Source organism: Pristiophorus japonicus, chromosome 18 (assembly GCF_044704955.1).
Source record: "Pristiophorus japonicus isolate sPriJap1 chromosome 18, sPriJap1.hap1, whole genome shotgun sequence".
Classification (NCBI taxonomy): domain Eukaryota; kingdom Metazoa; phylum Chordata; class Chondrichthyes; family Pristiophoridae; genus Pristiophorus; species Pristiophorus japonicus.
In genome coordinates this window covers 92,366,645-92,510,823 of record NC_091994.1, presented here as the reverse complement: position 1 = coordinate 92,510,823, position 144,179 = coordinate 92,366,645, and the positions used below count along the sequence as shown (strand labels likewise).

Genomic DNA, 144,179 nt, shown 5'->3' with positions numbered 1-144,179 from the left:
CATTGTCTGAGGAATTGCGCATGGAGCTGAAAACTCTGCAATCATTAGCGAACATCCCCACTTCTCATTTTACGATGGAGGGAAGGTAAATTATGAAGCAGCTGAAGATGGTTAGGCCTAGGATACTACCCTGAGGAACTCCTACAGCAATCTCCTGGGGCTGATGTGATTGGCCTCCAATGACCACAACCATCTTTCTTTGTGCCAGGTATGACTTCAGCCATTGGAGAGATTGCCCCTGATCCCCACTGACTTCAATTTTACTAGGGCTCCTTCGTGCCACACTTGGTCAAATGCTGCCTTGCCATCTAGGGTAGTCACTCAACTCTAGCTCTTTTGTCCATGTTTGGACCAAGGCTGTAATGAGATCCGGAGCCAACTGGTCCTGGCAGAACCCAAACTAAGCATCAGTGAGCAGATTATTGGTCAGTGTTGCTTGATAATATTGTCGATGACACCTTCCATCACTGTGCTGATGAGTGAGAGTAGGCAGATAAGGTGGTAATTGGCCACATTGGATTTGTCCTGCTTTTGGTGGAAAGGACCATACCTAGGCAATTTTCCATGTTGTTGGTTAGATGCCGGTGTTATAATTGCACTGGAATAGCTTGGCTAGTTCTGGATTAGATTTCAGCGTGTAACTCCTGGCTATCTGTCATTCTATATTCTCTCTCTCTCTCACACTGATTCTCCTCGAGTCATTCTCCAGGTCCTGACATTACTGCAAGTGAAAGGATACATTGCCCAATAATTTGGTACTTGAGGTCGGAGAAGAGATGAACAAAGTAATCGATAAAGAGCCCAACCTGAAACAAAGCAGAGCGAAACAGTCATTTAAAAACAGTTAATGAAATCTAATCACCACAAACGGTGGCTGACAGTTTATTATTTGTCTCCGAACGCCCCTCAGTGCATCTCCCTTTAACAGAAAAGCTGTGTCAGCTTGGCTGTTTGTAGCACTCCTGCCCGAGTCATTAGATCATGGGTTCAAGCCCTACTACAGTACTTGATCACATAACCTAGGCTGACACTCCACTGCAGTACAGAGGGAATGCTGCACGGTTGGAGGTGCCGTCTTTCAGATGAGACATCAAGCACTTCAAGTAAATATTGAAGATCCCAGGCAGTCCCTCTTGATGTTCCGGCCAACATTCCTCCCATTACCAACACCACCGAGAGCAAATTAATTAGTCATTTCAAAGTAATTCACTGTACGTGAAGCACTGAGAAGTATCCCAACATTTGAAAAGCAGGATACGGTGCTATATAAATGCACGTTCTTTGTCAGGATCATGTGACCCACCCTCCCAAGCCAGCAACATTATCGCGAGGTTCTCTTGGAGGAGAAGGCAGCAAGTGCAGAACGTGGAGTGGGGAGGCGGGGGGGTCACACCATCTCATAGCTGGAGAGGGACCTCAGTGCGGTCAATACAAAGCCACCCTCATGCATGGAGAGATTCCCTTTAAATCTAAACATAAACACACGACTTTTCAGTGGGAACACGTTTAAATAGCGGGACTCGGTATGTGTAGATCTGTATCGTAGTCATTCAGGGAACAGCAACACAAGTCCAATATCTTACACATAACACATATTAACAGCTAGTTGAGGGATGGGTGGGCGGGGGAGGAGAGCAGGATGGTGAGATGCTGTTCAGGACAAATGCTCCTCGCTGGACACTGTGCAAATGAGAATATTAGCACCTGAGTTAACAGCATATACTTACGTGCATATTTCATTTATTGTAACACAAAACAACTTGCATTTATATAACGCTTTTAACTTAGTAAAACGTCCCAATGAACTTCATAGAATTTTACACCAAGCCACATTAGGAGATATTAAGACAGTTGACCAAAAGCTTGATCAAAGAGGTAGGTTTTAAGGAGTGTCTTCAGGAGGAGAGAAATATAGAGAGGTGGAGGGGTTTAGGGAGGAAATTCCAGAGCTTGGGGCCTAGGCAACAGAAGGCATGGCCACCAATGGTTGAGTGATTAAAAGAGAGGGTGCGCAAGAGGCAAGAGTTACAGGAGCACAGAGATCACAGAGGGTTGTCGGGCTGGAGGAGGTTACTGGGATAGGATGGGGCAATGCCATGGAGGGATTTGAAAAAAGGATGCGAATTTTAAATTCAAAACAAACGTATAAACCAACGAACATAATAACCAACAATCTGCAGAATCATGAAGTGACAAATAATGATGTGAAATATACAGGAATTCTGCACTCCCAGAGGAATAATGATAGTACCATTCCCCCAGACTGGGAGGAAAATCACCCCAGGCCAACATGTCTGTCCAGAAAGTTCATAGTTGTGAAATACAAAGGGTGGAAGGATGAGGCTAATGACGGTGATCATTACCCAGGGTTAGCAACCCAGTGCCCACTCACGGTCTGCCCCATGCCACAACAATGCCATTCTCGCTTTGATACCAGGAGAGTGAAAGTCCGTTGTCCAACACTGGGAAGGTGAGGCACTCCATTCAACAGAATGACTGACCGCCAAGGAGCAGCTACTCAAATTGCCAGTCATTGTCTTGCTCTCATTTTATAATACACACATGTTTTCGCAGTGTGACCAAGAACCCACTCACCAAACCAGTGCAGACACCGATACAAAATACGAGGATCCATTTCACCAGCTCGTATCTCCTGACTCTCTGTTTAAATGAAACAAAAGTTAACGACAGCAGCTGCACACAGTGATCAAAGCAAACTGAAAGCAGACTGAACAGCAGTGGGGTAGGGTTGCATTGTGACAAAAGGGAAGTATTTTTGTCTAGTTTTAGTTTGGCAGTAAAAACAGAAAACACTCAGCTGGTTAGTTAGCATCTGTGGAGGGAGAAGCAGTTCATGCTTCAGGTGTGTATCAAGGGGTCTGTACCTGGAATGTTAACCGATCTGTTCTCTCCACAGATGCTGACTGACCTGCTGAGTGTTTCCAATATTTTCTTTTTATGTTTTGGTTTATTTAGTTTAGTAATATTTAATTCAATCACAATACGAAAGGGGTGATGTCAGCAAGCATTTCTTCGCACAAAGGACAGTGGAAATCTGGAATCCACTTCCCCAAATTTGAAAATTTCAAAACGGAGATTAATAGATTTTTGTTCGGCAGAGCTATTAAGGGTTAAGGAACCAAAGTGGGTAAATGGAGTTCAGGTACAGATCAGCCAAGATCTAATTGAATGGCGGAAAAGGTTTGAGGGGCTAATTGGCCTCCTCCTGTTCCTAGTTTATAAATATTCCTTTAGCACAGGTAACTAGATGCACCAGGGAAATTAGGCAGCTGCCCGCACGCTCAGGCTGTGTGCTCCAAATGCAACTCACAGATTTGGGCAAAAATATCAAGTCTAAGTTCAAGCTTTTGAGAGAGAATGAAGCCTCCAAATCGAAAACATTAATGAAGGCATTAAAAGGTACAAAGACTATTCCATAGATAAAGTTAATCATGTTATAGTGAAATATGTCACTTTTGATTTTTTTTAAAGATTCCTTTAAACACTTATTTTGAATTGTAGAAATTTCAGTTACTGAGAAAAAAAAATGCAAATCAACTTTTCAGAGCGATTTGTGGAGAAAAAGAATACAGCATCATCGGCGTCCAGGGTGCAAAAATAAACATCCATTTATATAGCTTCTTTCATGGCCTCAGGATATCACAAAGTGCTTCAATGCCAATGAAGAATTTTTCAAGTTTAGTCACTATTGTAAAGTAGGGTAAAAAAAATGCAGCCAATTTTCACACAGCAACATCACACAAACAGCAATGGGACAAGTGACCAAATAATCTCTTTCAGTGCTGTTGGTTGAGGGGTAAACTTTGGCTGGGACACCAAGAGAATGCCCCTGTTCTTATTTGAACAGTGAGCTGGGATCAGCTGTCCACCTCAGCGGGCAAAGGGGTCTTGGTTTAACCCCTCATCCAAATATCGCCACTCCAACACTCCCACACTCCCTTGGTACTGGAGTGTCAGCCTAGATTCTGTGTTCAAGTCTCTGTAGTGGGGCTGTAACCCATGACTTTCTGAATCAGATGCAAGAGTGCTCCCACTGAGTCAAGACTGACAATGTTTATAGAGGTGGTTTCGATTCTAATTGGGGTCATAGGGATTTATAATGGGAAAACGATGACACAGAATAGCAGAAAGTAAGGCTTTGTTGACAGAAAATGCAAAAGATATTGAGACATAATAGATATGGCCATTGTTCAATAAATTTGCTGGAGAGTCATTGCCTGAGACGAGGTTTGATGTTAGGCTCTGCTACTTTCTGAAGATAACACCTTGAAGGGGCACAGAACAGATCCAGTAGCCAAGGAAAATTTTGAAGAAAGACTTTCTGTTCATTATCCTGGGCTAAATATATTAACTAAATATACACAGATATCTGAACCAGTGAAAGTGCTGTCAAGGCAGTGAGGTTGCATTAATCTAAGTTCAGGATAAGAAAGGCACAAAAAGTGTTTCTCGGTGTACCTTGTTATTCAGCGTTTCCAGCACCTCCAGGTATGGCTCATTGATGCACTTATCATAATCCAAACTCTGCCAAGAAACGAGAAACCATCAGCACACCAAAAAGAATACTTAGAAAGTTTCCAACAGGTGCGGAACAAACCGGGAATCCACTGCGACTGCACTGTCATTTCACTACAATCACGAAACTTGCAGTGAGGATTCCATCCAAAGTACAGTTAACGAGCAGACATTGAGCCACTGCCAGCACCAGGACTGACCAAAATCAGAATCAAAATATCTGCAGACAACGTAATCATTAATAATACTATACATAATATAAAAAGCAGCAACTCACTTAAAAGTCATGATTTAATCTTGGGGGTTCAAGTCATTTTTAAATTGCTTGATAGCCTGAACCAAGAAAATGACGACTGTGCTCATTCCTGGCTATCTGTTATTCTATATACAAACCACCCGAACGCCTTGATTAGATTCCAGCCTGTAACTGACTCCCGGACATGTGTTATTCTATATATAAACCACCCGAACCCCTCGATGATATTCCAGCGTGTAACTCACTCCCGGGTATCTGTTATTCTATATATAAACCACCCGAACCCCTCGATGATATTCCAGCCTGTAACTCACTCCCAGGTATCTGTTATTCTATATATAAATCACCCAAAGCCCTCAATTAGATCCCAGCCTGTAACTCACTCCTGGGTATTCTATCTGTGAACTATCAGAATACTCTGTTTCCAGGTTATGTTGTTGCACAGTATAAATGTACCAATTTATTGTGGCTCCCTATTGCTGCTCTTCTGAAATCATTGCCGTAATGTGGTGCTTGTGAGACACCTAAAGCCTGTCTTCCAGATCTGCGGCAATATCAGTCACACAGAGCACTTGTCAATGTAAAGATTAGAATTGTAAATGCAAATGCACATTCATGTTTAAAGAGGAGTTTGTCCATATTCAGATTGCAATACTGTGCATCAGAAAACTTAACGGTAACTAATCTATTCAAGACAGCATGTGCCAGAACTCCTTCCCCATGGGTATAAGATGAGGCCAGCTTAGAGTTTGAAAGAACATCTGTTGAGCAAAGAGAGAGCTTCTATCTGATTTGGGGTTTATTAAAACATTAAATCATTTGGTCTTCGAACAGACACTTGTGTGGCCGAATGGTACATCAAAAATCTCTCTTGAATGGAGTCTTGTGGCACAACAGAAGTGTGGGAGCAGATAAATCTGTCTGAGCTCCCAGCTGGTGAGTGTGTGTGGCTGGGGAAACTCAAAAATGAAAGAAGGAAGAAAATGAGTGACAAAAAACAGGGCGTCTTGCCGTGGTTGGTTCCCTTTCTCAGATTATATGTAGCAGATGTGCAACAGACAGGAACAAATGATGGTTGGATACACACTTCCCCGGCACCAGTTCACTTATATACCTCATAATCTTTCCGTGGCAGAATTTCATCCTCTTCCTCCTGTGTCTCTCCCAGAATAGTCTGTCACCAAAAAAAAAGTTTTGCATTAATTCCAGTCCAGTTAAATACCAGTCAATCAAGAGCTGAATAACTGGAAGTATCAGCTTTGCTATCTCTGCTCAAAGGGCCTGACATAAATTGATGAATTCCGTTGTAGAGAAAGATTTTTTTTTAAAAACAGAAACTAAACAGCTGGCTCACAACAGGCCACACTTCCCCGCCCCACCACTGCATTATCCTCATATAAACCACCACTCATATAATGCCGGGGGTCAGCTGAAATTTTTGAGTCTGAGATCGATAGATATTTGCTGGGTGTAAGGTATAAATTGTAAGAGTTGCAAATAAGTGGTCAGAATTATGCTGAAGGTAGTGAACTTATCAGTATTAGGAGGGTCTGTATAATTGCCTATGTATGTAACACTTGCTTATGTAGGTATAGCACAAATGTACAACGCATTAAACTGAATCCGTAATCTCTAATACTTAAACAGCAAAATCAGCAGCTGTTGATCAGAAGTCTCCGAGGAAGAGATAAGGAAGGCAGTTTAGGCATCTATAATACTGTATCAAAGTGCAAGTTATGGAACAACACCATAAAAGATGGACAATTGCATATACCACTCAGACAGTTTGATAAGAGTCGACAAATCAATGTAACTTCGCTGATAGAATTAGATCTATCGAGGATTTTGTAGGAGGGTGCTCCTCTCCAAAACCTGTATAAATTGTACTTGAAACCTCTTGTATTTCGGAGATTTTAGGCTGAACTTTCCTGTGCATTACTCGTAATAAAACCGGTAAACCTGAAGTTTTGTTTGTTTACTTCCGTGGTCGTTATACTGGGCGAGGTGTCGATTATCTATTATCTATATCAGTTAATCCACCCCGGGGAAGAGAAGCCTTCCTTTTAACCCCAACAGAAGGGCGAGGTATCGATTAACTATATGTTAGTCCAGCTTAAAAGGAGCGAAGCCTCCTTTGTACCTCTACATTTGGCGTAATCGGCAGGATATAGACACTCCGACCTGGATGATGTGACAGTGAGTATGATTTTGGCAGTGAATATGATTTTGTACCACCTGCAGCTGTAGCATTGATGGGGAAGGAGGTAAGCTGTATAAAAAATTAGAAGGGGTAATCTGTAGAACAAGTTATAGCAAACCACGGAAGGACGAAAACCAAGGTTGGGAATAGGTGTATTGCCTGAAAAAGGAATATAACCTAAGGGGGAGAGGACCCCAGTGATTGTTAGATGAAAAATAAGATGTATGTCCCGAAGCGTGACACGGTAATAACACGGAGAAGCCGGTATTGATCGTGCACAGCGCAAACCAGAAGGAATACAACCTAAAAAGGGGGGAGCGGCCCCAGGATGTTTAGGAAAACTGGCCAGTGGGATAAAATGAAGACCAAGGGAGGTCTCTGGAATATGGACCAAAAGGGTCCTGGGTATATATGCTAGCTGAGAAAAATTGAACGTCTAATTCAGAAAAAAAAGTGTTTACGATAAAAGAAAAGGAGATTTAAATTGAATTTACAAAGGACAGTGTGTTTTTAAATCAAAAGATAAAAATGTGACCTTGAAAGCTGCAGCTACTAGAAAGAGAAACAAAGATTTTTAGGAAAATGGACTGGAGGAAGATCATTAAAATACAAAACCTAATTTGAAAAAAGGAGATTTAAATTGGTTGTGAAAAAAATATTGGTTTAAATATAAAATCTTATGAGTTAAACTCGACACAGAAGTTTTGTGCCGAGAAAGAGAAACAAAGATGTTTAACTATGGACTAGAGGAAGGTCATCAAAAAATTAAGTTCGGATTCAAAAGGGGGAAAAAAATCTAAGATATGTGAACTCAGCAAAGAAAGAAAAAAAACTGGGAATTAGAGAATTCTTAAAAAAGATGGAACCGGCACGGAAGTTTAGGTTTTATGCTGAGAGAAATAAAACACAAGATTTGCTCAGTGAAGAGGACTGTAAAAACGAAATGCTGGAATGTATACAGCTTGTGTGAAAATTGGATTTCAGTAAACAAAATAACTATTAAAAATGTGTGGTCTCGTTTTAAATCAATGAAAAAATATTTGGCAAGTATTTGAATTGGAAGTTGAGAGAAATTGGAGTTTAATCTAAAATGCTGTCTTTCCCAATGAGAAGGTTTTATTATGACAACTTTACTAATGATTTCTGCTGTTTTAACGGATTCCTAATTTCTAAGCAAGTTTTGAAAGCACAAAGACTTGGAGAAAAATTTTCGGATGATTACGCGAAGTCACGTAATGACGTCAGGCCTTCTTACAAACTTGTAAAGGAGTTAACCCTTTCTATTGACAGCTGTTTTATACTGGACATTATTCATTTGGATTTCTTAATAAAAGAAAGAAGACTCACCAGACAAGACAGAGGAAATGGTAGGATAGTCAGAATAAAAATAAAATGAAGAAAGCCTATGTAATAATACTCGCCTACTACAGAGGACAGATAGATACTCAGAAAATAAATTCAAGAGTTAGAAGCTAAGATAAATAAGCTGGAAGAGATAAAGACAGGACCAGACGGATAGTGCAGTGCACAGCCATAGCACCATCACCTACAGTAATAGAGCCAATGTACCCCACGGTGGGTAAATGTAGTCCACAAACCAACCTAACAGTAAACCAGACTGGGATAGCGGGTGCGGAGTAGAGTGGCCCCGGCACATGATAATGGCTATCTATCAGTGGCACCGATACGCACTATCACCATTCCCACCAACGGACGTAGAGCAGCCCACATTACCATACAGGAGGTACCCCTCAGCCCATAGGAGAGACAAATTCTATTGAATAAGTTACCAACCCCTAAAGCAAAATAGTAGAAATACAGAATTTTGATAAAAGATTGGAGTAGAATACTGTGACTCAAAATGCAGGCAAAAGGATGGAGGAGTACAGGGAACGAAAGTGGATTGAATACAAATACCACTCTGGGGCTGATGGCCACGACAAAAATGATGCAGCATTCTTGAAAATGTTTAAAGACAGACTAGGAGAGACACATCAAAAGATAATTAAGTTAGGATTTAAGATAGGAGATGATTACGATGAAACTTTGGAATGGGCAGAACATGTCGAAGGTAAGGGAAGAGGCACAGGAAGCCAAGGTCCGCAACAGGCAAAGAAGGGAACACCCTTTTGCAGTATGTGGATTATATCCTTATTGCCTCCAGCACAGAACAACAACACGTACTAGCTTCAACTACAGTGCTAGGAGTTATACAGAGTGCAGGATTAAAAATAAATCCTAGGAAGGTGCAGGTGGGAAGGAGCGAAGTAACATCTAGGATATATGATAGATGCCCAAGGACAGAAAGGAAGCAATTCAATCAATGCCCAGGCCAGGAACCATTAAAAGGGTCAGGCAGGTACGAGGGTTATTCAACTACTGCAGAAATGCCAAGATCAGGAAATTGTGGTTATAAGGTTAAAACAAGCTCTCACAAGTGCTCCAGAGCCCTGGGATTACCCGACCAGAATAGGCCCTTCCACATCTATACCCACCACAGTAAAGATCATTACATGGGGACAGGCATAGGCTAGTGGCATAGTAATGTTGGGACACATAGTCAGCATACCCTAGTAGAATTGCTTAACACAGGAAGACTAAAAATGGTATCTGACATGCGAAGGGCAAGGTGGGAAGCATGCTCTTAACCCACCCCCCACCCCCCCCCCCCACGCTCCCCAAAAAGGACGGTAACAATAAAAGACAACTGTAACAACCCTGCAGGATGGATCATTACGCAGGGAAAGGAGCATCAGTGTAGCCCAATAGGAGCAAGGGAGCAAGCTATCTTAGATCTGGTCCTGTGTAATGAGACAGGAAAAATAAACGATCTCCTAGTAAAAGATCCTCTCGGAATGAGTGATCACAGTATGGTTGAATTTGTAATACAGATAGAGGATGAGGAAGTAGTGTCTCAAACAAGCGTACTATGCTTAAACAAAGGGGACTACAGTGGGATGAGGGCAGAGTTGGCTAAAGTAGACTGGAAACACAGACTAAACGGTGGCACAATTGAGGAACAGTGGAGGACTTTTAAGGAGCTCTTTCATAGTGCTCAACAAAAATATATTCCAGTGAAAAAGAAGGGTGGTAAGAGAAGGGATAACCAGCCGTGGATAACCAAGGAAATAAAGGAGTATCAAATTAAAGACCAATGTGTATAAGGTGGCCAAGATTAGTGGGAAACTAGAAGATTGGGAACATTTTAAACAACAGCAAAGAATGACTAAGAAAGCAATAAAGAAAGGAAAGATAGATTACGAAGATAAACTTGTGCAAAACATAAAAACAGATAGTAAAAGCTTTTACAGATATATAAAATGGAAAAGAGTGACTAAAGTAAATGTTGGTCCCTTAGAAGATGAAAAGGGGGATTTAATAATGGGAAATGTGGAAATGGCTGAGACCTTAAACAATTATTTTGCTTCGGTCTTCAGTGGAAGACACAAAAACCATGCCAAAAATTGCTGGTCACAGGAATGTGGGAAGGGAGGACCTGGAGACAATCACTATCACTAGGGGGGTAGTGCTGGATAGGCTAATGGGACTCAAGGTAGGCAAGTCCCCTGGTCCTGATGAAATGCATCCCAGGGTATTAAAAGAGATGGCGGAAGTTACAGCAGATGCATTCGTTATAATCTACCAAAATTGTCTGGACTCTGGGGAGGTACCAGCGGATTGGAAAGCAGCTAATGTAACGCCTCTGTTTAAAAAGGGGGCAGACAAAAGGCAGGTAACTATAGGCCGGTTAGTTTAACATCTGTAGTGGGAAAATGCTTGAAACTATCATTAAGGAAGAAGTAGCAGGACATCTAGATAGGAATAGTGCAATCAAACAGACGCAACATGGATTCATGAAGGGGAAATCATGTTTAACTAATTTACTGGAATTCTTTGAGGATATAACGAGCATGGTGGATAGAGGTGTACCGATGGATGAGGTGTATTTAGATTTCCAAAAGGCATTCGATAAGGTGCCACACAAAAGGTTGCTGCAGAAGATAAAGGTACGCGGAGTCAGAGGAAATGTATTAGCATGGATAGAGAATTGGTTGGCTAACAGAAAGCAAAGAGTCGGGATAAATGGGTCCTTTTCAGGTTGGAAATCGGTGGTTAGTGGTGTGCCACAGGGATCGATGCTGGGACCACAACTGTTTACAATATATATAGATGACCTGGAAGAGGGGACAGAGTGTAGTGTAACAAAATTTACAGATGACACAAAGATTAGTAGGAAAGCGGGTTGTGTAGAGGACACAGAGAGGCTGCAAAGAAATTTAGATAGGTTAAGCGAATGGGCTAAGGTTTGGCAGATGGAATACAATGTCGGAAAGTGTGAGGTCATCCACCTTGGGGGGAAAAAAACAGTAAAAGGGAATATTATTTGAATGGGGAGAAATTACAACATGCTGAGGTGCAGAGGGACCTGGGGGCCCTTGTGCATGAATCCCAAAAAGTTAGTTTGCAGGTACAACAGGTAATCAGGAAGGCGAATGGAATGTTGGCCTGCATTGCGAGAGGGATGGAGTACAAAAGCAGGGACGTCCTGCTGCAACTGTATAGGGTATTGGTGAGGCCGCACCTGGAGTACTGCGTGCAGTTTTGGTCACCTTACTTCAGGAAGGATATACTCGCTTTGGAGGGGGTACAGAGACGATTCACTAGGCTGATTCCGGAGATGAAGGGGTTACCTTATGATGATAGATTGAGTAGACTGGGTCTTTACTTGTTGGAGTTCAGAAGGATGAGGGGTGATCTTATAGAAACATTTAAAATAATGAAAGGGATAGACAAGATAGAGGCAGAGAGGTTGTTTCCACTGGTCGGGGAGACTAGAACTAGGGGCACAGCCTCAAAATACGGGGGAGCCAATTTAAAACCGAGTTGAGAAGGAATTTGTTCTCCCAGAGGGTTGTGAATCTGTGGAATTCTCTGCCCAAGGAAGCAGTTGAGGCTAGCTCATTGAATGTATTCAAGTCACAGATAGATAGATTATTGACCAATAAGGGAATTAAGGGTTATGGGGAGCGGGCGGGTAAGTGGAGCTGAGTCCACGGCCAGATCAGCCATGATCTTATCTTGTTGAATGGCGGAGCAGGCTCGAGGGGCTAGGTGGCCTACTCCTGTTCCTAATTCTTATGTGCAGACGAGGGAAGTAGTCAGGCTTGAGGAGGCAGACATGGATCTATATGTAGATGGGTCTCGGCGCTATATGGGACACCATGGACGGGCCATGGTAGATAGCAGCGGACAGGTCAAAAAGGAAGGAAGGTTTGAAGAGGGTCAAAATCAGCTCAAGTGGCTGAATTAGTGGCTCTCTCAAGCTCTGAGGCTGGCTAGGGGAAACGGAGTAAACATCTATATAGACAGTCGATATGCTTTTGCATGATAATATGATAGCCTGGAGCAGACGGGGATACATGACCTCAGGAGGAGGGCCGATTAAACATGAGGAGATCATTAAAAGATTAGTGGAAGCCTCCCTCCTACCCCAAGAGTGTGCCATCAACATCAACAGGAGAATACATGGGCAGATGAAGCAGCCAAGCGAGTGGCAGAGACAGGTACACTGGCCGGGGAAGCCCAAGTCAGATTATCGGGCCTGAGGAAGTAAACATGCTTAAGGTACAGAGAGAAGCCACTCCACAGGAAAAGGAGGGGTGGAAGCAAAGAGGGGCCCAACAAGGGACCGACGGGATAGGGAAGAAATAATGGGGATGTGGTGGCCCCGGAATGCATCCGGGGTGCCGATTAAATTTATACCACGCATATGTCCATATATAGGTAGAACCAACATGATGAGGTGGATGTTCAGATGCTGGTAGTGGAAGGAAATGGGTAGAGATATAGAGGACCACTGTAGATGGTGCATGATATGTGCAAAATGCAACCCAGGGGGGGAAAGTAAAGGTCAGAATGGGACATCAGCCCCAACTGAAAAGACCCTGGGAAAACTTGCAGATAGATTTTACTGACCGTTACCCAGCAACAAAAGGAAGACATACTGCCGAGAAGTAACTGACCAGTTTACGAAGTGGGTAGAGGCTTTCACCACTAGAAATTGTTCAGCAGAAACCGTGACCAGGATCCTAACAGAAGAAATAATGCCACTACAGTAGTCTTAAATCAAGGTACACACTTCACAGGGAACAGGGCTGCGCTTTACTAGGGATCAGGCAAAAATATTCCATATCACAGAGACTGGAAAGGGATGGGTAGGCAGAATACCCCGAGTACTAATGAAGCTCAAGGCAACCCCTCGTCGGACGACAGGACTGACACCCTTTGAACTAAAAAAAAGACAGGATACTGAAATTTGTAATGGAACTCTGTAAGCAGTTACATGATTTAAAGACACAGGCTAAAGATTAGCAAATCAAGGACTTGGAGAACGACACTAAGGAACAGAAGGTCCAAACACCCCAAATAGGCAGTCAGGTGATTACCCCAGAGAGGTCCAGGCTGGCACCCAAATAGACCGGACCCTATCAGGTAATAATGGTAAGTTATGGTAGTTATAAGGGGTATCGGCAAGTGGAAACACTGGACCCAGTTTAAAAAAAAACATGGCCACTAACTAACTGGTGACAACCAGGAAATATTGTTTTTTGCAGGACTCTAGTGCTCGTGGAAACAACGTGGGTAACGCAGCCTCATATCAAGGACAACATGCTGAAGGACGGCAAGGCCTGTATTACAGGGACTCGGGCGACATTAGTTTAAAAATAATCAAAAACACTGATGGTGACGCACGGAGCAACAGTAGACTTAAATAACGGGCATAAAACGTAATGAGGAAACGAAAGAACATTGGGGATGGGCCAGTAATATGGGACCAATAATTAGTGGGAATAAGACCACGGGTGTTTTATAATCAGGAAGGACAAACATACTGCACCGGGGGAAGGAGGTGCAGATTTTGCTCAACATCTATGAATGGTGGTGGAGGGATATCTCCCAAGATAGACCCACCACCACGGCCCCACCCACTATTTTAGCAACAGTGAGCACTACCAGAGCCCCGACCATCACACCCCCAGAGCCACAAACGTGTCCAACTATGAACACTGGGCCAAAAGGGGGATTGATAAGGCAGACCAAGGATAAGAAGTTGCATGTTCAGCCATGAACCCATTGAATGGCGATGCAGGCTCGAAGGGCCGAATGGCCTACTCCCGCACCTATTTTCTATGTTTCTATTTAAGATACACATCGGGGTACGTCAGCGAATAATTAATGTATTCCTAAATTTAAACACTATATCCACCCCCAACTTCTGCGGGTTAAACACTATAAACCTGTATAGAAACCGGACCCTGCGAGCACTTAAAGGCGCTGAATCAAAAACCATGAAGTTTAATGTGGAAAAAGGGTCAGGTAAAAAACGGGACTGGGGAAAAAAAAAGAGGAATACTAGAAATGGTACGCGGCGGTAAACACTATAGACCTACACACGATAGATAATCGAGTTAACGCTCTAACACGAATCTTTCAAGGATTGCTGGAAAGGGATGAGGATAATGAAAAAATACAGGCACAACTGGGTGATGGCGCAGAAAGGGAATTATTACAAGTGGCCCACACATTGCAAGACCACGCCAGAACTATAAATTCGATGAATAGAGCAGAACGGAACTTAAGTAAAACCATACAGACAGAACTAGTATGTACAGGATATGGAGCATGGTTGCTCAATGGAATACAACATAACCTAGAGCAGCTTCAGAATGGAAAGGTGCCAGATTGGATAACACTTGATGTATTTACCAACTGGACCTTGAACAAAAACATGACTCATGCCTGAGAGGTGCGGAGAAACGATCATGCTTGGATCCCAAAGGCCAGATGTGCAACCGGACATTTAAATACAATAGGTTTTGTATTATCTATAACACAGTATGATGTGACAAAGGGAGATCCTCTATACCAAACAATTTAGGAGAAATAAGAAATCAAACTCACGTGCGGTACCATGACAAACCAGAAATGTAACTGAAGAGAACAGTACTAAGAGTCTCAGCATAGATGATTGCTATAAAAATAACCAAGTTGCTTTATGTCGAGATCCACTATGAATGATCAAAGATGACTGTGGATTTAACCAATTGGACGTGTGCACCTTGAGTATCACCCCTCCTAACACAGGACAACAAAATTATCGCTGTCCCACGAGGAAATGGAGATGGATATTGACTTCTGCTTTACTCCGCTTGACGAGACAGATATAAACAGGTTTATTATAACCTCGAGCTAGAAGAGGAAAGATCGACGGGACAATGTACATTACCTGAGGAGGTTATGCGAAGGCCATCGAGCCACAAGGAAAACCGACACTCGAACTGAAAGAGGAACAAACTTGACTGAATTGGACACCATTCGACAACATAGAAGATACCCCAGGTGGGGCAGAATACAGAAGACCTCAAGTGGCAGAAAGATAGAAGAAACAGAGGATACCCCAAGCGGGGCATAATTCAAACACCCAGAAAAAGGACTTATACACGAACTATGCTGGACTAAAGGTACTGGTTGTAGTGCAAGGGAACTCACCTTGCTAGTATTATCTATAAAAAGGTGTAACCGACGCAAGAGGCAGGCCCAACCCGTACTATAGTTAAAACATTGAATAAAGGGAAATCGGACAGTTCGGCAGAAAGGATTTATTTAGTATAACCTTGATGGGAAAGCCAACAGGTAGATGCTGCAGCTCGGGAAGTAGCGCTACCTAAGCGAAAGGACAACCCTGGAAGCTCACCCATGAGGAATTAATTGGGAAATGGCCTATCTTGGGCATCTCGCTAAGGGCCATTAGGGGGGGAATTTGTAAGGGATAAATTGTAAGAGTTGCAAATAGGTGGTCAGAATTATGCTGAAGGTAGTGAACTTATCAGTATTAGGAGGGTCTGTATAATTGCCTATGTATGTAACACTTGCTTATGTAGGTATAGCACAAATGTATAACGCATTAAACTGAATCCGTAACCTCTGATACTTAAACAGCAAAATCAGCAGTTGTTGATCAGAAGTCTCTGAGGAAGAGATATGGAAGGCAGTTTAGGCATCTATTATACTGTGGCAAAGTGCAAGTCATGGAACACCATAGAAGATGGGCAATTGCATATACCACTCAGACAGTTTGATAAGAGTCGACAAATCAATGTAACTTCGCTGATAGAATTAGACCTATCGAGGATTTTGTAAGAGAGTGCTCCTCTCCAAAACCTGTATAAATTGTACTTGAAACCGCTTGTATTTCGTAGGTTTTAGATTGAACCTTCCCATGCATTGCTCATAATTAAACCGGTAAACCTGCGGTTCCGTTTGTTTACTTCCGTGGTCGTTATACAGTGGGAGCTGGGCGAGGTGTCGATTATCTGTATCAGTTAATCCACCCCGGGGAAGAGAAGCCTTCCTTTTAACCCCAACAGAAGGGCGAGGTATTGATTAACTATATCAGTTAGTCCAGCTTAGGAGAGAAGCCTCCTTTGTACCCCTACACTGGGTAAGGGTATCAAGAGATCTGGAGAAAAGGCAGGTAAATGGAGCGGAGGTACAGCCATGATCTAACTGAACAGGCTCAAGGGGATGAATGGCTCACTCCTCCCATGTACCCTCAACATGACACCCTGTACTACTAACTGTCCTTGTTCTTTCTTCCTTCCTTATTTCCATTCAGAATCATCAATCCAACCCTCCGATACCATTCCCCCCTCCCACCCCACTGATCGGGGGCTGTAAACCTCCAATCTCCCACCCACCTCCACCAACCGGGGCTGTAACCCTCCGATATCGACTCCCCCCCCACCCCCCACTCCCCACTCCCCCATCCACACACCCCGCTGATTGTAACCCTCCAATATTCCACCGACCCCAAGTTTAGAAATATTACTTCACTAATCCGCTATCATCCTGCAATAAACCCATTCCATCTCCGAGCAAAGGGAACGTTGTCCATTACTCTCCTCACTCAAGTCCCCGAGGAATTACCACAGTTGACGCTAAACATCGCATTAGATGCAGTCTCACTCAGAGTTTCATTAATGGTTCAGGATAAAACATTGGAAGGAACAGAGAGTGGCAAGAACATAATCAATAGGAGCAGGAGTAGGCCATACGGCCCCTCGAGCCTGCTCCGTCATTCAATAAGATTATAGTTGAACTTTGACCTCAACTCCACATTCCCAGCACTATCCCCATATCCCTTGATTCCATTAATATCCAAAAATCTATCAATCTTTGGCTTGAATATACTCAACGACTGAGCATCTACAGCTCTCTGGGGTAGAGAATTCCAAAGATGCACAACTCTGAAGAAATGTCTCATCGGTCACATCACTTAACCAGTCCATAGCACTTTGCAGCCTCTTTGCGCCCTCCTCACAGCTTACTTTCCCACGTAAATCTCTATCCTCAGCAAAATTGGATATATTGCATTCCGTCCCCTCATCCAAGTCATTGATATAGATTGTAAATAGCTAAGGTTCAAGCGCTGATCCTTGCAGTTCTCCACTAGTTACAACCTGCCATCCAGGAAATGACCCGTTTATTGCTACTTCTGATTTCTATCTATTAACCAATTCTCAATCCATGCTAATATATTACCCACAATCCCATGAGCCCTAATCTTGTGCAACAACCTCTTGTGTGGCACCTTATTGAATGCCTTCTGAAAAGATAACACTGACACCCCACTACCTGCACCGGGGGCTCAGTGGGTAAATGCACAGCCTCGGGTGTCACGAAGCCATACCGAGCAGGACAGGCCCAAGTCTCCGCTAAATTAGCTAAGCTTATCTGGCACAGAGTTTTTTTTTCGGTGGGGGGAGGGGAAAGAGGAGTAGGAGGAGGAAGAGGAAGAGGAAGAATAGGAAGAGGAAGGAGGAGAGGAATACAATTGTTCACAGCGCCCCTGAACAAGGGAGGTGAAGAAATCAGCCTCCGTTCAATATCCAGTTAACCGTGTTAGAAAACACATGTGTGGGCATGAGGTTTAGGACAATGTCAGGCTTCGCAGTGATGTGCCCCACAGTTGAACAGACAGAATCAGACACTGGTGGGTGAGAGGGGAACAGGGCAAGACAGATAGCAAGAAAATGGATACAATGGATAAACAGGGGGCAGGTGAGGAGAACGAACAGGTAAGAGAACTGGGCTGGAGAGGAGGGGAGGCGGCAATGGTGACAGACCTGAAGGGAGTCCGGGGGGGGCGCGGCTGCGAGGCGCTGACACAGCCGGGAGATGAGAGCTTCCCGCCAGGACCGGCTCGCTGAGTGAGGGAGAGGGGCGGAACCAACCCCGGAGCTGGTGGTAGACCCAGGAAAGCTAGCAGTGAGACAGCCCGGCCCGAATAACTGGAAGTATCCGCTTTGCTTCCTTCTCAAAGGGCCTGACATAAATTGAGGAATTGCAATGGCAGATGTAGAAGTAGATTTTTTTTACAGAAACTGGATAACTGACTCACAACTTCCCCTTCCCACCATTGCATTATCTCCATATAAACCACCACCTATATAATGCTGGGGGTCAGCTGAAATTTGAGAGTCTGAGATCGATGGATATTTGCTGGGTAAGGGTATCAAGAGATCTGGAGAAAAGGCAGGTAAATGGAGTGGAGGTACAGATCAGCCATGATCTAATTGAATATGCTCAAGGGGATGAATGGCTCACTCCTCCCATGTACCCTCGACATGACACTCAGTACTACTAACTGCCCTTGTTCTTTCTTCCTTATTTCCATTCAGAACCATCACAGCATCACGGTCAGTGGGTAAAGACTAAACACAGGAAATGTTCACAATATCTACCATCAGTCAGGATACTGACTGGAGCATGTGATCTCACGATCAGTCAACTGCAACCCTTCAACCCCCTCTAACTGGGGCTGCAACCCTCCGATACCCCCTCCCCCACCCTGCTGACCAGGGGCTGTAACCCTGATACCCACCCCCCGACCACACTGACCAGGGACTGTAACCCTCCGATAACACTCTCTTCCCCACCCTCCCCCCGCTGACTGTAACCTTCCAATGCCCTTCCTCCCGCACCGCCGCCACCCCCCCCCGCCCACCTGACTGTAACCTTCAAATACACCCCCCTCACCCCACTGACTGTAACCTTCCAATGCCCTTTCTTTCACCACCACCCCCCCACTCTCACACCCCGCTGACCGGGGGACTGTAACCCTCCAATATCCGACCGCCCAAAGTTTAGAAATATTACAGCACTAATCCACTATCCTCCTGCAATAAACCCATTCCATCTCCGAGCCCAGGAACGTTGGGAACGTTCCCCATTACTCTCCTCGCTCAAGTCCCTGAAGCGTTACCACAGTTGACTCTAAACATCGCATTAGGTGCAGTCTCACTCGGAGTTTTATTCATGGCTCAGGATAAAACATTGGAAGAAAGAGAGAGACAAGATCATCATAAATAGGAGTAGGCCATATGGCCCCTCGAGCCTGCTTTGCCATTCAATAAGATCATGGCTGAACTTTGACCTCAACTCCACATTCCCGCACTATCCCCATATCCCTCGATTCCATTAATAGCCAAAAATCTATCAATCTCTATCTTGAATATACTCAACGACTAAGCATCTACAGCCCTCTGGCATTGAGAATTCCAGAGTTGTGAACCTTTGAAGCAATATCATCACTTAAACGGTCTACAACACTCTGCAGCCTCTTTGTGCCTTCCTCACAGCTTACTTTCCCATGTAGAGTTGTATCCTAAGCAAACTTGGATACATTGCATTCCGTCCCCTCATCCAAGTCATTGATATAGATTGTAAATAGCTAAGGCTCAAGCGCTGATCCTTGCAGTGCTCCGCTAGTTACAACCTGCCATCCAGAAAATGACCGTTTATTGCTGCTTCTGATTTCTGTCCATTAACCAATTCTCAATCCATGCTAATATATTACCCACAATCCCATGAGCCCTAATCTTGTGCAACAATCTCTTGTGTGGCACCTTATTGAATGCCTTCTGAAAATATGACAGTGACATCCCACTGCCTGCACCGGGGGGGGGGGCGCTCAGTGGGTAAATGCACAGCCTCGGGTGTCAAGAAGCCATTCCGAGCAGGACAGGCCCAGGTCTCCGCTAAATTAGCTAAACTTATCTGGCACAGAAATTTTTTTTTTTGGGGGGGGGGGGGGGGGTTGGGTGGGAAGAAGAGAGGAATACAATTGTTCACATCGCTCCTGAACAAGGGAGGGGAAGAAATCAGACTCCGTTCAATATCCAGTTACCCCTGTTGGAAAATGCATGTGTGGGCATGAGGGTTAGGACAATGTCAGGCTTCGCAGTGATGCGCCCCACAGTCGAACAACAGAATCAGACACTGGTGGGTGAGAGGGGAACAGGGCAAGAATGGTGGGTGAGAGGGGAACAGGGCAAGACAGATAGCAAGAAAATGGATAAATAGGGGCCGGGCGAAGGGAACGAACAGGTAAGAGAACTGGGGTGGAGAGGAGAGGAGGCGACAATGGTGACAGACATGAAAGGGCTGCGGGGGGCGCGGGCTGTGAGGCGCTGACACGGCCAGGAGATGAGAGCTTCTCCCCGGGACCGGCTCGCTGAGTGAGGGGGAGAGGGGCGGAACCGAGCCCGCAGCCGCTGGTAGACCCAGGAAAGCTAGCAGTGAGACAGCCCGGCCCGAGGCCCAGTCCCTGGTCCCCCGCTCACCAGCTCCTCCGGGCTGCGGCCCTCTATCTCCCCGCAGCAGCAGCACCGCGACCCTCGCCTGTTCGCCATCGCCGCCGCACGTGACCCCGCCCTCCCCCACGTGATTGCGTCAGCCACCCAAACACGCGTCACGTGCTTGGCACCTGCCAATCACCCAAGGGGCGGGACCCAGCGCTGCGAGCGCGTGCCCGTCATACGTCACCCGCGCCCTTCTGGATGAATGGATGGTGGAGGGCGCGGGAGCGCATTGGAAGTCCGGGTTAGGTCGCGCAGCTCCGCTTCTGTTGCCTCTGATCTAAAGTGTCGGTGTATTGGGGACCTGGGACCCGGGACCCGGGAAGCTGTCTGCTGGGGACCCGGGGAGCTGTCTGCTGAGGGCCCGGGACTCGGGGAGCTGACTGCTGGTGTTCGCTGGTTACGTGCTGCGGAGCAGGGGGCTGGTTGTCTGCTGGTGGCCGCCGCTGGCCGAGCCCATTCATTCAGCCCTGGGTGAGTCTGTCTCCTTTAATGAGACTGCGCAATTGACTCTGTGCCGGGAAAAGCGATGCGCCGGGAGAGTTTGTAAATTACTCGGAGGAACGGTGGAGTTGGGGATAAATGTGTCGACTCTCTGATATCACTGTTCTGATCCCGTTTTAAAGGAGGCGGTGATTTCATTCCAGCCAGCGGTGGTAGTGGCGGGAGACATTCGCGGATATCGGAATTAGGACAGTGTCGGCGTCTAGCGTTTCCAAGTCAACTATTCCACAGGTAGGTTAGCGTAAAGCTCCCGCTACACTGTCCATCAAACACTCCCAGGGTAGGTGCAGCGCGGTTAGATAGAGAGTAAAGCTCCCTCTACACTGTCCCCAAAATCTCCCAATTCCAATCTCTGATTTAGTGTTTTAGTGCCAGTGTAAATATTTCGGTTTGTAACTATGAAACTTTGAAATATTGTAAACAATGAGGATAGTAAGAGTTCAGGAGGATATGGACAGAATGAGCCGACATGTAGCAGATGGAATTTAATGCAGAGAAGTTTGAAGTGATACATTTTGGTAGGAAAAATGAGGGGAGACAATATAAACAAAATTGTAACATTTTAAAGGGGGTGCAGGAACAAAGAGACCAGGGAATGTATGTATACAAATCTTTGAAGGTAGCAGAGCCAGTTGAAAAGGCTGTTAAAAAGGCACACGGGAACCTAGGCTTTATAATCGAGGAACAAACCCGGGTGCTGCAAGATTATGTGACTCATTTCAATCAATGTAACACAAACAGATGATCTGGTCATTATTACATTGCTGTTTGTGGGAGCTTGCTGTGCGCAAATTGGCTTCCGCGTTTCCCACATTACAACAGTGACCACACACCAATTGGTTGTGAAAGGCGCTATATAAATGCAAGTCTGTTTTTCTCATGATCTGTACTTGTGGGGCTGAGTGTGAGTGTGCAACGGTTGGTGCAGTCTCAAACGCCTTCATTCAGACTCTGGGATTCAGCCCTACTCTTGGCGCTCTGTCCCGACAGGTGGTCAAGTTCACTCAAATCTGTTTCTGCAGCGAAGAATAGAGGTGAGTTAATCAGTGATGGGATTGGATCCCTTAAATCGGCTTGTCGTTCATTCCGCATACAATACGAGTCTGCCGCACTCCGAGCACGGAGTGATTAATGGTGTGTTGTCATAAATAGAACTACATGGAGCCTGCTGGTATCACTGAACTTTGTGTGCAATGTGAAATGCCTCCTGTGACAGTGGGCCGTGTGGCTCAGCCTCGGATGAGGCTGGGTCCCCCACAATCTCGGGTCGGGGTCGTAAATATTATAGATAATATTGTGTGGACCTAGTCATTAACATCAGAGCATCGCAACAGATGGAAGCCGAAACCTTAAAAATATGATTCCCCGTAAACCACACCGACATTTGTTTTGAGAAGGACGGAGTTGGGTTTAAACTCAAATGAAGTGGTCCGCTAACTGAACATCCACATTATAATTGCACGGCTGGCGGGGAAATGCCAGTTTATCGGCGCTAACCCGCACCTCGAGGCTTTTCGCTTCTCCAGTAATATTTCTCAGTTACTTTCACCAGTCTGTAACTTATATTAAAGTATTCGAGGCGTCAGACTGCCGTGTGTGAATACCGTTGTGTCGCATGTACCCATAATTGAGCACATTTCAAATACCGTTTGCAATTAAGGTAGTCAGTGTAGACTCATGTTCATCCTTGGCTGCTGGCTCAGACGGTCAATGTTACGATGGGTGGTTTAAATGTTTGGCTGCATCAGACCTTTTTCAATGGGAGATCGCTGCCCGGCTGTGGGGCTTGTTACTGGGACATAAAGAATTGGGAGCAGGAGTAGTCCATTCAATAAGATAATGGCTGATTTTCTACCTCAACTCCATTTTCCTGCACTATTCTCATATCCCTTGATTCCCTTAATATTCAAAAATCTAGAGATCTATCTCTGTCTAGACTTGACTATTCCAACACACACTCTCATTCTATCCGACATAAACTAGTGATCCAAAACCTGGCTGCCCATGTCCCAACTCGCATCAAGTCCCGTTCACCCATCACCCCTGTGCTCGCTGACCTATACTGGCTTCTGGTTAAGCAACGCCTCGATTTCAAAATTCTCATCCTTGTTTTAAAATCCCTCCATGGCCTCACCCCTCCCTGGCTCTGTAATCTCCTCCAGCCCCACGACCCCTGTGAGATGTCTTCGTTCCTCTAATTCTGCCCTCTTGAGCATCCCTGATTATAATCGCTCAACAATTGGTGGCCTTGCCTTCTGTTTCCTAGGCCCCAAGCTCTGGAACTCCCTGCCTAAACCTCTCCGCCTCTCTACCTCTCTTTCCTCCTTCAACACGCTCCTTAAAACATACCTCTTTGACAAAGCTTTTGGTCACCTACTGCGTCATTTAAAAAAATCTCATAATACTCCTGTGAAGCGCCTTGTGACGTTAAAGGTGCTATATAAATACAAGTTGTTGTTGAATATACTCATTGACTGAGCATCCCCCACTCTCTGGGGTAGAGAATTCCAAAGATTCACCACCCTCTGAGTGAAGACTTTTCTCCTCATCTTCGTCCTAAATGGCTGACCCCTTATTCTGAGACTGTGACCCCTGATTCTAGGCTCTCCAGTCAGAGGAAACCTCCTCCCTACATCTACCCTGTCAAGCCCTGTAAGAATTTTGTATGTTTCAGTGAGATCACCTCTCATTCTTCTAAACTCTAGAGAATATAGGGCTAGTCTACTCAATCTCTCCTCATGGGACAATTTCCCCATCCCAGGAATCAGTCTGGTGAACCTTCATTGCACTCCCTCTATGACCAGTGTATCCTTATATAAAGGATCATGTCCTGAGTGCCTGAATCCCCCGTGGGGCAAGAGTGGAGCCGGAGGGAGAAACATAGGGCTCGTTGTTTCCAGTAACTGATCCTACATTTTGAAGGATTCTGATACAGAATCAGAGGGAGAGATTAGTGTAGATGCCTTTGACATAGAAACATAGAAAACAGGTGCTGGAGTAGGCCATTCGGCCCTTTGAGCCTGCACCACCATTCAATAAGATCATGGCTGATCATTCACCTCAGTACCCCTTTCCTGCTTTCTCTCCATACCCCTTGATCCCTTTAGCCGTAAGGGCCATTTCTAACTCCCTCTTGACTATATCCAATGAACTGGCATCAACAACTCTCTGCGGTAGGGAATTCCATAGGTTAACAATTCTGAGTGAAGATGTTTCTCCTCCTCTCAGTCCTAAATGGCCTAGCCCTTATCCTAAGACTGTGTCCCATGGTTCTGGACTTCCCCAACATCGGGAACATTCTTCCCGCATCTAACCTGTCCCGTCCCGTCAGAATCTTATACGTTTCTATGAGATCCCCTCTCATCCTTCTAAACTCCAGTGAATACAAGCCCAGTTGATCTAGTCTCTCCTCATATGTCAGTCCAACCATCCCTGGAATCAGTCTTGTGAACCTTCGCTGCACACCCTCAATAGCAAGAATGTCCTTCCTCAGATTAGGAGACCAAAACTGAACACAATATTCCAGGTGAGGCCTCACCAAGGCTCTGTACAATTGTAGTAAGACCTCCCGGCCCCTATACTCAAATACCAGAGCTATGAAGGCCAACATGCCATTTGCCGTCTTCACTGCCTGCTGTACCTGCATGCCAACATTTAATGACTGATGAACCATGACACCCAGGTCTCGTTGCACCTCCCCTTTTCCTAATCTGCCGCCATTCAGATAATCTACCTTTGTGTTTTTGCCACCAAAGTGGATAACCTCACATTTATCCAAATTATGCTGCATCTGCCATGCATTTTCCCACTCACCTAACCTGTCCAAATCACCCTTCAGCCTCTTAGCAGCCTCTTCGCATCCTCCTCACAGCTCACACCACCACACAGTTTAGTGTCATCTGCAAACTTAGAGATATTACACTCAATTCCTTCATCCAAATCATTAATATATATTGTAAAGAGCTGGGGTCCCAGCACTGAGCCCTGCGGCACTCCACTAGGCACTGTTTCCCATTCCGAAAAGGACCTGTTTATCCCGACTCTGCTTCCTGTCTGCCAACCAATTCTCTATCCACGCCAGTACATTACCCCCAATACCATGTGCTTTAATTTTGCACACCAATCTCTTATGTGGGACCTTGTCAAAGGCCTTTTTGAAAGTCCAAGTACACCACATCCATTGGTTCTCCCTTGTCCACTCTACTAGTTACATCCTCAAAAAATTCCAGAAGATTTGTCGAGCTTGATTTCCCTTTCATAAATCCATGCTGACTGGGACTGATCCTGTCACTGCTTTCCAAATGCGCTGCTATTTCATCCTTAATAATTGATTCCAACATTTTCCCCACTACTGATATCAGGCTAACTGGTCTATAATTACCCGTTTTCTCTCTCCCTCCTTTTTTAAAAAGTGGTGTTACATTAGCTACCCTCCAGTCCATAGGAACTGATCCAGAGTCGATAGACTGTTGGAAAATGATCACCAATGCATCCACTATTTCTAGGGCCACTTCCTTAAGTACTCTGGGATGCAGACAATCAGGCCCCGGGGATTTATCAGCCTTCAATCCCATCAATTTCCCCAACACAATTTCCTGCCTAATAAGGATATCCTTCAGTTCCTCCTCCTCACTAGACCCTCAGTCCCCTAGTACTTCCGGAAGGTTATTTGTGTCTTCCTTCATCAAGACAGAACCAAAGTATTTGTTCAATTGGTCTGCCATTTCTTTGTTCCCCATTATAAATTCAACTGAATCCAATTGCAAGGGACCTATGTTTGTCGTCTTATCTTTTTCTCTTCACATATCTATAGAAGCTTTTGCAGTCAGTTTTTATGTTCCCAGCAAGCTTCCTCTCGTACTCTATTTTCCCCCTCCTAATTAAACCCTTTGTCCTCCTCTGCTGAATTCTAAATTTCTCCCAGTCCTCAGGTTTGCTGCTTTTTCTGGCCAATTTATATGCCTCTTCCTTGGATCTAACACTATCCTTTATTTCCCTCGTTAGCCACGGTTGAGCCACCTTCCCTGTTTTATTTTTACTCCAGACAGGGATGTACAATTGCTAAAGTTCATCCATGTGATCTATAAATGTTTGCCATTGCCTATCCACTGTCAACCCTTTAAGTATCATTTGCCGGTCTATTCTAGCCAATTCACGCCTCATGCTGTCGAAGTTGGCGTTCCTTAAGTTCAGGACTCTAGTTTCTGAATTAACTGTGTCACTCTCCATCTTAATAAAGAATTCTACCATATTATGGTCACTCTTCCCCAAGGGGCCTCGCACAACAAGATTGATAATTAGTCCTTTCTCATTACACATCACCCAGTCTAGGATGGCCAGCTCTCTAGTTGGTTCCTTAACATATTGGTCAAGAAAACCATCCCTAATACACTCCAGGAAATCATCCTCCACCGCATTGCTACCAGTTTGGTTGGCCCAATCAATATGTAGATTAAAGTCGCCCATGATAACTGTTGTACCTTTATTGCGCACACATCCCTTATTTCTTTTTTGATGCTGTCCCCAACCTCACTACTACTGTTTGATGGTCTGTACACAACTCCCACCGGCGTTTTCTGCCCTTTGGTATTCCGTAGCTCCACCCATACCAATTCCACATCATCCAAGCCAATGTTCTTCCTTACTATTGCCTTCATTTCCTCCTTAACCAGCAAAGCCACTCCGCCTCCTTTTCTTTTCTGTCTATCCTTCCTAAATGTTGAATACCCCTGGATGTTGAGTTCCCAGCCTTGGTCACCCTGGAGCCATGTCTCTGTGATGCCAATTACATCATATCCATTAACTGCTATCTGCGCAGTTAATTCGTCCACCTTATTCCGAATACTCCTCACCAAATAAGAACATAAGAAATAGGAGCAGGAGTAGGCCATTTGGCCCTTCAAGCCTACTCCACCATTCAATAAGATCATGGCTAATCTTCTACCTCAACTCCACCTGCCTGCACTTGATCCCCTGTCCCTTGATTCCCTTCATATCCCCAAATCTATCTATCTTAGTCTTGGGGAATAAAGAAATGGCAGACCAATTGAACAAGTACTTTGGTTTGGTATTCACTAAGGAGGACACAAACAACCTTCCGAATGTAAAAGGGGTCAGAGGGTCTAGTAAGAAGGAGGAACTGAGGGAAATTGATGGGATTGAAGGCCGATAAATCCCCAGGGCCTGATGGACTGCATCCCAGAGTATTTAAGGAGGTGGCCTTGGAAATAGCGGATGCATTGACAGTCATTTTCCAACATTCCATAGACTCTGGATCAGTTCCTTGGAGTGGAGGGTAGCCAATGTAACCCCACTTTTTAAAAAAGGAGGGAGAGAAAAAACAGGGAATTATAGACCGGTCAGCCTGACATAGGTAGTGGGTAAAATGATGGAATCAATTATTAAGGATGTCATAGCAGTGCATTTGGAAAGAGGTGACATGATAGGTCCAAGTCAACATGGATTTGTGAAAGGGAAATCATGTTTGACAAATCTTCTGGAATTTTTTGAGGATATTTCCAGTAGAGTGGACAAGGGAGAACCAGTTGATGTGGTGTATTTGGGCTTTCAGAAAGCTTTCAACAAGGTCCCACACAAGAGATTAATGTGCAAAGTTAAAGCACATGGGATTGGGGGTAGTGTGCTGACGTGGATTGAGAACTGGTTGGCAAACAGGAAGCAAAGAGTAGGAGTAAATGGGTACTTTTCAGAATGGCAGGCAGTGACTAGTGAGGTACCGCAAGGTTCTGTGCTGGGGCCCCAGCTGTTTACACTGTACATTAATGATTTAGACGAGGGGATTAAATGTAGTATCTCCAAATTTGCAGATGACACTAAGTTGGGTGGCAGCGTGAGCTGCGAGGAGGATGCTATGAGGCTGCAGAGTGACTTGGATAGGTTAGGTGAGTGGGAAAATGCATGGCAGATGAAGTATAATGTGGATAAATGTGAGGTTATCCACTTTGGTGGTAAAAACAGAGAGACAGACTATTATCTGAATGGTGACAGATTAGGAAAAGGGGAGGTGCAACGAGACCTGGGTGGCATGGTACATCAGTCATTGAAGGTTGGCATGCTGGTACAGCAGGCGGTTAAGAAAGCAAATGGCATGTTGGCCTTCATTGCTAGGGGATTTGAGTACGGGGCAGGGAGGTGTTACTACAGTTGTACAGGGCCTTGGTGAGGCCACACCTGGAATATTGTGTACAGTTTTGATCTCCTAACTTGAGGAAGGACATTCTTGCTATTGAGGGAGTGCAGCGAAGGTTCACCAGACTGATTCCCGGGATGGCGGGACTGACATATCAAGAAAGACTGGATCAACTGGGCTTGTATTCACTGGAGTTCAGAAGAATGAGAGGGGATCTCGTAGAAATGTTTAAAATTCTGACGGGTTTAGACAGGTTAGATGCAGGAAGAATGTTCCCAATGTTGGGGAAGTCCAGAACCAGGGGTCACAGTCTAAGGATAAGGGGTAAGCCATTTAGGACCGAGATGAGGAGAAACTTCTTCACCCAGAGAGTGGTGAACCTGTGGAATTCTCTACCACAGAAAGTTGTTGAGGCCAATTCACTAAATAAATTCAAAAAGGAGTTAGATGTAGTCCTTAATACTAGGGGGGGGGGGGGGGCGGTCAAGGGGTATGGCGAGAAAGCAGTAATGGGGTACTGAAGTTGCATGTTCAGCCATGAACTCATTGAATGGCGGAGCAGGCTCGAAGGGCCGAATGGCCTACGCCTGCACCTATTTTCTATGTTTCTATGAATATACTCGGAGACTGAGCATCCACAACTCTGAGATAGAGAATTCCAAGGTTTCACACCCTTTGAGTGAAGACATTTCTCCTCATCTCAGTCCTAAATGGCCGACCCTTTATTCTGAGACTGTGACCCCCAAGTTCTAGACTCTTCAGTCAGAGGAAACATCCTCCCTGCATCTACCCTGTCAAGCCCTGTAAGAATTTTGTTTGTTTCAATGAGATCACCTCTTATTCTTCTAAACTCTAGAGAATATAGGCCTAGTCTACTCAATCTCTCCTCATGGGACAATCGCCCCATTCCAGGAATCAGTCTGGTAAGCCTTTGTTGCACTCCCTCTATGGCAAATATATCTTTCCTTGGGTAAGGAGACCAAAACTCTACACAATACTTCAGGTGTGGTCTCACCAGGGCCCTATATAATTGCAGTAAGTTGTCTTTACTGTTATACTCAAATCTTCTTGTAATAGCCATTTGCTTTCTTAATTGCTTGCTATACTTGCATGTTAACTTTCAGTGATTTGTGCACAAGGACAGCCAGGGCCCTCTGAACACCAACATTTCCCAATCTCTCTACATTTAAAAAAAATACTCTGCTTTTCTATTTTTCCTACCAAAGTGGATAACTTCACATTGCTTCACATTATATTCAATTTATCATGTTCTTGCCCATTAACCTAGCCTCTATATATCCCCTTGAAGCCTCTTTGCATCCTCCTCACAACTTACATTCCCACCTAGCTTTGTATCATCAGCAAACTTGGATATATTACATTTGGTCCCCTCATCTAAAACATTGACATAGATTGTGAATAGAAGTAGCAAGCCAACCAACAGCACTTTTATTTAGCACTTTTCTGGAACAGTGCTGGTACCAGAAACATTGCAAAACCAAGATTCGGATCCTCCTTAAATCAGGACTGAGCCTCTGTCATCATAGCTCAGTTTGTAACATTCCTTCCTCTTGAGTCAGCATGTTGTGGGTTTAAATCCCAGAAGTAAAGCACAAAATCTAGGCTGACACTCCAGTGCAGTACTTTGGGATGAGGCCTTAAACCAAAGCCTCCTTTAGTGGTTCAGCTGGATGTTAAAGATCTGGATGGTTTTTTTTATTGTGATATTTGATCTCTCTGGCAGATACTGCAAGGCACCATTTGTCGCCCTTAGAAAGTACAGGCTTAACAGCTGACCTTGCAGTGTGGGCCTGGAGTCATATGTAGGCTATACCAGTGATCTGGTAGGTTCTTTTCACTGAAGGGCATTACTACAATAACAACTTGCATCTATCGCTTCTCGGCCTATTGGCTAAGATCAAGTGTAGTATCTGTTCTTATCAGTTTAATATCCCCTATGGGGACATGATATTGAATTGATTTTTGGACAGGGAGCTGGATCAGGGGCATGCCCCGTCCACTCCATGCACCGACCTGGTATTGCAATATTTCCAGGAACGGTGCAACTTCCTTTTGGCCTAAGATCAAATGTATTGGCGCAAAGTGATCTTTGGCGTTAGAGTTGATCTGGAAAGAAATTGGACATTTTAAAAAAAACTTGCATTTCTGCAGCACTAATGTAAAGAAATGTCACTGAGGTGTCATTAAAAAAATAGACCCAGCATCAAATAAGGAGATATTAGGAGGGGTCACCAAAAGCCTAGTCAAAGAGGTGTTTTTTTTTCAGGAGGTCTTGAAGGAGGGGAGGGATGTTGAGGGTTTTAAGGAGGATATTGCTGAGCATAGAGCCTAGGCAGCTAAAGGCATGGCTAGTAATGGTGTGCTGATGGGACAAGGACGCACAAGAGGGCAGTTTCAGAGGAACCGAGCGTTTGGGTGGGTTGTAGGGCTGGAGGAGGTTCGAGATGGGAATAAAGAGGCCACATGAGATGACAAGGTCGATGGGTTAACTATGAATGTGGATCAGAGAATTTATATAGAGGGAGAGATTTGTGGAGGACCGTGAATTCAGTGGGGAGAAAACAAGGGGAGTTAAGATGTCGAGATCAAAATCACTAAGGATGAGCAGTCACTCCGTGCTGATGCTGAACCAGCTGTTTATGAATAATCCAGCAACTTTTCATGATTAATCTTCTGGTGTCAGCCCACAAATTAACACATTTATCGAATTCAATTTTACAACTTGCGCAGGTATCAATCCCACAACCTCTGGGTTGTGAGTTCAGGATATCTTAAATGTTCTTCCCTCAATCTATACCATCAGAAACACTCCAAGTTGTTGATTGTGGGACTTGCTACCCAACTGAGAGCCTTTCCAAATGGATTGTGAAGTACTCTGGGGCGCTTCGAGGACCCGATGAGGCCCATGTGTAAATATAAGTACTATTTAGGAGAGGGGACTGAATGGTGACCTGGATGTTGCTGGCACAGTTCAGCAGTGGTACAGCCCCAGCACTCGCCAGCAAGGAGGTCTGGCGAGGCTCCACTGGGAAGTTACCCTGGATTACAGATCTTGAAACCAGGCGATGTGTGGAAGGTCTTGTCAGCTGATCAACAATAACCAGAGTCGCTTCCGACGGAGATTGGGAGCTTCTAGCTTTTAGATTCTGTCCTGGCGAATCTTGGCTCCTGCCCAAATTGTGAGTTATGGAAGTTGGGAAAAGGGCAGGTGCAAATTCGTTACTGGCTAACAGACACATGGGTGGGGGAGAGAGCAAAGAGCTCCCGAACCTTAACCATTAGAAAATGCAGCGGCCTCGACATCATCAAATCAGTTTTGGGCCATTCCCTCATAGCGCGTGTTGGGTGGAATCTGCAGTTCCAATTCATTCAAATGTTGAACTTTTCTGCTTGCAGGTAACCAGTGATGGTAAACAAAGAGCAAAGCGGCAGCGGGCGGCCGTCCAAGTCGGACGATCGTTCCAACAATAGTTCCCACAGTTCCACTCCCGGACCCGACTCCGACCGACTCCAGGAAAAGATGCGCAGGCGTATTGAATCGGGAGACAAATGGTTCTCTTTGGAGTTTTTCCCTCCACGAACCGCGAGTGGTGCCGTTAATCTGATCTCCAGGTGAGGTTGGGAATACTGAGCAGCGATGCATGGCCGGGTGCACTGACGCCCAGCGGCAGGATGGGGTTGCTGGGCTCCATTGACTGGGTTAGTGGCACTGTTGAGGTGGAGAGGAGCTGACGAGCATTTTAAAGTGGGGGAGGGAATGAGGAGAAAGACTGTTTTATAAAGTAAATAGTCCCCCAAACTGGATTTCACAAGTTGTTCTGTCGGTGGGTGTTGGTTAGTCTCAGTAATCACAGCCTTGCTTAGAACTAAACATAACCCTTACTGCGTTATTCAGATCGGCCTGCTTTTGTTTGCTGGCAACAAGAGTGTGTGATTTAGAGGATTACATGACTTACTGGATTATTATATAGTCATATTGTTGAAAGCAGTGGGATGACTGCAGCACTTCTGAAATGATAGACTGTTGGTGTGGAATGGGTGCGGCGTGGGGCTGGGCGCAGTGTGAGTGGGCGGGCGCAGTATGCCGATGCCGGAGCGGGCGCGGTGTACTGGAAGCTGGTGCTACTCTATTGCCTCATTACTCCCCACGATGCAAATTTCCATCCACTCAGGGAAATCAGGAACAGATCTATCTGCAAGAAACTAGCTGGAGTGGAATAGCAGAAGCTCAGGGACAAGTTCTTCAGGCGGTGACAAATGCACGACCCAAAGGAAAGCTGAAAGGTGTTCGAGATGTAGAAATATAGAAAATAGTTGCAGAAATAGGCCATTCGGCCTCTCGAGCCTGCACCACCATTCAATAAGATCATGGCTGATCCTTCACCTCAGTACCCCTTTCCTGCTTTCTCTCCATACCCCTTGATCCCTTTAGCCTTAAGGGCCATATCTAACTCCCTCTTGAATATATCAAATGAACTGGCATCTTCAACTCTCTGTGTGGTAGGGAATTCCACAGGTTAACAACTCAGTGAAAAGTTTCTCCTCCTCTCAGTCCTAAATGGCTTACCTCTTATCCTTAGACTGTATCCCCTGGTTCTGGACTTCCCCAATATCAGGAACATTCTTCCCGCATCTAACCTGTCCAGTCTCGTTAGAATTTTATATGTTTCTATGAGATCCCCTCATCCTTCTAAACTCCAGTGAATACAGGCCCAGTCGATCCAGTCTCTCCTCATATCAGTCTAGCCATCCCGGGAATCAGTCTGGTGAACCTTCGCTGTACTCCCTCAATAGCAAGAACGTCCTTCCTCAGATTAGGAGACTAAAACTGAACACAATATTCCAAGTGAGGCCTCACCAAGGCCTTGTACAACTGCAGTAAGACTTCCCTGCTCCTATACTCAAATCCTCTCGCTATGAAGGCCTACATACCATTTGTCTTCTTCACCGCCTGCTGTACCTGCATGCCAACTTTCAATGACTGATGTAACATGACACCCAGGTCTCGTTGTACCTCCCCTTTTCCTAATCTGTCACCATTAGATAATATTCTGCCTTCGTGTTTTTGCCCCCGGTACAGCGGGATGTTCCGGAGAGTATGTCAATGTCCCGGAATAAATGTGGTTAGAATCAAGGAACCAGGCTGGTTTGATACTAACTGAATCCTGCGTCCTCCCATTATCATCAAAATAAATGCATCGAGCACAAGGTGGCCACGTGGTTCTCGCTGACTGCCCAACTCTCTCTGCTGTGTAGTTGTGGCTGGTTTAATACTCGCAGTCATTTTTTAAGTTCTCCTGTCAAGGTTCCCTCCTCTGAAGGTACGGACCTGGGCTGGGTCCAGTTCCAAAGATCCTGGCCTTTCCTGAAAGTGACGGTTCTCGCTGAGTTACAAATCCTTCAGTCCTTTACCAACATACAACTGCCAGCCGCATTGCTACTCCAGCCCCAGTGCAGATCAGCTAACCTGGCACAGACTAAGTGTCTTCTTGATTTGTGTGGCTCACTGGTTAAACTTGCTTAACCATTGGATTGGCCAAACTCTGGATTTGATTCGATTTGTACAATGAGAGATGTCTTGCAGGTTTCTGACCATGGCCTTTGTTTGGTTAGGTTTGACCATTTGGCTGCCGGTGGGCCGCTCTTCATTGATGTGACCTGGCATCCTGCTGGGGATCCAGGCTCCAACAAAGAGACTTCCTCCATGACCATAGCCAGCACAGCAGTAAATTACTGCGGCCTGGAGACATTGCTGCATATAACCTGCTGTAACCAGACCAAGGATCAGATCACACAGCACCTGCAGAAGGCTCGTAGTCTGGGGCTGAAAAACATACTCGCACTCCGTGGTGGTGAGATATTGATCAGTGTTCTGCTTCCAACCTCCTTTTACGTGTTTATCTCTTTTCCTGCCCTCGCCCAGTTCCTGCTTCATGCCTCTGAGTTCAGTGTGTGGATAAATCCACTCCATCCTTGATCATCCGCCTCAATTATAATATCCATAGACATAAGGAGGATGATGAGCTGAAGGAACTTAAATTCATGTTGAGAATCAAAGGACCATTGGGCAAGTCTCTCTTGTTCTATCACAGGAATGTCCACATGGCACATTCTTGGTGCCGCGAGGTACACAAAGTTTAAATCTGAAGTTGTTTTTCTATTGGGTTTCTTGGGGTTCAACATTAGTGAATCTGGCAAGCTTACACCGATTACCACTGGGCTCAAAAACTACCCATTAAAACCAACGCCCAAGAATCCAACTCAGGCCAACATGGAAACCATCCAATGATCCAATAAATCTATATACCTCAGGTTGCTGAAATTAACAGATTTAAAATATATTCACCATGAGCCAACAATACCAAGAATGACCCTTTTCAACAACTTTCAAACAGGACTATTCAACAAGTAAGAAATATAAACACAAATGTAACTGAGGTTCCTGAGCTTGGGTACTTCACACTGGCAGTCTCCTCAGCTTTCCAAGAGATTATCCTAGTACGTCTAAATAAGTATTTAAAATAACATGGTGGGAGGGAGAGGAGGGGCAAAGATGCGTGTCATCCCTATTGACCTGAAATACTGGCACCTTCCTGTACATAACATCACAGTAAAACAGATTGGTGCAGGGATGAGGGAGAATCTATAAGCCATTCTCAACCCATCAACCTCGCATTGAATAATTTGAATGTGGTACAATCTATTCTATACTTTTCCACATTATCCAGGCTGGGGACAGGGAGGCAAGACTGAAATGGTGGGAGGTGCTGTTCAGTGCTCTGATGGGATGTGTGAGCCTCTAACGGAGGCTGTTTGTTATTTTGCAGATCCCATGGGTGATGAGTGGAAGACTGAAGAAGGAGGATTCAATTATGCCAGTGATTTGGTCAAACACATTCGCTGCGAGTTTAAGAATTACTTTGACATCTGTGTCGCTGGTAAGCTCAGCTCTGCAAACCCAGTTTCTTTGCATCCTGTGCTCTATATCTTAAACCAGGCAAGGTGCTGATTTCAATCTTATTTCCTTGCAGGTTACCCAACGGGGCACCCAGAGAGCGGTAGTTACGAGGAGGATCTCAGACACCTAAAGGCAAAGGTAGATGCCGGCTCAGACTTTATCATCACCCAACTCTTCTTCAGACCTGAAACCTTTATTGCATTTTTGAAGGACTGTCGTGCAATCGGAATTACTTGTCCTATTCTTCCAGGAATCTTTCCCATTCAGGTACGTATGAACAGAGGCCTGGAGGCATCCCTGATTCCAGGCCAAGTGAGCATCCTATAGGGAAAGAATACACCTTTCTCCTTGTACTGGTGTAGTTCAGATTATTGACCTCCATCTCATTTTCCCTTATCCTGTGGCAGGGGTATCACTCATTGCGACAGCTGGTCAAACTCTCCAAGCTACAGGTACCACAGAAAATCAAAGACATCATTGACCCAATCAAGGATAATGATGCTGCTATTAGGAATTATGGTATTGACTTGGCCACTGACATGTGCAAGGTTCTGCTAGAATCGGGGCTGGTGCCAGGGCTCCACTTCTACACCCTGAACCGAGAGGTGGCAACCATGGAGATTCTGAAACGACTCGGACTATGGACCGAGGACCCAAGGTGGGTTTGAACAGATAATATAACTATGTGCACAAGTACATGATCTCTGCAATTTGCTAGACCAGGGCAAGCAGAAATCTTAATGATACTAGCTGGCCAATTAACGTCATTTTGTTTAAATTCTGGATGTATCTGCCCTTCCGTTGTTGATTAACTTGTATCACTAGATTGGTGTAGGACATGATATTACTTAATCCCAGAAAGGAGATTATTGGTTTATAGTGGTGTACTGTAACTGTAACCTATGAGTCCAGGAATTAAACATTTGAATATTTCCCAGCTTTATACCATTCTTTTAGGAAGCAGTCATGGAGTCGGATGTGTCTAACCTTTTAATAATCTTTCTCTCACCTCCTTCAGACGAGCCTTGCCGTGGACCATCAGTGCCAATCCGAAGCGAAAGATCGAGGATGTCCGACCAATATTCTGGGCTTCGAGGCAGAAGAGTTACATCTACAGAACCCAGGATTGGGATGAATTTCCCAATGGAAGATGGTACAATCTTAAATCATTACTGGTGTTTAGACCATGAACTTGTTATGTAAAGGTGCAGCATGAGAGAAGCTCATCACAGTTGTAAGTTTACAATTGCAAATGTTTGGCTTGATACTAGTGTTGCCAGTTTGGTTTCATTAGTGTGATGTGTGTGGAATTTTCGCACTGTATCCATTTCAACTATGGAAAAATACCCAGGAGCACAATTCTCAAGTCCTTCCAAACTTGGGTTGTGTGTGGAGCGAGCGTTTTGAGCTGTGTAAAGCCAGTTGAAGTGCTGGTGGTTACAGGTCTTACATCATCAATTTGAGGGGATAAATATGGATATTCCATATTTATGTGTTTAGCCAATACATTAAAATATATTGGCTAAAGTGTAGATTTATTTTCTCTCTTGTATATTGGTACCAAGTCACTAAAGAGACCCAATGGCAACACTAGAGTTTGTTTAATTTCCCGAGCCCCTAAAGCTTGCAAACAATTGTAGAGATATTTACGGATAAAATCAAGTTGAACTCTATTGGCGGCTTTGCCCTAAACTAGTCGATCAGTGTCTAGATTCCGTGTGATTTTATATGTTTTAGGGGGAACTCTTCATCTCCTGCATTTGGTGAGCTGAATGATTACTATCTCTTCTATCTGAACAATAACTGTCCCAAGGAGGAGCTGTTGAAGATGTGGGGGGAGGAGCTGGTAGATGAAGAAAGCATCTTTGAGGTCTTCACGGCGTATATCACTGGACAACCCAACAGCAATAGGAAAAAGGTAATAGAATTATGGTGACGAAGTAAAACTGTGCAAAGAAGTTGCTGTAATATTTATTGTAACTAATTCATAAGACAAGAGTCAAGTTCCCAGTCCTGTAGTAGTTTATGGAAACTTAACTTGAAATTAAGAATGTCATTTAATGTTCATTTCTGATTTGCCCAATTCAGTGTTTAGATACAGCTGCTATCAGGTGAAGTTAGAGTATGGGAGAATGAGGATTGAGGCTTGAAATCTTCAAACGGGTGTCATTGCTGATCATCAAGCTATTTCAATATTTGCGCGCTCTTGACATTTATGTCCTATAAATGTAAATATATATAGAATTGTCGAAGTCCAGAACCTTCAGTGCAAGCCTTGGGGTTTCTGTTCCACTCAGGCCTCCATTGAGTTAGTTGGTATTTCAGAAAGCTGCAATCTTCCTGTACAACACACTTTTTTCCAATTTAAGCAGCACCATATGTCAAACTGGTATTAGCAACGGTTTTTGAGATTTTCTTCTTCCCAGCAAGGGCTCAAGCAACATCCACAGCAGTGATCGTCACTCTTCAGTACTGTGATTCCTCATCCCTCTGACTTGTAACAACATGCCAGATGACCTGGTCTGACCTGATCTTCAGGTTGGGGATCTAAATCCAAAATTATTGAATTGAATTATCTTAGATATCTGGATAAATGAGAGCTTTCCCCCTGTGTGCTAAAGAATTTCAGGATAAAGGTACTTTTTTTTTCTGGCCATTATATCTGACAATTGTTCAGTAAACTTGTTTTTGAATTTGAGAATCTACAGAAGAACCAATTCGAATGAAACACACACTGGATTTTGTGACCTTATGGCAAATGTTTTCTGACTATCTTCCAAAAAGAAAGCAGTAGCGATCGCCCAACAGTGACTTGCTCATGACTCAATGTTACTCTCTAACCGCCCCCACCTAACCCCGGAAATGGAACATGCAGCTAGTGAACTGGCACAACTTGTCCAGCTGAAGTAAACCACTTTGGGCCTGGCAGCCTCTGGCTTGGAGTCCAGGGCTCAAGTGCTTCGACAATCTATATTAACAACTTGGAAGAAGGGACCGAGTGTAATCTAGCCAAGTTTGCTGACAATACAAAGATGGGAGGAAAAGCAATGTGTGAGGACACAAAAAATCTTCGTGAGTGGGCAAAAATTTGGAAAGTGTGAGGTCATGCACTTTGGCAGAAAAAAATCAAAGAGAAAGTTATTATTTAAATGGAGAAAGATTGCAAAGTGCTGCAGTATAGCGGGACCTTGGAGTACTTGTGCATGAAACCCAAAAAGATAGCATGCAGGTACAGCAAGTGATTAGGAAGGTCAATGGAATCTTGGCCTTTATTACAAAGGGGATGGGGTATAAAAACAGGGAAGTCTTGCTACCGTTATACACGGTATTGGTGAGGCCACACCTGGAATACTGTGTGCAAGTTTGCTTTCCATATTTACGAAAGGATATACTTGCTTTGGAGGCAGTTCAGAGAACGTTCACTAGGTTGATTCCGGAGAGGAGGGGGTTGACTTATGAGGAAAGCTTGAGTAGGTTGGGCCTCTAGTTATTGGAATTCAGAAGAATGAGAGGTGATCTTATCGAAACGTATAAGATTATGAGGGGGCTTGACAAGGTGAATGCAGAGAGGATGTTTCCACTGATAGAGGAGACTAGAACTAGAGGGCATAATCTTAAAATAAGGGGCCACCCATTTAAAACTGAGACCAGGATAAATTTCTTCTGAGGGTTGTGAATCTGTGGAATTCACTGCCTCAGAGAGCTGTGGAAGCTGGGACATTGAATAAATTTAAGACAGAAATAGATAGTTTCTTAAACGATAAGGGAATAAGGGGTTACAGAGAGCGGGCAGCGAAGTGCACCCGAGTCCATGATCGGATCAGCCACGATCGTATTAAATGGCGGAGCAGGCTCGAGGGTCTGTATGGCCTACTCCTGCTCCTATTTCTTATGTTCTTACATAAGAACATAAGAATTAGGAACAGGAGTAGGCCATCTAGCCCCTCGAGCCTGCTCCGCCATTCAACAAGATCATGGCTGATCTGGCCGTGGACTCAGCTCCACTTGCCCGTCCGCTCCCCATAACCCTTAATTCCCTTATTGGTTAAAAATCTATCTATCTATCTGTGACTTGAATACATTCAATGACCTAGCCTCAACTACTTCCTTGGGCAGAGAATTCCACAGATTCACAACCCTCTGGGAGAAGAAATTCCTTCTCAACTCGGTTTTAAATTGGCTCCCCCGTATTTTGAGGCTGTGCCCCCTAGTTCTAGTCTCGCCGACCAGTGGAAACAACCTCTCTGCCTCAAACTTGTCTATCCCTTTCATGATTTTAAATGTTTCGATAAGATCACCCCTCATCCTTCTGAACTCCGAGTAAAGACCCAGTCTACTCAATCTATCATCATAAGGTAACTCCCTCATCTCCAGAATCAGCCTAGTGAATCGTCTCTGTACCCCCTCCAAAGCTAGTATATCCTTCCTTAATTAAGGTGACCAAAACTGCACGCAGTACTCCAGGTGCGGCCTCACCAATACCCTATACAGTTGCAGCAGGACCTCCCTGCTTTTGTACTCCATCCCTCTCGCAATGAAGGCCAACATTCCATTCGCCTTCCTGATTACCTGCTGCACATGCAAACTAACTTTTTGGGATTCATGCACAAGGAGCCCCAAATAATATTCCCTTTTACTGTTTTTTTTTTTTCCCCCAAGGTGGATGACCTCACACTTTCCAACAATGTATTCCATCTGCCAAACCTTAGCCCATTCGCTTAACCTATCTAAATCTCTTTGCAGCCTCTCTGTGTCCTCTACACAACCCGCTTTCCCACTATTCTTTGTGTCATCTGCAAATTTTGTTACACTACACTCTGTCCCCTCTTCCAGGTTATCTATGTATACTGTAAACCGTTGTGGTCCCAGCACCGATCCCTGTGGCACACCACTAACCACCGATTTCCAACCCAAAAAGGACCCATTTATCCCGACTCTCTGCTTTCTGTGAGCCAGCCAATTCTCTATCCATGCTAATACATTTCCACTGACCCCATGTACCTTTATCTTCTGCAGTAACCTTTTGTGTGGCACCTTATCGAATGCCTTTTGAAAATCTAAATACACCACATCCATCGGTACACCTCTATCCACCATGCTCGTTATATCCTCAAAGAATTCCAGTAAATTAGTTAAACATGATTTCCCCTTCATGAATCCATGCTGCGTCTGCTTGATTGCATTATTCCTATCTAGATGTCCCGCTATTTCTTCCTTAATGATAGTTTCAAGCATTTTCCCCACTACAGATGTTAAACTAATCGGCCTATAGTTACCTGCCTTTTCTCTGCCTCCTTTTTTAAACAGAGGCGTTACATTAGCTGCTTTCCAATCTGTTGGTACCTCCCCAGAGTCCAGAGAATTTTGGTAAATTATAACCAATGCATCTGCTATAACTTCCGCCATCTTTTAATACCCTGGGATGCATTTCATCAGCACCTTGAGTCCCATTAGCCTGTCCAGCACTACCCCCCCCTAGTGATAGTGATTATCTCAAGGTCCTCCCTTCCCACATTCCTGTGACCAGCAATTTTTGGCATGGTTTTTGTGTCTTCCACTGTGAAGACCGAAGCAAAATAATTGTTTAAGGTCTCAGCCATTTCCACATTTCCCAATATTAAATCCCCCTTCTCATCTTCTAAGGGACCAACATTTACTTTAGTCACTCTTTTCCATTTGATATATCTGTAAAAGCTTTTACTATCCGTTTTTATGTTTTGTGCAAGTTTACCTTCGTAATCTATCTTTCCTTTCTTTATTGCTTTCTCAGTCATTCTTTGCTGTTGTTTAAAATTTTCCCAATCTTCTATTTTCCCACTAACCTTGGCCACCTTATATGCATTGGTTTTTAATTTGATACTCTCCTTTATTTCCTTGGTTATCCACGGCTGGTTATCCCTTCTCTTGCCGCCCTTCTTTTTCACTGGAATATATTTTTGTTGAGCACTATGAAAGAGCTCCTTAAAAGTCCTCCACTGTTCCTCAATTGTGCCACCGTTTAGTCTGTGTTTCCAGTCTACTTTAGCGAACTCTGCCCTCATCCCACTGTAGTCCCCATTGTTTAAGCATAGTACGCTCGTTTGAGACACTACTTCCTCACCCTCAATCTGTATTACAAATTCAACCATACTGTGATCACTCATTCCGAGAGGATCTTTTACTAGGAGATCGTTTATTATTCCTGTCTCATTACACAGGACCAGATCGAAGATAGCTTGCTCCCTTGTAGGTTCTATAACATACTGTTCTAAGAAACAATCCCGTATGCATTCTATGAATTCCTCCTCAAGCTACCCCGTGCGATTTGATTTGACCAATCGACATGTAGGTTAAAATCCCCCATGATTTCACATGCCTCCATTATTCCCTTGATTATTGCCCGCCCCACCGTGAAGTTATTATTTGGGGGCCTATAGACTACGCCTACCAGTGACTTTTTCCCCTTACTATCTCTAATCTCCACCCACAATGATTCAATATTTTGTTCATTAGAGCCAATATCGTCTCTCACAACTGCCCTGATATCATCCTTTATTAACAGAGCTACCCCACCTCCTTTCCCTTCTTGTCTATCTTTCCAAATCGTCAGATACCCCTGTATGTTTAATTCCCAGTCTTGGCCACCCTGCAACCACGTTTCTGTAATGGCCACGAAATCATACCCATTTGTAATGATTTGTGCCGTCAACTCATTTACTTTATTTTGAATGCTGCGTGCGTTTAGGTAGAGTGTTTTAATACTAGTTTTTAAACCATGATTTTTAGTTTTGACCCCTCCTGCAGCCCTTTTATATTCAGTGGCCCTTTTTGTTTTTTGCCTTGAGTTTCTCTGCCCTCCACTATTACTCATGTCCTTTCTGTCTTTTGCTTTTGTCTCCTTTTTGTTTCCCTCTGTCTCCCTGCATTGGTTCCCATCCCCCTGCCATATTAGTTTAACTCCTCCCCAACAGCACTAGCAAACACTCCCCCTAGGACATTGGTTCCGGTCCTGCCTAGGTGCAGACCGTCCAGTTTGTACTGGTCCCACCTCCCCCAGAACTGGTTCCAATGCCTCAGGAATTTGAATCCCTCCCTGCTGCACCACTGCTCAAGCCACGTATTCATCTGAGCTATCCTGCGATTCCTACTCTGACTAGCACGTGGCACTGGTAGCAATCCTGAGATTACTACTTTTGAGGTCCTACGTTTTAATTTGGCTCCTAGCTCCTTAAATTCATCTCGTAGGACCTCATCCCTTTTTTTTACCTATATCGTTGGTACCAATGTGCACCACGACAACTGGCTGTTCACCCTCCCTTTTCAGAATGTCCTGCACCCGCTCCGAGACATCCTTGACCCTTGCACCAGGGAGGCAACATACCATCCTGGAGTCTCGGTTGCGGCCGCAGAAACTCCTATCTATTCCCCTAACAATCAAATCCCCTATCACTATCGCTCTCCCACTCTTTTTCCTGCCCTCCTGTGCAGCAGAGCCAGCCACGGTGCCATGAACTTGGCTGCTGCTGCCCTCCCCTGATGAGTCATCCCCCTCAACAGTACTCAAAACGGTGTATCTGTTTTGCAGGGGACCCCTGCACTACCTTCCTTGCACTGCTCTTCCTGCTGGTCTTCCATTCCCTAGCTGGCTGTAGACCCTTCACCTGCGATAAGACCAACTCACTACACGTGCTACTCACGTCATTCTCAGCATCGTGCACGCTCCAGAGTGAATCCACCCTCCGCTCCAATTCCGCAACGCGGTCCGTCAGGAGCTGGAGGCGGATACACTTCCCGCACACTTAGTCGTCAGGGACACCGGAAGTGTCCGAGTTCCCACATGGTACAGGAAGAGCATATCACGTGACCGAGCTCTCCTGCCATGACTTAACCCTTAGATACACTTAAATTGGCAACAACAATGCTAAAGTTTACTCACTGATATAGAAGAGAAAAAATAAAAACTACTCACCAATCACTTACCTCCTTGGCTGTGACGTCACCTTTCTGTTTCTTTCTCCTTTTTTGCCTTCTCCCTGTAGCTGCACTGGCTGGGCCTTTATAGGCCTCTCGCCGACCCCGGAACTCATGCCTCAGTGATGCACCTCCTCATGCTGCTCCTGACTGCCGCCGCGTTGGGCCTTTATAGGCCTCTCGCCAACCCCGTAACAACCAAGCCAGCCCCATTTTTAAATGGATGTAACTTCTGGTTTGTGTATTCTCAGGTGACCTGTCTGCCCTGGAATGATGAATCTCTGGCACCAGAAACATCCCTGATGAAAGAGGAACTGGAGAAGGTGAATCGGATGGGAATTCTCACTATAAACTCCCAGCCCAACATCAACGCTAAGTCATCAACTGACCCCATTGTGGGCTGGGGGCCAGAGGGAGGCTATGTATTCCAGAAGGTGAGAGTAACGAGAACCTACTGGGGGTTTAGAACTCCCTGATTTGGAATCTAGGGCAATTGAGGATAGGCCATTAGGGAACTTATGTCTTTGCCCTGTGCCTGAATTTTGCTCTTCCTGTTCCAGGCCTACCTTGAGTTTTTTACATCCTCTGAAAATATATCTGCTCTACTCAAAGTTCTGAAGAAATACAAAACACGAGTGAACTACCAGATTGTAAATGTGAAGGTGAGGACACATCAGTCATGGGTGGGATTGCGAATCCTCCAGTAAAACAGAAAACTGAGTTTCACTTGCACTGTAACGAAAGGTGTTAGAAGTAAGGTGAAGAGTTCCTCTCTGTCTATCTCTAGTCTGTTCTTTTGTTTCTTGTTCAGTTGTAGGTTGCTAGGGATTCACTGATGCCTGTTACCTTTCATCAGGAGACTGAACATGGATTTTCTAACTCTGTAGGGGCTGGGGTCACATTAATTTTTTGGAAGAGTTGTTGGCTAGAAGCCAACATATATTCACCCCAACCTCAGACCTGCATTTAAAAGGATGCTGTCTGTGCGCTAACACTTCCTATAGTCAATGTGGCAACACCTGCAAGGTCTGCAGGCTGGAATGAAGAAGTCCGCTAGCTGCATTTCTCAGTCGTGCATAACTGCTTATCTCAACTGTACACCTCTGTGGTTTATCGCAGGATGGGATAGGCAATGGAACTCTTCGTGATGGGTATGTTGCAGGGTCTGATCAGCAGTGACCCTCTGACGGGTGTACCGCAGGGTGGGATCAGCAGTGAGACTGACTGGTGTACCGCAGGGTGGGATCAGCAGTGAGACTCTGACGGGCGTCTCACAGGGTGGGACAATCTCTCCTCAATGCTGACACTGCTACAGGTGACCATCTCCAGCTTCAACATGGCTGGGGCTCGGATGGAAAGAGCTGTTGTGAGGGGGCTTTACTGCCTTCTGAACTCCTACATAGGGGACTGGAATGGCCCCAGGGAGACCCCAGTAGTCAGGGCATGGCTGCAGGGTGATATGACCAGCCCCTCTAGTCTTCCACTCAGATGATAACTGCAAACAAGCATTTGACCCAGCAAAAGGAGGCTGACAGCTCCCTCAGTGCCAAGAGGCCCCCACTGAGACCCAGCAACAAGCCTGACTTGCATCTGCCACTGGAGGAGCAGCGAGAAGCAGCCTCCCGTTAGGTTCTGCAGCATGCAAGCTCAGCAAGGAGACTAAATGGGCAACAATCCACTTGATGGAACACAAGCAGGTTGATTTTCAGACCGAGTTACTCAAATCATGTATTGTCCTTGTATTCAACCTAATATGGGCACAAGTGAGAAATTGCAGCTGTTTTCAGCACTGATTCACAAATTAACCTTGAACCTTTTCTAACCTGTTGTAGGGTGAAAATATAAATAATGCCTTTGACCTGCAGCCGATTGCAGTTACGTGGGGAATCTTCCCTGGACGTGAGATAATTCAGCCCACAGTGGTTGATCCCATCAGCTTCATGTACTGGAAGGTAATGAGAATCAAACCTTGTGTAGAATAAAATACTATAAACTCCTGAGTGGCTTTGTAAAGAAGTGACAGTAGATAATTTTTGTAACTGTTCCATGTCCTTCCCCCGCAATGGGTCTGAACAAATCAATCTCAGTCCTCCCGCCTGTATGTGTGGCAGCTCCCAACATGTTGCTCTGGGATTCCTGTTTGCTACTTAGAGATGGTCAACTATTCAAAGGCATGTTACAGTCCCTTCCATTCAAATTAATATCCCAGTGTACAGACTGCTTTATCTGACTTGAAAGGGAGAAATACATTTGGTCTGTTGAGAGGAATAGCCTGTGTGTGTGTGTGTGTGTGTGTGTGGTGAGGGGTGGGGGGGAAGAGGGAAGAAAGAGAACAATAGTATGTGTGTGTGGGTGGGGTGGGCGGGGCAGTCTGTGAGTATGTGGGGGGAGGGGGGGTGATAGTCTGTGTGGGGAGAGTGGAAAACAATCTGTAGACTCTAATGCTGTGATTTGTTCTCAGGATGAAGCCTTTGCCCTATGGATTGAACGATGGGCGAAATTATACCCGACAGGATCGCCCTCTCGGCAGATAATTCAGGATGTTCATGACCACTATTACCTGGTCAATCTTGTGGACAATGACTTTCCATTTGAGAACTGTCTCTGGCAGGTTATTGATGACCTCTTCAAGTTAAAAGCATCTGAAAAGACTCGTGGTTCTCCAGCTTGTGACCTGCCTGTAGAACCTGGAGATCACACTGTGCAGGACAGCTAGCAATATCAACAGGGTCCTAACCTTCTACAACAGCAGCTAGACTTTGCATAGGAGGAACACCTCATCCCAGCCTCCTGTGGGCTAACCAGAATGTTTCTGATGGAGTGGAATGGATTTTTAATGTAGTGGTTGGCGCTGTGATTCTTGTGACTTTGATGCATTGTGAACTTGGTGTTTTCACAGCTCTTTGAGTGCAAGCACTGGGTTGAGAGATCATTGTTCAGGTTGAGCTAGTTAATGGGAAGATTATCCGTTTATTATTTCTGTATTCCTGTAATTTCATGGAGCTGCTTGGGATCTGGTCATGTGACAAATGGCTATTATTCATGTGGAGTCTTGGTAGGACCAGGCAGGGAAAGGGAATCACACCTCAAGCCCAATAGCCAGAGGTGTGTTGTCTAGCAGACACTGGACTAATCAGACCAGGAATGCTGTGTGCTTGTGTCTCTCTGCTCCCCTTCAGCACACATCTGGCAGTGATAGACACCAGTCTGTCTTTGTAGTAGCCAGAAATGCTGCTCTTAAGAAGTAATCTCACTCCGAGAGCAAAAGGGATAGGGAATGGACGGTTGACACAGGCAGTAAAGGCATGTTTCCTGGGGTAATGGGATGATGTGCCCTACAGTCCCTCTTTGCCATTACTGGGCCCTCTCCTTTCATTGCACCAGATGAATCTGAGCTGGTGCCTCGCTATAACTGTGTAGTGCAGAGTTCAGTGGTGAGGTTAGGAGTTGGGGCAGTAGATGAGAAGTTTAAGAGTAACAAAAACTTCTACAAAGTCCAAGTGGCAGAAACTTTTATACAGCTGGTGATTTGCAGTCTTGGGTAATTCTGATCTCCTCCGGTTTTCAAACTTGTCTCGCTTTGAAATGTGGTAGAAACTATTAAAATACTTGATGTCTTTTCCTGCAGTGACCATGTGTTGAAATTTTAGGTATCCATCTATTGATTAATGTCATGGTGAAGTATATAAGCCGAGACGTGGTAAAGATCTGTAGTTACTGAGATCTATCCAAGGGTCAGCATAAGTACAAATATAAAGTTCAGTAATGTTTCTTTTTGTAGATTTTATCCCATGGGCTGGGACAATGAGAACAATCGGAGCAGCTCCCGGGCATGTGGACAGCTCAGGCTTGGGGAATTGCAGAATCTGGTTTCCCAGAGCCCGTGCTATGGAACGTGGCTGGAGGTGAAAAAAGCTTGTTTTCTGGTTAATGTGGAGTGATTGAATATTCAGGGCACTTATAAAGTGTCAGCTTGGCTCAATAGTCACTCCCCTCCTCCGGCAAGAGCTTGCAGGTTTCCAATCTGCAGGACAAGGGGCATGCTGCTGGATGTGTTGTCTTTCTGCGGCCCTACCACCTCCCAACCTTTACAGGTGGATGTAAAAGATCCCATGCCACTATTTGAAGAATAGCAGGGGTGTTCTCCCAGGTATCCTGGCCAATATTTATCCCTCAACCAACATCGCTAAAACAGAGTACCTGGTCATTTATCTCATTGCTGTTTGTGGGACCTTACAGTGCACAAATTGGCTGCTATATTTCCCCACCTGTCCAGAGCTGCCTCATGCAGTATTTGTATTATGTTACCTATCTGCTGAAACAAGGCAGCAGCAATTTAATAAACATTCACTTCCACACTGCAACTTGATTCAGGGGTGCCTTGAAGGTATTGCTCCTGTATTTCCATTTTGCATTGGCTCACAGTAACACTCAGTTCAGTTATCCTATGGATATATGAAAAAGGGTAAGTAAAGATTAGCTGATCCATCAAGTCTACCCTGTCCTGACTGGTTCAACCTCTGCCCACCATCACTTGCCACCCCTACAATCTCCTGGGAGAGGAAATAACCTTAGGTCAATTTAGGAGAAACTCCAGGAGATCAGTAACAGTGACAAAGTCTCAGTCAACCACCTACAGTTTATATAGATATCTCGACCACTCTCCACTCATCCATCTCCCATCGGAGTGCCGCAGCAAACCTGCAGTCACTCTGAGATGGCAACTTGCTCTAGAGGTCGATTACCTCAGATCTAACCTAGTTCTATGCTTAAGTAACTTGCACTTTTGTCTCTTGGTCCTCCCCAACCTATTGAGCTCGAATAGCCTGTCTACTTGGACCTAGTATTATCCTCATTTATTTTAAAGATCTAAAATCAAATCTCCTCAAAGCTTTTATAAAATACAACAGGCCCAGCTCCTTGGTATATGTTGGTAGCGGAGGGCCTTTAAACTAGGAATCGATCTAGTGGCCTCCTCGGCTCATTTCCCAGGGCCTGTACATCACCCATCGTGTGAGAGGGCCAAAACTGGACATAGTATCCTGGACGTGCCCTGACCAAGGCCTCAGCAAAAAGAGAGTCTGTTCTTTGTTTTATATTTAATTGTCCTGACAATACATCCTGATGCCCTTACAGCACAGCTCATGGACTTTCAGTAACTCATACACAGTAACCTCCAGGTCCTTCTCCCACTCGGCAGCCTTGAGCACCCACGCTGTATGATGTACACGCGCTCGTACATGCTCAACCCACATCTGCCAAATATGAGCCTATTCCCCCCCCCACCCCACAACCTCACATCGATTTCCGTCTGCAATTTATTGTTTCATTACACCTGCATCTATTTGCGGCTCGATCCTCCGATGTCTTCATCCAGATCGTTGATAAAGATGATGATCAACGGCCCCAACAATGATCCCTGGGGGACTCCATTAGTGATTGGTCCCCATCCAGAACTACCACAAATAATAATAATCAGTTCCTTACCCAGTCCACCATCTGCTACCAATCCTACGGGACGACTCTTAGTTGGTAGCTTTTCGTGTGCCACCTGGATCTGCTCTGAGGAATCCTCCATTGGCTCTTCATCCTCAGAGGCCCTGACTTCTGACAATACCCCACTGAGCCACAATTCTCTTCTCAGGTGTCCTCTAACTGCCGATAGCAGTTTTCCTTCCCTTCAGCTGAGCTTAGTGCCAATCCACGTTGCCAAGAGTTATTTTCCTTAAACCTTCCTTAAACCTCTAAAATTATTTCTGTTTTAGTCTAACTTGTCTTCGGACACAACCTCTTGTCCATTTTTAACACTCAGGACATACAGGGCTTCCTGTTCCCAAAAAAAGCTATGAAGGTGTTCCATTTATTTTACTGTTATTATCCCTGCCTGGCAGAATTGCCCAATCAATCTTGCTCAAGTCATCTGCCATCTTTGCAAATTTAGCCCCGGGTGCAGGCTTTACATTTTCAGTAGCTATGGTTTGGCCAATGACATTGAATTTAACAATATTGTGGTCCCGGTTGCCTAGGAGATCTGATACCACAGCGGGTTCACTACTGAAACCTTTTCTTCTTAGGCAGTCCCCCAGAGTCGAGCATAACTTGCTTCCACACTAAAATGAGTTCTAAGGTGACTGATGAAACCAGTGCAGGATCTACAGTCTCTGTCACAGGTGGGGCAGACGGTGGTTGGAGGGACGGGTGAATGGGGTGCTTGATTTGTCGTACGTTTCTTCCGCTGTTTGTACTTGGTTTCCACGTGCTCCCGGCGAAGAGACTCGAAGTGTTCGCCGCCTTCTCAGATGCTGCTCCTCCAGTTTGAGCGGTCTTGGCCCAGGGATTCCCAAGAGTCGGTGGGGATGTTACATTTTTTCCAAGGAGGCTTTGAGGATGCCCTTGAAGTGTTTTCTCTGCCCTCCTGTGATGAAGCTTAGAGTAGAGTGCTTGTTTCGGGAGTCTAGTATCGGGCATGCGGACAATGTTGGCCCTTCTATCGGAGCTGACTGAGCATGGTCAATGTCTCAATGCAGGGGATGTTGGCCTGAGAGAGAACGCTGACGTTGGAGCTCCTATCCTGCCAATGAATTTGCAGGATTTTGCAGAGGCAGAAAAATCCATCCATAAAGTACTGAAACCAGGTCCTGTGTAACACACATCTAGCTCTGTGATTGTGTATAACCTACACCTAGCTTTGTCATCTAATACACACCTAGCTCTGTGATCTTGTGTCTAAAGCTCTGGTATCCTGAATGTAACAGACTCCCAGCTCTGTGATTCTGTGTGTAACACTCGCTCAGCTCTGGTGTCGAGTATGACACCACTCTGTTACTCCAAGTGTAATATACACTTAGTTCTCGATACCATGTATTTGATATCATTTTTCAAGTGACTGTGTACAGGTGGAGCATTAGGGTGTAATGGTTACCTGTGTTGTGTAATGAAGCAAGACACTATCACGAGAGTTGCCATGTGTCACTGTTCACACGTTTTGGCTATGGCCTGCGACATGCTGATGTGTGTTAGCTAGTGACTGAGGTTCCTCCCTCTGAGACACAGCCATCACCCCTGCCCTCTCCATTATCTCACTTATCTGCCCCTGTTCACCATTCTGTTTTGTCCTCAATGTCTGCTCTTTGGGACATCTTGCTGCACACAAGCTGAGCGATAGAAATGCAATTTGTTGCTGTAGAAGTTAACACATGCGCCTGATTGATAATATATATATTTATATAGGCGGTCCCTCGAACGAGGATGACTTGCTTCCACATGAGTTCACAGATGTTTCAATGAAGGACCTAATGTTCCAGTCCTGAACTTCAATTGAGGGGGTGGAAGATGCCTGTGCGTGGATTTTTTTTAACGTGTGGTGACCGTTGCACACCAACCACCACACGGGCTTGACAAAGCTCGGCCTTTATCCAGTGGCAAGGGTTATCCAGGACGACTGGAGACCTGCTCTGCTGCATGTACCTAGCGTGCACACATATCGCAGTGTGGGCAGGCCCGTGCTGCCCCTGGGCCCTCGGCTCTTCTGGGTCCCGTACCCTCATTCACCACATTTCTGCCATGATCTCTCGCTGCTCCTCCGCCACAAACATTCGCCGCCCCTCCATCATGATCCCTGACCGCTCCTCTGCCACAAAAATAGTCGCCGCACCTTCGCACCATTCGCCGAACCTCCGTCACAATCACTCGCCGAACCTCCGTCACAATCACCCACCAACTCTCAGCCACGATCCTTCATCACTCCTCCGCCCCGATCACTCATCGCAAGTCCGCCACGACCTTCCCGCTCCTCTGCTGTACCGATGCTCCTGCCCACGCTCCAAACGGTGATCTGGGTCCTGATGATGTCACCCAATTGCCCACCTCAAAGCTGTCGCATATTTGTGTCACCCGTGCTGAAGCTGCGATGGCTTGCTCCAGCTCTTTTTATAGCCCCGACCTACGGAGATGTTCTCTCGCAGGTCAGGGTGACCCACGATGTCCCAGGGCTCGGCGCTCCAGCTCTTTTTATAGCCCCGACCTGCGGAGATAAAGAGCAGTTACCACACTTTGTACCCTGTAAACCAGCGAGTGAGTTTGGCGAGTGCATTGAGTTCATTAATTGAATGGATGCCTTGCACGGCTGTAATGCCAGACTCGCCTCAGGAATGAATTCCAGCAACACCAGCTGTATCCAAATCTGTCCCTCAGCATAATCAGGTTATTCTATATACACAACAGAAAACCCTCTGGTGTCAGCACAAGATGTGTTCAGCAAAAGCTCAGTGCGATTTCACAACCGGTTAGTCAGTATCCTCAAAAAAGGGCAGGTTGATATTTCAAAACGGATTAAGTGTTTCACCAGAACATTTACCGATTTCTCTTTCAGAAGCTGACTTACAGGTTGTGTATCTGCAGCATTTCTGGATGAGACATTAAACCGAGGCTGTCTTTTTCCTTCCTCTCTGCTTCTCTTGCATTCCAGTTTTATAGGCTTTGCTGGATTTATTGAAGTTTTGTGTTCATTCCTAAAGGAGAGGATGAGCCACAGATATTTTCATTCGGTCTGACAGTTCAATCTATTGCTGGCCCACACGAGGAGGACTTTTGATACAGATCCCGGATTATTCCTCCTCCCAGACAAACCATCGCACTATACCAAACCATGGCGCTGCGCACAGCAACAAAGAACTGTCACACTCCTAATAGGAATAAGTGACACTCGTAGAGCTTGAAGCACATGCCTAAGGTTGGGAGGGTATTTAGCTCAGTTTGTAACTGTATCTGTAATGTGATCTCTGGTCTGTGCTGAGTTACCAGATCCCAAGCAGGATGACAATCGGGATCCTGAAGAAACACAAAAATCAAATCAGCCAGGATTTCTGCTTCTAATCACTATCCAATGACTCTTGCTGTCAAGTGTGTGTGTGTGTCAATGCATGCACAAGTGTGTGTGTGTGCGTGTGCGTCTCTATGCGCATGTCTATGTCTATGTGTGGTGACAGGATCAGGTTTGCCTGAGATGCCCTCTGTAGTCCAATACCCAGCACAGTTGCTCACATCCAACGAATAGCCATTTGAGTGATGCACTGCAAGGTAACTGGTGCCATTAAGAAACTGTGCCCAGCACAAGTCTGTGACATCAAGAGCAAACCAGAACATTTAAAAAATAATTAATATTTTGAAATGTGACTGATTCAATTTTATTTTAAAGAGAACAGAAGGTTTTCTTTTCCCAAAACGAACTCTCGGTGTTATTAAAGGATGGGCTTGGATGAAGAATGAATGCTTGGTTACTTTCTGCTCCTACTTTACATTATATTCCCGTTAGTGGAACATATCTTCAGTAGGTACAATGTGTTTCCTATTTAAGCAGTGAGCTTGATATAGCTTCGAGAAAATGACTTTGCATTTGTATGGAGACATTTTAAAAATCTGCCCAGGAAAGCTTTGTTCCAGAACATTCTGTGGCCACAAGAGGCAGCATTAAACAGGTGTGCCAACACCCATAACCTTCAAAAAACTCGACAGCAAATGTAAGGTGAAGAACTTGGTGGCATCGTTTGGTGAGAAGTCTCTCAGAGCTCAGGAATGGAACGGTCCTGCAGTCTTGTTGCATGTGTGAGGGGAGCTATAAACTCACCTGACTAATCCACAGCCAGCTGTGGGGCCATCCTTACACGCATTGAGACTGAACAAGCAGTCCGTCCCTGGACCTCAGGAGTGACCGTCTCTACAGATCTCAGTCTCTTGTTGAACAAGGCTCCCATCTCCTGTTCTTCCACGTGCTGTAAACTGTTTAAGGATTGTAGCGAGACCTGATTCCAGAAATTATGTGGTCTGTTCCATTCTGTCTCTTTGAAATCAGTTAAAAATTTTAAAAGTTTTACTGAAAACCAAAACTCTCAGCATCTCGTAAATGTAGTAAACCGAGTCCTTGCCTCGATAGCAAGTCATTGCTCAACATTCGGATTCACTTCAACCATCATTTAAAGACCATCATGTTACTGGGAACGGTAGCATAGTGGTTATGTTACTGGACTAGTAATTAATGATCCAGAGTTGCAAGTTCATGGCAACTGGGGAATTTAAATTCAGTTAATTAAACATATTTGGAATAAAAAGCGAGCATCAGTAATGATGACCCTGAAACTATTGGATTGTTGCAAAAACCTATCTGGTTCACTAATGTCCTTTAGCAAAGGAAATCTGCCGTCTTTACCTGGTCTGGCCTATGTGACTCCAGACCCACAGCAATGTGGTTGACTCTTAACTGTCCTTTGAAATGGCCAAGCAAGCCACTCAGTTGTAACAAACCGCTACGAGAAACAAGAACTTATATAGGGCCTTTAAATGTAGTAAAATGTAACAAGGCGCTTCACAGAATGGATATAAACAAATAAATTTGACACTGAGCCACACAAGAAATTGTGGCAGATATGACCAAAAGCTTGGTCAGAGGTAGAGGGAGGGAGTTCCAGAGCTCAGGGCCCAGGCAGCTGTAGGTACGGCCACCAATGGTTGAGCGATTATAATCAGAGATGCTCAAGAGGGCAGAATTTGAGGAGTGCAGACATCTCGGGGGCGGTGGGGGGGGGGGGGGGGGGGGGAGTTGTGAGGCTGAAGGAGATTTACAGAGACACGGAAGAATTTGTAAACAAGGATGAGAATTTTGAAATCGAAGCGTTGCTTAACTGGGAGCTAATATTGATCAGTGAGCACAGGGGTGATGGGTGAGCGGGACTTGGTGCGAGTTAGGACACGGGCAGCCAAGATTGGAGATGGGACGGTAGATTGCAAGCACAGTGGGGTCAAGTGTTGGTTTCTTGAGAGGGGTGATGACGGCAGATTTGAAGTAGAGCGGGATAGTGCCGGAGGAGAGAGAACCGTTAACAATGTCAGCTAATATGGGAGCCAGAAGAGGAAGTTGGGTGGGCAGCAGTTTAGTGGGAATGACCTCAAGCTTACGGAAGGTAGAATGTGGGAGGCCAGCTAGGAGTGCGTTGGAGTAGTCAAGTCTAGAAGTAACAAAGGCATGGATGAGGATTTCAGCAGCAGATGAGCTGAGGCAAGGGTGGAGACAATGTTATAGAGGTGGAAATAGGCGGTTTTAGTTATGCCACGGATGTGTGGCCGGAAGCTCATTTCAGGGCCAAATATGACACCCAGGTTGCGAACAGTCTGGTTCAACCTCCGACAGATGCTAGGGAGAGGGATGGAGTCGGTGGCTAGGGAACGCAGTTTATGGCAGGACCAAAGGCAATGTCTTCAGTCTCCCAATATTTAATTGGAGAACATTTCTGCTCATCCAATACTGGATGTTGGACAAACAGTCTGACAATCTAGAGACCGTGGCGGGGTCGAGAGAACTGGTGGTGAGGGAGAACTGGGTGTCGTCAGCGCACATGTGGAAACTAACACCATGTTTTCGGATGATGTCACCAAGGGGCAGCATGTAGGTAAGAAATAGGAGGGGGCCAAGGATAGATCCTTGGGGGGGGGGGGGGGACACCAGAGCTAACGATGTGGGGGTGGGAAGAGAACCATTGCAGGGTGATTTTCTGGCTACGATTAGATAGATAAGAATGGAACCAGGCGATAGCAGTCCCACCCAGCTGGACAGTGGTGGAGAGGTGTTGGATGTAGATGGAGTGGTTAACCATGTCAAAGGCTGCAGACAGGTCAAGAATGACGAGGAGGGATAGCTTACCTTTGTCAGTCCCAAAGGATGTCATTTGTGACTTTGATGAGAGCCATTTCGGTTCTGTGGCAGAGGCGGAAACCAGATTGAAAGGATTCAAACATGGGAAAATGGGCATGGATTAGCGAGGCGACAACACGTTTAAGGGTTTCAGGACTTTGGAGAGGAAAGGGAGATTGGAGATGGGACGGTAGATTGCAAGCACAGTGAGGTCAAGTGTTGGTTTCTTGAGGGGTAATGACAGCAGATTTGAAGTAGACGGGGGACAGTGCCTGAGGAAAACATTAACAATGTCAGCTAATATGGGAGCCAGAAGAGGAAGTTGAGTGGTCAGCAGTTTAGTGGGAATAGGGTCAAGGGAGCAGGAAGTGGATTTCATGGACAAGATGAACGTGGAGAGGTCAAGAGGGGAGATCAGAGAGAAACTGGAGAGAGATGAGTGTTCAGGGCTAGGGCAGAGGGGAACCTCAGAGGAAGTTTGGCCCGGTGGGCTAGGGGAAATGGCAGAAGCACCTGATCTGGTGATGAGAGCCACACCGCCACCACAACGGTCTGGGCAGGGCAAGTGAGGGAGGGTATAGCCAGGCGGGGAGGCTTTGTTTAAAGGTAAGGTGTCATCACACCTCAGCCAAGTTTCCGGCAGGGCCATGATGTCGATGCAATCATCCACGATAAGCTCATGGATGGCAAGGGCCTTGTTCGCAAATGAATGGACATTCTGGAGGGAAATGCGGAGAGGGTTTGTGATGGCTGATCCACTGCCAGCATCCACAGGGTCAGCGCTTGGAGGGATGCGTTGGACAGAGAAGAGATTGGCAAGGTGAGACCCCTGCGGACAAGCTGGGCGGCAAGGTCGGTGAGAGTAGGATGGGACAGTTGGGGTTGCTACTCATTAGGAGACAGTGATGAGTGCCACGGTGGGCCCTTCGGAGGATGCCAAGAGAGGCACAGGGGAAAGCTGTAGGCTTATCTAAGAGGGAGTTGAGCCTGGGACAGCGGCAGGAGTAGGAAGGTCGAAGAGTAATAAGAGTTGGGGTAGGGATTTGGGAGGAGAGTATCTGAGAGAAGAGAGATGAAAGGCGGCATGACAACAGGAGAGAATGGTCAGGGAGGGAGAGAAAAGAAAAAAACGGAAGAAGGAAGTGGAAATAGAAGTGAATGGCTCGGGTCCAAAGCAGCAGCCTAAATGCGCACACAAATGGATACAGAGAAAAACTCAAGTTACATAGGCCTGTTTATGTAGCAATTATAGGGATGCATATTTCCTGGTAGTAACAAGGAGTAAGTTGGTGACAATAATAAGGAGTCCGGAATTAAAGTTGGAGGTCCCATGGAGAGCAAACGGTGACATAGGTAGGATAGAATCAGTTTGGAGATTCAATGAACTGTTTAAGTTCGGAGACAGGAGTAGCAGGCGAGAAGTCCAGAAGCTATTTGTTGAGTCGAAAATTGAAGAATGGAGATTATTGCTATGGTAATGAGAGTTGACTTCAGTGCAGGAAGATGATGGCAAAGTTCCCGCGAAGTTGGAAGGTCACGGTAGATCAGAAGCAGCAGAGAAAATGTAAAACCACACAAGCCAGTAACCAATAAAGCAGAAAAAAAACAGAAGAACGAGTCACCCAACTCAGCAGAGAGACGACAGCAACAGCAGTATCCAACAGGGTTGAAAAACCAGTCGACTGAGTCACCAGCTCAGCAGAGAAACAGCCACAATGAGAAAGATAATTTTGTTTTGTTTTAACGGCAGATTTTTGACACAGCAAATGAGTTTTATGGTGTAGTCCAGTGCAAAAGTGTAGTGGTGTAGTCCAGTGTAGTCCAATGCAGAAACCAAATTTGAGAAGCAGACAGCAGGGATGGGGGGATGGGTAATGATGGTTTAAACTTGTAGTCGGGGCTAAAATTCACCAATTGATGAAGCCAGGGGAATTTGAACAGTGAAAGCGAGGAGATTTGGGAGAGAAAGGGCAAAGGATGGCTGGAGATTCCCATGGATAAAAGTGAAGAGCTCCAGAGTTCCTCATGGGACTGCCAGCCTAACGGCAGCCATTTTTAGACAAGAATAATAAAACCAGATGGACCACCTGGCATCGACCTCAGCACTGGCTATGGAAATGACAACGGCATACCCAGCCCAGTCGACTCTGCAAAGACCTCCTCACCAACATCTGGGGACTTGTGTCAAAATTGGGAGAGCTATCTGTTATATATGCAGACTATAGATATACTCAGTGTAGTCACTGTATAGTTGCATAAGATGGAGACTTGTTACCTGATGTAATATCAATAAGTTTTACACTGTGTATATACTATGCTGGCACCACTAGAGGGTGCAACTGGTGGAGACCGGGGTTTCCTGCCCCTGTGGCAGAGACTATTCACCAGAGAGCACTGCGGTGGGAGACCTGAGGGTCACCTGCATAGGTGTGCAGGGCCCAGTATAAAAGGATGCCCACCATGCTTGTGCCTCACTCTGGAGTTATAAATAAAGGGCCAAGGGCACTACAGTTTGAGTACAACACATTGCCTCGTGGAGTCATTCATAAGTGCATTACAGACATAACACTATCCCACAGCTATTTTTTGTTTCAGCTATTGTCCCAGACTCTTCCATCACCATCACCAGCAGGACAGACCCACCAGGGGTGGTGGCACAGTGGTATACAGTCAGGAGGGAGTGGACATGGGAGTCTTCAACATTGACTCGAGCCCACTAAGTCTCCTGGCTTCAGGCCTTGCATGGGCAAGGAATCCTCCTGCTGATTACCACCTATCTTCAGCTGATGAATCAGTATTCCTGCTTGTTGAACATCACTTGGAAGAAGCACTGAGGGTAGCAAGGGCACAGATGTACTCTGGGTTCGGAATTTCAATGTCCACCACCAAGAGTGGCTCGGTAGCATCACTGTTGACCGAACTGGCCGAGTTCTGAAGGACATAGCTGCCAGACTGGGCCTGCGGCAGGTGGTGAGAGAACCAACATGAGGGAAAAATCTACTTAACTCGTCTTCACCGATCTACCTGTCGCAGATGCATCTGTACATGACAGCATTGGTAACAGTGACCACTGCATAGTCATTGTGGAGACGAAGTCCTGTCTTCACACTGAAGACATCGTGTTGTGTGGCACTACCACCGTGCTAAATGGGATAGATTCACAACAAATCTAGCAGCTCAAAACTGGGTATCCATGAGGCGCTGAATTGTATTCCACCACAATACGTAACCTCATTGCCTGGTATATCCCTCACTCTAGCAATACCATCAAGCCAGGGGACCAACCTTGGTTCAATGAGGATGACAGAAGAGCATGGCAGGAGCAGCACCAGGTGTACCTAAAAATGAGGTGCCAACCCAGGGAAGCTGCAACACAGAACTACATGCATGCTAAAAAGCGGAAGCAGCATGCCATAAATAGGGCTAAGCTATCCCACAATCAACGGATCAGATGAAAACTCTGCAGTCCTGCCACACCCAGTTGTGAATGGTGGTGGACAAATAAACAACTAACGGGAGGAGGAGGCTCCATGAATATCCCCATCCAGATGGCGGAGCCCGGCACATTGTCGAAATCTCGACCTCCGAAAAGAATGACTCCGACACTTTCAGCTCCGGCAGAAGTTTCTTTAATTTACTTGCTAGCAAGGGGCAGGTCACACTCAGTCAAGGGCTAAGTGAACACCTCCGCAATGGTAGTTTCACAAGATATTTATACAGTAAAACCCAAGTTCTGGCCTCTCCCTGTGTATTGGCTCCGTCTCGCAGTCAGTGAATACAGATAAAGAGTTAATTACTACATCCTTGTCCTGACATGGTTTCCAGATATTTCCTTTTGTCAGGGTTATTAGTTGGCCAGCCGACCATTACTCCACGAGAGTGTGGTAATGAGCTATTACCTGTCTTGCATTGTGTCAGGATTGTTCAGTTTCCTAGTCAGTTATCTGTTTGCATCAAATGGATGAGGTCTCTACAAGGAGATAATGGCTGGTGGTTTGAGTACAAAGAAAAGGGTGGGGTGACATGGAACTATTGTCGTGTAGACAATAGGAGAGCACCATGGGGGTGGGGGGTAGTTGTCTCAGCATGACTTGTCTCCTAGCTGTCTGATGGCCATCAGCCATCTCAAACCAGGTTTAGCTGTTTATGCAAGCTGACTGATTTTATGCAGAAAGTTCTGGAAGGACCAGGACTCCATTTTGATATATATATATTGCAAAGGGCACACAAATACCGTATGGTATCAGTTTAGATAAAAATATATTTCCACATTCCCCCATTTTGTCCTTCACAAGGACAACTTAATCCATTCTGATCTTGTACAGTCTCTCCATTTCCATTTCCACACAAGAGCCTTCAGCAGTTGTCGCTCTCCATAGTTCTAGCCGTGGTCTCGGTAGGTAACATAGTTTCTCCCACCCTTCACCTGGGGCTTTGTTATGGACCGTTGTCCAGCCAACGGTTGCTATCTTTCTCCCATCAGTGGGATTAGTTGTGGCTTGCCATTTAGTCATTTGGGAACACTTGCTGCGTCCCATTTCTGGTCCTTTAGTCTCATTACTCACTCGGCATATTATACCTTCAGGATTTCCTATTCTGGGAGTAATGCTTAGGAAGGGAGGCTGATGGTTATTATCATAATTGGGCTGGTACCATCCCTGGAAGGCTGTAAGTTTATACCCTGCTCCTTCGTTTCTGGCCCCTTAGTTAGGTTTGTCCTATTTTGCACTGTCAACCATTCCACCATTTCTGATTCGTTAAAGGGGACAGACCTCAGGGGAATACCCGCTTCGGAGTAGACAGGTACATGGGAACATATCCAACAACTCGACAAGTTTCTTTCTTAAGCATACTTATGACTCAGTGCCATAAATACGTTTACTTACAGTTCCCTTCGGTGGCGGGTCTGTACCCCCGGTGTAATCAATAATGCAAAGTAAAACCCTGTCAAGCCCAGCACCATACAGTTCCTTATTCAGTCTTCCTTTTTCTGTTCCTCTGGTTCCTTCTTCCCTTCCTCCTGGTCGGGTGCTCGTTTGTAATGGGATGCATGGATCCATGTTGGTCTTTCCTTTACCTTGATTGCAGTATTAGTCGCCAGCAAGACCTGGTATGGTCCTTCAAATCTTGTCTGTAGACTGCTTTTTCTTTTAAAAATCTTGATGTAAACGAATTCCCCGGGCTCCAGGTTATGACACTTCCCTTCCGCTGGCTTGACTTGAGCTTCCTTTACCTGTGAATGAAAGCTGGAAATACATTTGGTTAGTGCAATACAATAATTCAACATATTTTCCTCCATTTTGTGGATGTCCATTTGTTTTGCAGTAAATGGTGCTGTAAAAGGTAGTCGTTGGGGACGTCCCATAACTATCTCATGCGGTGACAGGCCTGTTGTTCTGTTGGTTGCAGATCGCATTACCATCAAAGGTAAGGGCAGCAGTTCTGTCCATTTCAGTCCAGTGTCATTGCATAGTTTTGCCAGCTTATTTTTAAGCATTCCATTATATCTTTCAACAAGCTGATTGTGGATGATAACTGCAATGAAAACGTTGATTAATCTGTAAAGCTTTACACATTTCTCTTATAACAGTTCCCGTGAAATGTGACCCGTTATCACTAGAAAGCTAAGCAGGGATTCCGAAGCGCGGTACGATTTCTTTTAACAAACATTTAGCAACAGTAGTGGCATCGGCCTTTTTACATGGAAAGGCTTCAATCCATCTAGAGAACACATCTACAATAATTAATACATACTTGAATCCCATACACATAGGTAATTCAATAAAATCCATTGTAAATGTACAAAAGGCCCCACTGGATTTGGGTGGGAGGCAGATTCTACTTTTTCCGTCTTACCCGGATTCATTGTCTGACAGGAAACACAATTTTCACAGATTTGTTTTGCAATTGTCGAAATACCTGGTGCATACCAAGTTGCCAAAATATAATCTGCCATCCCCCCTTTGCCTGCATGTGTGAATGTATGAACACATCGGGCAATCCATGGAAGTAAGGATTTGGGTGCCACCACGCGGCCGTCGTGGTGAACCCATATTCCTTCTGGATTTTTATAACATTGATCCTTCGTCCAGGTCACCACCTCCTCCGTACTGGCCTGTGTCTGAAAGGCCAGTACATCATTAATAGTGGGTGGCGGGTCTGAGCAATTATAAGGTTCGGATTTGATAACAGTTCAACTTCATATTTAGTGGTTCTTGCGGAGGTTAGGTGTTGGGTGGCACATTTAGTAAGTAAAATCTCGACAGAGTGTGGGATGTACAAAATGGTCTGATGATTTAGAGTTATTGTCTGAGCCTGTTGCATAGCATATAATAAGCTGCTGCCAGCGAAGGAAGACATCCTGGTAGTCCGCGTGCCACTGGGTCTAGTTGGGTACTGAAATACGCTACCGCTCGCTGCCTGTCCCCATGTAACTGAGTCAAAACAGATTGTGCAAAACCCGATTTTGTGATACACAAATAAGTTGAATAGCTTAGTGTAATCTGGTAATCCCAAGGCTGGTGCTGAAGTGAGGGACTGCTTAAGACTCTGGAAAGCATTCTTTAAGCATTGTGAGAATATAGTAGATTCATTTACAGCTCGTAGGTCATGGACAAACCTCCATTTGTGTGGGCTTCTGAACTGGAAGAATCGGTGTGTTACACGGACTTCTCATTTATGCTTATAGTGATTCACAGATCACAGAATGTAAAGTACTTGTTTTCTAATCTTATTAAAAGGCTTCCAAACCCAAGATTTTTCCAATACACCCAAAATGTTGATCAAGGAGATCACCTGAAATATCTCAAAATCCCAATTCAAATATTGTACTGCCACTCTTTATCTAAAAAAATCCTCTTACTGAGCTAGAAGCTTTTGTACCAAGATTTTACACCAAGGACAATGAGAGTGTACTCCCCCAGCCTGTACCTCGAGAGACCCACAAAGGCTTTATTTTTAAAAAAGGCATTACAACTTCCCAAGGCATTACAACTTTTAACCACCGGGACCATGTCTCAACAAACCTATCCTTTGTGCATTTCCTAGCTCCGTAACTTCTCATCCGAATAAATCCACACCTGCGCTTCTAACTTAAAATGTCTTAAACTTCCCACATACAGGACAACACTATGAAGAGTTAAAAAACTTCACTTTGTTTGAAAAGGTGGGTGGAGCTAAAACAAACAGGCAGCTCCACAACCTTTCCAAACAGGTTTCCAGATACAAGAAAAACATAGAAGCACTCTCATTCAAAGACAAGACATTCACGCACTCTCATTCAAAGACAAGACATTCACAAAAGTCTCTCTCCATTCAATAAAGCTTTTTTTTTGATTAGCTTTATTTTTTTTTTAATCCACAAGTCACTATCAGGTTCTCTTTTTTTTACATTTGATTTACTTCCTCTGTTAATTTTACATGGGCTTGAAGAATCGGAACCCAGGCCTTTTCTATTACTTTCCTTTTTTTTCCCCCTCTTCTACCTGGATCTCTGTTTATAAGACACTCCTCTAGACACGTTGTTCTCTCTAAATTAAATGAACCATCTGGTGGAAATGGCCTGTTTTCACCCTTAGTCCATTTTACCCATTCTCTTAGGTGGTCAATTGAAGACTGACCACAATTCTGGAGCATAAAATGGGCTGGGGTCCCTTTTGGTGGTGGTTTACTTGCTCCAGCCCCCATTCTGGATGATTAAGATTTTTCACAGTTTCTGATCTCACAATCCTTTCGGCCAACCGAGTTCTCTACGCCCACTTCTCCTGGCCGTTACGTGGCCTGAAAAGGCTCTCAGTCTGGGTGTGCGAGATATGTTGGCACGAACCAACCGTAGTTGATCAGTTACTGTTTCTTTTCTTAATCAATCCTTGTGTTTTTTTTTTTCCGAATCACAATTTTCCCTAGTGACTCTTCCCGTTTCTCTAATGGCAACGTCGCACAAAGGTATTGCACACAACAGTATAACAAGGACAACGAGGACAAACAATATTCACGCGAGTACACAAATCATAACCTTACACTCTATCTAAACAAATAATCAATTCTCAGTCTGCGTTGTACGCCACTATAGACCGAGTCCTTAACTTATCCTAATAAAACTTATAAAACTGATAAAACTTATGGTTCCATACCCTAACTCTTATCACATAAGAACCTTTGATCGATTGCGCTTCTCTTTTTTTTTTCCTACTCTTATCACACAAGAACCTTTTCCTAATTAAAAACAATAAAACTCTTACCACATAAGAACCTTCGATCGATTAGCACTTTTTTTTTCTAATCTTATCACATAAGAACCTTCAGGAACCTTTTTCGATCGACTAGCGCTGTTTCTACCTTACCTACCGAAACCTTCCCCGGGCTGTTTCGAGATTTTTTTCAGAACCCGTTCTCTTCTGCTTGCGAGCTGAGAAAGAAGTGGTTATAAAAAAATAACTTTAGCTTTTAAATGTCAAGTCTTGTAGATTGCAGTAGCTCCCCTGTGGACAACAGATTACATATGCGATTCAACAGTGAAGAAACCTCTTGTGAGCAAAAGGCTCACCTTGTTTTGGCCACTGAAGCCTTTCACTGGAGAGGCACTATGCCTGTATCCGTTTTACTCACAGGACAGAGAGTATGCAACTCGGTGGAACCTCCAAGAAGTAACTGTCGAAATCTCGACCTCCGAAAAGAATGACTCCGACACTTTCAGCTCCGGCAGAAGTTTCTTTAATTTACTTGCTAGCAAGGGGCAGGTCACACTCATTCAAGGGCTAAGTGAACACCTCCGCAATGGTACAGTTTCACAAGATATTTATACAGTAAAACCCAAGTTCTGGCCTCTCCCTGTGTATTGGCTCTGTCTCGCAGTCAGTGAATACAGATAAAGAGTTAATTACTACATCCTTGTCCTGACATGGTTTCCAGATATTTCCTTTTGTCAGGGTTATTAGTTGGCCAGCCGGCCATTACTCCACGAGAGTGTGGTAATGAGCTATTACCTGTCTTACATTGTGTCAGGATTGTTCAGTTTCCTAGTCAGTTATCTGTTTGCATCAAATGGATGAGGTCTCTACAAGAGATAGTGGCTGGTGGTTAGAGTACAAAGAAAAGGGTGGGGTGACATGGAACTATTGTCGTGTAGACAATAGGAGAGCACCATGGGGGGGGGGGGGTACTTGTCTTAACATGACTTGTCTCCTAGCTGTCTGATGGCCATCAGCCATCTCAAACCAGGTTTAGCTGTTTATGCAAGCTGACTGATTTTATGCAGAAAGTTCTGGAAGGACCAGGACTCCATTTTGATATATATATATTGCAAAGGGCACACAAATACCGTATGGTATCAGCTTAGATAAAAATACATTTCCACAACATGAATGCAAAAGACAACGCTGAAGTATTTGCAACCATCTTCAGTCAGAAGTGCCAAGTGGATGATCCATATCGGTCTCCTCCTGAGGTCCTCACTATTGTAAAAGCCGGTCTTCAGCCAATTTGTTTCACTCCACATGATATCAAGAAACAGCTGAGCGCACTGGATACAGCAAAGGCCATGGGCCCCGACAACATCCCGCCTGTCGTGCTGAAGACTTTTGCTCCAGAACTAGACACGCTTCTAGCCAAGCTGTTCGAGTACAGCTACAACACTAACATCTATCAATGTGGAAAACTGCCCAGGTATGTCCTGTCCACAAAAAGCAGGACAAATCCGGCTAATTACCGCCCCATCAGTCTACTCTCAAATCATCAGCAAAGTCATGGAAGGTATCGTCGACAGTGCTATCAAGCAGCACTTACTCAGCAATGATCTGCTCACCGATGTCCAGTTTGGATTCAGCCAGGATCATTCGACTGCAGATCTCATTGCAGACCTTGGTCCAAATATGGGCAGGAGAACTTAATTCCAGAGGTGAGGTGAGAGTGACTGCCCTTGACATCAAGGCAGTATTTGACCAAGCAGGCATCAAGGAGCCCTGGTAAAACTAAAATCAACGGGAATCAGGGTAAAACTCTCCATTGGCTAGAGTCATACCGAGCACAAAGGAAGATAAGAACATAAGAAATAGGAACAGGAGTAGGTCATATGGCCCCTCAAGCCTGCTCCGCCATTCAATATCATGGCTGATCTGATCATGGACTCAGCTCCACTTTCCCGCCCGCTCCCCATAACCCCCTATCATTTAAGAAACTGTCTATTTCTGTCTTAAATTTATTCAATGTCCCAACTTCCACAGCTCTCTGAGGCAGCGAATTCCACAGATTTACAACCCTCTGAGAAAAATTCCTCCTCATCTGTTTTAAATGGACGGCCCGTTATTCTAAGAACATGCCCTCTAGTTCTAGTCTCCCCCATCAGTGAAAACATCCTCTCTACATCCACCTTGTCAAGTCCCCTCATAATCTTATACGTTTCGATAAGATCACCTCTCATTCTTCTGAATTCCAATAAGTAGAGGTCCAACCTACTCAACCTTTCCTCATAAGTCAACTCCCTCATCCCCGGAATCAACCTAGTGAACCTTCTCTGAACTGTCTCCAAAAGCAAGTATATCCTTTCGTAAATATGGAAACCAAATCTGCGCGCAGTATTCCAGGTGTGGCCTCATCAATACCTTGTATAGCTATAGCAAGACTTCCCTGCTTTTATACTGCATCCCCTTTGCAATAAAGGCCAAGATTCCATTGGCCTTCCTGATCACTTGCTGTATCTGCATACTATCCTCTGTGTTTCATGCACAAGTACCCCCAGGTCCCGCTGTACTGCGGCACTTTGCAATCTTTCTCCATTTAAATAATAACTTGCACTTTGGCAGAAAAAAATCAAAGAGCATGACCTCACACTTTCCAACATTATACTCCATCTGCCAAATTACTGCCCACTCACTTAGCCCATGTTCTTTTGCAGATTTTTTGGGTCCTCCTCACACATTGCTTTTCCTCCCATCTTTGTATCATTGGTTGGAGGTCAATCATCAGAGTCCCAGGACATTGCTACAGGAGTTCCTCAGGGCAGTGTCCTGGCTCAACCATCTTCAGCTGCTTCATCAATGACCTTCCCTCCATCATAAGGTCATAAGTGAGGTGGTTCGCTGATGACTGCACAGTGTTCAGTGCTATTCGCAACTCCTCAGATAATGAAGCAGTCCATGCCCACATGCAGCAAGACCTGGACGGCATTCAGGCTTGGGCTGATAAGTGGCAAGTAATATTCGCGCCACACAAATGCCAGACAATGACTATCTCCAAAAAACAAATGTCTAACCACCGCCCCTTGACATTCAATGCCATTACCATTGCCGAACCCCCACAATTAACATCCTGGGGATCACCATTGACCAGAAACTTAACTGGACCAGCCACATAAATACTGTGGCAACATGAGGTGGTCAGAGGCTGGGTTTTCTATGACAGGGGTCTCACCTCCTGACTCCCCAAAGCCTTTACACCATCTAAAAGGCACAAGTCAGGAGTGTGATGGAATATTCTCCACTTGCCTGGATAAGTACAGCTCCAACAACATTCAAGAAGCTCAACACCATCCAGGACATCCCATCCACCACCTTAAACATTCACTCCCTCCACCACCGACGTACCGTGGCAGCAGTGTGCATCATCTACAAGATACACTGTAGCAACTTGCCAAGGCTTCTTCGGCAGCACCTCTCAAACTCGCAACCTCTACCACCTAGAAGGACAAGGGCAGCTGGCGCATGGGAACACCTCCGCGTTCCCCTCCAATTACACACCATCCTGACATGGAACTAAAGCGCCGTTCCTTCATCTTTACTGGGTCAAAATCCCGGAACTCCCTCCCAAACAGCATTATGGGAGTACCTTTACCACACGGACTGCAGTGGTTCAACATGGTGGTTCACCACCATCTTCTCTCAAGGGCAATTAGGGATGGACAATAAATGCTGGTCTTGCCATGATGCCCACATCCATGAACGAATTTAAAAAAAAATGATAGAGTTTTGTTAGGCAAGGGCATCAAGAGACATGGTGCAAATGCGGGTAAAGGGAGTTGAGGTACAAATCGGCCATGATCAAATTGAATGGTGGAACAGGCTAGAGGGGCTCAATCACGTGTGCACACAAACACACATGTGCAAAGATTGCCCTGGACCTCAGGAGCGACTGTCTCCACAGATGGGTCCAGTAATACCAATAAAAACAGGCAACTATACAAACTCACTCCTGTGCCACATAAGATTACTGCACAAGATAAAAGTTCATGGGGTTGGGGGGGAATATATTAGCATGGATAGAGGATTGGCTAGCTAACAGAAAACAGAGAGTCAGGATAAATGGGTCATTTTCCGTTTGGCAAACAGTGACTAGTAGGGTGCCGCAGGGATCAGTGCTGGGTCCTCAACTTTTTACAATCTATATTAATAACTTGGATGAAGGGACTGAGTGTAATGTAGCCAAGATGATAAAAAGATGGGTGGGAAAGCAAACTGTGAGGAGGACACCAAAAAAATCTGCAAAGGGATATAGACAGGCTAGGTGAGTGGGCAAAAATTTGGCAGATGGAATATAATGTGGCAAAATGTGAGGTTATCCACTTTGGCAGAAAAAATAGAAAGCAAATTATAATTTAAATGGAGAAAAATTGCAAAGTGCTGCAGTACAGAAGGACCTGGGGGTCCTTGTGCATGAAACACCAAAAGTTAGTATGCAGATACAGCAAATAATCAGGAAGGCAAATGGAGTGTTGGCCTTTATTGCAAGGGGGATAGTGTATAAAAGCAGAGAAGTCCTGCTACAACTGTACACGGTGTTGATAAGGCCACGTTGAGTACTGCATGCAGTTTTGGTCTCCGTATTTAAGGAAGGATATACTTGCATTGGAGGCTGTTCAGAGAAGGTTCACTCGGTTGATTCCGGAGATGAGGGGGTTGACTTATTAAGATAGATTGAGTAGGTTGGGCCGATACGCATTGGAATTCAGAAGAATGAGAGGTGATCTTATTGAAACATATAAGATAATGAGGGGGCTCGACAAGGTGGATGCAGAGAGGATATTTCCACTTATAGGAGAAACTAAAACTAGGACACATAGTCTCAGAATAAGGGGCCGCCCATTTAAAACTGAGATGAGGAGGAATTTCTCCTCTCAGAGGTTTGTAAATCTATGGAATTCTCTGCCCCAGAGAGCTATGGAGGCTGGGTCATTGACTTTATTTAAGGCAGAGATAGACAGATTGAGCGATAAGGGAATAAAGGGTTATGGGGAGCGGGTAGGGAAGTGGAGCTGAGTCCATGATCAGATCAGCCATGATCTTATTAAATGGCGGAGCAAGCTCGAGGGGCAAAATGGCCTACTCCTGCTCCTATTTCTTATGTTCTTATGTGCTTGATCAAACGTATTGGAAATTGGGCATCGGAAAAACAAATATCAAAAGACCAAACAGTTTTGAATAATATAGTCATAGTCTAGCAGAATTAAATACAGGAATTAAAGAATGTAAATTGTTAAATATTCTAGAGTTTATAAAATTTATAAATTCATTCCGCTGCATCTTCCCCTGGATTATGTAATCCCGTCTAAAGGAATCTGGAGAGATATGAGCAGAAAACTTCAAACCCAAATAAAGCCTCGGTTTGAATTTGGTTCCAGGATTAGCATCTGGACAAATAAAAGGCAGTCAGTCCGTTTAATATATCCTTGTCCATTTAATACATGTGCACACAGACAAGCACAGATGCGTTTGAAATTTTCCTTAATGACTCTCCCTCCTCAAGAAGAGACTCCCATCAAAAAAAAGGAAATGGAGAATTCCTCCTGTCTGGGCTAGCTCCTTCCAATGAATCTCAAAGTCCACAAATCACAGATAATCCAGAAAAGAGGAACCCCTTTTCCTATAAGTAGAAACCAGCTCTAATTACCCCTCAATCCGCTGCATCTTTCCCAGGCAATATAATCACGTCTAAAGGAATCTGGAGAGACACAAGCAAAAAATGTCAAATCCAAATAAAGCCTCAGTTTGAAGCTTGTCCCAGGATTAGCACCCGGACAAACGCAAGGCAGCCAGTCCGTTTAATATATCCAACTATATTTATCCAACGTTTTACTGTAGTACACAAACACACCTGCAGAGTGAGGGACTTGGTCTCGTAATACCAATAAAAACAGGCAACTATACAAACTCACTGCTGTGCCTGATCAAACGGACTGGAAACTAGGCATTAAGAAAACAAGTATCAAAAGGCCAAATAATTCTGAATAATATATTCATTGTCCAGCAGAATTAAGTACAGGAATGAACAAAGAACACAAATTCTAAAATATTCTAAATTGCAAAATTTATAACATTTACACAGAAATTAAAGTAACTTGAAAATAATTGAATGGAAAACACACAAAGTACAATTAGTTTAAAAGTAACATTAAAGTCAAAGATTGATACTGACAGATTCGGTCCCCATATAAAGATCAGCGAGTGAGCTTGAAGAGAAAGCACAAGATTCTATGATTTCAAATTGAAAAATGGCCCAAATACAATTTGCCCCTCGTTCGATTCCCCCAGCGCCATGAACCACTCCCTGGGCAGGGCCTCGGGGTACTGGCCCCACCTCAGGCCTCTGTGATGCTGCTCATTTTTCTGATCACCAGCAGATTACAAAGCAAGACGTCAGGGCTCCCTTTACCCAGTCTGTAAGGAAATGCACAGCCACCAAACTGCCCAAATGGGATCAGAAACCAACTGAAAGAGGAGCAAGGACAGACTGACACTGGGCACACGAGGCTCTTGTCCACACCTGTAACAGTTTGCAGAGGTTTTGATAATCCTTGGATTCAGCCTTCTGTTCACCTCCACAAGCAAAGACAGTCAGAAGCCCCGGGCACAGACTGGCAGAGCTCAATATTCACTCACCGCCTTGCTGTAATCGTGGGTCGCCCTGTTTTACAGCAGTCAAGCTGCACCAGGCAGTGAAAACCTGGGGGTAAAGCAGACACATCAGGCTCATTAGTGCAGCGAGTGACGACAGTATGTGTGTGAGGATCAGCTATATAATCGTACAAACATACAACTCAATGTCTTCAGAGACCGAAGTATTCCCTTCTTAATTCACAACTAAGCCCATTTCTATTACAATATTGCTGATGTTATTTATGCTGTGTGTAAGAGAAAAATTTGGCATTAGGGGTACCAGCGGGACAAGGGTTAAAGTGCTGGTTCCTGCACCGACCCATAAGGAGGTAAAAGGCCTCTCTTTGGCCTTGTACATTCCAGTACCAAGGCTCCAGAAGTTATCAATTCAATAATATTCCGACAGGATACGATGCGAGAACCTAAACAGACATTGATAAAGACCTTGCGAAGAGGCTCGAGGCAAACTCACGGGCATCAAGGAGAATCAACAAATTCTGACCGAATGAAGTCATTCTAGTCACGGCCTAAGGTGGTCACAAGGGTCTTGGCCTGTCAATCCAAAGTAGCACTAATAAGGTAGTCCAATTAGAGAAGTAGCACTGATAAGGTAGTCCAATTAGAGATCTAGGGAGGTCTTACCAGGGAACGGAGAGGTTTTTGAAATGTATAAAAATTGTATGATTGTGCTGTTCGGAGAGCATCTCCACTCACAGGCGGCTGTGATGAGAGGTGTTCCCGGACGTTCGTAATAAAAGATCGTTATACCTTGCCATTCGTCTCTGTCTGCTAACTCCGGGGGCTGTTACGCGGGTTGGGGTGAGCGTCGACCCTCTATATCAGGGGGCCCGCTCGTGGGAGGAGAAGCCTTCCCATTTTCTCCTTACATTTGGCGCTGCGAGCAGGGTACGGACTTCCCGAACGGAACAATGACCCAGCTGTTGGGGTGAGTATGTTTCAATTTACCACCTTCAAGTTAGAGCTGTGTCATTGTAAGCCTCAAGGGAAGGACATCTGTACAAAGAACCATTTGTAGCAGGTCCAGAAGGGACGGAGACGGAGGACAGGGACGATCTAGGGGTGGAAGGAGGCCAAAAGGTGCAACCTAAAACGCGCGTGTAGAGATAGCATGGCAGTGCGAGGTTACGACGCAAGGGAAGATATAGAGGAAGGTCTATTGACCCGAAGCGGTACGAGCGCACGGTGCAGGGACGAGAGAGTGAGGACATAGAGACGACGTCCCCGCAGTGACGGGATATATTGACCCAAAGCGTGGCAGTACGAGTGTACGGTGCCAAGGGAAGACATATAGATATAAATAACGTCCTGCATACCTAACACGAATTAAAGGGAGTGCCCAAGACCCTCATAGCCCCGAAGAAGATGGGTAACACGGCTAGTAAAAAGGCGAATAAAACCAATCATTAATTGTAACTTGCGTAACTATGTAATGCCATAAAAAAGCTGATAGTGACTATCTTAAGTGACATATGGATCCAAAAAAAAAATAGAGCCAGCCAAACAATTAATAAGCTTTGTTGAATAAGAAGAGACTTTTGTGAATGTCTGTCGTTGAGCGAGAGTCCTCGTGTGATTTTTTGACTGCGGAATGAATTTTGTGTGTGTCTGAAAGCCTGTTTGGAAAAATGGGGGAGTTGTCTGTTTGTTTTAGCTCCACCCACTTTTTCAGACAGGGTGAAAGTTTTTTTAACCTTTATAGTGTTGTCCTGTATGTAGGAAGTTTTAAGTTAGAATCGCAGGTGTGGATTTATTCGGATGATAAGTTACGGAGCTAGGAAATGCACAAAGGATAGGTTTGTTGAGCAAAAGATAAAAAATACATGGTCCCGGTGTTTTTTTTTTTAAAAAGAATTTATTTGACACGCTCACTTACTTGTTGACAGAAAACACGTAATTGATTACATTGGGTTGAAAGACATAAATTTAGTCTGAGATAAAGAATGCCTTCTAAAAAAGCGTGCGAAGGTCTCTCGAGGCTGCGGGCTGGGGAAGTACGCTCCCATTTTCCTTTGTGTAAAACCTTGACGTGAAAGCTTCTAGCTCAGTAAAAAAAGTTTTAAATAAAGATTGGCATTACAAAATTTGAATTGGGATTTTGAGATATTAAGAGAAGGCACAGCAAAATACTGAAATGGATTCAAACTAAAAAAAATATTAAATTAAATAGGATCTCTTTTAAAAAAAAAAAGGAGGAATAAAACTAAAAGGTTTGGAAACAATCTAGAAATACCTTCAGGGGTCAGGTCAAACTCCTGGGCAAGTGGTGAGCTATCTGCGAAGGTGTAAAAGGACTTTTGAAAAAATGTTAAAATGGAAAGCTTTAGCAGTTTAGAAAATTGGACATTGTAATGGCCTTGAAACTGGAACATTTGAGATAACGAAAAGCAGCCCTCAAAGCCTACGTGCTAGACTCCATTCTAGTTATGAAAAAAAAAGATAAAGACGCAGCCTTGAAAGAAAACAAATTGAACGAATTTGAAAGAAAAAGGGTCTTCGATTGTCTGATGATTTTAAACTAACAAATTTACCGAGACACGAGCCTTCCATGTAAAATACAAAACCTAATTTGAAGAAAGATCTGAAAAAAAGATGTAACGTACTAAATAGGTGCTGAAAAAAAGGGGCGTTTGCGATGGAAAAAGACATAACTTACTAAATACTAGTTGATAACAGCTGTGAAAAAGATATTGGTTTAATTGAAAAAAAGAATTTGAAGAGGTAAAAGACACTCTCCATTGATAATGATTTTAAGTTACGAGAAAGTTTCACTGCAGTTTGAAAGATTTCCAAAATGGTCGTTATTTATCAAGAAAAGTCCCGAACAGTCTAAACAAGCAGGAGGGTTTTGAAAATAATGATGAGAAAATATCTAAGCTATGCGAACTCAGCACAGAAAGAAAAAAATACTGGGAATTATAAAATCTTACTGAATTTTAAAATTGGATTTCAGTAAACAAAATAGCTATTAAAAATGTGTGGTCTCGTTTTAAATCAATTAAAAAAAAAATCTTTGGCAAGTACTTGAATTAGAAGTTAAGAAAAAATTGGAGTTTAAACTAAAACGCTGTCTTTCCTGATGAGAAGGCTTTTATTATGATGGCTTTACTAATGATTTCTGCTGTTTTAATGGATTCCTAATTTTAAGCAAGTTTTGAAGGCACAAAGACTTAAAAAAAAAAATTTCGGATGATTACGCGAAGTCACGTAATGTCATCAGGCCTTCTTACAAACATGTAAAGGAGTTCACCCTTTCCATTGACAGCTGTTTTATACTGGACATTATTAATTTGGATTTCTTAATAGAATAAAAAAGACTCACCTGACAGAGGAAATGGTGGGATAGTCAGAATAAAAATAAAAATAGAACTAGTTGATGTAAAAATACTCACCTGATACAAATAAAAGAAAGATACTGAAACAAAACAAATTCAAGAGTTAAAGGCCAAGATAAATAAGCTGGAAGAGATTTTTAAAAATGGGACCAGACGGATAGTGCAGTGCGCAGCCATAGCACCATCACCTATGGCAATAAAGCCAATGTATCCCACGGTGGATAAGTGTAGTCCACAAACCCAACCTAACCCTTACCTCCGATTTCACAGAGTGACCTCGGCATGCATGGATAAAAGATGAGTAGACCAGAACCTAACACCTGGTGACGACCAGGCTATCTGTTTAAAATTTGCAGATAAAACACTCACCGAGATGGGACCGCAGCGGCTACTTCGACTCTGGAGAGTCAGGATACATAGAAACATAGAAAATAGGTGCAGGAGTAGGCCATTCGGCCCTTCGAGCCTGCACCACCATTCAATGAGTTCATGGCTGAACATGCAACTTCAGTACCCCATTCCTGCTTTCTCGCCATACCCCTTGACCGCCACCCCCCCTAGTATTAAGGACTACATCTAACTCCTTTTTGAATATATTTAGTGAATTGGCCTCAACAACTTTCTGTGGTAGAGAATTCCACAGGTTCACCATTCTCTGGGTGAAGAAGTTTCTCCTCATCTCGGTCCTAAATGGCTTACCCCTTATCCTTAGACTGTGACCCCTGGTTCTGGACTTCCCCAACATTGGGAACATTCTTCCTGCATCTAACCTGTCTAAACCCATCAGAATTTTAAACGTTTCTATGAGGTCCCCTCTCATTCTTCTGAACTCCAGTGAATACAAGCCCAGTTGATCCAGTCTTTCTTGATATGTCAGTCCCGCCATCCCGGGAATCAGTCTGGTGAACCTTCGCTGCACTCCCTCAATAGCAAGAATGTCCTTCCTCAAGTTAGGAGACCAAAACTGTACACAATACTCCAGGTGTGGCCTCACCAAGGCCCTGTACAACTGTAGCAACACCTCCCTGCCCCTGTACTCAAATCCCCTCGCTATGAAGGCCAACATGCCATTTGCTTTCTTAACCGCCTGCTGTACCTGCATGCCAACCTTCAATGACTGATGTACCATGACACCCAGGTCTCGTTGCACCTCCCCTTTTCCTAATCTGTCACCATTCAGATAATAGTCTTATAATACTGGGAACCTTAAGGCCCTCGCAAGCACTGGATAATGCAGATGGACTACGAGAGATATAGCACATGCAGGAAAGACACAACTACATGAGCTATGGGGCTTTGTTTAATTTAACTGACGAAATATGCATCCCAGCAGCCAAGGGCTGGAGCAAGGACAGAACTTATTTTAACGCATGGCTATGTATAGTGTATTAAGTAAGGTTGTAATGCAGCAGGCTGCCGATGCCATGGGCGCCAGTAGATTCCGAGAACAGGAGTAAGTTCATAGGACCAAAAGGGGAAGGGCGCAGAAATCCAACTGGATGGAATTTCAGTTCGAGAAGCTCATGCCTGGACGGACGAAGCTGCAAAACAAGCAGCTAAATCCACCCCGCAAGAAACAGAAGGGTGGGAACAGAACGGAGCAAAAAGGGGGGTGGGACTCCAGGATGTTTAGAAAAACTGGCCAGTGGGATACAATGAAGACCAAGGGAGGTATCTGCAAAATAAAAGTCCGGCTGGGACACCAAACACGCCCAAAGGAAGCCCTAGCACTGCCCCGACAACCACCCTGGGGACAACAACTCTTCCCAGCACAACCACGCAAGTCCCCCCCATAAGCCCCTCCATAAAGACTGGAGCCAAAGGGGACCTAGTAATGAAAGAATCTAAAGAAAGGATATAATTTGAGGTGCGTCAGCGACTACTCATTCTTCCTAACTTCTGTGGGAATGAAACTATAAGTCTATACAGAACCTGACAGAACGGATCCTAGAAGGCCCGGAATCCACTACCCTGAGATTTAATGTCAGAAAGGGAACAGGACAAGGTCGAACAAAAAGGGGAATACTGGAAACACGAGGCACAGGTTATGCGGCAGGGGGTTACAACGATAGACCTGTATGCAATAGACGACCGGGTTAACAACATAACGCAAATCTTGAGGGGTTTACTGGGGAGGGACATGGATAACCAAGCCCTACAAGCGCGGTTGGAAGATGGCGCGGAAGAGGAACTGTTACAGGCCCATACATTACAGAAGCATGCCAAGACAATAAATTTGATCCACGCAATGGGGAACGACATAAGTAAACGATTACAAGCTGAGATAGTTTGCTCCGGGTATGGGGCCTGGATATTAAGTGAAGTACAACATAACTTGGTGCAACTCCAGAATGGGGACATACCAGATTGGATCCCGAACAGCATACTTAACAATGAATAACACGTGCGAGGTACGAAGGAATAGTCACGCATAGGTGCCAAAATTCAGATGTATTACTGGGCGGGTGAATATGATCGGATTTGTGTTGTCCATACCACAGTATGATGTAACACAGGAAGACCTCTTATACCAGATCGATAATATCGGTGAAGTAAGAAACCAAACTCGGTTGCGTTACCATCAGCCTGCCAGACGGGTGATTAAAATTAAATTAGTACGAAAGGCATTGACATAACCGATTGATATAAAAATAATCAAGTGATTTTATGTCGAGGTATGCCACGAATGACGAATGATGATTGCAGATTCCACCAAACAAACGGATGCATGCTGAGTATCACTCCTCTCAAACACGATTCCGAAACAATCGCTGCTCCACAAGGGAATGGAGATTGGTGCGTGAGCACAGGAGCAGCCAACCCGACGATTAAGACCAGGGAAGGAGTCACCCTCTGTGTCATCACCAACCCTAACTTCTGTTTCAGGCCTTTGGGAAAAATAGACATAAATGGATACCACATACATCCCGAGACAACGGAAATTATCCACGGAACGGTCACGGATACCTTCCGAGAAGGGTACAAGGAGGCAGTATGGGAACCGCAAGAAAAACAGATACCCGAATTAAGTGAGGAATGATTGGTGCAATATCCAGCTGATGGAAGAAATAGACAAACCTACAAAGAGACACTAACGCGATGCTGGCCAACCAGCCTTGGTACTCAAAACTGTGGAACATTGGACTGGAGTTCAGAAGAATGAGAGGGGACCTCATAGAAACGTTTAAAATTCTGACGGGGTTAGACAAGTTAGATGCAGGAAGAATGTTCCCAATGTTGGGGAAGTCCAGAACCAGGGGACACAGTCTAAGGATAAGGGGTAAGCCATTTAGGACAGAGATGAGGAGGAATTTCTTCACCCAGAGAGTGGTGAACCTGTGGAATTCTCTACCACAGAAAGTTGTTGAGGCCAATTCACTAAATATATTCAAAAAGGAGTTAGATGAAGTCCTTACTACTAGGGGGATCAAGGGGTATGGTGAGAAAGCAGGAATGGGGTACTGAAGTTGCATGTTCAGCCATGAACTCATTGAATGGCGGTGCAGGCTAGAAGGGCCGAATGGCCTACTCCTGCACCTATTTTCTATGTTTCTATGTTAATATTCAGATCCACCCATGGATAAGAATTATATCACATGCACTTGTAGTAATACAAAGCCTGGTCCTGATGGTACTGGTCGGGCTAACCTGTGCACGAATTAAATAGGCCAAATGATACGTCAGAGCACACACTATGATTAAGGCCATAAGGGATGAAAATTTAAGCAGTCCTACAGGAAGGACTTACCTTATATAACTCTGCGGGAAAGGTCTCAGGAGGTCCCGAAGCTTGGGAGATGGCCACCCAGGTGAACGGACCTATCTGGAACTTGCCTTCAGGGAGATCGTTATCGGGAAATATGGCCATCTTGGCGTATAGCCAAGGGCCAAAAGGGGGGAAATGTAAGAGAAAAATTTGGCATTAGGGGTACCAGCGGGACAAGGGTTAAAGTGCTGGTTCCTACACCGATCCATAAGGAGGTAAAAGGCCTCTCTTTGGCCTTGTACATTCCAGTACCAAGGCTCCAGAAGTTATTAATTCAATATGTACCAGGACATTAGATAATATTCCGTCAGGATACGATGCGAGAACCTAAACAGACATTGATAAGACCTTGCGAAGAGGCTCGAGGCAAACTCACGGGCATCAAGGAGAATTAACAAATTCTGACCTAATGAAGTCATTCTGGTCACGGCCTAAGGTGGTCACGAGGGTCTTGGCCTGTCAATCCAAAGTAGCACTAATAAGGTAGTCCAATTAGAGAAGTAGCACTGATAAGGTAGTTCAATTAGAGATATAGGGCCCAAGTTTCCACAAGATTCGCGCCTGATTTTTTAGGAGCAACTGGTGGAGAACGGACTATTTTAGAAATCGCAATTCTCCACATTTTTTTTTCTGCAGTTCTAGTCAGGTAGAACAGTTCTAGTTTAGAACAGAATTTTTTCTTCAAAAGGGCGCGTGTCCGGCCACTGACGCCTGATTTGAAAGTTTCCACAGTGAAAATGTACTCCAAACTAAAGTAGAATGGAGCCAGTGAAGATTTTTGTAGAACTGAAAAAACCTGTTCTACACATTAAAAAATCAGACGCAGGTTACAAATTAGGCGTCCAGAACGAGGTGGGGGGGAGGGGGGGGGAAGGGAACTCATTAAATTCGACAATAAATCCTTATTTATACTTCTACAAATAAATCCAACCTGAATAAACATTTATAAGCCAAGAAAAGATTAAATAAACCATCTTCCTACCTGTGTGAAAGTGCTTCAGCCAGGGAGAATTCTGCAGCCGTTCGTGCCGCTGAGCGGGAGGGGGAGGGAGAGAGAGAGAGAGGGGGGGAGAGAGAGAGAGAGGGGGAGGGAGGGAGGGAGAGAGAGAGAGAGAGAGAGAGAGAGAGAGGGTGGGTGGGGGAGAGAGAGGGGGGGAGGGGGAGAGAGAGGGGGGGGAGGGGGAGGGAGGGGGAGAGAGAGGGGAGGGAGGGGAGGGAGGGGGGAGAGAGAGGGGAGGGAGGGGGGAGAGAGAGGGGAGGGAGGGGGGAGAGAGAGGGGAGGGAGGGGGGAGAGAGAGGGGAGGGAGGGGGGAGAGAGAGGGGAGGGAGGGGGAGAGAGAGGGGAGGGAGGGGGGAGAGAGAGGGAAGGGGGGGGTCGGGTCGGGGAACAGGAGCGCGGGTCGGGTTGGGTCGGGGGGGGCGGGTCTCAGGTCGGGGCGGGGGGGGAGCGGGTGTCGGGTCGGTCTGGTCGGCGGGGGGGGGGGGGGGGGGGGTGTCGGGTGTTGTCGGGGGCGGGGAGCAGGAGCTGGCCGTGGGAGGAGCCTTCTTCACGCAGCCCCAGTGAGGCCATTCAGCCAGGGCTAGGGGCTGCGTGCTTCGGGCCCCTCCCACACAGTTCGGCGCCTGGAGCTACTGCACTTGCGTGCCGACTGTAGCGCGCATGTGCAGAGGTCCCGGCACTGTTTTCAGCGGCGGGACCTGGCTCCGCCCCCCCCACAGCTCATGCTGGCTGCGCCGAGAGCCAGAGGACCTGTAAGTCGGTGGAGAATACCGAGGATTTTTTTAGGCGCCGTTTTAGGCGCGAAAAACGGGCGCCCAGCTCGGAGGGGCGCCCGTTTTTTTTCTTGTGGAAACTTGGGCCCCTAGGGAGGTCTTACCAGGGAACGGAGAGGTTTTTGAAATGTATAAAATTTGTATGATTGTTATGTTCGGAGAGCATCTCTACTCACAGGCGGCTGTGATGAGGTGTTCCCAGACGTTCGTAATAAAAGATCGTTATACCTTGCCATTCGTCTCTGTCTGCTAACTCCGGGGGCTGTTACGCGGGTTGGGGCGAGCGTCGACCCTCTATATCAGGGGCCCCGCTCGTGGGAGGAGAAGCCTTCCCATTTTCCCCTTACACTGTGCAACATTCAAATGAATAGCGGTCCAAAACAAAACACTAACTCTGCATTTGTCTGCTAAGGGAGTCTCGGTGTATTTTGTCTGGGACAAGGGGGCAACCAGTTATTTCAGTGCCGCCACTACTGATACAAAGTGAGTGAGTGATCCAGAAGAGGAGTACACTGCATCGCACTCCAGAACAACAGCACCAGAGTTCTTCCACCCGCATCATCTGTTTCATCAGATACGGAGACACCAACACAGTGCGATATGATCTCTGACCAAAACCATCCACGTTCCAAACTGAAGGAGCAAAAATGTAAACAAACAGCTGGTAATACTCTGGACTTAAAAGGAGGAAAAATCAAATTCTAAGAGGTCCAGCAGAAGTTGTCAGCAGTTAATAATTGTGAATGAATAGCTCAGTGAGTAAATACATCACCCATTGGTACTGAGGCAAAAAGGTCAGAGGTTCCATCCTCGGCCTGTACCTGATCTCAATCAGGGCAGCTGCTACGGGCTCCTGATTACTGCCCTGTGACCCTTGGGTCAGGGAGGGTAAAAACAGCCAGGTTTCCTGCTCCTGATCACTGCCCCATGACCCCTGGATCAAGGAGGGTAAAACCAGCCAGGGTTCCTGCTACTGATCACTGCCCCATGACCCCTGGGTCAAGGAGGGTAAAACCAGCCAGGGTTCCTGCTACAGATCACTGACCCGTGACCCCTGGGTTAGAGAAAGGGGAAATCAGCCAGAGTTTCTGTTCCTGATCACCGTCCAGTGACCCCAGCTGAAAAAAGCAGGTGTGAGTGCCAGCCCTCAATGTCTGGCTCACACATGGAGAAAGGTAACTGGGCGAGCAACTGGAGTCATTTAACGGCGAGAATCACTTGCGGAGAGCAGTAATTGATGCTGTAGTCGTGCTGTTTGTAACTCTGGTACCTACGTCCGACATCAGGATCCTGTCTTCCTGAGCCGCAAACGCTCGCGACACCTGCATCTGTACGAACCGTCTCCGCCACACCTGCCACGCCTTCCCCTCCAGCCTCTGCTGGCACTGTGTGTGGGAGAGAAGCTTCTGTTAGTGTGAGCAGCAAAGGGCACAGAACCAGCAGTGCCTGACTGGATGCCTTTAGACATGAACAGAGTATGGGTGGATTAAGGAACGATCCATATCCGCACTACTGACACACAGGGAGAGGCCCCGCTTCTCATGTTTATCTGTCAATATAAGAAGGCCAAGGATCAACTGCTGGAGGGAGCCCACCATCCTAGTCCTGCCCACAAAGATGACCGATAACTCGACAAAAAACACCAGAGGCATAAAGCAGATATGGAAGTTGCTTCTACGGGGCGGTTATTCTGGGGAGAGGCTGCCTTGCTCTCAGCAATCCTCCTTACATCAGCACATTTCTGCACAGACATTTATTATGTGGCTCGGCGATTTATTAACAAGCTGTGAGCAGGGAGTTGGGGGAGGGGGGGGAAGGCTCTGCATCCAACATGTTACCGACCATAGCAGCTGATCAGAGACAAGCAGAGACCGCACGCTTCCTGTCCCCAGAGAGGGAACGGGAGAGGGAGGTAAATGATCCTGGGCCGGCTTCTGTCCAGGTGAGTGTGCAGAGTGCAGGACAGCCCATGTGAAAGGGACAATTAGTGACCAAGGAGCTTTAGACAGAGTGCTCCCACTCAGCCAAGCTCACGCTTAAAACTCCAAATACTCTCAGATGTTATTATTCTTATTTGTCTGGATTACAACCTAGACCATGAAATCAGTTTAAGGACTGTCAAACTCAACAAGTAATTAGTAAAAATTAAATCCTAGTTAATAGCCCTGCTGAAAGCCATTGCAGACTGGAACAGGACAGCGGTACAATAAATAATTCCGTGCTGCAGCTTATTTATAATAATCCATTTTGAATACTGACATTAACTTATTTATACAAATGTAGATTAAAACATTCAGCACGTAAACTGATCAAATAAAAAATGATTTGTATCAGACGTTGTGATTCACTCACCAGTCCCCTAGTCACTAGCAAGCTTACAGTGAAGGTCTTCCACTGTTCCCAGATCTCCTGCATCTCCTCAATTCTTTTCTTCTCCAGGAAATGCTGCAGGAGAGTTTTGTTCCGCCAGATTGTCAGAAATCGTTTGCTGCGGAAAAATAAAGTGGGTTTTTGTAAACGCATCCTTAACTCATCAACCCCACACAGCCATTTGCTACAATGCATAAAAACACTCCTGTGCCACAACGCAAGACTAATCACCATAATCGATTCCTGTCGTGCTCCTCTGCCCGATAGTCCAGAACATTCCGCAGATCTGCCTGCTTCCGTGCCAACATGATGAGAATCCATTGTGACACAAATTTCTGGGACAAGTATCTGGAGCGATGTCTGACTGCTTGCATCTGTGAAAAAAGCACAAACACTGCATCATATTGAGGTGCTCCTGGGCTGCAGGAAGTGACTCGGTCAGATAAACATCGCAACAACAATTTATTTTTATATATACTATAAATAAAATTTTCTACAAGTATTTATATAGCACTTTTCAGGTAGTGAAACGACCCAAGGCGCTTCACAGGAGTATTATGAGATAAAGAATTTGACACCGAGCTTCATAAGTAAAATTTAGCACAGGTGACCAAAAGCTTGGTCAAAGAGGTAGGTTTTAAGGAGAGTCTTGAAGGAGGAAAAAGAGGGAGAGGGGCGGAGAGGTTTAGGCAGGGAGTTCCAGAGCTTGGGGCCTAGGCAATAGAAGGCACGGCCACCAATGGTTGAGCGATTATTATCAGGGATGCTCAAGAGGGCAGAATTAGAGGAGTGTAGACATCTCGGGGGGTTGTGAGGCTGAAGGAGATTACAGAGATATGGAGGGATTTGAAAATAAGGATGAAAATTTTGAAATTGAGGCATTGCTTAACCATAAGCCAAGGTTAGCGAGTACAGGGGTGATGGGTGACTAGGTAACAACCATCAGCCTCTCGTAGGCTGACAACAGCCAACAACCCAAGCAAAGTTCTGGAACATTTAATCTCTGCCAGTTTGAAGTTACCTGAAACTCTGGCACACACCTTTTCTCTACCACTCCTAAAATCATAGAATGGTTGAGCCCGTGCCGACTCTCAGCTAGTCCCACTCCCCCGCCCTTTCCCCGTAGTCCCTGCAATTTTTTTTTCTTCAGATACTTATCCAACTCCCTTGCGAAAGATAAAATTGAACCTGCCACCACCACCCTTTTCAGCAGTGCATTCGAGATCTTAACCACTCGCTGCGTAAAAAGGTTTTCTCTTACATCGCCTTTGATTCTTCTTCCTGTATTTACATAAATACCCAGCACCATCAGAAATTACTGCACGCCAATTCCGATTACATTTTAATGCTCCCTCATCTCAGCTTATTTTAGCTCTCTGAAGAAGCTGACTTGGGTTGGCCTCAGGTTCCACAGGCACTGACTGCCCTCAAGTGGCCCAGGAGCACGGAGATCAACTACCTGAACACAGACCAGGGATCCATCCTGGTCACGATGGTTCAGTACCACCCTCTGTGCTGCTGCCTTACGCACTAGCAAATGGAAGAAGCAAACTTTCTCATCTTGAATTTCAATAAATTATGAATTAACTCACAGAAGAGCAATATTTAACAGTAAGTAATAATATTCTGCGAGTCAGCACGCGACTCTCTACACCCACCTCCCTGTACCAGGATCTCAGTGCTTTCTGTAGGATTCGCTCCCTCCGTCTTTGTAACAGAAAAATCAGCTTACGATGTAGGCTCAACTGATTTCTCCACGTCACAAACATTGAGCTTAGCTGCAGCACTGAAACTTGAGCAGAAATAGTCAGCAACCATCGCTTCTGCTGATGAACAAATCCAACCCAAGAGAGAAGGGATCTAGGAATGAAGAAAGGAAACAAATTCAAATTTGGCAGCTTATCCATTGAGGAACAGAACAACAGGCAACAAATTGTATTTATATAGCATCTTTAAAGTAGTAGAACGTCTCAAGGAGCATTATACAACAAAATTTGACACGGAGTATGTAATATATGTACATAAGATCTGCCCACCAACAGGGGCCACTACCGTCGGAGGTCCTAGGGTCATAGGTACACTTGTGCTGGACCCGGTATATAACCTGAACTTCACTTTTGTATCTTCACTTCTGGAAGCCATTAAAGACTGACCAGGTTACACCTGGTCACTGGCTCACAGTAGAGTTCATTGCATCATTTCATACACTACAGAGCACTGTAATGACTCAAGAGTCTGGTTGCTGTAAACTCACTCAGGTGCAACCTGATCCATCTTTATTCCAGCCCAAGAGTGCTTGCGTGACAAAGACACCAAGCTTATATACAGGTGACCGAGCACACATGCCACATGCGCACAGCCCGATGACCTCCGACTGTGGCGCACTCTGGTGTCTGGTGACCCCCCAAGCATTAATACATAACAAGGACATAAGGAGACATTATGGCAGAGCTTGATCAAAGAGATAGGTTTTAAAGAGCATCTTAAAGGGGAAAGAGAGGTAGAGAGGCGGAGCGGTTTAGGGAGGGAACTGCAGAGCTTAGGGCCTTGGGAGTTGAAGGCCCAACCACCAACTGTTGAGGGCCTTGGCAGCTGAAGGCATGGCCACCAATGCCTGAGGGATACTCAAGAGCAAGAGGGCAGAATTAGAAAACTGCAGATATCTTGAGGGGGGGGAAATTACAGAGCTAGGGAGGGGTGAGGCCATGGAGGGATTTGACAAGGATAAGAACCGGGAGCCAATGTAGGTCAGCAAACACAGGGGTGATGGGTGAACAGGACTTGGTGCAAGTTAGGACATGGGCAAAGACCAGGAAACTCCTAACTCAATCAGAATGGCAGGCAGTGACTAGTGGGGTACCGCAAGGTTCTGTGCTGGGGCCCCAGCTGTTTACATTGTACATTAATGATTTAGATGAGGGGATTAAATGTAGTATCTCCAAATTTGCGGATGACACTAAGTTGGGTGGCAGTGTGAGCTGCGAGGAGGATGCTGTGAGGCTGCAGAGCGACTTGGATAGGTTAGGTGAGTGGGCAAATGCGTGGCAGATGAAGTATATTGTGGATAAATGTGAGGTTATCCACTTTGGTGGTAAAAACAGAGAGACAGACTATTATCTGAATGGTGACAGATTAGGAAAAGGGGAGGTGCAAAGAGACCTGGGTGTCATGGTACATCAGTCATTGAAGGTTGGCATGCAGGTGCAGCAGGCGGTTAAGAAAGCAAATGGCATGTTGGCCTTCATAGCAAGGGGATTTGAGTACAGGGGCAGGGAGGTGTTGCTACAGTTGTACAGGGCATTGGTGAGGCCACACCTGGAGTATTGTGCACAGTTTTGGTCTCCTAACTTGAGGAAGGACATTCTTGCTATTGAGGGAGTGCAGCGAAGGTTCACCAGACTGATTCCCGGGATGGCGGGACTGACCTATCAAGAAAGACTGGATCAACTGGGCTTGTATTCACTGGAGTTCAGAAGAATGAGAGGGGATCTCATAGAAACATTTAAAATTCTGACGGGGTTAGACAGGTTAGATGCAGGAAGAATGTTCCCAATGTTGGGGAAGTCCAGAACCAGAGGTCACAGTCTAAGGATAAGGGGTAAGCCATTTAAGACCGAGATGCGGAGGAACTTCTTCACCCAGAGAGTGGTGAACCTGTGGAATTCTCTACCACAGAAAGTTGTTGAGGCCAATTCACTAAATATATTCAAAAAGGAGGTGGATGAGGTCCTTACTACTAGGGGGATCAAGGGGTATGGCGAGAAAGCAGGAATGGGGTACTGAAGTTGAATGTTCAGCCATGAACTCATTGAATGGCGGTGCAGGCTAGAAGGGCCGAATGGCCTACTCCTGCACCTATTTTCTATGTTTCTATGTTTCTAATCCCTGATATGTGCTGTTAGCTGGGCTCAAACAGATAGCAGTAAGGCTACAATGGTTATTATAACAGATTATATACAGCAGCATTGTATCTTTGTAACAATGCTTTATGTCTCAGTAAAGCCCATCAGTTGATACCATAAGATTGCTCCAACTTGCTGTCTTGTGACACACAGCTGCCCCGTGTTCGAACGTTTTGCTGATAACTGAAGTTCAATAGTAACATTTAAATATGGCAGCTTCAAATAAGGTAAAAACAGATCAAATGGGCCCAGTACTTATGTTGTGTATAAATAACAAAACAAAGTTTAGAAACATATTCGAGACCGTTATACACACAAGTTTCATTCTAAAGATTTGTGATGTTATGTGTTGTTACTACAGCTAGGGGTATGCTTAAAGCCTTGTTCTTAATTTGGCTGTGATGAGGCAAGGAACAGCATGGGGAGGGAAAGTGGGAAACCAAACAGTAGCAGGATCTGCTTTCAACCACTGCAAGTGGTGTGAGAGCAGAGAGATTATTGTGGCCTAGTCATACCTGCGGAGTAAAGTTCGATGGTAGAACCTGGCAGCCTCCTTCTGCTTCCGATATAATGTCACCATCTGATGAAATGCAGACTGCATCACCCGCTGCTGTGCTGCACAGATCATCATCCTCTGCCTCGCACCATCATCCTTTCGCTCTGAAAGGGCAATAAATTGAGCCTAGTCCATCTGTCAGAACTGCCAACGATGAATGTTACTATTGTGTATGCAAGCACTCTCTAGTAATGACTCTACGAGGTAAGGTTGTCGTATTTGAACTGTAGTGACTTTAGTCCTTTATTGCAGTTCCAAGAGTGAGGACATCAAGAGGTGAGCTCCCTTTTATACTTGGTTACCTGCAGTGTACAGGTAACCCTTAGGTCTCCAGCAGCAGCACCCTCTGGTGTACAGGTATGGTGTATACAGGGTGAAGGTACAGTGGTCTCGTGTTACAGTACATATATTAACATGCATACATAACAGTTACAATAATGGATCAGCCCTGTTCCACACTCCTCATTAAATGTACCTGGATTTGGTTGATGTAAAAGTATGGGAGTCACAGCAACACATGTGGATGACATTGAGTCGGGCTGCAACACCGCAAAACTCAGATTTGCAGGGAATAGATATTTTGAAATAAATATTGATTTCACCGTTAAAATTTTTTTTCAAAAACACTTCAACCAATCAGTAAGGTTGACACAGACACTGCACACTCAGAAAAAAATCATGCTGTCTCTCGATTCACTCTTGCTCGTCACAATTTAGAGAAAATATTTCAGGGGCCAGAATGAGTCAGTGATGGAGAGTGGGCAAGACCTGAGATTTTGTTAACACTTGATTTTACATTGGCCTGGAAATTCCGGCCTCCCGGGTTCATACTGAGTGTACATGTGACTGCACCTTCTGCGTGGGAACCTGGAGCATGGGAGCGTGCTTCGCAGCACGGGAAGAGAAGGCCTCCCCAACAGAATCCTACGCTCTTCCGGAACCATCAGATGAATTCGTAGAAATTTTTCAGGTCAGAGGCAATTGAAGCCTCTGGCCACAATTTCTGGGTCATGATCGTTTTCATATATGTGACTGAGAGAGAGAGAGAGAGAGAGAGAGAGAGAGAGAGAGAGAGAGAGAGAGAGAGAGTGACACACACACATATAATGGCGTCCACTGAAACAATAATGCAAAATATATGTGGTTCACTGGGATAGAGTGAGAAGAGAGAAACACACACAGGCAGATACACACGTCTGTGTCTGAGAGAGATAATGGTGAGCATTGTAACAGGAGTGCAAAATCAAGAAATGGTTAATGAAATTGCGATTGTTAGCAGTGCTGTTGACCGGGAATATTGAGAGGTCTGGGATTTCACTTATCACTGACACATCCTCACTGCATTTCTCTGTGTTTCAGTTTCATCCCCTGGGTGTGGGGATAAAGCCACCGTCAGAATTTCTCAAACAGTTTCTTACATTTCTGAGCAGCTTTCCATCATAGCTCGCGACTGACAACCAACAAAAACAGCTTGTAATTTTAAGAAGGTTTCCGGCACTCTCACCTTTCACCAAGTTGGCCCAGGCATTAAAGAGCAGCCTCAGTCGCCTCTCTTCAATGTTACCAGCAAGCTGATGGGACAGTTGAGAAAACGTGACTGCTTCCTTCCAACTGCTAAAAAACTAAAAAAAATCTGCAAGTAAACAATAACACACACAGTGCGTTCACACGAGATCATGGTGCAAAATAACAGCAATAGGACCAACAAAAGACAACTTGTCTGCAGCGAGACCACACCTCAGTCGCTGACCCAGTGCCCTCCTTGTTGTGTATCTGTAAAGCATGTACTCCCATGTTCCGCCACCAGGGAGCGCATCCGCTGAAGTCCCAAGGGATCCCAGCATCCCTTGGGAGCACTATATATAAGCCGGCCCCTAAGGCCTGTTCCTCACTCTGGAGTGTCTTAATAAAGACTGAGGTCACTGTTACTTTAACCTCCCTGTGTGCAGTCTCATCTGTGTTAGGAACAAAACAACTGGCGACGAGTATATGAATCCAACGCAAAGCTGCAGCAAACTGTGGGCATCCTGGAGAAGTTCTCGGAGGGCGAGGACTGGGAACCTATGTCGAACGGCTAGACCAGTACTTTGTAGCCAACGAGCTGGACGGTGAAGGAAGCGCTGCAAAAAGGAGAGCGGTCCTCCTCACGGTCTGCAGGGCACCGACCTACAGCCTCATGAAGAATCTTCTGGCTCCGGTGAAACCCACAGATAAGTCGTATGAGGAAGTGTGTACGCTGGTTCGGGAGCATCTTAACCCGAGGGAGAGTGTGCAGATGGCGAGGTATCAGTTCTACACGTGCCAGCGATCTGAAGATCAGGAAGTGGCGAGCTACGTCACCGAGCTAAGGCGACTTGCAGGGCAATGAGAGTTTGATGGCTACCTGGAGCAGATGCTCAGAGACTTTTTTGTACTGGGCATTGGCCACGAGACCATCCTACGAAAGCTTTTGACTGTAGAGACACCGACCCTCAGTAAGGCCATTGCGATAGCACAGGCATTTATGTCCACCAGTGGTAACACCAAACAAATCTCTCAGCACACAAGTGCTAGCAATGTTCACAAATTAACTAGAACTGTGTTTGCGAGCAGAAATGTACAGGGTAGAACCCACAAGTCTGCAAGTGCCAGCAGGCCTCAGGTGACCCAGATGACTCAGAGTCCGCAACAAAGGATGAATGCAAGGCAATTCACACCTTGTTGGCGTTGTGGAGGCTTCCATTCAGCCTATTCATGCCGCTTCAAAGGGTATGTTTGCAAGAGTTGTGGAATAATGGGGCACCTCCAACGAGCTTATCTAACCACCACGTGGCAGAGGAAGATCGGTCCATGGTGGATCAAAGAAATTTCGAGCTTCAGAGAGAGGAGGCAGATGCTGAAGTACACGGGGTGCACACATTTTTGACAAAATGTCCACCTATAATGCTAAATGTAAAATTGAATGGCTTACCCGTAGCCATGGAACTGGACACTGGTGCTAGCCAATCCATCATTAGTAAAAAGATGTTTGAGAGACTGTGGTGCAACAAGGCACTCAGACCAGCTCTGAGCCCCATCCACACGAAACTGAGAACGCACACCAAAGAGCTCATCACTGTCCTGGGCAGCGCCACGGTCAAGGTCACCCACGAGGGCACGGTGCACGAACTGCCACTCTGGATTGTCACGGGCGATGGCCCCACACTGCTTGGAAGGAGCTGGCTGGGCAAAATCCGCTGGAACTGGGATGACATCCGAGCGCTATCACATGTCGATGAGGCCTCGTGTACTCAGGTTCTTAACAAATTTCGTTCCTTTTTTGAGCCAGGCATTGGAAATGTTTCTGGGGCGAAGGTGCGGATCCACTTGGTCCCAGAAACATGACCCATTCACCACAAGGCGCGAGCGGTACCTCACATGAGGGAGAGAGTGGAAATCGAGCTGGACAGGATGCAACGCGAGGGCATCATCTCCCTAGTGGAATTCAGCAAGTGGGCCAGCCTGATTGTTCCAGTACTCAAAAGTGCTGGCACGGTCAGGATTTGCGGCGATTATAAAGTAACTATTAATCGTTTCTCGCTACAGGAACAATACCCGCTACCTAAGGCAGATGACCTATTTGCGATGCTGGCAGGAGGCAAAACGTTCACCAAGCTCGACCTGACTTCGGCCTACATGACGCAGGAGCTGGAGGAGTCTTCGAAGAGCCTCACCTGCATCAACACGCACAAGGGACTGTTCATCTACAACAGATGCCCGTTTGGAATTCGGTCGGATGCAGCGATCTTCCAGAGAAACATGGAGAGCCTACTCAAGTCGGTACCACGCACGGTGGTTTTTCAGGACGACATATTGATCACTGGTTGGGACACCATCGAGCACCTACAAAACCTGGAGGAGGTCCTCCAGTGACTGGATCGCGTAGGGCTGCGGCTGAAGAGGTCGAAATGCGTCTTCATGGCAACAGAAGTGGAGTTTTTGGGGAGAAAGATCGCGGCGGACGGCATTCGGCCCACAGACGCCAAGACAGAGGCTATCAGGAACGCACCCAGGCCACACAATGTCACGGAGCTGCGATCGTTCCTGGGACTCAACTATTTTGGTAACTTCCTACTGGGGTTAAGCACCCTCTTAGAGCCCCTACATGTGTTATTGCGTAAAGGTGAGAACTGGGTATGGGGAAAAATCCAAGTAATTGCTTTTGAGAAAGCCAGAAACATTTTATACTCCAACAAGCTGCTTGTATTGTATAACCCGTGTAAAAGACTTGTGCTAGCATGTGATGCGCGTCGTACGGAGTCAGGTGTGTATTACAACAAGCTAACATTGCGGGGAAGTTGCAACCTGTCACCTTTGCCTCCAGGAGCTTGTCTAAGGCCGAGAGGGCCTACAGCATGATTGAGAAAGAGGCATTAGCGTGTGTGTTCAGGGTAAAGAAAATGCATCAGTACCTGTTTGGCCTCAAATTTGAGCTGGAAACCGATCACAGGCCCCTCATATCCCTGTTCGCTGAAAACAAGAGGATAAATACTAATGCTTCAGCCCGCATACAAAGGTGGGCACTCGCGCTATCAGCATATAACTATACCATCCGCCACAGGCCAGGCACCGAGAACTGTGCAGATGCTCTCAGTCGGCTACCATTGCCCACCACGGGGGTGGAAATGGCACAGCCTGAAAACTTGATGGTGGTGCAGCCCGTATACTTGTTGATGGTCATGGAAGCGTTTGAAAATGATAAATCACCTGTCACGGCTCGCCAGATTAGGACTTGGACCAGCCAAGATCCTCTGCTGTCCCTAGTAAAAAACTGTGTACTGCATGGGAGCTGGGCCAGCATCCCCGTTGAAATGCAAGAGCTAATCAAGCCATTCCAGCGGCGAAAGGACGAGCTGTCCATTCAGGCAGACTGCCTGTTGTGGGGTAACCACGTAGTGCTACCCAAAAAGGACAGGGAGACGTTCATCTCGGATCTCCACAGCACACACCCAGGTATAGTAATGATGAAAGCTATAGCCAGATCCCACGTGTGGTGGCCCGGTATCGATTCTGACTTGGAGTCCTGTGCACGGCAATGCAGCGTGCACGCTCAGTTGAGCAACGCGCCCAGAGAGGCACCACTAAGTTTGTGGTCCTGGCCCTCCAGACCATGGTCGAGAATCCATGTCGACTATGCGGGCCCGTTTCTCGGTAAAATGTTCCTGGTGGTGGTGGATACTTTTTCAAAATGGATTGAATGTGAAATAATGTCGGGAAGCACCGCCACCGCCACCATTGAAAGCCTGAGGGCCATGTTTGCCACCCACGGCCTGCCTGACACACTGGTCAGTGACAACGGGCCATGTTTCACCATCGCCGAATTTAAAGAATTCATCACCCGCAATGGGATCAAACATGTCACCTCGGTCCCGTTTAAACCAGCCTCCAATGGGCAGGCAGAGCAGGCAGTACAAACAATCAAACAGAGCCTTAAACGAGTCACAGAAGGCTCACTTCAAACCCGCAGTCCTGAGTACTGCTCAGCTACCGCATGAGACCCCACGCGCTCACAGGGGTGCCCCCGGCTGAGCTACTCATGAAAAGGACACTTAAAACCAGACTCTTGCTGGTTCACCCCAATCTGCATGATCAGGTAGAGAGCAGGCGGCAGCAACAAAATGTAAACAATGGTCGTGGCACTGTATCACAGGAAATTGATCTGAATGACCCTGTGTATGTGCTAAACTGTGGGCATGGTCCCAAGTGGATCGCGGGCACGGTGATAGCTAAAGAAGGGAGTAGGGTGTTTGTAGTCAAACTAGACAATGGACAAATTTGCAGAAAGCACTTGGACCAAACGAGGCTGCAATTCACAGACTGCCCTGAACAACCCACAGCAGGTACCACCTTTTTCGAGCCCACAACACACACCCAAAGGATCAACGACACCATCCCGGATCAGGAAATCGAACCCATCACGCCCAACAGCCCAGCAAAGCCAGACTCACCCAGCAGCCCTGCAGGGCCAACAACACGCCAGCCCAGCGAGGACACAGCCAACAGACCAGAACAGACATTTGTACCGAGGCGGTCCACCAGGGAAAGAAAGGTTCCCGACCGCCTCACCTTGTAAATAGTTTTCACTTTGACTTTGCGGGGGACGGGATGATGTTGTGTATCTGTAAAGCATGCACTCCCATGTTCCGCCACCAGGGAGCGCATCCCCTGAAGTCCCAAGTGATCCCAGCATCCCTTGGGAGCACTGTATATAAGCCGGCCTCTAAGGCCTGTCCCTCACACTGGAGTGTCTTAATAAAGACTGAGGTCACTGTTAATTTAATCTCCCTGTGTGCAGTCTCATCTGTGTTAGGAACACAATACTCCTCTCCTGAAGTTCCGGTTCTCACAGGGGGAGGGGGGGGGAATAATTTCCCATGTGTCATGCCCAACATACCTGAGCCTAAGCCATGTGTGTCAGAAGACTGTGGAGTACATCACAGCAGAGCCTGACCTTGTTCTCATCTAACATCACCCTCATTGGCAGGGGGAAAATCAGCCACTCCTGATTGCTAAATACTGCTGGAAAATGTGTGCGTGGATATCAGATGGCCCCAAGGTTAAACAGCCTTTTGGTATCCACTCCCTAGGCTGGCACATGGTCAATGGACAACCCGGTGAGGTACTGGAGACACTGCTGCTCATGAAACAGCACCCAATAAGAGTCAGCACCTTCAGGAGAGGGGGAAAAATTAGTGAGAATACAAAAGAAACTCAAAATTAGTTGTGTCGAGAGGAGTCTCTTTATTATCTTTAGCTCCCATTTAATTTATTTGGTGGAAGATTTAACATCCGAGTCTTTTCTCCTCAGTTCCTTCCAATTGGTTAGTGAAGTTGTGCTGCTCTGTGGCCTGCTGCCAGTGCTGCCCTCATGTGTCCTGTAGATAATGTCACCTCATGTCAGCCTGACCAGCAGCTTGGCCTTGATTTACAGCAAATAGCAGCTGTTGACTGATTTAAGAAACACTTCAGCCTGTGTAAATACTGACTTTTATTTGTTTTAAACAGTAAAATTTAAAAGGACTTAGCTCTGTATGGGGAGGGTGGCAAAAGAAAGGAAAGGGAGGGAGGGTGGGAAGGAAGGGGAGGTGAGGGGGTAAGGGAGGGGAGGGGGGGAAGGCAGGTGAGGGGGAGGGGGGAAGGCAGGGAAGGAGGAGTGGGGGGTAAGGAAGGGGAGGGGTGTGTGAGAAGGGGAGGGATGATGGGAAAAAATGGGAAGAAGTTTGTGTTCAATTTTGGGTGCTCCAACTTGGGGAGGATGTAATGTCTTTGGAGGGAGTTCAGTGATGATTCACCAGGATAATCCTTGGGAAGGTGGGACTGAGATCGGATTGAGGTGTTTAAAATAATGCTGAGAATTGACAGGGTATCTCTCCAGCACAGCAACCTCGGACAAGGGGGGGCAGGTTTCAAATCAACATTAACAGGTTAAAAGTGAAGCAAAATAAATGTTTTCGCAAAAAGGGCTAGAAGGATGTCAAATGCCTAAGGAGGCCATGGATGTAAAATCAATTGAGGTATTTAAAGGGGAGATCATTATTTGAGCAGTAATGGTGTTGAAGCTGTGATGGCTCTCAAACCAATGGAGCAGGCATGATGGGTAAATGTCCGACTCCTGTTCCTATGAAAGTCTGACTGGTGTCTTGGACACAGAGTACAGAACAAGGGGAACAAGTTCACCCCATACAGCCGATCCGTCCAGACCCCTGCACCATCCTGAACACATCGAAATGCTGCAATGGAGGGACTTTCAGGTCTTGCTGCATGCACAAAATAAAATGGGCTGTGGGAGCACCTCATCTCTAATTATCTTACAGCCATTGATTCTCCTCAGTTTATTTAACTTCCTGTGGGAATGCATAAACAGAGGGGAACTGACTGAAGATAACTGAACAAAGCAGGAGCTGGCATTGAGCGAACCGAGTGCTGTCGGGCGCGGGTAGTCATTCAAACAGAAATGATATTAGAGGGGACAATGCTACTTACAAAAGGTAGTGTTTGGAAGAGTTGATGAAAAGTTAGAGGAACTGGTTATTTAATTCTTCCCCCCCAGATGGTCAGCTGCAGAACAACACAGTGTCCTCAGGATCAGGTGAGATTGTCAGCCTCGAGCGTTGGACCCCAAGCCAACCATTATCTCTTTATTTTCCCTTTTAATTTAAGGCTTAATATAACTACTATTTCCCTTGTTCTATCACTGGTTGCTGATATAGGACAATACTGTTATATGGCAGGAGCTCGGCATTCTTTGGAAAGCATCATTTCTTATTCTTCAGTTTTGGTTACTTTCACATAAAAAACTAAGTAACTGGGACTAAGCTCAATGAATCACCTACTATTTGAGTAAGGACTGTGCGTCGATATCTGACAGCTCGTCCGAGTAATGTCCTCTGTCTCCAGCAATGGGCAGCTCTCTGGGCTGTTCGAAGCAGTCTGTGATACTTTGAGAAGTATCTGAGCTCACAGCGATACCTCCACCAACTAAAAGCCCCCAACAGTGTCCGTTGGATCCGTCCAGTCTGAAATGCCCACAGGTTCTGCCGCCTCTCCTCTATCTGAAGGGTGGCAAAGTGCCAAGCCTGCAGATACCTGTGCCAAGGAAGCAATCACATCAATCAGAAACATTTCATAGGCGTGCTAGGAACTAAAAATTTACAGTTACTGTTATCAAAACATCTTCACCTTTCCAAGAAGAACTGAGTTGCTGAATAGCAAACATGTGGAGGCCCCGAGACTTCCTGCACAGCTCTTAGTACAGAGATATCATTCACCAAACTGGGGCTGAAAGGCAGAACTTTAACCAGAAGCGATTGAGCCTTTTCCTCCAGCTCAGGCCCCCTTGCTGCTGCATCCGCATCAACCCAGAGACCGCACATTTTACAGCTAGGGTTTCTTCCCCGCCCAGTCTTCAACGATCGACAGGACAGGTCTGTGCACCCCACAGGCTCGCAACAGATGCTGCCCCACGGTGACCTACTGGCGTCTCCTTGGTGCAGAAAGGGATTCACCAAAAGTGCAGATGTCCAACAACATATCTGCTGCTGATGAGAGATGCAGCGTCAGAGTGGAACCAGTCCAGATAGCCTCAGTTCTACAAGTACTGAAAGAATCCCCACTGCAGGGACCTTTAATAGGCGATGGGTCAGCAACCCAGCTCCCAATCAGTGTAAATGAAGAACACCGTATTACATGTTGAGCAAGTGGTGATCCCCAGGATTGTAATCAGTGAGATTTAACATACATTATTCGCATTTCATTCCCGAGTCGCACAAGGACAGTAACTGGGACTAAGCTCAATGAATTGCTAACTTGACCCAAAGAGCACTGACTCGCAGTAATAATCGTGTCAGACCTGCGCTGCAACATCTCGACCGCCATTATCTTCACATTTCGCTGTCTCTCCACTTTCTGCTGCCAGGTGCTGAGGATCAACAGCTTCACTCTCTGTGCCTGAACAAAAAGGAAATCAGCCTGGAGGTCGTGGACTTGCCGTCTCTCTGGAGGAGGCAACACAATGTACAAAGAAAGAATCATAGGGTGGACTGGGAATTACTTTCAATGAAAAGATTAAAACCATCACTTGTTAATCCACTGACACTGCAGGGAGCGTCAAGAATGTAAGGCTACAAATTCATTCTCTTCACTAGTGCTTATCTGAAGCACCTTTTACAGGGAATCAACACACAGAGCTTTGGAGTGTAGGAAACTAGTACACTATCCTGCACCGAGTCCGAAGCCTCAGCCAAAACACAGTGCAGGGTCTGAGCGGTGGCTCTGTGAGGAGGGGGTGAGTGGAGGGAGTGAGTGGAGGGGGTGAGTGGAGGGGGTGAGTGGAGGGGGTGAGTGGAGTCTGTGCTGAGACTGGGCGGAGAATCTGTGCAGAGACTGGGCGGAGGGTCTGTGCGGAACGGGTGTGCGGAGAGTCTATGCGGAGAGTCTGTGTGGAGGGTGTGCGGAGCGAGTGTGCGGAGCAGGCTGAGCCGAGGTGCTGTGTGGAGGGGACAAGCAGAAAGGCTGTGCAGAAGAGCTGAGAAGAGGTAGTTGCTTCCCACAGGTAGTCAGGGAAAAATGTAGGGAAGATTCAATTATAGCTGCAAAACTTTAGATCTCAGTCACTGGAATTTAAAATTACTTTACTCACATGGATACGGTCTGGAAGTCTGGTCAGTAACAACCAGGTGATAACCGCTCTACCCAGATAACACTGCAGGTGGTAACCGGTCTACCCAGGTGACAGCAGGTGATAAAATATCTACTTGGCTCGCTTGTAATTTTGATGCACTGTTTGCTCAGGCATAAACACCAGCCCTGCCCCGGCATCTCCTATGCAGACACTTACTCTGTGTATGTGTGTGCCACTGGAACATGGCCTTTTGAATTAGCTGACGTGACGTCTCTCTGCATCTTCGATCAGCTTCCAGTTTTTGTAGTAAACGCTTTTTCCAAAGGGTCAGCATAATTCGGCACTGCCGGCCAAAAGAAAATCTGTCAACTAACTCTCGGCATCTCCAACGACCCTGCCTCCAGTGGCTCCAACTCAGAAATGCTCTGCAGAAAGAATATTGCACAGAGATTCTTATTTAATCCTCCACATAAAAGTTATCAACTTGTTGCTTCCAGTTTACATGACTACTGACACTAAATCAGGGTTAAAATCAGATGGAACTGGTTTAAGTTGGTCCCTGGATGGAACATCGATGAACGGAAAAATGGAGGCTGTGGCTCCGCTGACCCTGGTGAAGCAGGAGTTGGCCACAATCCCTGGCTAGACCCTCCCGCTCAGCCTGCACAACGATTGATGACACAAAACACCATAAAGAGAGGAGAGGTAAAACAAATAGCAGCCCTGTGGCGCCACAGGTACAGGCAGCACCCGGTATGGACCTAAGCCAGGTCCCAGGCTGCAGCCACTGTCTGTGCTGTTAGATGGGCCCTGAAATTCCGGTCGGAGGCTTCTTTCGGACGAACGCCTCTGACCGGAGAATTTTTACGAAAGTACCTGGTGGTCCCAGAGGAGCCTGCGATTCCAGTGGGGAGGCCTTCTCTTCTCGTGCTGCAGGGCACGCTCCCGTCCTCTAGGTTCGGACGCAGAAGGTGCAGACACCAATCAGGTACAATATTCCAGAGGTATGGGAAATGGTCCACGTTGTCCAGGCCACGCCGTGAATCTTGATGACTGGGGGTGGGGCAGTGTTGTGCAGCGGGGACAGGTTGGTGGAGGACCTTTGTCTTACGGATGTTTAGCGTAAGGCCCATGCTTTCGTACGCCGCAGTAAATACGTTGACTATGACTTGGAGGTCAACCTCTATGTGCGCAGACGCAGGCATTGTCCACGTACTGCAGCTCGACGACAGAGGTTGGGGTGGGTCTTGGACCACCTCACACTGAAGCACTGACCACACTTGATCAGCTCCGCTGGGTAGGTCACACTGTTCGCATGCCAGACACGAGACTCCCAAAGCAAGCGTGATAAAGTGTAACATCCCCACTGACACCTAGGAGTCCCTGGCCAAAGGCCGCCCTAAATGGAGGAAGTGCATCCGGGAGGGCGCTGAGCACCTCGAGTCTAATCGGCGAGAGCATGCAGAAACCAAGCGCAGGCAGCGGAAAGAGCGTGCGGCAAACCAGTCCCATCCCCCTTTCTCTCAACGACTATCTGTCCCACCTGTGACAAGGACTGTGGTTCTCATATTGGACTGTTCAGCCACCTAAGGACTCATTTTTAGAGTGGAAGCAAGTCTTCCTCGATTCCAAGGGACTGCCTATGATGATGATGATGACAGTATTCCACAGCTTTCTCATTAATAGCAATGAGAACTCCGTATCTACCAGTTCTCATTTCTATTAATGAGGAAAAAAAACACACTAAACACCATAATAAAAAATAAAAAACACACTTCACTTAACTTTAATTTCAATTAATTTTAATTAATAAATGTCTTAGAGAAAAAAAATTACGATTAAAATGTTTTTTTTAAATCATGGTTTAAAATAAACTTACCATAGTGGGCAGGGTTTTTAAAACAATAAAATGTGTTTATGTAATTTTATTTTATTATGTTTTTGTGTGTTTTAAAATTCTTACGCCTATAAAAGTAGGCTATGCACCTTACTTTATCAGGTGCAAGAGTTTTCAGAACATCTGCTGGGCACGATATGGGTAAATACCGCAATCATGCCCATGCAAATGTCCTGGCTGCCGAGATGCGGAGGATCTGTCAAGCTGGAGCTCGACAGATCGGAAAAGCTGGCTTTTAGCGCATGCACATTGTGCGCTGAAAACCGGCTTTTGCAATGCCTTCCCGGGTCCGCACTCGGTACAGACCTGGGGAGGCCAGGATTTCTGGGTCATGATCTCAGACATGGCGACAGTGGCCTCATTCCCCTTGGGCTGTGTTATTTATGTAAACTTGTATATACCTTGTACAGCCACCAGAGGGTTCATCCCCTGAAGTCCCAAGGGATCCCACAATCCCTTGGGAGCACAGATATTTAAGGAGGCCTCACAGGCTTGAGAGGCACTCAGGAGACCTGCAATAAAAGACTACGGTCACACTTTACTTTGAGCTCACAGTATCTAGTCAGACTCTTTATTCATATATAACAACTGGCGACGAGATACAGATGACGAACGCAACGATGCAGAGAACAGTGGGCATCCTGGAGAAATTCTCGGAGGAGATGATTGGGAAACCTTCGTGGAGCGACTCGACCAATACTTCGTGGCCAACGAGCTGGAAGGCGAAGCAAATGCTGCCAAACGAAGGGCGATTCTCCTCACCGTCTGCGGGGCACCAACGTATGGCCTCATGAAAAATCGGCTTGCTTCAGCGAAACCCACAGAGAAATCGTACGATGATTTGTGCACACTGGTCCAGGAGCATCTGAACCCGAAGGAAAGCATTCTGATGGCAAGGTACCGGTTCTACACCTACAAAAAGGTCTGAAGGCCAGGAAGTGGCGAGTTATGTCGCCGAGCTAAGATGCCTTGCAGGACTTTGCGAATTTGAAGGACATTTGGAGCACATGCTCAGAGACTACTTCGTACTTGGCATTGGCCATGAAGTATTACTTCGCAAACTTTTGACTGTAGAGACCCCAACCTTGAGTAAGGCCATAGCGATAGCCCAGGCGTTCATTGACAATATTAAGCAAATCTCTCAGCACACGAGTGCTGCTACAAGTATTGTGAACAAAGTAATGTTGTTTTCAAATCGCAATGTACAGGGCAGGCCCCACTTGCCTGCAGCTGCACGTACGCAGATGTCTCAGAGTCCACCATCAAGGGTGATGAATGCAAGGCCATTAACACCTTGTTGGCGCTGTGGGGGTGATCATCGTTTCCATTCATGCCGCTTCAAAGGGTACATTTGCAAGGGCTGTGAAACAATGGGACACCTCCAACACATGTGCAGGCAAGCTGCAAACCCTGTTAATCCTGCAAACCACCATATTGCAGAGGAGGACAGATCCACGGCGGATCACGACGAACCAGAGCCTCAGACCGAGGAGGCAGAGGTATATGAGATGCACACATTTACCAGTGTCCCCCGATAATGCTGAAGGTTGAATTAAATGGACTCCTGATGTCAATGGAGCTGGACACGGGCGCGAGCCAGTCTATTATGAGCAGAAAGACTTTTGAAAAATTGTGGTGCAGCAAGGCCTCAAGGCCAGTTTTGACTCCCATTTGCACGAAACGGAGAACTTACACAAAGGAACTGATTCCCATAATTGGCAGTGCTACTGTAAAGGTCTCCTACGATGGAGCGGTGCACAAGCTACCACTCTGGGTGGTACCGGGCGATGGTCCCACGCTACTCGGCAGGAGCTGGCTGAGAAAGATACGCTGGAACTGGGACGACGTCCGAGTGCTCTCGCCCGCTGACGACACTTCGTGTGCCCAGGTCTTAAACAAGTTCCCTTCGCTGTTCGAACCAGGAATCAGGAAGTTCCAAGGAGCAAAAGTGCAGATCCACCTAATTCCGGGGGTGCGACCCATCCATCACAAGGCGAGAGCAGTATCGTACATGATGAAAGGGTAGAGAGGGCATCATCTCGCCGGTTGAATTCAACAAGTGGGCCAGTCCGATTGTTCCCACCCTCAAGGGAGACAGCACTGTCAGAATCTGTGGTGATTACAAAGTGACTATCAATCATTTTTCCCTGCAGGATCAATACCCACTACAAAAGGCTGACGACCTTTTTGTTACGCCGGCGGGAGGAAAGACGTTCACAAAGCTGGACTTGATCTCTGCCTACATAACGCAGGAGCTGGAGAAATCATTGAAGGGCCTCACCTGCATCAACACGCACAAAGGTCTCTTCATTTATAACAGATGCCCGTTTGGAATTCGATCAGCCGCGGCAAAACGCCAGAGAAACATGGAAAGCTTACTGAAGTCGGTCCCGCGCATGGTGGTCTTCCAGGACGACATCTTGGTTACAGATCGGGACAGAGTCGAGCATCTGCAGAACCTGGAGGAGGTTCTTAGTCGACTCAGCCGTGTGGGGCTCAGGTTGAAACGCTTGAAGTACGTTTTCCTGGCGCCTGAAGTGGAGTTTCTGGGGAGAAAAGTCACGGCGGACGGCATCGGGCCCACCGATTCGAAGACAGAGGCAATCGAGAACGCACCGAGGCCACAGAACATGACGGAGCTGCGGTCGTTTCTAGGACTCCTGAACTATTTAGGTAACTTCTTACCGGGTCTCAGCACATTGTTAGAACCACTGCACACCTTACTGTGTAAAGGAGATGAATGGGTATGGGGCAAAAGCCAAGAAAATGTCTTTGTAAAAGCTAGAAAATTGTTATGCTCAAACAAATTGCTTGTGTTGTATGATCCATGTAAGTGTTTGGTACTAGCATGTGATGCGTCGTCGTATGGCGTCGGGTGTTATTGCAACAAGCTAATGATTCTGGGAAATTGCAACCGGTTGCCTATGCATCCAGGAGTCTGTCTAAGGCCGAGAGAACCTACAGCATGATTGAAAAAGAAGTGTTAGCGTGTGTCTATGGGGTAAAGAAAATGCATCATCAATATCTGTTTGGGCTAAAATTTGAATTGGAAATGGACCATAAGCCACTAATATCCCTGTTTTCCAAGAGTAAAGGGATAAATACTAATGCATCGGCCCGCATCCAGAGATGTGCGCTCACATTGTCCGCATACAATGACGCCATCCGCCACAGGCCAGGCACAGAAAACTGTCGATGCTTTCAGTAGGCTGCCATTGCCCACCATGGGGGTGGAAACGGCGCAGCCTGCAGATTTAGTTATGGTTATGGAAGCATTCGAGAGTGAGCAATCACTCATCACAGCCCGACAGATTAGAACCTGAACGAGTCAGGACTCCTTACTGTCCCTAGTAAAAAATTGTGCGCTGGTCCAGTGTCCCAGTAGAAATGCTGGAAGAGATAAAGCCGTACCAGCGTTGCAAAGATGAAATGTTTATACAGGCAGATTGCCTTCTGTGGGGCAATCGGGTAGTGGTCCCCAAGAAGAGGAGAGACATTTTCATCAGTGAATTCCGCAGTACCCACCCAGGCATCGTAATGATGAAAACGATAGCCAGATCCCACATGTGATGGTCCGGTATCGATGCGGACTTAAGAGTCCTGCGTGCACAGATGTAACACATGCTCGCAGTTAAATAATGCACCCAGGGAGGCGCCACTAAGTTTATGGTCTTGGCCCTCCAAACCGTGGTCCAGGGCCCGTGTCAACTATGCAGGCCCGTTTTTGGGTAACATGTTCCTTGTGGTTGTAGATACGTACTCCAAATGGATTGAATGAGAGATAATGTCGGCAAGCACGTCCGCTGCCACCACTGAAAGCCTGCGGGCCATGTTTGTCACGCTCGGACTACCTGATGTGCTTGTGAGCGACAACGGGCCATGTTTTACCAGTGCCGAGTTCAAAGAGTTCATGACCCTTAAAGGGGTTAAACATGTTACATCTGTCCAGTTCAAACCAGCATCCAATGGTCAGGCAGAGAGAGCAGTGCAAACTATCAAGCAGGACTTGAAGAGGGTAACTGAAGGCTCACTGCAGACTCGCCTATCCCGAGTTCTGCTTAGCTACCGCACGAGACCCCACTCGCTCACTGGGATTCCACCTGCTGAACTGCTCATGAAAAAGGCACTTAAGACAAGGCTCTCGTTAGTTCATCCTGATCTACATGAACAGGTAGAGAGCAGGCGCCTTCAACAAAGTACATATCATGATAGCGCTAATGTGTCATGCGAAATTGAAATCAATGATCCTGTATTTGTATTGAATTATGGACAAGGTCCCAAGTGGCTTCCCGGCACTATTGTGGCCAAAGAGGGGAGTAGGGTGTTTCGGGTCAAACTTCAAATGGACTCATTCACCGGAAACACTTGGACCAAATCAAACTCAGAATCATGGACTATCCTGAGCAACCAACTTTGGACCCTACCTTCTTTGACCCCCCCCCAACATACACACCAGTGGCAACCGACACTGCGGTTCACCATGAAGCAGAACCCATCACCCGCAGCAGCCCAGCAGGACTCACCACACCAGGCAGCCCTGCAAGACTTGTTGCACAGCAGCCCAGCGAGGGCCCAACAAACGATTCACCAAAACCAGCATTTGCACCGAGACGATCAACCAGGGAAAGAATGGCCCCAGATCGACTCACCTTGTAAATAGTTACACTGTTGACTTTGGGGGGCGGGGGCGGGTGGGGGGGGGGGCGGCAGCGGGGAGGGGGGGTGGGGGGGGTGTTGTTATGTATGTAAACTTGTATATATCTTTTACAGCCACCAGAGGGCTCGTCCTCTGGAGTTCCAAGGGATCCCACAATCCCTTGGGAGCACAGGTACTTAAGGAGGCCTCACAAGCTGGAGAGGCACTCTGGAGACCTGCAATAAAAGACTACGGTCACACTTTACTTTGAGCTCGCAGTATCCGATCAGACTCGTTATTCATATATAACAGGCTGGGGATACGGAGGGAAGAAGAGAGAAAATTAGAAAATCAGGCAAGGTTCTCCCTCCTGATCACCGTTCAGCAGTCCTCACTAATGTGTGGGCAGGATTTCGCTCAACTGGGATACCTGTTGTGGCTAAATAGTCTCCCGACAATCACTATCTAAGCTCACATAAAGAATGGGTGTTTGATTGTGGTGTTGGAAGGCAACCAGTACTTGTGGAGCTCGCGCCTTCAGGAGAGGAGGGGACCTGAACCCCCGTGAGAGTCAGCACCTTCAGAAGAGGAGGGACCTGAACCCCAGTGAGAGTCAGCACCTTCAGGGGAGATGAGGGGTAAATAAACTAAAAACCAACAAGAAAGGATCGAGCAGTGGGCAGATAGCGGAATACCAACTAACACTCGCTCGTGTACCTTGACAGCAGGGACCGTTGGTGAAAACGCTCCACTCGGTGCACCTGTCGCAATCGCGCAGCCCAGAGCACCAGGTGCTGTTCAACCAGGTGCTTCTCCACTTTGCGCTGAAGCCACTTTCCTGCTCTCGCCAGGTCAGGTCTATTCACTGGTCTTGCTTCATCAAGCAGCACAATCCCCTACAAGTAAATGTCACAAATAATTAGTTTTTCTGTGTTTGTATTTCCATGTTACTTTTCAGGCCCTCTGGCAGGATTATCAACCAAGAACACAGCAGAGTTAGAAAGTTAGAAAGGCTACCACCTCCACACAGGTACTCAAGTGTCAGCTGTGGCTCAGTGGGTAGCATACTCATCTCTGAATCAGAAGGTTGTGGGTTCAAGTCCCATTCCAGAGCACTAGGCTGACACGCCTTCCCATGTCAGCGCACCTTCCCAACCCGACCTGCGAGGGAACAACACCAGCAGCAGCGGGGATAAAAGAAGAGAGCAGCCAGCTACCCCAGAAATCGGTGCGGTCCCGTCCTGCAAGATCATCAGCAGGCCAGGGCCATCAGAGGGAGCAGTGTGCAGCGGACCGGCCCGGAAATCGGCACGGTCCCAGCCTGCAAGACCATCAGCAGGCCAGGGCCATCAGAGGGAGCAGCATACGGCAGCAGACCACTGCAGGGGGCAGCGTGTGCTTCTGCAGGAGGGCGACGGCTGCAAAGCCAGGTCGCTGATTGCAGTGTGGGCAGCCACAGCAGGAGGGTCGAAGGAGCGGCAAGAGTTTGTAGAAGGAAGTGACCGGGGCCCAGGAAAGGCGTGAGTCTGGGGCCCAGAAGAGGCGAGGGCCCAGGGGCAGCACGAGCCAGCCCACATTGTGATATGTGTGCACACTAGGTCCGTGCAGCAGAGCAGGTCTCCAGTCATCTTGGGTAATCCTTGTCACTGGACCAAGACCTAGCTCTGTCAAGCCCGTGTGGTGGCTGGTGTGCAACGGCCACCACATGTTAAAGAAATCCAAGCACAAGCATCCTCTCTGCATCCACCTTGTCAAGCCCCTGCCAAGATGTAGTTCGGGGGCTGGAATATTAGGTCCTTCATTGAAACACCTATGAACTCATCCCTTTTTGGCGTGGAAGCAAGTCATCCTTGCTTCGAGGGACTGCCTATGATGATGACCACAGGCAGCAGCGTGAGCAGGTAAGAGACGGCGACAAAGGAGAACAGGGCGACTATATTTGACTTCACAGGAAGGCAGGGAAGTGATTGGTTGGTGAGTTTTTCTCTTCTCATGCTTCAAATTAAGGGCCTTAAATTAGGGGCCGGGATTAATAACTAAAAACGAAATCTAATTAATTAAATACATTAGAGATGGCAGGGCAGACAATGTGTCACTGCTGCAACATATGGGAGCTGGTGGACGCCATTGAGCTCCACGGCGACCACATCTGCAGCAAGTGTCTGCAGCTCGAGGAACTTTGGCTCCGCGTTGATGAGCTGGAGTCCGAGCTGCAGACACTACAACACATCAGGGAGGGGGAAGTTACCTGGATGCCGCGATCCAGCAGCTCGTCACACCAATTAGAGTAATTAATTCAAATTCGATCCGTGGTCAGGAACAGGGTGTGACGAGTGAGGAATGTATGGGGACAGGATGGAGTGATGGAGGAGCCTCGGCCGTTGCTCTTGTCCAACAGGTTCGAGCTCTTACTCGCTGTGTGGACGAGAGCAGGGACTGCAGGAAGGATGAGCAAACTGACCACATCATCATGGTACAGGGGGCCATTCAAGTGGGGGGAGTAAAAAGAAACGTTGTTGTAGTAGGGGACAGTATCATTAGGGGGATAGATAAGGTTCTCTGCAGCCGAGTGTGTGAGTCCCGAAGGCTGTGTTGCCTGCCCGCTGCCAGGGTTAAGGACATCTCCTCAGGGCTGGAGGGGAACTTGGAATAAGAACATAAGAAATAGGAGCAGGAGTAGGCCATAAGGCCCCTCGAGTCTGCTCCGCCATTTAATACAATCATGGCTGATCCAATCATGGACTCAGGTCCACTTCCCTGCCTGCTCCCCATAACTCCTTATTCCCTTATTGGTTAAGAAACTGTCTATCTGTGTCTTAAATTTATTTAATGTCCCAGCTTCCACAGCCCTCTGAGGCAGCGAATTCCACAGATTCACAACCCTCAGAGAAGAAATTCCTCCTCATCTCAGTTTTAAATGGGTGGCCCCTTATTCTATTATGCCCCCTAGTTCTAGTCTCCCCTAGTATCAGTGGAAATATCCTCTCTGCATCCACCTTGTCAAGCCCTCTCATAATCTTATACATTTCGATAAGATCACCTCATTCTTCTGAATTCCAATGAGTAGAGGTCCAACCTACTCAACCTTTCCTCATAAGTCATAAATGGGAGGGGGAAGATCCACTTGTCGTAGTCCACGTGGGTACCAACGACATAGATAGGACAAAGAAAGAGATTCTGCTGAGGGATTATGAGCAGCTAGGGGCCAAACTTAAAAAGGCAGAACCACAAATGTAATAATCTCTGGAATACTACCTGAGCCACGAGCAAATTTGTATAGGGTAAATAAGATCAGAGAGTTAAACACGTGGCTCAAAGACTGGTGTGGGAGAAATGGGATTTGGTTCGTGGGACACTGGCACCAGTACTGGGGTAAGAGGGAGCTGTTCCGTTGGGACGGACTCCACTGAGACCGTGCTGGGACTAGGGTCCTGGTGAATCAAATAACTAGGGCTGTAGGGAGGGCTTTAAACTAATTAGTGGGGGGAGGATCCAGATGAGTGAAAATTTAAAAAGTCAAAGAATAAGGAGAAGGCAACAGAGCAGAGTAGCACCGGGAGAAATGAAAACCAGAGCGTGCCAGGAAGGGACAGAACGTATAAACATAAAGGTAAATCAGAAAGTGGGGTCAAAGCAGGAAAAAAGGGTAAAAACAAATTTAAAAGCTCTTTATCTGAATGCATGTAGTATTCGGAACAAAATAGATGAGTTGACGGCACAAATAGATACAAATTGGTATAATCTGATAGCCATTACAGAGACACTGTTACAAGTTGACCAGGACTGGGAACTAAATATTCAGGGGTATTTGACAATTCGGAAGGACAGACAGAAAGGAAAAGGAGGTGAGGTAGCGCTGGTAATAAAGGATGAGATCAGTGCTTTAGTGAGAAACTATATTGGCTCAGAAGATCAGGATGTTGAATCAGTTTGGGTGAAGATAAGGAATAATAAGGGGAAAAAGTCGCTGGTGGGTGTAGTCTATAGGCCCCCTAATAGTAGCTACACTGTTGGACGGAGTACAAATCAAGAAATAATGGAAGCTTGTAAAAAAGGAACGGCAATAATCATGGGTGATTTTAACCTTCATATTGATTAGATGCAGTCACACAGGCATCCACAGTGTGGAGCTACAGACATTACAGTAGAAGACACTAAAAACATTCCAATAGTGGATAATCAAGGGGCTTTGGGAGGGAGGAACTTAATACAATCACAATCACTGATGAAGTTGTGCTCGGTAAAATAATGGGACTAAAGGCAGACAAGTCCCCTGGACCTGATGGCTTACATCCTAGGGTCTTAAAAGAAGTGGCTGCAGAGATAGTGGATGCATTGGTTGTAATCTACCAAACTTCCCTGGATTCTGGGGTGGTCCCAGCAAATAGGAAAACCACAATTGGAAAACCCCTATTTAAAAAAGAAGGCAGACAAAAAGCCGAAAATTATAGACTAGTTAGCCAACAGCTGTCATTGGGAAAATGCTGGAGTCCATTATTAAGGAAGCAGTAGCAGGACATTTGGAAAAGCATAATTCAATCAAGCAGAGTCAGCATGGTTTTATGAAAGGGAAATCATGTTTGACAAATTTGCTGGAATTCTTTGAGAATGTAATGAGCAGGGTGGATAAGGAGGAACCAGTGAATTTCTTCTCTCAGAGGGTTGTAAATCTATGAAATTCTCTGCCTCAGAGAGCTGTGGATACTGGGTCATTGAAAATATTTAAGGCAGAGATAGTCAGATTTTTGAGCGATAGGGGAATAAAGGGTTATGGGGAGCGGGCAGGGAAGTGGAGCTGAGTCCATGATCAGATCAGCCATGATCTTATTAAATGGTGGAGCAGGCTCGAGGGGCCAGGTGGCCTACTCCTGTTCCTATTTCTTATGTTCTTATGTTAAACGTTCTCTCAGACGTAAAAGGTCCCATGGTACTTTTTCGAAGAAGAGCAGGTGTGTTATCCCCGGTGTCCTGGCCAAAGTTTATCCTTCAATCAACATCACTAAAACAGATTATCTGGTCATTATTACATTGTTGTTTGTGGGAGCTTGCTGTGCATTTCCCACATTAAGCTACACTCCAAAAGTACTTCATTGGCTGTAAAGTGCTTTGAGACATCCAGTGGTCGTGAAAAGCGCTATATAAATACAAGTCTTACTTTCTTTCAAGCAGAAGGTTAACCTGCCTTCACTGCACAGAACAAGTTTTTCAGTTGTAGGGGCATTAATATTGTACTGCAGTGTGATTAAGGAGTCACCTTTAGAAAATAAACATTTAAAAGGCAATGCGCAAAGGGCAGGGGAATGGGCCAAATGGGGAGCTCTTCAGAGAGAGGGGACAGGGGCAATGGGCCAAATGGATGAGCCCTTTAATAAGCGCTGCTGAAGGGTCTTTCCTGCCTGTTGGTGCCACAAGTTTCTGAACGAGTATATTACGCAGGCACTGGGGCAGCCCAGTATCATGAAAGGCTCCAACCAGCATATCTAAATATTTAATTTCCATTTTGATACTTCCGGCGCATGCCCTGGATCCCTACAGAGGAGCGCGCTACAATATGGAGGAAGATGCATAACCAGTGTGCTTGCCATATTGGGCATTTAAGCTCCCGTTTTACACCTGAGATCTCTGGACCACTAGGATAACTAACTTTTCAACTTTTGACAGAAACAACAACATTTTCAGACCGTGTACGAGGTGGTAGTTTACCAGCCAGGAGCCTCAGACTTCGCTGCCTGGACATTATTTGCTCGATCTGTCTGGGATCTTGGGCATGTATTATCCATCTACCTGTTCAGCTGATCTGCAGTTAGTGTCAGACGACTCCCATGTACTCGATAATGTGACCATGCAGTCCTGTTGAGGCAGATGTTTGCTGAATTCCTGCAGATGCGGTTGGAAGGATTCCTTAGGCCAGGGTTTCTGAGCATCCTGCGATTGGCTCCATGTTGGCATCCTGCCGAACTGACTGAATACAAGATCACCAATTCAGTGCCAAAATATGCACAGAAACTCCTGAAAACCATCTCGCTCTTTGGGGACCAGACTCCCAAATTCAGCCTCGACAATGTGCCTGATCTCACCTGCTCTCCCTCAGTGTTCAGATTCAAGTTTCCCCCCCGCCGCCAACTCCCAGCAACCCCACCCCCACAGTCCCTACTCTAAACCACTCCCCACCCCAGCCCCCCAACCCTCACATCATACTTAGCCAGCTGCAGTTTGTAAATCTCCTCTCTCCAGTCCTGGAATGCTGGCTGCAGTGTCTGGTCTGGGCGAATACCGTGCAGTGAATAGGAGTCTCGCTGAGATACCCGGACATCCTCCACTTGGACACAGGTCTCACTTACTCCATCCTGGATGTAGTCATCATCCTCTCCCTGATTCCAACAGCCAAGAGCTAAACAGAGACACAGAAAGTAAATCCAGTTCGACTGAAAGAACCAAGGCCCTGAATATACATTGGTGCGAGATCAGCTCCTCTGTTCTGAACACGTCAGGGAGGGGACGGCATGAGGAGGTTGGTGGGAGGGGGAGCCTCCCTCAGCTCTCCACTGCAGGGATCTCAGCTTCTTCCCCAGTGCCGCGTGCCATCCTTTGAAACACAATTTGTGCCAACTTCCAGGCAGCACTAACAAAGTTAAGCCAAAGCAGCTCTATGCCAGTCCAGCAATTCAGTGCTGATCAGCGGTCACTGCGATTCCAGAAAACTGTGTGCCTTATATCCTGCAGCTCAACCTCTAATTCCTCCCCGTTCAAACTGGGTGTAGATCAAATGACAAGCACTCCATGCCCGGCACACGTTTACACAATGCACGTCAGCAGCAACCCAAATGACAGGCTCTGCTGCTTCTGTATACGTGCACACTGCTGAGGGAGTTATGATGCTCTGAAAAGCACTACCTGAAGGGTGGTAGAAGCGGATTCAATGGTAACTTTTATAAGGAAAAATGTGTAGGGCGATGGGGAAAGAGCAGGGGAGTGGGACTAATTGGATATTTGCACGAGGGGCTGGATGGGCACCTTCGGTGCTGTATGAATCAATAAATATCAGGCCCTGCTATTTGTGATTTTCTTCACAGAATTTGAGTCACCAAATAGAACCATTCTAAATCATCCAAAGGAATATCCAACTGCATGTGTGGGCTCCAGTGAATCATTGCAGTACCTGGTATCAATCACCAGAGGGTACTAGTGAGCTAGGTAAATGTGCTGGAAAGGAAGTCACTCAGCAATTTATAATAATTTTCATTCATCTGTCAAATTCTCGCAGGTCCAGGTGCAGAGCAGCAGATCCTGGAGTAGATGCTTCTAGAAAGGTTTACTTGAATATAATGGGCCTATAATGTCCAGTTAGACCAAACAAGAGTATAAAATAGTTAGCAGAATGGGATCCATTCTGAATGCATTCAAGGTTTACTCGATTGAATTACATAGAATTTATAGCACAGAAACAGGCCCTTCAGCTCAATTGGTCTGTGCTGGTGCTAATGTTCCTCGCAAGCTTCCTCCCACCCTACTTCATCTAACCCCATCTGCATATCCTTCTATTCTTTTCTCCCTCATGTACTTATCTAGTTTCCCCTTAAATGCATCTGCCATTTGCCTTAACTACTCCTTGTGATAGCGAGTTCCATATTCTAATCACTACGGGTAAAGAAGTTTCTTCTGAATTCCCTATTTATTAGTGACTTATCTTGTATTTTAAATACCCCTAGTTTAAGACTCTCCTACAAGTGGAAACATCTTCTCTACGTCTACCCTATCAACCCCTTTCACAATCTTAAAGGGTCACCTCTCAGCCTTTTCTTTTCTAGCCTGTTCAGTCTTTCCTCTATATCCATTTAGTAATATATGCACAGTACAGGTTGGACTGCCCTTTTCCGGGACTCGTTCTCCGGCACCACCCCTCGTCCGGCATGATTCTGGTGGCCGGGGGCACATGCGCAGAACGCGGCCGACCTCCACCCTGACTTTGGGGCCCGCCAACACCGACCTCCTCCTCAGGCCTCCTTCATCCCCCCACTCACCTCTCGAGCTGACCTCCCTTTATCCGGCAAAATCCCTTATTCGGCCCAGGCCAGGTCCAGAGGTTGCCGGATAAGGAAGGTTCAACCTGTACTGCAAGTGTGGTCTAACCAAGGTTCTACAAGTTTAACATAACCTCTCTGCTTTTCAATTCTATTCCTCCAGAAATGAGCCCCAGTGCTTTGCATTTTATGGCCTTGTTAACCTGCGTTGCTACTTTTAATGTGTATCTGTACCCCTAGATCCCCTTGGTCCTCTATCCCTTTTAGACTATTTTCCAAGCCTCGTTATTCCTCCTACCAAAATGCAGCACCTTTCACTTATCTATGTTAAATTAATTTGCCAATTGCACGCCCATTCTGCAAGTTTATGAATGTCATCTTGTATTTTGCTGAGTCTTTCTCAGTCTTAATTATCCCCCCTCCCCCCCGCCGCCAAATGTGGTGTCATGCAAATATATGCAAATTAAGCTGCAGATTGGTAGCGACAGTTGGCCTTCTTTGAATACGTTACCCTGTGGGGCAGCAACGTACTGAGAAAAGGTGAGGAGGTGGCTACATGGGATCGATCCATCAAAATGAGACAGGCTTGTTGGCCTGTTACTGTTTCAAAAAATTCTGTTCAGACATGGGTCTGTTCGCTACATTCACAATGAACAATCAGTTTGTTCGGATTGCTGTCACATCAATGAAGCATTCAGCAATTTAAAACAGCAAACCTAGGGGGAAAAAACCTTTGTACAGTTTGTTCAAGGAAACAAGAAACTCCACAGACTTGAGCACCTAATCCAGGCTGACACTCTAGTACTCGACACTCGGAGGTGTCGCCTTCCATATGAGGCATTAAACTGAGGCCCCATCTGCCCTCTCAGCTGGATGTAAAAAATCCCATGGCACTATTCGAAGAGCAGGGGAGTTCTCAGTGTCCTGGCCAATATTTATCCCTCAACCAACATTACTAAAACAGATTATCTGGTCGTTATCACATTGCTGTTTGTAAATTCTTGCTGTGTGCAAATTGGCTGTCGTTTCCTACATTACAACAGCAACCACACTTCAAAAATACTGAATTGGCTATAAAGCCCTTTGGGACATGCTGAGGTTGTGAAAGGTGCTATATCAATGCAAGTTCTTACCATCATTTTTAAACTGTAATTAAAGTGAAATGAGCAAATCTGCATTATGGTTAGTGATGAAGTACAAACGGGCAAGTGACCTGTAGTTTGCTGCTGTGTTTGCGTGTGGCACAGTTGGAAAAGGTGCAAGACGGTCACTTTCTCGTCACGTTTTCGCTGCAACATTATGCGCCACAGCAGGAAGCAACTCCGCAAATTGTCAGTGTGGCCCCCTTCTAGGATGCGTCGGCAGACAGCTTTTTGTCCAACAAACCGAGTCCGTGCATCAAAGCAACCCCTGGGAACAGAAACACACAAAGTAAAGTCAGTGCTCTGGTAACACATGGATAGCCAACCAGACAGCATTTAATGATGAAAAATCACTTGGCATTTTACTGCATCACAGTAACTTGACATAAACCCCAGGTAATTCATGTAAACGGCGACAACCTCACCCCATACGGTGCACCACACTCCACACTGAGGGACAAGTGCACACAGCAATAGACTGCAGGTAGAGGAGTCGCCACATGCTGGCACCACCATCTCCAGGCTTCCCCTGCTCTCAGCCAAGCACTTCCTGCCCAGGGTGAAGTTTAGAGCAGGCTTGCAGTCTTTTTCTCCTCGGTTTGCCCTCCCCACCACTCCTGAAAGCACCGACAGTTTGGATCCCTGTGTGCTGGGTGCCCTCTGATACCTCGGCGGAGGAGTGGCGAGAGATCGTGGCAGAGATGCGGCGAATGAGGGTATGGGGCCCAGACGAGCAGAGGGCCCAGGGGCAGCACGGGCCAGCCCACCCTGCGATATGTGCGCGGACTAGGTCCGTGCAGCAGAGCTGGTCTCCAGTCGTCCTGGTTCAATCCTTGCCACTGGATAAAGGCCTAGCTCTGCCAAGCCTGTGTGATGGCTGGTGTGCAACGATCACCACATGTTAAAAAAAATCCATGCACAGGCATCTTCCACCCCTTCAACTGGAGTTCAGGACTGGAATGTCGGGTCCTTCATTGAAACATCTGTGAACTCATATGGAAGCAAGTCATCCTCATTCGAGGGACCGCCTCTGATGATGATACCTCCCTAAATGCCATTCTTCATGTGAGCCTGGACTGAGTGTCAAAACACCAACTGACCATTACAGCTGAGCATAATTCTGCCTCACACCAACTGTCCACACAAGTGAGCTTTCCAGCAGCAATCACTGGATAGTGATCAGCGGCAGAAATTCTTTCCTAGTCCAGAGAAGCTGAGGCCAGTTGTTGGATTCTTACTGCCGTTCAGCTGAGATCAGTTAACTCAGCACACAGGGGGACGGAATGTGGAACCGTCCTTCCTGTATGATTCGACGGTTTTGATAGAGTAAACAAGGAGAAACTGTTTCCAGTGGCAGAAGGGTCGGTAATGAGAGGGGACAGATTCACGGCAATTGGCATGAGAACCAGAGGCGACATGAGGCGACACGCAGCGAGTTGTTATGATTTGGAACGCACTGCCTGAAAGGGTGGTGGAAGCAGATTCAATCATAACTTTCAAAAGGGAATTGGATAAATACTTGAAGAGGAAAAAAATTGCAGGGCTATAGAAAAAAAGCAGAGTGTGGGACTAATTGGATGGTTCTTTGAAAGAGGCGGCGGCACATGCACAGTGGCCCGAATGGCCTCTTTCTGTGCTGTATCGTTCTATGGTATTATCACACGTGCGAGTTGCTTTTACACACTGAGCACTGGACAGCTGTGATCCAGTTCACCTTATCGCAAACTTTTACATGTATTTTTCTTCAGTTGAGCAAATGCCATCATGGAGCTAGAGTGGATCGCACCTCACCCATTCCGTCTCTGGAAAGGAAATCTTCAGGGAGGGGAGCAAGTACGAGAGGAAAAACTAGGAAAAATAATGAGAGAGTAAATCAATAACAGCTGTATATTGCAACTAACTGCATTGCTACAGTAAAAATGAAAAGGAATCATTCTGGTCTTGTTCAGTTCTTCCCTTCTGAGCTCTCCTTCTGAGCAGTTGCAACCGAGTGCAGTGATTTCCAGCGAGCAGTGCACGGATTATTAGTGTTCCCTTGCTGTGAAGATGCCGAGCATTAAGCATTGCCCGCAGCCTCCTCTTCCGTACATCTGCTGTTCTGAGTGCGGGCCTCAAGAGTAGCTACAAGGGATTTACAGAAAGCCATACATGAGCGGCTAGCACTGAGGGGAAACTTCCCTCACACAAAGTGACATCAGCGACTGTTTAAAAATTTCATCAAGCATCATCCCACTCTGAGGATACCAAGCTCACCTGCCTGTGTGTGCCTGTCCCTCTCGCCCTGTGCTCAGAAGCAGCTCTCCCAGTCTCTTACTACATAAAATGAAATGTGCAGCAGTTTCATTTATTCATTTGGTCACTGTAGGAGGCTCCTTCTGAGCATTGCTTGGTCCATCGTACGTCTCCAGCTCATGGGCCTCAGCCCTCCTCATGGCACAGTAGATTCCGATATTCTGGGTAGAGAGCAAGTGCAGCTGGCCATCCAGGGGGCGATTCCAGGTCTTTGGGAGACAGGGTCTCAGTGGCCCGCAGATGTCATGTGATTGGTTGAGCCTGGTCACATGCCCAAACAGCAAATAACACCTTTCAGCATTTATGATCCTTGGGGAGGTAGGGTTGGGTGGTAATCATTCTGACCAGAGCATTGGTGACGCAGTCACACCACCGAATGCGGCAGATGTGGTGAAGATAGCACTGTCCACAGCACCAACTGTTTCCACTTGCGAGACAGTCCAAGACTCCAAGAGACATACAGGTCAATGTGGTACCTGTGTCACACAGGTGAATTAGAATGATGCTAGTATCACAGGTTGGGAGCAGGAGATGTGATGGCCACATGTTCTTGTGCAGGTCAATGCTTGACTCGTGTTCAGTGGATGGGTGAGGTCAGGGTCTGTGGGACTCAGTACACGCCTAGGACCACATTTCCCGTGCTGTCCTTTCCCTTCTTTTTGCCTTTGTTCTCTGCATCCATTTCTGAAACACGGGGGTCTTCAGTCGGGCCGACACTTGATCACAATAACTACACACCAGACACCTGGAAACAGCAATTCATTACAAAACACGGTCTAATGGAGCCTTAAAACCTGGCCTTGCATATTCAAATGGAACTGAAACATTTACATAACAGTCACTCTGTAAAGGCCGAAGATAGCGCCACAAGCGAGAAGGGTTTCCATGACTCACAGGAACATCAGTAACGTGCCATAGTGCTACAGGCTGCATCAATAATGGAATTGCTTGCAGCTAACCACCATGGTGATGACCAACCAGCCACACCTCAACCTCACACATTGGCTACACTTGTATAACTGAATGTCCATCTCTCCACCAGCTCCCATGGAAGGAGAACGGAGATTAAATACCAAGGCCGTACAAAGTATTTACAGCACAGAATCAAGCCATTTGGCCCAACAGATCCTCTTCCCACCCCTCTTCATCTAACCCTATCAACATATTCTTCTATTCTTTTCTCCCTCTTGTGTTTATCCAGCTTCCCCTTGAATGCGTTTATGATTTTGCCTCAACTATTCCCTGGGTAGAAAGTTCCACATTCTAACCATTCATTTTGAATTCCTATTGGATTTATTAGTGAGTATCTTATATTTATGGCCTTGAGATTACACTGTATGAACACTAGCTTATGAAGCAGTGGGGGAAAATAGTGTACCAAGGAACTTTTATAAAAATGTTCCTATGCTAATATTCACACAGTGCAATTTCAAGGCTTATGTGATTATCCAAGAGCCAGGACCCCAGTGTTAGGACACAAGTTCCCACTGCAGTTCCCCACAATGTGAGCTCCTATTTCAACAAGGACTGAAGAGGCTGCAGAGTGGAAGTGAGACCCTCTTCAACACAGGGAAGGGAACAACTGGCAACAGATACAACCTGTCAGCAGCAGCTTACAAAGTGCACTGTCAGGCCTGCCAGTGCAGTACTCACTTGGGTCTCACAGCCTCAGAATCATGGGCATAAGGGTCTAAACTATGCTTAGAACTCAAGTTTAAAAAGCAGGGAAATGCTAATCACTTAAACTCCAGTCTTTATGGCACACTTGCAAGGAGAGTTAAAACTGAACATCCTGTTCTGCCACTACACATTTCTTCTGCTCTATTAACACAATCTCCATCCAAGAAACAAATATGTGATGGATCAGAACCTTCCCCAGGCAGAACTCTCCAGGCATATTCTCTGGTCTGCCTCCTTTGTTTGGTGAAGCTGACCCGTGACAACAGCACCTGCTGCAAACCAGCTCCAACCTCTGCACCTTTATAAAAAAATCTGTGTCCGATTCAAGCCGCATTCACTATCAAAAGTTACAAACAGCACACAGTACATGACCAACACAGGTTAAAACAGATACTGTATGGAACAAACTGGTTGAACAGGCATAGCACAGAGCAAAAGCTCCCAGAGAGCTGTGTACGTTGCATCAACTGCATGAATCCATTAGTATCAGACCTTTCAGGGTATGAAATTGCAAAAAGACCTTTCATCAAACACGAGATGGATGAGAACAACACTCGAAGTCAGATTCCTGCCGGGGGTCACACTTTAAAGCAGTTTATAGTCAGAATTGATTACTGCCACTCCGGCACTGCGTGAGTGAGAAAGGCCATCCTTTGTCGAGCACCACCAGCTGGTTCTATATTATTTACATAACATATTCTCTGGCTACATTCACACTTAACCTTCAAACCTGCACCACCTCTTGACTTCGATATATGTGCATGTCAGCTTAGTTTCCAACTATGAAATCATGCAGCCAGTGTCCTACAAGATTTAATACACTCGGTACACAGCCTGCTGCAATGGGCCAATGGCAAAATACATCTTCGGTCGCAATCCCACGATGGTACTGTGGGTACATCCTCTGCCTGATGTGGTACTGAGCTCCACAGACAAGAAAGTGCCAGGATCAATTCCATGCCCTGCGGCACGACATCAATTGTCGCATTCTTGTGCAAGTATAAAGTGTATCAACTGACATGAAACTATTGTAGTATCAATGTTCACACTTACTGGCCGTGCAAACTGGCCAAGCTCGATTGTGCACCCTCGTGTTGATTCCTCCAGGGTCTGTAGGTTTTAGTCCCAATCAGCTGCAGTGTGACCGACTTCCTTAGGTGAATAGCATAGGATTCGCCATCGGTGTTCGGAGCTCCAGCCGCCAACTGACACTGGCTAGCACTGGCTGCATCTCTCCACTGAGTAAAAGGTGGGGGAGGGGAGGGATAAAGAGAAAATACACAGCATAACCATCATCACAGACTTTCTTTAAAGAGAGAATGTACGCTAAAGTTTTTATTTAAAACTTTAAAAAAAAATTAATTCACAGGATGTGGGCATCGCTGGCAAAGCTAGTATTTATTGTCCATCCCGAATTGCCCTCGAGAAGGTGGTAGTGAGCCACCCTTATACAACTGAGTGGCTTCCTAGGGCAGTTAAGAGTCAACCACATTGCTGTGAGTATGGAGTCACACAGAGGCCAAACCGGGTAAGGACGGCAGATTTCCTTCCCTAAAGACATGAGTGAACCAGATGAGTTTTTACGACAATCTGGTGGTTTCATGGCTCTAGCTTTGTTTCCAAATTTATTTAATTAACTGAACTTAAATTCCTCAGCTGCCATGGTGGGATTTAAACTCATGTCCCTGGATCACCACTACTCCTGACCTCTGGATTACTAGTCCAGTAACATAACCACTATGCTACCGTACCCCAAATAAAGTGCAGGGAAACATAGAAACATAGAAACATAGAAAATAGGTGCAGGAGCAGGCCATTCAGCCCTTCTAGCCTGCACCGCCATTCAATGAGTTCATGGCTGAACATGAAACTTCAGTACCCCCTTCCTGCTTTCTCGCCATAACCCTTGATCCCCCGAGTAGTAAGGACTTCATCTAACTCCCTTTTGAATATATTTAGTGAATTGGCCTCAACTACTTTCTGTGGCAGAGAATTCCACAGGTTCACCACTCTCTGGGTGAAGAAGTTTCTCCTCATCTCGGTCCTAAATGGCTTACCCCTTATCCTCAGACTGTGACCCCTGGTTCTGGACTTCCCCAACATTGGGAACATTCTTTCTGCATCTAACCTGTCTAAACCCGTCAGAATTTTAAACGTTTCTATGAGGTCCCCTCTCATTCTTCTGAACTCCAGTGAATACAAGCCCAATTGATCCAATCTTTCTTGATAGGTCAGTCCCGCCATCCCGGGAATCAGTCTGGTGAACCTTCGCTGCACTCCCTCAATAGCAAGAATGTCCTTCCTCAAGTTAGGAGACCAAAACTGTACACAATACTCCAGGTGTGGCCTCACCAAGGCCCTGTACAACTGTAGCAACACCTCCCTGCCCCTGTATTCAAATCCCCTCGCTATGAAGGCCAACATGCCATTTGCTTTCTTAACCGCCTGCTGTACCTGCATGCCAACCTTCAATGACTGATGTACCATGACACCCAGGTCTCGTTGCACCTTCCCTTTTCCTAATCTGTCACCATTCAGATAATAGTCTGTCTCTCTGTTTTTACCACCAAAGTGGATAACCTCACATTTATCCACATTATACTTCATCTGCCATGCATTTGCCCACTCACCTAACCTATCCAAGTCACTCTGCAGCCTAATAGCATCCTCCTCGCAGCTCACACTGCCACCCAACTTAGTATCATCCGCAAATTTGGAGATACTGCATTTAATCCCCTCGTCTAAATCATTAATGTACAATGTAAACAGCTGGGGCCCCAGCACAGAACCTTGCGGCACTCCACTAGTCACTGCCTGCCATTCTGAAAAGTACCCGTTTACTCCTACTCTTTGCTTCCTGTCTGACAACCAGTTCTCAATCCACGTCAGCACACTACCCCCAATCCCATGTGCTTTAACTTTGCACATTAATCTCTTGTGTGGGACCTTGTCGAAAGCCTTCTGAAAGTCCAAATATACCACATCAACTGGTTCTCCTTTGTCCACTTTACTGGAAACATCCTCAAAAAATTCCAGAAGATTTGTCAAGCATGATTTCCCTTTCACAAATCCATGCTGACTTCGACCTATCATGTCACCATTTTCCAGATGCACTGCTATGACATCCTTAATAATTGATTCCATCATTTTACCCACTACTGAGGTCAGGCTGACCGGTCTATAATTCACTGTTTTCTCTCTCCCTCCTTTTTTAAAAAGTGGGGTTACATTGGCTACCCTCCACTCCATAGGAACTGATCCAGAGTCAATGGAATGTTGGAAAATGACTGTCAATGCATCCGCTATTTCCAAGGCCACCTCCTTAAGTACTCTAGGATGCAGGCCATCAGGCCCTGGGGATTTATCTGCCTTCAATCCCATCAATTTCCCCAACACAATTTCCCGACTAATAAAGATTTCCCTCAGTTCCTCTTCCTTACTAGACCCTCTGACCCCTTTTATATCCGGAAGGTTGTTTGTATCCTCCTTAGTGAATACCGAACCAAAGTACTTGTTCAATTGATCCGCCATTTCTTTGTTCCCCGTTATGACTTCCCCTGATTCTGACTGCAGGGGACCTACGTTTGTCTTCACCAACCTTTTTCTCTTTACATACCTATAGAAACTTTTGCAATCCGCCTTAATGTTCCCTGCAAGCTTCTTCTCGTACTCCATTTTCCCTGTCCTAATCAAACCCTTTGTCCTCCTCTGCTGAGTTCTAAATTTCTCCCAGTCCCCAGGTTCGCTGCTATTTCTGGCCAATTTGTATGCCACTTCCTTGGCTTTAATACTATCCCTGATTTCCCTAGATAGCCACGGTTGAGCCACCTTCCCCTTTTTATTTTTACGCCAGACAGGAATGTACAATTGTTGTACTTCATCCATGCGGTCTCTAAATGTCTGCCATTGCCCATCCACAGTCAACCCCCTAAGTATCATTCGCCAATCTATCCTAGCCAATTCACGCCTCATACCTTCAAAGTTACCCTTCTTTAAGTTCTGGACCATGGTCTCTGAAATTACTGTTTCATTCTCCATCCTAATGCAGAATTCCACCATATTATGGTCACTCTTCCCCAAGGAGCAGCAAATATGTCTCCATTCTAACTAATACATTTTTAGGGTTTCTTTACTCTTTATTAATTTCAGATATTTTTGGCTTTTGTGATTCAAATTACTCTCATGGATGAGTCCTAACTCTCTATGTCCTTGAAAATGTTTTCACTTGCTCAGATATCCAGGTAAATACGTAGCTGCCCGAGGAACAAACAGAAAACCCAGTGCAGATGATTTCAGCTATGGGTTTTATCCTCTGTTTTCACTGGGAGTCAGGTTCTGCTTGTGAGGGCCTGTCCCATTTTTAACCCTGTGTGATTCGGGTGACTGCTCTACTCACTCGATTAAAGCAATGAGCCAGGAGTCGTGCGCGTTGCCTTCTCTCCAGAAATTCCTCCTGTATCTGGGTGAGCTGTACAGCCCAGCGCAGTGCATGCAGCCCCTTCCTCAGCAACTGACGTTCCTGCAATGATATAGCCACAGCGTAGCGCTGCTGCACAGAGCAGTGCCAGGCACAGAGACACCGCGACAGGAGCCTCTGGTGATACAGCTTCAGGTACCTGAAACAAAGAAATGTCAGAGAGTCTGTTACACTGCACACATAGCTACATGGCCAAGCTGATCAACATGTCCCAACCTTTGCATCAATCTTCCTTGGAACTTTTAAATTAAGCACAATCTCTTATTCTTCCCCTCCCACCCCAATTTTCTCCCCATCTCTCCTGAAGGTGCTGACTCTCACTGGGGTTCATGTCCCTTCCAGTACCTCAGCCAACACGCCTTTCTGCATGTTTGAATCTTTAAAATGAATGTCGGCAGGCTACTTGTGGGGGCGCAGCACAGCCGTGTCCGATCCTAGCTCAGGCGTACGAAAGTAAAATGTAGCATTCCCATCACCCTGGCTGAGATCAGCTAACGCACCACAATCTGAGATTGTTTAATCTGTGTAGTCCAGTTCTACATCAGTTGGTGTCTTTAAGCAGGAGCTAATTCATGGAACTGCTGCTGCCCAATTTCAATGTAAAGTCATATCATATATGGAATGCTACACACACCAGAATACATTTATAATCAAACTATAGTAGTTATTGCTTTTTCATCCACAATTTCTGCAAATACTGAACTATTGGCTAAATCTGACCAGTAAAATTGACATCCAGGAATGGGACAGATGCTGATCACATCTCCACTGAACCTGACAACAGGAGCCAGACCGACCCATCGATGGGCAGGTCTGTACAGGACAGGACATCCAACATGGCAGAAATTTACGGCACAAAAGGAGGCCATTCAGCCCTCGTGTCTGTGCTGGCCAAAAAAGAGCTATCCAACCTAATTTCACGTTGCAGCGCTTGGTCCGTAGCCCTACAGGTTACGGCACCAAGTGCACATCCAAATACTTTTTAAATGCGATGAGGATTTCTGCCTCTACCACCCTTTCAGGCCGTGAGTCCAGACTCCCACCACCCTCTGGGTGAAAAAAGTTTTCCTCAACTCCCCTCGAATCCTTCTACCAATTACTTTAAATTTATGCCTCCTGGTTATTGAACCCTCTGTTAAAGGAAATATGTCCTTCCTATCTACTCTATCTTGGCCTCTCATAATTTTATACACCTCAATTAAATCTCCCCTCAGCCTCCTCTGTTCCAAAGAAATCAACCCAATCTTTCCCCTCAGCTAAAATTCTCCAATCCTGACAACATTCTCATAAAAAAAGTCGCACAATAGTCATGTACGGACACGATGGGCTGAATGGCCTCCTTCTGTATCGTAATTTTTCTATGATTCTATGATAGACATTTCATCAATTTATTCTAACGCTTATTGGGAAGGGTATCTCACAATGAAAATACTCTCCGCTCCATCCCTCCAGACAATGTTTCTTCTTTCATGAGAGATGAGCAGCAACTTCTGCAGCTTGACATGTGACTGACACTTGGTTTTAGCAGTAGAAAAGCACCAGTAAGTGTTCACAGCTTGTTGTTAACACTTGTCTTGTCAGAGTCATTTAGGTACATCTTAAAAATCTTCATGATTTTTACCAACATTAAACATTTAATGCTGCTTTGCACAGCCCCAGTGTGAGCTTGCTAAAGGACAATAGACAACCATTTGCCACTTTCAAATTGATTTGATGGATTTTTTAGAAATGTAATAAATCTAGATCATGAACCCTCTCCCCAACGCAAAGCGAATTACGTGCCAAACAAAATCTGGTCTAACTGGCCAGGTTGTAATATTTTGAGGCACTCCATTATAGTCAAGATTTTCTGCCACTTCCATTCCACTTTCCTTATCCACACGAATCCATCACAATCAGAAAGACTTATTCTACATCAGGCTACTCCTAACCTGCTGCACCCCATCTGTACTCATCTCCATAGAAACGCAAAAGTACAAGAGACGCCCCACTGGCCCTCTGTGTTGTTACAGCAGGAACCAGACACAGAATAACAGTAGTTTTTACAAACGCTTCACTGAACAGGAGCACTTAACCAACTCCAACTGAGATGGGAATGAAATGCCGACTAAATCATCTTTCAAATAATGCTCAGTGATCCTCCAAACTCTTCATTTCTGTGAGTAGTGAACACACATGCCCTCAAAGGCCATTTGCAAAAGGGGCCTTAAGCTCGAGAGGTATTTTGCTTCATGTGATTTTGGTTCTGGTAACGTAGAGCTGTTATCCACCAACCTGAAAGTTTAAGTGTTCATGTGTACATCAAGTGTAGTTTTATCCAAACTGGGGAGTATACTGCTTTATATATGCAGACTATAGATTTACTCTTTGTGTAGTCACTGTATGGTTGCATAAGATGGAGACTTGTTACCTGATGTACAATCAATAAGGTTTACATTGTGTATATACATGCTGGCACCACTAGAGGGTGCAACTGGTGGAGACCGGGATTTCCTGCCCTGGTTGCATGGGCTGTATAAAAGGGGAGCCACCATGAGGCTGCCTCACTCTGGAGCTACGAATAAAGGACCAAGGTCACTACAGTTTGAGTATAACATATTGCTTCTTGGAGTCATTCATAGGTACGTTACAGATATAATATATACAAAGAGATTTCTCCACATCAGGGCAGAGTCACTGTTCCCATCGCCCCCATCAGACATTACAACAAATAGTAACAGCCATCATGCAGCTTTTTCTAATTGTACAAAAAGGGAAATTTCCTCCTCCTAAAGAGGTACTCCTAATTGAAAGATCTCTTAACTTTTAACTAGTTTTTAAGGCTCTTCACACCCCCACCCTATCCCATTTTCTCCCTTCCTCTCAAGGTTCTGCCTCTTGTTGAGGTATGGCTTCAGGGCATTGTACACATTTCATACCTACTTACTCACCCCCAGGGGTATCAATCAGCCTGATTCTGTCCTTAACCAACATCCATGCAAGCATTTTACAACAGGACTCACTGGATACGGATCAGCAGGGACACTCCTGGATGACTTTAAATCCCGCTAATCCAGGAGTGCTGAATCCAATGTTCATCATCATCATAGGCAGTCCCTCGGAATCGAGGAAGACTTGCTTCCACTCTAAAAATGAGTCATTCGGTGGCTGAACAGTCCAATATGAGAACCACAGTCCCTGTCACAGGTGGGACAGATAGTCGTTGAGGGAAAGGGCGGGTGGGACAGGTTTGCCGCACGCTCTTTCCGCTGCCTGCGCTTGATTTCTGCATGCTCTCGGCGATGAGACTCGAGGTGCTCGGCGCCCTCCCGGATACACTTCCTCCACTTAGGACTCCCAGGTGTCAGTGGGGATGTTGCACTTTATCAGGGAGGCTTTGAGGGTGTCCTTGTAATGTTTCCTCTGCCCACCTTTGGCTCGTTTGCCATGACGGAGTTCCGATTAGAGTGCTTGCTTTGGGAGTGGAGTCTCGTGTCTCAACACCAAGATTCGACACCGCCTCCAGTGCGCCAGTGCAGCCTTCGGCCCCCTGAGGAAAAGAGTATTCGAAGACCAGGCCCTCAAATCTGCCATCAAGCTTATGGTCTACAGTCCAATGTTAGCACCACACTTTCTGCCCAGGCTACGATGGGCTAGTCCATTGCTCAGTGTTGTGATGAATAAGATATTCCATCCCGGGTATCTGACATCTGAGGCTGGAGAAGGAGAGTCAGTGGCTCAGCTACCCTCTCAGTCAGGGAACGGTGCATGGGGTGAAAAGAAATTAGTGAACTGAGAGAAAAGTATTAAGGGAAGGAGAACCAATAAAATTCGATAAAGGCTTTCTCACTCTTCCCCCCCCTCAACGCATGGCCACTGATCTGCAAGAAGCCAGCTTGCAAGGGGTAGGGCTCTACAAATAGCCTTAGAGTCCCTGGGGTAGGAATGGCAGCAGAAAGAATCAACTGATCCGTGCCAAAGATGTCCACATACATGAACTTTACAGCAGGGTTCGCTGGATATGATCAGGAGCAGCAATGGTGGCTGATAAATCAGGCACACAGAGGCTAATTGTAATGTCCCTTCTCTGCCACAGCTGCGATCAGCTAATACAAATGGTCTGTATGGCTCAGTTACTCACTGATCTACTGCTGCACTTCTCTTGTGGATGTGATGATCCACAACCAATTCTAGTTTAAACGACTGTCACTCTCCCACCAGCACAAGTATTTCACAAGTATCACTGCTATAACTCTACCAGTTAGAGTTCCTTTTTCTCCAAGTATCACAGCTGTTTGTAATAAAATGGATGGCGAAACCTTTCCTTGTATTTTAAGCAGTTTGATTGTGAGAGAAATATTTACGCAACTTTTGTGTAGTGGTCGAACGGCTTTTAAAATCGGACAACACGATGGGATCTGAAGGTGAGTGCTCTCAAATGCCGCATTATGGCCTTTCACAACACAAGAGAGGATCTCAAAAGGTACTGACTGGAATATTAAAGGGCATCTTTCCCAGTTGTTGATTGCTATCGGTACCTGGGGGTGCGCATCGATGCCAACTTCAGCCTAGACACAGTTCTCCAGGGCTGTGCTGTGATCTTTCCCATCTTTCTTCAATGACTGCAAAATGCCAACTAGGCTTCAGCATCAAAGACATACCCAAATGTTCTCCTTCATGCTTTTGTGATTTTCTGGGAGTAGCTGGAGGAAATGTTGAGACTGGGGAGGCCAGCTGCTGGAAGGGGTTGCCTGGAGGCCGGGTATGAAAGCATGTGTTCTTGTAACCAGGGCTCGCTACCTACACGATTGACTGCAGAGAGACAAGCAGCTGATGCTGATACGGTAGACCTCCGACTAGGGCTTTGTGGGTGTCCATGCGGATCAAGGCAATCCGCTCGCATATTCTATGAAAAGTTGTGCTGCTCACTACAGCATTGCTGAAGAATTCTTATAATCTTGCTGTTCACCAAGTGAGGGCTCAAACCTGCACTTTCAGTTATTGATCAACTAGTGACCATCTATTTGAGGGGGGGGAAGAGCAAGTAGACAAAGTGTCTTTGGGGTCAAGGTGGCACTACAAACAGAAACTGGTCTTTCGGCCCAACCAGTACATGTTGCCGATTATCCTCCACACCGGCAGTATCCTAATCCCATGTGCCCGCTCTGTTCCCAAAACACTTTATTCACGTGGTGACTGAAGTTCCAAACCAAATCCTCTTTGGTCGACTGGGTGCTAAGCAGTAGGAGGTTTAACAGGTATCTGCTCTGGTAAACTGTGTAGTTTTAGATTATTAAACTCTAGCTGTACCGCTGCACACACTGGGGTCCCTATGCCTTGGCTTTGCTAGCCTGCAGTAGACTATCTGTACCTATGTTCGTGGGATGTGGCCTGTGGGGAGACAGCATGCACTTCATATTGGGCAAAGGGAACACTGAGGTGGGTGTAAATATTTCAGTACCTTGGTGCTGAGTTTCCATGAGTCGGACATCAAAAAAAGATCTTAAGCAAAACTGTACAACAGCCACACCTCGAGTCTCCACTAAACCAGACTGTGGTATCTCCCTCTACATCCCTCACTCAAAGCAGGCCTGAACCCATCCTATGTTGCACTACCAAATTGACAGCAAAGGACCCATATGATGCCATGTAGTTGTCCTTACCTCCATCCCCAGCTATTTGAATGCACATCCCATAATTAACACAGGCTGTTAGCTAAGGAACTAACAACACTCAGATCGTCCTGGAGAACCAATGATTTTTGACAGATACAAAAAGAACAGTTTGTTGCTAATGTTATTTTAAACCTTTGTCACTCAACTTGCTGAACTCTAACGGTTACTTACACACACAGAATCATAGATTGATACAGCACAGAAGGAAGCCATTCAGCCCATCATGCCTGTGCTGTCTCTTTGAAAGAGCTCTCCAATTAGTCCCACTCGCTGCTCTATCCCCATAGCCCTGCACATTATACCCCTTCCAGTATTTATCCAATTCCATTTTGAAAGTGATTATTGAATCTGCTTTCAGTACCCTTTCAGGCAGTGCATTCCAGATCACAACAACTCACTGCATCATTTATTTTTTCCTCTCGTCGCCTCTGGTTCTTTTGTCAATCACCTTAAATCTGTGTCCTCTGGTTACTGACCCTTCTGCCACTTGAAACAGTTTCTCCTTATTTACTCTATCAAATCTTTTCATGATTTTGACTACCTCTACTAAATCTCCTCTTAATCTTCTCTGCGCTAAGGAGAACAACCCCAGTTTCTCTAATCTCTCCACATAACTGAAGTATTTCATCCCTGGTACCATTCCAGTAAATCTCATCCGCAACGTCTCGAAGGCCGTGACAGTCTTCCTAAAGTATGGTGCCCAGAATTGGACACTCCAGCTGGGGCCTAACCAGTGTTTTATAAAGGTTTAGCATACATGAGCGTTGGGAGATAATAAGTGAAACAAATCAGGTCTGAAAGAAAATTGTGTTACATTACACCCTTGTAACTACTTATCAGGAGCAAATGCTGAATTTAATTAGAAAACTTATCGCCAAATTAGTGCCGTTTCAATCCCTCATGCACCAACAGAAATTAACACTCGATAATTAAACTTTAAAAAAAACTGGTCATTATCTTCAAAGCACCAATTCCAATTTACCATCTGTGACTCGCCCTGAAATTCACAAGTGCAGCAACCAGAACTTACATTAATTAGGCTTTGTGATGCCTGTTTTGACAGCCCAAAATTAAATCTTACTAAATCACAAAGGAACTAAGACTATGTAGACTGTAGATAAGTTAATTAATTTATAATGAAATTTGCAAACGCACTTGGGTTTGTAATCTGCTGAATAAACACTTGATAGAATTGTACAGATTCTTCCCCCAGTGATGTCTGAAGTCGGTGCTATTTGATTGTTTGGAACATTATTTAGCACACAGGGTCAACGCTGTACAAATACAGCAATAAATCACAGCACATCCAGGCCTTGTGGCACCTCCCCCCAACTAGCCGCACTCTCACCAAGACACAGATAAATCACAGCATCAACTGAATAGGTTCCTATACTTTGAACAGTGACCGAACTGAAATTCTAATCACTGGTATCGCCTCTGGTTTATGTTTGGGTCAATAACACCGCTGACATCTAAAACTGGAGCCTTCACATTGGGAAGGTAAAAGTTGTGCATCTGATTTCATGAAGGAACTGTTGGCGAGTGTTACTGAGCCTGACAGTATGAGGGAGCTGGATTAACATCAGTACAGATACAATTAGTAACACAGGCTGTTGGGGAGGGAGGGATACTAAACCGGACAGTGCAAGGGAATTGATTTAACCTCAGTATATATACAGTCAGTAACAGAGAGCTTCTGTGCTCCCGTCATAACACTTGGGTATTGTTAATTCAGCTCCCGACTAAATTGCCGTCAGTGACTCCTCTCAGCCAGCTCCACTGAGGATGAACTAATCAGGAATTGCTATTTAAACAAAAATGTTTACCAAAAAAATCAACATAGAATTAAACAACTTTCCACAGATTTTGTAGGGTTTTTCTTTTCCAGAATTAGGTCCTAAAAGAGTCCATGGATTTGAGTTAAATATTTGGTTCTCTGGGCAGTTCTTCTGATACCTATTGGTGGATAATGAATGTGGATACAGTACAAGCTGCTGAACAAAGACTCCAGCTTCAGAGCCACTGCGAGATATAACTGCATATAATCTGGGCTGGTAATTCAGTGCAGTACTGAGGGAGTCCTGCACTGTCGGAGATGCCATCTTTTTGATGAGACATCAAACCAAAGCTCCAGTCTGCTCTTTCATGGCACTATTCAAAGAAGAGCTGAGCCCTGGCCAAACCTAGATGATCTGGTCATTTATCTCATTACTGTTTGTGGGACCTTGCTGTGTGCAAATTGGATGCCCCTACATTATAACAGTGGTTAGACTTCAATAAACTACTTCATTGGCTGTGAAGCGCATGGGGACATCCTAAAATTGTGAAAAGCATATGTAAATACAAGCTCTTCCTTTCTTGCATATTAGGAACATAGGTGCAGCCCCTCGAGCCTGTTACGCCACGCAATGAGATCTTAGCTGATCTGTACCTTAACTCTTCCACCTGCCTTGGCTCCATATCCTTTTATAACCTTGTCTGGCAAAAGATTTAAAATTATTAATTGAGCTAGAACTCTGTGTGAAGAAGTGTTTCCTAACTTCTTTCCTGAATGGCCTGGCTCTGATTTTAAGGTTATGTTCCCTTGTCCTAGACTATCCCACCAGCAGAAAAAGTTTCTCGCTATCTACCAATTCCTTTCAAAATTCTAAAAACCTTAATCAAATCACCCCTTAACCGTTTATATTCCAGGGAATGCAAGCCTAGTTTATGTCATCTCTGCTCTTAATTAACTCTTGGAGCGCCCGGTAACATTCTAGTGAATCTGTCCTGCACTTCTTCCAAGGCCAATATATCCTTTCTAAGGTCCGGTGCACAGAACTGTACACAGTACTCCAGATATGGCTTAACCAGGGCTTTGCATAGCTGGAGTAAAACTTCCTCCTCTTTATATTCTAGCCCTCTAGTTATAAAAGATAAGAGTCCATTAACCTTTTTGATTATTTTTTGTACCTGACTACTACATTTTAGTGATCTGTGCACATGGACCCCAACATCTCTTTGGACCTCCACTGTTCCTAGCTTTTCACATTTAAATAATGCTCAGATCTATGGTTTCTTGGTCCAAAATGGATAACGTCGCACTCAGTTTGGGTGGAGATAAGGAATAATAAGGGGAAGAAGTCGCTGGTGGGCGTAGTCTATAGGCCCCCCGAACAGTAGCTACACTGTTGGACGGAGTATAAATCAAGAAATAATGGAGGCTTGTAAAAAAGGAACGGCAATAATCCTGGATGATTTTAATCTTCATAGATTTTATCCGGGATAGTTTCCTTGAACAGTACGTTGCAGAACCAACCAGGGAGCAGGTTATCTTAGATCTGGTACTGTGTAATGAGACAGGATAAATGATCTCCTAGTAAAGGATCCTCTAGGAAAGTGTGATCATAGCATGGTTGAATTTCAAATTCAGTTCGAGGGTGAGAAAGTTAGATCCCAAACCAGTGTCCTAAGCTTAAATAAAGGAGCCTACAAAGGTATGAAGGCAGAGTTGGCTAAGGTGGACTGGGAAAATAGATTAAAGTGTGGGACGGTTGATGAGCAATGGCAGACATTTAAGGAGATATTTCATAACTCTCAACAAAAATATATTCCAATGAGAAGGAAAGACTTTAAGAGAAGGGATAACTATCCATGGCTAACTAAGTAAATAAAGGATGGCATCAAATTGAAAACAATGGCATACAAAGTGGCCAAGACTAGTGGGAGGCCAGAGGATTGGGAAACTTTTAAAAACCAACAAAGAACGACTAAAAAAAAAATAAAGAGAGGGAAGATAGATTATGAAAGTAAACTAGAAAGAAATATAAAAACAGATAGTAAGAGCTGGCGGAGCAGGCTCGAGGGGCCAAATGGTCTACTCCTGCTCCTATTTCTTATGTTCTTATGTTTCTACAGATATATAAAAAGGAAGAGCGTGGCTAAAGTAAATGTTGGTCCCTTAGAGGGAAGTAATAATAGGGAACAAGGAAATAGCAGAGACTTTGAACAAATATTTTGTATAGTCCTCACGGTAGAAGACACTAAAAACATCCCAATAATGGATAATCAAGGGGCTATAGGGAGGGAGGAACTTAAAATAATCACTATCACTAAAGAAGTAGTACTCAGTAAAATAATGGGACTAAAGGTGGACAAGTCCCCTGGACCTGATGGCTTGCATCCTAGGGTCTTAAAAGAAGTGGCTGCAGAAATAGTAGATGCATTGGTTGTAATCTACCAAAATTCCCTGGACTCTGGGGAGGTCCCAGCAGATTGGAAAACCGCAAATGTAACGCCCCTATTTAAAAAAGGAGGCAGACAGAAAGCAGGAAACCATAGACCAGTTAGTCTAACATCTGTCATTGGGACAATGCTGGAATCCATTATTAAGGATGCAGTACATTTGGAAAAGCATAATTCAATTAAGCAGAGTCGGCAAGGTTTTATGAGAGGGAAAACATGTTTGACAAATTTGCTGGAGTTCTTTCAGGATGTAACAAGCAGGGTGGATAAGAGGGGGAACCAGTAGATGAGGTGTATTTGGACTTCCAGAAGGCTAATGTGCCACATAAAAGGTTACTGCACAAGGTAAAAGTTCATGGGGTTGAGGGTAATATATTAGCATGGATTGAGGATTGGCTAACTAACAGAAAACCGAGAGTCGGGATAAACGTGTCATTTTCCGGTTGGTAAACAGTGACTAGTGGGGTACCGCAGGGATCAGTGCTGGGTCCTCAACTATTTACAATATATTAATGATTTGGATGAAGGGACCGGGTGTAATGTAGCCAGGTTTGCTGATGATAAAGATGGGTGGAAAAGCAAGTTGTGGGGAGGACACAACAAATCTGCAAAGGGATATAGACAAGCTAAGTGAGTGGGCAAAAATTTGGCAGATGGAGTATAATGTGGGAAAGTATGAGGTTATCCACTTTGGCAGAAAAAATTAAAAAAGCAAATTATAATTTAAATGCAGAAAAATTACAAAATGCTGCAGTACAGAGGGACCTGGGGGTCCTTGTGCATGAAACACAAAAAGTAAGTATGCAGGTACAGCAAGTAATCAGGAAGGCAAATGGAATTTTGGCCTTTATTGCAAGGGGGATGGAGTATAAAAGCAGAGAAGTCCTGCCACAACTGTACAAGGTATTGGTGAGGCTACATCTGGAGTACTGCGTACTGTTTTGGTTCCCTTATTTTAGGAATTATATACTTGCATTGGAGACAATTCAGAGAAGGTTCACTAGGTTGATTCCCTAGATGAAGGGTTTGACTTATGAAGATAGATTGAGTAGGTAGGGCCTATACTCATTGGAGTTTAGAAGAATGAGAGATGATCTTATTGAAACATAAAAGATAATGAGGGGACTCGACAAGGTAGACGCAGAGAGAATGTTTCCACTCATGGGGGAAATCTAGAACTAGCGGGCATAGTTTCAGAATAAGGAGTCGCACATTTAAAACTGAGATGAGATGAAATTTCTTCTCAGAGGATTGTAAATCTGTGCAATTCTGTGTCCCAGAGAGCCTTGGAGGCTGGGTCATTGAATATATTTAAGGTGGAGGTAGACAGATTTTTGAGTGATAAGGGAGTAAAGGGTTACGGGGAGCAGGCAGGGAAGTGGACTTCAGCCCATGATCAGATCAACCATGATCTTATTGAATGGCGGAACAGGCTCGAGGGGCAAAATGGCCTACTCCTGCTTCTATTTCTTATGTTCTTAACCGGCATTGAAATCCATCTGCCACAGTTTTACCCACTCACTTAATCTACCAATGTCTCTTTGTAATTTTATGCTCCCATCTGCACTACTTACTATACCACCAATCTTTGTGTCATCGACAAACTTGTATATATGGCTGTCTATTGTGTTACCTAATTCATTAATAAACATAGTGAATAGATGAGGCCCCAGCTGAGATACTTGTGGGACACTATTAGTCACTTCCTTCCAATTCAAGTACATACCTATTATCCGTACTCTCTGCCTTCTACCACCTAACCAATCTCCTAACCAGGTCAATAAATCAACATCAATTCCATGAGTTTTAATTTTAGCTAGCAGTCTCTTATGTGGAACCTTATCGAATACCTTCTGGAAGTCCATATTATGCCAATATGCAGCTTTTAAGAGGAGTGCACGATGCCAAATACAAAATCTTTTTAAATCGTTCTTTTGAAGCACCATTTCCACCCAACGTTATAGACGATGCTGCAGTTCTGTTTCCAGATTCAACTTAATTTTGTTTTGACTGTTTTGATGGTGACGGAAACAAAGTGAAATCCGATCAAACAGCTTCAAATATCTTTCACCCGCTCCCCACATAATGCTGTACCTTTCCACTGGTCGCTTTGTCCTACCATCCAAAGGAAATCCTCGAGGCTCCGTACTCTGTCAAACAAAAGACACCAAATCAAGCTGTTCAACAGTTTGAGACAAAGCCACATTCACATTTGTTAAGTCAGGATCGCAAATATCCGCAGATATTGTCGCACTCATTTCATGAACACATCAGACAGGCAGCCACTTCCCCTCTCCCTCTTTCTTCTGTCATTTTTTTTCCCGCAAATCCGAAAAACATGTATTTTTTTTAAATCAGAAGAAAATGTTTTTGTGCAGATCCATTCCACCTGTATCTAAATTCGAGAACTTTGTACTGATTATTAATTTGCTGCTGGATGCGTACTTAAGAATAAAAGACTGATGTCATTACATTTTCCACGATATGTTTTTATGTTTAACAGCATATATTTAACAAGTACACCGTCAGACCTCAAAGGCATTTTTCAGAGTCTTTTAATGCTGATAACACATGTTTAAAGGCACCACATCTGTTCACCAGCCAGCCAGGCTGTGCTCCTTCCACTCACCCACAATACAACCTAAATCTCACATGGTGGCACAGGCACAACATACAATCTGCAATTCAGCTTATGAGCTCTAGTTGGCTCTGAACTTTGAGATCTTAAACCTAATTAAAATGTTTGGGCATCATTTAAGGGCCAAGGACATTCACTTGCTCTGTAAGCTGTTACCTCCATTGCTCCATTTAGTAAGAACTATACAGATCGATTTTGGTTCATTGTTGAAGAATTTAGTGCTCCCCTGTTTCTTAGGTCTAAACATAAAATATCGCCATTTTGTTCAAAGCCCGCATCCAATTTACATCCCTACTACATAGATTCTGTCATCCTGCTTTCTCCAATCAAGGTGGAGAATTGTGTTCAATTCTGGGCACCACACCTTAGGAAGAATGTCATGGCCTTAAAGAGGAAGTTTACTAAAATGGTACCAGGGATGCGGGACTTCAGTTGCGTGGAGAGACTAGAGAGGCTGGGATTGTTCTCCTTAGAGCAGAAGAGATCAAGGGGAGACTTAATAAAGGTATTCAAATTCATGAAGGGTTTTGATAAGAGTAAAGAAGATACTGTTTCTAGTGGCAGAAATCTCGGTAACCAAAGTACACAGATTTAAGGTAATTGGCAAAAGAACCAGAGACGACATGGAGAGTTTTTACACATTGAGTTATGATTTGGAATGCACTGAAGCAGATTAAATAGCAACATTCAAAAGGGAATTGGATAAAGAGGAAACATTTGCAGGGCTATGGGAAAAGAGCAAGGGAGTGGGACTAATTGGATAGCTCTTCCAAGGAGCTGGCACAGGCACAGTAGGCAAAATGGCTTCCTTCTGTGCTGCAAGACTCTATAATTCTAAGGCGGCTTAGCAGTCCAATTTGCAGTATGCTCCCCAGCTCCTGATAACACTCCTATCTAATATAATGATCAAATGTGGGCTGCTGTGATCAAGGTGAACAGGTTTTGTATGTCTCGCCACACCCACAAGATTGACGCCCTGACATTTTATCCAGCAGCATAGCCAATAAATAACTCACTTAAAGCAACTAAATATCAGAGTCAACTAAACTCAGAACCTCTATTGAAAAAGAGTGCTCTGTTACTAAACCACATCACTTGATACTTCCAGTGGATTCAGCAATAACGCATAGTCTTGTACATAATATGGATTTGATTAATTAGACAGTGAAGGGTTCAGTGCTTGAAGGGCTAGTAAGTTCTTCCAGCACATGGACAGCATTGAGGCAGCTGGTTCGGGCAGGTTCATGCCTCGGTTGTATATTTATTGTGAGCTTCTTACCTGCAGCTGCTGGTTGTCCCTCAGTGGAGAGGTTTGCAGGAGCTGTTTTGTAGAAACGTTGCTGCCTAAAGCTTCCATTAGCATTGGCCCATGTTCCCAGCTGAGAGAATGGCTGGAACCCTCAGATTTCATATTGAAGATTGCTCCGTTGTTGGGTTCCTCTCCTTTCTGAGAGGTGGAATTTCTAGAATAACCAGAGACTGGTCTGATTCTCAGTGCCATGCTTCCAACCCCTGTAGACCCCAGATCAGATGTTTCCTCTTCCTGTGCCTCGCTGCGGAGATTTCCCTGGGAAGGATTGCTCTGGTTGTGTGTCAGGGGGAGACCCGCACAAGCTGGGCACTGGGCAGACTCTTGTAGCCACAAAACATCTGGAGTTCTGTGCTGTTTGGTGTAAATGTTACCGACGATGACAGGGTAACCGGACTTTGCTTGACATTTCATGCTGGAGTGCAGAAGATGATCTGAGTACTTGTCTGATAAATCTTTCCTGTTTTCCGTAGTGTTTGAGAAGGGATCTTCGGTACCTGACTGTTCTCCATCTACTGGTACTCCCTCATCAGTCTGCATTTTAGTCACACGGTCAGACAAGTTTGTAGACTTTATGGGAAAGTTACGTAAAAGGTCTGCACTTCTGTGACACACAACACAGTGAGAGTGATGGAAATCCTTCACGTCCTTATCAGGTAACCTCAGTGAACCTGTCAATGACACAGACTTTCTGCCAGGATCGGTAAACTGAGAGAGACTGTGATAGTCATCCATAGAAACCTCTGCTTCAGTATAGGTCATGCAATTGTCAGCATGCTCACATCTGCTGCAAACACACATTAACCCAGGAGGACATGCCCGACACTCGGTGCTTGAAGCCCGTGGACATGTATCCCACACAGGATATGAAAACTTATAGTTATTATGTATAACAGAGGGGTCAAAGTCCGGTATTTTTGGAACATCTCGGCGTTTCCAAACATCTGGATGAGTTCTTCCTGACCATTCCTCTCTTTCATCTCCAGATGGCAGATTCAAATAGTTACAAGGAAAATGGGTCAGAAACTTCAACGGACTGATGCTTGCAGCTTTGCTTGAAACACGCTTTGTCTTGTAGTTGCTATCACCTAGGCTGAGCATCGAGCGATGTAGGCTTGCAGATGTTTGGGATGATTTCAGAATGGAGCGCAAGGTGTTGGACTGCCCGTCTAACGATGGTCGACAGACATTCCCAAGATCTCCTAGAGTAAGAGAATGATTGGGAGAACCAAGAATCAATGAGTCGTAGTGATTCTCAGGGACCTTTACGTGACTGTCACCATCAGCCTCCTGATTGCTTAACTGTACTGGAGGCAAATTCTCTTCCTCGTGCAAAAAGTATTTTTTCTGTTTCTTGCTCGTCTCTCTCTTAACCTCATCAGAGCTCTGATTGGGATCGATACCAATAACTGTACCTGAATCCCGTAAATAGCATCTCCGCTCTCTCGCTAAATGTTTGGATTCCACAAGAAGAGAGATAAAGTTTGAGCTGCCTCTACCATTGATTGGGTCTCGGGAGCTATACTTGTGTCTGTGGTGCTCTACATTGGACTGCTGTCCGTGGCATGAAACCGTTGCTGGCAGTAAAGACTTCATTGGCTGCCCAAGGCTCTCAGAGGTGTAGGCCAAGTTAGTTTGTACCAGTCGATAGCTGTGCATCTTCTTCCTGCAGCCCACATGTTTTGTACTGTGCCTGGTACTGCTCTCTAACCAAGGTCGCTCAGTGCTCTGTCTGAACTTTCCATTACAAGCTGATCTCAGGGGTGGAGTGTGACAGAGTTCAGCTGTTAACCCATGACTCTCTGCACAAACTCCCATCTTCAGATTCTCCTGGATTTTTTTGTAATCTAGAAAACACCAACAGATTTGAAAACTTTAAACTTCAAACACACTCAAAGAACAACCTTCAAACTGAATATCAGCGTACACATCATAGTCCTTGCAACACACACTTGTTGGCAGCCAAACACAATTATCAAGTTAAGAGGACTTATGGATAAAGGAAATCTAGAATTGGCTTAATGTGAGGTTTTTTTGCATACGTTTCACTCAGATGGATTAGAAACAGGGCCCAATCCAAACTCACAGCCACAGCGGAGTCCTAAGTTAGCCAATCACACACCGAGTCATCAGAGAGCACCATTTGTACAAATCACTGGTGAATTTCATGAAAAAAAAACCTTCGGCATCACTGCGATAATTCAGCAGTGTCCTTAAATTTAATCAGAAGCTGTACTTCACAAATAATTTGCTCTATGCAAACAGAGAGAGCTCTGTCTGAATCTCTGTCTCTAATTCCAGAGAGCTGAAACTGGAGAGAAACTGGAAACGTTAATAAACCATCAGGACATGACCTTCCACTCTGAAAATTCAAGGTGCTGAATCTTGCTGGAGTGCGAGTTTCACTGGCCAGTCTTCAGTACCTAACCCAATGCCTATTCTTCATGGATGAACCTAGAGAGTGAATGCCAGCATGATATTCAACCATAGAAAGCATCATAACTGAGCCCAGAATTGTCCTTACCTGATGTCCAAACAGTACACTTTCAGCAAGGGACACGGGCTAAACATCAGGAGCAGGACCCTGGTTTGATTTTTCTCTCAGCCCAAGGTGCTTCAGCCAATTGTACCATGAGATTAGCTATGGAAGCACAGACCAGGCTGTGTAACTCAGTAACACACCAGGCAGTGCAATTAGCCATTCAGCCATTGAAGGAACAACTTTCTTTTAAAAAATCATCACAAGACCGCCTCCATTCCATGCGAGCAATTTACACATTTCTTCATCAATTCCCTTATCTGCCCAACCAGCATCTTTGTCTCCTGCTATAGTGACCCAAAATGGCCAATGGCCCAGAGTTTCCTGGAACTTTTCAGCGTGACTACAACGTAGCACTGGTTTTTTTGTGAGGATGTATTTGCACGTAACTTTTTAAGTGGTTTTATACTGAAACATCAGTATGCGTAAATTTCATTAATTGCCTGTTCCACTTCAGAGACATGTTTGGCAAAATCTCACCCTCCTCCTCACAATCTCCCTCCTCTCCTCTCTCAGACTCTTCCTCCTCACACAATCTCGCTCCTCATAGTTCTCACCAACAGTTAACTCCTCAGAGTCCGAAAAAAAGGGGGAGTTTGAAGGAAAAGAAGAAAACCGATGGAGAGGCTGCTATCCCAAGTGCTGAGCACCCAGTAAGGGAGTTCAAGCCCTGGACTGCCAGCTTTCTGTAGTTTGCAGTCTGCTATAAGACATAGCACATGTGGAACAAGTTTTCTGTGTGTGGGACTGGTGAATTTGCATTGTCTGTTGCTCAGAGCATGCATTGTGCCTCAACAGTGTGCAGGCACTCTGCCACAAGCACTGTGCATTCTCCCTGCTGCAATAGGCCGTGGGTGATCAGCAGCCAACAAGAGATAAAGATCATTGGAATTGCTTAAAAAAAAATCGATCCAACAAACTCAGAACTGAAAAAAAAACACACCACATGACAATATGCCCACACAACACAGATTATTACAAAACCTATAACAGCACTTTATAGTTTCTAATTCAGGGTGCAGACATTACAAACACATTTAGGAACAGTTACATACGGTACATTGTGGTTCAGCTGCTTCTTCCCTTCCGTTGGCTGGTGGTCCTAATGAGATGGTTTGAAAGAAACACAGCAATTCTTGTAATAGAACAAAAAAGGAGATAAAAATGTCCTGCTGATCATGATCACTGCACAGCACAGCTCCTCTCCCGATAACTCTATCTCTGCGCCTTAATCTTAAGAGGATCACATGACTGGCCTGTGGCTTGTGACAAGGGTCAGTGTGTTTCTGTACAGGCCAATCCTTGGTCTGTGTCTCATTACTACAGTAATGTACTTAGCCCCATTACAGCGCTTGTAGCTCACAGACCAGTTTGTCTGCTAATCTGACCTGACATCTGTCACACATAACTCAATAAATTTGTCACAGACAAAACGCGCAGTGCACCTCACTCTTTTTCTTCAACCACCCACCCTCCCCCTCGTCCCCCCTTTTTTCCATGATGTTCCCCAACCCAACATAAGAAGCTGCTGAATCATCGTGATACCAATACCACTCTGTCCCCACACAGTTCAGGTGTAGGGCTGAGTGGAAGGTATTGCTCCTCTCACTCTCTACCTGCCAATCCTCTCATCCTATACCCCCTCCCTCATTCCCCCTTCAAACCCTCTCCTCATTCCCAAATCATCTCCCTCCTCATTCCATTTCTAAATCCCCTCCTTCTTATTTCCTCCCATCCATTCCCCTCTCCCTCCTCCTCATCCGCTGTCCTTCATTCCCCACCCCCTCCGCTCTCCTTCATTCCCGACCCCCTCATTCCTTCCCCTCTTATTCCATCCCATTCCCGCTTATTTCCTCCTTCCCCTTATTCCCGCACCTCCCCATCATTTCCTCCCCTCATCTCTTCCTCTCCATTTCCCCTCATTCCCCAATCCCCTCGCCCTTCATTCCCTGTTCATTTCCTCCCTTCTCCCATTGCCAAACGCCTCCCCCTCATCCCCAAAACCCCTTTCCCTCATCCTCCAATCACGCCTTTCATTTCCCCCTCATTCCCTCCCCTTCAATGATTTCCCCCTCCCCTTTCATTCTCTCCCCTCCCAGTTCCTCCCTTCTCCCATTCCCAAATCCAATCCCCTCTTCACTCCCTCCTCCACCCTCTCACCTTCTTCCCGCCTCGCCGTTTGGCTGCGGTTTGGATTCGGCGCGCCAGGTCTCGCGAGAGCTCCGGGACGGGATTCCGGCGCTTTTGAGCTGCAAGAGGCGTGGCCTGTGCCCGGGGGCGGGGCACCAGCCTATTGGTGGGCGGGTCTCCGATCTGGAGGCGGGGCCTCTGGCCAGGCGTTTCCTTCACCTCCATATGCATTGCTGTATACTAGATTTCCTCTCATCAGCCTAAACCCACAGTTCATTCTTTGACCGTCAGCTAAATAATTTGTTCCATACAAAGAACAGTAACTCTGGGTACTTTGGGGGGCAGCAGAGGGATTGATTGAGGGACTGGGTTAAACAGTGACCTTTCACCTCTGCTCATTGTGCAAATGAACTATTGAATGCAATGGGGGAATCCAAACATTCACCACGCCTTCAGTGCACAACCTGGATGTTTGATGGGTCAGTGCAGAGGTTGCTTTATTTCGCATCTTACATATTGTAAATGTCTGGTTTTTAAGCCTTAGTGCACGGCTAGACGACCTTGGATCTAAATACACAGTACCCATCGCTTTCCACCTGCAGATAATTCTCCCATTGGCTCACCCAACGACACCACATTAGTCTAAACAAACTCTCAGCAGTGACCAAGGAGTCCTTGATGCAGAGACAGGGAACCTGAACTATGCCCCTTTAACCTTCCCTCCCCTGAGAAAGTTCAGCTTATCAACTTCTCCTCATAACTTTAGATTTGACTCTGCTACAAAGTGCACATAAGGTGGGAATATACCAAATATAAGAACATAAGAAATAGGAGCAGGAGTAAGCCATACTTCCCCTCGAGCCTGCTCCACCATTTAATACAATTATGGTTGATCCGATCATGGACTCAGGTCCACTTCCCTGCCCGTTCTCCATAACCCCTTATTCCCTTATCAGTTAAGAAACTGTTTATTTCTGTCTTAAATCCATTCAATGTCCCAGCTTCCACAGTAGTCTGAGGCAGCGAATTCCACAGATTTACAACCCTCTGAAAGAAATTCCTCCTCATCTCAGTTTTAATGCGCAGCCCCTTATTCTAAGATTATGCCTCCTAGTTATCGTCTCCCCTATCAGTGGAAACATCCTCTCTGCATCCACCTTGTCAAGCCCCCTCATAATCTTATTCGTTTCGATAAGAAGACCTCTCATTCTTCTGAATTCCAATGAGTAGAGGCCCAACCTACTCAAGCTTTCCTCATAAGTCAACCCCCTCAACTCCGGAATCAACCTAGTGAACCTTCTCCGAACTGCGTCCAAAGCAAGTATATCGTTTCTTAAAGATGGAAACCAAAACTGCATGCAGTATTCGAAGTGTGGTCTCACCAATACCTTGTATAACTGTACTAAGACTTCCTTGCTTTTATACTCCATCCCCTTTGCAATAAAGGCCAGGATTCCATTGGCCTTCCTGATCACTTGCTGTACCTGCATACTAACCTTTTATGTTTCACACACAAGTACCTGCAGGTCCTGCTGTACTGCAGCACTTGGCAATTTTTCTCCATTTAAATAACTTGCTCTTTGATTTTTTTTCTGCCAAAATGCATGACCTCACACTTTCCAACATTATACTCCATCTGCCAAATTTTACCCACTCACTTAGCCTGTCTATGTCCTTTTGCAGATTTTGTGTGTCCTCCTCACACATTGCTTTTCCTCCCATCTTTGTATCGTCAGCAAACTTGACTACATTTCATTCGGTCCCTTCTTCCAAGTCATTAATATAGATTGTACATAGTTGGGGTCCCAGTACTGATCCCTGCGGCACCCCACTAGTTACTGGTTGCCAACCAGAGAATGAACCATTTATCCCGACTCTCTGTTTTCTGTTAGTTAGCCAATCCTCTATTCATGCTAATATACATAAGATATTAAGAACATAAGAATTAGGAACAGGAGTAGGCCATCTAGCCCCTTGAGCCTGCTCCGCCATTCAACAAGATCATGGCTGATCTGGCCGTGGACTCAGCTCCACTTACCCGCCCGCTCCCCATAACCCTTAATTCCCTTATTGGTCAAAAATCTATCTATCTGTGACTTGAATACATTCAATGAGCTAGCCTCAGCTGCTTCCTTGGGCAGAGAATTCCACAGATTCACAACCCTCTGGAAGAAGAAATTCCTTCTCAACTCAGTTTTAAATTGGCTCCCCCGTATTTTGAGGCTGTGCCCCCTAGTTCTAGTCTCCCCGACCAGTGGAAACAACCTCTCTGCCTCTATCTTGTCTATCCCTTTCATTATTTTAAATGTTTCTATAAGATCACCCCTTATCCTTCTGAACTCCGACGAGTAAAGACCCAGTCTACTCAATCTATCATCATAAGGTAACCCCCTCATCTCCGGAATCAGCCTAGTGAATTGTCTCTGTACCCCCTCCAAAGCCAGTATATCCTTCCTTAAGTAAAGCGACCAAAACTGCACGCAGTACTCCAGGTGCGGCCTCACCAATACCCTATACAGTTGCAGAAGGACCTCCCTGCTTTTGTACTCCATCCCTCTCGCAATGAAGGCCAACATTCCATTCACCTTCCTGATTACCTGCTGCACCTGCAAACTAACTTTTTGGGATTCATGCACAAGGACCCCCAGGTCCCTCTGCACCGCAGCATGTTGTAATTTCTCCCCATTCAAATTGTATTCCCTCTTTTTGTTTCCCCCCCCCCCCCCAAGGTGGATGACCTGACACTTTCCGGCATTGTATTCCATCTGCCAAACCTTAGCCCATTCGCTTAACCTATCTAAATCTCTTTGCAGCCTCTCTGTGTCCTCTACACAACCCGCTTTCCCACTAATCTTTGTGTCATCTGCAAATTTTGTTACACTACACTCTGTCCCCTCTTCCAGGCCATCTATGTATATTGTAAACAGTTGTGGTCCCAGCACCGATTCCTGTGGCACACCACTAACCACCGATTTCCAACCCGAAAAGGACCCATTTATCCCGACTCTCTGCTTTCTGTTAGCCAGCCAATTCTCTATCCATGCTAATACATTTCCACTGACCCCACATACCTTTATCTTCTTCAGTAACCTTTTGTGTGGCACCTTATCGAATGCCTTTTGAAAATCTAAATACACTACATCCATCGGTACACCTCTATCCACCATGCTCTTTATATCCTCAAAGAATTCCAGTAAATTAAACATGATTTCCCCTTCATGAATCCATGCTGTGTCTGCTTGATTGCACTATTCCTATCTAGATGTCCCGCTATTTCTTCCTTAATGATAGTTTCAAGCATTTTCCCCACTACAGATGTTAAACTAACCGGCCTATAGTTACCTGCCTTTTGTCTGCCCCCTTTTTCAAACAGAGGCATTACATTAGCTGCTTTCCAATCCGATGGTACCTCCCCAGAGTCCAGAGAATTTTGGTAGATTATAACGAATGCATCTGCTATAACTTCCGCCATCTCTTTTAATACCCTGGGATGCACTTCATCAGGACCAGGGGACTTGTCTACTTTGTGTCCCATTAGCCTATCCAGCACTACCCACCTAGTGATAGTGATTGTCTCCAGGTCCTCCCTTCCCACATTCCCGTGACCAGCAATTTCTGGCATAGTTTCTGTGTCTTCCACTGTGAAGACCGAAGCAAAATAATTGTTTAAGGTCTCAGCCATTTCCACATTTCCCATTATTAAATCCCCCTTCTCATCTTCTAAGGGACCAACATTTACTTTAGTCACTCTTTTCCGTTTTATATATCTGTAAAAGCTTTTACTATCCGTTTTTATATGTTGCGCAAGTTTACCTTCGTAATCTATCTTTCCTTTCTTTATTGCTTTCTTACTACCCCCAACCCCGTGAACTTTTATTTTGTGCAGTAATCTTTTATGTGGCACCTTGTCAAATGCCTTCTGGAAGTCCAAATACACCACATTCACTGGTTCCCCTTTATCCACCCTGTTCATTACATCCTCAAAGAATTCCAGCAAATTTGACAAACATTTCCCTTTCATAAATCTATGCTGACCATGCCTGACTGAATTATGTTTTTCCAACTGTCCTGCTAGTGCTTCTTTAATAATGGACTCCCAACATTTTCCCAACCACAGATGTTAGGCTAACTAATCTATAGTTTCTTGCTTTTTGTCTGCCTCCTTTTTTAAATAGGGGCGTTACATTTGTGGTTTTCCAATCTGCTGGGACCTCCCCAGAATCCAGCGAATGTTGGTAAATTACAACCAATGCATCCATTATCCCTGCCGCTACTTCTCTTAAGACCCTAGGATGCAAGCCATCAGGTCCAGGGGATTTATCCACCTTTAGTCCCATTATCTTACTGAGTACCACCTCCTTAGTGATTGTGATTGTGTTAAGTTTCCCCCCCCCCCCCCCCCCATAGCTCCTTGACTATCCACTGTTGGGATATTGTTAGTGCCCTCTACCCTAAAGACTGATACAAAATATTTGTTTAGAGTTTCTGCCATCTCCATGTTTCCCATTATTAATTCCCTGGTTTCGTCCTCCAAGGGACCAACATTTACTTTAGCCACTCTTTTCCTTTTTATATAGAAACTCTTGCTATCTGTTTTTATATTTCATACTAGTTTACTTTCATAATCTATCTTCCCTTTCTTAATAATTTTTTTAGTCATTCTTTGCTGAGTTTTTTTAAAAGCTTCCCAATCTTCTGACCTCCCACTGGTTTTAGCCACTTTACATGCCCTTGTTTTTAAATTGGATACCATCCTTTATTTCTTTAGTTCGCCACGGATGACTGTCTTTTCTTTTACACCTTTCCTCCTCACTAGAATATATTTTTCTTGAGAGTTGTGAACTATCTCCTTCAATGTACGCCACTGTTCATCAACCATCCTACACTTTAATCTATTTTCCCAGTCCACTTTAGCCAACTCTGCCCTCATACCTTTGTAGTCTCCTTTATTTAAGCTTAGGACGCTGATTTGAGATCCAACTTTCTCATCCTCCAAATGAATTTGAAATTCAAATATGCGATGATCACTCAAAACTGGAACTGGAGTTATACAGCCTTCCATTCTCCAAACTAAACAACCCTCACTGTGTGGAACACAAAAATTGATCAATAAAAGAACAGAGAAAATAAGCAAATTAGAAACGGGAAGTCCGACTAATTTCCCACATCCTGGCCCAAACTGTTTCTGAATACCTTCTGCCTTTAACTTTGCCACGACATAGAAGATGGGATATGGCACAAGGAAATCCACTGGGAGAGAACATTACTTGAAAAGAGAGCATCGTTCTCACACACAGGGTCATTGGAAAGAGTACTGGGGAACTTAGCACATGTGGCAGGTCAATAAAATCAAGGGTCAGAACTATGTGCAAGGAATCATGTAACTGTTACCAGCTGCTGCAAGGAATTCTCAAATAAACTAAAAAATCCCTAGCGAACTCAAATCTCTCCCTAGGAACAGCAGCTTTGATGATCGGCTCCGTGAGTGTTCATTGACTCTCTCGAGTTTCCCTGGGGATTTTAGAAACTTACAAAGAGAAACTATATTGAGGGGCAACTGCCTTGTACTCAGTATCAGCCAGCTGACCAAAGCCCAGGTTAGAGGAGTGGGTTTAATGAAAGGATGACTATTAAGGGAATCACATCTGCCCCACATCAGATTGTGTAACATGTCAACAGCCCCCTGGTATTAAGCTGCACCCAATGCTCCAGTAGAGGAAATCACAGATTGAGGAGTCGTGCAGAAGTGTTCTGAGCGTGTGGCTGTGGGGGAAAGTTGCTATATTCCTGCTACTGTTGCTTTAAAATTCCAGATAAATATATAACATACACATCCAAATTAGCAGTGGAGCCAGAAATA

General features: G+C 45.6%; 3 protein-coding genes and 1 pseudogene across 10 annotated transcripts in view; 2 read left to right on the top strand and 2 right to left on the bottom strand.

Moving 5' to 3' along the window:
- Nucleotides 1-20,762, bottom strand: part of clcn6 (chloride channel 6) — a 72,735-nt gene extending 51,973 nt beyond the window's left edge. For all 3 annotated transcript variants that reach the window (XM_070860363.1, XM_070860364.1, XM_070860365.1), the window contains exons 1-5: nt 20,678-20,762; nt 5,907-5,966; nt 4,480-4,545; nt 2,596-2,661; nt 740-806 (exon numbers count right to left, since the gene is read on the bottom strand). In XM_070860363.1, the coding sequence (XP_070716464.1) occupies nt 740-806; nt 2,596-2,661; nt 4,480-4,545; nt 5,907-5,966; nt 20,678-20,746 (328 nt within the window). In that variant the 5' untranslated portion in view covers nt 20,747-20,762. The remainder of the gene's footprint in view (nt 1-739; nt 807-2,595; nt 2,662-4,479; nt 4,546-5,906; nt 5,967-20,677) is intronic.
- mthfr (methylenetetrahydrofolate reductase (NAD(P)H)) lies at nt 20,346-46,895 on the top strand. Of its 4 annotated transcripts, none has more exons than XM_070860367.1 (13): nt 20,346-20,441; nt 21,319-21,427; nt 31,764-31,979; nt 33,981-34,219; nt 35,195-35,305; nt 35,399-35,592; nt 35,733-35,983; nt 36,344-36,478; nt 37,063-37,243; nt 43,527-43,709; nt 43,836-43,937; nt 45,108-45,227; nt 45,737-46,895. In XM_070860367.1, the coding sequence occupies exons 3-13, from the start codon at nt 31,774-31,776 to the stop codon at nt 45,989-45,991; spliced, it is 1,977 nt and encodes a 658-aa protein (XP_070716468.1). In that variant the 5' UTR covers nt 20,346-20,441; nt 21,319-21,427; nt 31,764-31,773; the 3' UTR covers nt 45,992-46,895. The 4 variants fall into 4 exon arrangements, with proteins under 4 accessions (XP_070716468.1, XP_070716470.1, XP_070716469.1 ...); XM_070860368.1 differs by lacking the exon at nt 20,346-20,441 and adding an exon at nt 20,828-21,166 and having other exon boundaries at nt 21,340-21,427; XM_070860366.1 differs by lacking the exon at nt 20,346-20,441 and adding an exon at nt 20,828-21,166.
- Nucleotides 30,239-30,417, top strand: LOC139229394 (U2 spliceosomal RNA; annotated as a pseudogene).
- Nucleotides 46,896-68,713: 21,818 nt separating the features above from the next.
- Nucleotides 68,714-137,365, bottom strand: LOC139229297 (uncharacterized). 3 transcript variants are annotated; one of them, XM_070860978.1, is made up of 20 exons: nt 137,245-137,365; nt 133,621-135,497; nt 131,798-131,853; nt 119,745-119,964; nt 116,402-116,586; nt 111,448-111,644; nt 108,412-108,604; nt 107,998-108,175; nt 102,931-103,109; nt 95,897-96,105; nt 94,910-95,054; nt 93,894-94,146; nt 87,047-87,164; nt 85,502-85,646; nt 82,743-82,944; nt 81,316-81,458; nt 81,067-81,202; nt 79,989-80,099; nt 69,826-69,889; nt 68,714-68,887 (listed from the first exon to the last, which is right to left on the bottom strand). In XM_070860978.1, the coding sequence occupies exons 1-20, from the start codon at nt 137,249-137,251 to the stop codon at nt 68,829-68,831; spliced, it is 4,677 nt and encodes a 1,558-aa protein (XP_070717079.1). In that variant the 5' UTR covers nt 137,252-137,365; the 3' UTR covers nt 68,714-68,828. The 3 variants fall into 3 exon arrangements, with proteins under 3 accessions (XP_070717079.1, XP_070717081.1, XP_070717082.1); XM_070860980.1 differs by lacking the exons at nt 68,714-68,887; nt 79,989-80,099 and having other exon boundaries at nt 69,378-69,889; XM_070860981.1 differs by lacking the exons at nt 68,714-68,887; nt 69,826-69,889; nt 79,989-80,099; ... (1 more) ...; nt 81,316-81,458; nt 82,743-82,944 and having other exon boundaries at nt 85,568-85,646; nt 87,047-87,175.
- Between the last annotated feature and the right edge of the window lie 6,814 nt (nt 137,366-144,179).

Bases quoted from the DNA above. Each gene is read 5' to 3' on its own strand.
- LOC139229297 (XM_070860978.1), bottom strand. The intron at 111,645-116,401 runs GTAAGTGTGAAC...TTCTGTTCCCAG, and splicing joins TTGGCCAGTTTGCACGGCCA to GGGTTGCTTTGATGCACGGA. The intron at 95,055-95,896 runs GTAAGTGTCTGC...TGCCTCCTCCAG, and splicing joins GTGGCACACACATACACAGA to AGAGACGGCAAGTCCACGAC.
- mthfr (XM_070860367.1), top strand. From the start codon at position 31,774: ATGGTAAACAAAGAGCAAAGCGGCAGCGGGCGGCCGTCCAAGTCGGAC. The intron at 37,244-43,526 runs GTAATAGAATTA...GTGTATTCTCAG, and splicing joins CCAACAGCAATAGGAAAAAG to GTGACCTGTCTGCCCTGGAA. The intron at 43,710-43,835 runs GTGAGAGTAACG...TTCCTGTTCCAG, and splicing joins GAGGCTATGTATTCCAGAAG to GCCTACCTTGAGTTTTTTAC.